Source organism: Erythrolamprus reginae, chromosome 2, assembly GCF_031021105.1.
Source record: "Erythrolamprus reginae isolate rEryReg1 chromosome 2, rEryReg1.hap1, whole genome shotgun sequence".
Lineage (NCBI taxonomy): Eukaryota > Metazoa > Chordata > Lepidosauria > Squamata > Dipsadidae > Erythrolamprus > Erythrolamprus reginae.
The window spans coordinates 104,296,342-104,440,520 of NC_091951.1; the positions used below are offsets into that span (position 1 = coordinate 104,296,342).

The window sequence follows — 144,179 nt, forward strand, 5'->3', positions numbered from 1 at the left end:
AGGGACTGTCTCATCTTCATAGGATTGGCCCACTCCACTGTGCCTGAAGAGGGGGCATATTGCAGATCCTGTCAGTCAAAGCTGGCAGGTTCTTCTCTGCTCTTTGGAATATCTTACCAGCTCAATTGAAGTTGGCTCCTACCCGTCTGATTTTTCATAAGAACCTAAGTCCTTGTTCTGCCAGATGGCTTGGACCCCAACGGGGAGCTTCAAATTAGAGCTGTCTTATTGAGAGCTAACCCCATCTCCACCCCACACACCCAATGCTTTTGGCTCATCCTTCTCCATCTTGTGTCAATGATTTTATTATATTGTGATATAATTGGGCAGGTTTTGTTCTGTGCACAGCCTCTTGGAACGAAACCACCGACCCAAAATCCACTATTTAATTGTAAAATCACACTCTTTATTGGCAAAAGCAGCACAAAGCAAAAATCAGATTGAATGACAAGAAGAAGGGAGTAATTTTTCTCTCTGAAGTGAAACATACATGAAGTCTGGGGAAAGCGGCCTAATTCAAGAGAATAAAACCACTCACTGGAATCTAAGACAAACATCATGCAGCAAATAATGTTTTTTAGTAGGCAGGAATCATGTTTTGGAAGCCGTTATCAGGCACACACACACCCTCACTCAAACACCTCTTCCATGAACGGTGTTGAAACCCCACACCCAATTACCCCAAATCCTTTGCTTTTATACTGCCTGAAAGTGAGATCACACCCCAAAGAGGTAAAGCTGTAAGCTTATTTCTTTTTACTATGCAAGTCCTCTTGCCTTCTCAGAAATCTCCTATATATCTAGCATCTAACAACGGATTGGCCACTGTAATGTCTTCCTCTGAGACCATTCCCCCATTGTTATATCAGCCCCCTCTGGTGGTTCCTCAGGTTCACTCAAGTCACTTTGCCCCTCACTCTCACTCTCTGCATCAGTTGGCAACCCCACTTGCCTAGTGTATCCATAGGGGCCTGGCTAATAGTCCTCAGAATCTGACATGACCAGAGGTGTACAAGGAGCACTCACAACAGGTTTATATTGGATAATTTTAATCATTTGTACACTGTAAGCCACCCAGAGATTCTTTGAAACAAGATGGATAGAAAATAAATTTAAAACAAAACAAAACAGACTTTATTTTTAAAGAGCAAGAAATTTACAAATTCAAGCTTATAAAATGCCCACAACTTTTATACCTTTCTAACAAACTACATTGTCTTCCTGAAATCAGAATGGGGGGGGGGGGGGACCACATGTGGATGTAGGGGTTTTTTGACGTATAATAAAGTCCCAAAAAATTCCCCTCCTTTAAGCCTTCAGGTCATTGTCAAAACAATTTTCATTTCCCCAAGCAGCAACAGACTTTTCCTGACCCTTTTATAATCTAAACAGATCTCTACATTACCAGTCCTGTGAGAGCTTTTGGATAAAAAGAGCTGTCCCCTAAATCTCCTCAATTTACCAGAGCCTACAAATATGAAAAAATAAATACATGCAGTCTGAAAAGTTGAATTGCAGGAAGGAAAAAATTCTAATAGCTCTTGTAAGCTCTAAGTTCACATTCAGAAATGTAGAAAATTCAATTTAATGGATGTAACAATTCTATAAAGATCGGAAGAATAGTATTGTTAGGCATGAAGTAGATATACTTTTCTGTAATTTTACTTTTAATATGTTTTCAATTATGTTGACTCAGAATGACTAGATGTTTGAAACACAATTACTAAGTAGAATTTTCAATCATTCCAAATTGACAAAATAAAATTTAGGATCAATTAACAAAATCCTTTTATGGATAAATATCATAAATGGGCAAAATATTGCCTAGTTGGCAAACATAGTGAACATATAAATCTCAAATTGAGAGATCAGGCTGGACTGTTAAAAAAAATCAGGCTTATAAAAGCAAAATATTTCACTCAAATTTATTGTGTTAAGATCCATCATTGAAAATTCAATATACAGTAAATCAATGCTTACACAACGGCTAACTAACTTGACTCTGGTCAGAATTGTCAAACATCTGGCAATTCCAAATCTCAACCAATAAATGCTCTGTCCAGCACATTGGCAAAAAGAATCAGAACACCAAATACAAGCTGAATAAACAAGACTCACCCTGTCAAAGATCTTGGAATACTCATATCAAATGACTTCAGTGCCAAAGCCCACTGCAACAACATTGCCAAAAAGGCTTCAAAAGTTCTTAACCTAATCTTACATAGATTCCCCTCCGGTAATATCACACTACTAACCAGAGCATACAAAACATTCGCCAGATCAATACTTGAATACAGTTCATCTGTCTGGAGCCCACACCTCATATTGGACATAAATACATTAGAAAGTATTCAGAGATACTTTACTAGAAGAGTCCTCCACTCCTCTACCCGCAGCAGAATACCTTACGCAACCGGATTTGAAATCCTGAGCTTAGAAAGCTTAGAAATATGTCGTCTTTGGCATGACCTAACCATAGCTCATAAAATTATCTGCAACACCGTCCTACCTGTCAACAACTACTTCAGCTTCAACCACAACAATACACGAGCACACAAACAGATACAAACTTAAAGTGTTTGAGTTAGAAGCATAGAAGTCAAAGAAAGAGAGAGAGAGAGAGAGAGAGAAAGAAAGAAAGAAAGAAAGAAAGAAAGAAAGAAAGAAAGAAAGAAAGAAAGATATCCCAAACTTGACTGTAGAAAATGCAACTTTAGCAACAGGAAGGTTAATACCTGGAACTCACTACTTGACTCTTTGGTTTCGTCACCAAACCCCCAAAACTTTACCCTTTTATACTGCCCGCTGTTGACTTCACCCGATTCCTAAGAGGTCAGTAAGAGGTGTGCATAAGTGCAGCGGCATGCCTACCATCCCTGTCCAATTGTTCCCTCTTATCAGAACCCATCTTATATATATAAACAATGTTATATCTATGTATATTACAAATACGTACTTGACAAAATAAATGAATAAATAACAAATGATCAGAAACGATAAATAGCTTGACTATTTGTAACTACATGGACAAAAGGGTGCACATGTGCATGATAACGCTCATGTGCATGTCCACACCCATAATGCAGTGCTCTCTATCGTGCATGTGAACATAAAATCCCCACACTGCCCCCTATACATATGCACATAGGCCTCATTGAAGCCTACAGACTTCTGGTAAGCCCGTTGGATCATTTTTCGCACTCCCCAGGCTTCAGGAGCCCTGTGGATGGCAAAAAATAGCACAAAAGGCCTACCGAAAGTTCTGTCCAAACTTCTGATAGGCCTGTTTGATCTGTCTTTTCTGAAGCCTGGGGAAAGCAAAAATGGCCTTCCCTGTCCTCCGGAAGGCTGAAAATCAGCTGGCCATTGCGCACCTGTGCACTGGAGCTGACATAGGGCAACACCTTGCGTGCCCTGAGATATGGTTCTGCGCGCCACCTGCGGCACATGTGCCATAGGTTTGCCATCATGGACCTAGCCTCTGCTTGATTGCCCCTCATATCTTATAACAAAAGGACTTACAGCATGTCCTTTTCCATTTCAACACTACTTTCTTTTCTCCTTAGTAAAAAAAGGAAAATAAGTTTAAGCCATACTCTGAAAATTATCTACATATGGGAACTGTCACCTCTTATTACTCTCAGAATAACAAATAAGTTCTGGTCAGCATAATCCTTTTCTTGAGTAACCTTCCCATTGAATAAAGGACAGTTATAGCTTCATAAAACAGAAGTCACCAAGATCAGGCAGCCATGAAACAGCTTGTTACAGATATAGCCATGAAACAATGGATTTATATCACTAGTGATAGTGTGGAGAACGAATCTATACATACTCTCAATAAAACAAATGAGCTTTATTCCCAAGTGAATGTGCATAGCTGCCTGGGATAGCTGTTTGACTCTTGATGGAACAAGAATTATTTAAAAGTAGTTGCTAAGTTTCAAACAATATGATTGTCCATTAAGTAAGTCCTCTAACAAGTTGCCATCAAGGACAGTAGGAGTCATTATCCTGGTCTATTTTAGACTTTTCTTAAATTTCATTTACAATCTCAGAGTATATTAGATGTTAGCTCAAACTATTAGACCTACCTTCACCTATTTAAGAATAACTTCAGAATTACTTCCTAACAGACAGAAAGCAGCAGGTGAAGCTAGGAAAAATCACATCAGATACATACGAAGAGCGGTTGCTGGAACTGGGCATGGATAGTCTAGTAAAAAGAAGGGCCAGGGGGGACATGATAGCTGTATACAGGTACCTAAGGGGTTGCCATGGAGAGGAGGGGGTCACACTATTTTCCAGGGCACCAGAGGGCCGGACGAGGAACAGTGGTTGGAAGCTGATAGATTCAACCTGGAGATAAGGAAGAACTTCCTGACGGTCAGAGAGATCAACCAGTGGAACGGCCTGCCAGAAGAGGTTGTGAATGCCCCAACTCTGGAAGTTTTCAAGAGGAGACTGGACTGCCATCTGGCTGGGGAAGTGTAGGGTTTCCTGCTTGAGCAGGTGGTTGAACTTGATGACCTGTAAGGTCCCCTTCAACTCAAATAAATAAATAAATAAACACTCAAAACTGTAGAAATTGTGGTAGACTTTAGGAGAAACCCTTCCATCCTTCCACCTCTCACAATACTCATAATTGGGAAAGTTGCAGCCCTCAAAAAACATTTTTTGTAATAGATAATCTCTGAACTACAGAATGAAAGGAAATTTCCAAAGACTGTTCCAGAGGCATAGAAAGACCCAAACAGAAGTCCTCTGATCATCCCTCCCTCCCTCCATCCATCCAATATGGAGTTCCTGAGAGATGAAGAGATTAATAAATCAAGCTAACTCTTTGAACTGGGCTTCATGTGGCCTACTGGATGTATTAAAATATACATTTCAAAGTAACTTCTTTAATTAAACCATAGGCTTCACAGGCAGCTTAACACATCATATTTATATTTCATGAAGTAAACTCTCACTCTCTGAGGTCACAATAATTCACAGCCTTAATTACACAGAAATTCTACTAAAACAATATTGACATTGTTTTCATTAACAGAATAAAATATTATGTAAATTTTTCAGCCTAACATAGCATACATATCCTATCACAAATAAACTAAAGTCGCCTAGAATAGCTAAGAGTTGTTAATAATCATTATAGTTTTTGCCACTCTAATAAAGCACAATAAAGTGTGGTCAGACGGTAGGAAAAGCAAGTAGGATGCTTGGCTGTATAGCTAGAGGTATAACAAGCAGGAAGAGGAAGATTGTGATCCCGCTATATAGAGCGCTGGTGAGACCACATTTGGAATATTGTGTTCAGTTCTAGAGACCTCACCTACAAAAAGATATTGACAAAATTGAATGGGTGCAAAGACGGGCTACAAAAATGGTAGAAGGTCTTAAGCATAAAACATATCAGGAAAGACTTAATGAACTCAATCTGTATAGCCTGGAGGACAGAAGGAAAAGGGGGGACATGATCAAAAAATTTAAATATGTTAAAGGGTTAAATAAGGTTCAGGAGGGAAGTGTTTTCAATAGGAAATGAACACAAGAACAAGGGGACACAAGTTAGTTGGGGGAAAGATCAAAAGCAACATGAGAAAATATTATTTTACTGAAAGAGTAGTAGATCCTTGGAACAAACTTTCAGCAGACGTGTTTGGTAAATCCACAGTAACTGAATTTAAACATGCCTGGGATAAACATATATCCATCCTAAGATAAAATACAGGAAATAGTATAAGGGCAGACTAGATGGACCAGGAGGTCTTTTTCTGCAGTCAATATTCTATGTTTCTATGAAAAGAATGAGTATGAGTTCTTCAGATGGAGAAAAACACTAAGCAATAAGTCTGAATTTTATTTATATCCAGCCTTTATTGTTTTTATAAATAACTCAAAGTAGTGAACCTACCAAATACACTTTCTTCCTCTTTCCCCCACAACAACAATCCTGTGAGGTAGCTTGGACTGAGAGAATGTGACTGGCCCAAAGTCATCCAAACACTTTTTATGCCTAAAATAGGATTAGGACTTACAGACTCCTGGTTTGTAGACTGGGGCCTTCACCACTAAACCAAACTTCTAATAAGTTACTGCTTTTGCAGCTAGAGCTCTTTAAAAAAACCATAGTATGAGATATTTCAGTTATTCTACAATATGTAGAAATGTAGTAGATTCAGTTTAACAATCTATTATTTGTTCAGGATAGTTTATTTTAGGTTGAATTAAATGAGGTCACATATAAAATGAGGATCCCTGGTAAGAATCATTATTTAGGGTTTGTTAGATAGGAAGTATATATGTTTTAAAATAAAGAAGTAAGAATGAAGTAAGGATAGACATAATATATCATATAAAATTTCCAGAAGGAAACCATGAGCTCTTTCAATACTAAGAATCTCATTTAGCTTGTCCTACCTAAGGGCCAAATACACACACACACACGAATTTGCCCAAGAGGAATACACTCAGTATTTAACTCTACTGTAATTTTAAGTACTTTTGAATCACATTAAGATTTATTTCTAAGGTTTATCATTTTTCTCATTTTACAAATTCTGCTACTATAAGCACTGAATTGTTAGCATGCAACCAGATGCAATTCAAGCTTTTGATAATTACCTATAAAGTCCCCAGAGCATAAGGCCAGATTATTTGTGGGACCGCTTTTCTCCCATGATTTGCAATATGCCAATAAAATCTGTTTACTTAGATTCAGGAACCATGCTCTCTCTGTTGTGGTGTCTACCTTCTTAAATGAGATCCTCCTAAAATCCATGTGGTTCTCACGCTGTGGACATTCCATATAGCCTTAAATATTTGGTTATTCTCCCAGGCCTTGGATTAAGATGGTTGAAGGCCATTGATGGATGTGCCCTTAACTGGATCCCACGCTGTTCTGTTTTGTACTGGGTTTTTAAGATACATTATATTGTGAGGTGCCAGAGTCAACTGAAGTGGGAGTATAGCTGAAAGGGTATATAGCTGAAAGAATACATCTTGCGAATCATTTTTATTTCAATTCTTGTATTTCTACATTACATATACTCACCTCATTATAGCCTGCCACTAGAAGAGATTTTGTTTTCCACATACACATTCACAATATAACTGCAAAAGTAGACAACTGCAAAAGTAGACAACAAATAGATAGGTGCTGAAAACTGCATAACTGCAAAAGTAGACAACAAATAGATAGGTGCATAACTGTATAACTGTAAAAGTATAACTGCAAAAGTAGACAACAAATAGATAGGTGCTGAAAACGCACTATGTCGAGATAAAGTTGGTGATATATTAATGGCTTGCCACACTATCTATAGAAGGCCTGATGTTTATGGGAACTTGGGAAGGTGATTTTCACAAGGGAACAGATGCAGCCACAAAGCATTCTTTCAAGTGGTTCAAGGTCATCCTATGCCCACCCACCTGGACGGAAGCGGAAGGAGGACTTGCCATGTTGGCACAATTTGAGTGGACAACGTGACAAGTTTGTGGGTATGGGACTAGGGATGTGAACTTTCAACTGGGTGGGAAACTCAGACTCAGATTTCCCAGTGTAGGTGCCAGAATGGCTCTGGCAATCAATTGGAACTTTGAGGAGTACTTTGACTTGGACTCTGATTTAGTTGGGTGCTACATGGAACCCTTAACACACTAACACAGACTACATACACAGAGTTCCCAGCTCCAGTAATAATTTATACAAGACAAATATCCACACTCTGTATCATTTGTTATTACTTATCCCAGTGCAAAGAATAACATTCTCCTACCTAGCCACAAGCAAGGATTTAAATACCTCAGATAATATAATACATTTAAAAGATCAGACTCAAATAGAAAATAAGGAATTCATATATGAAAATATTATAAAATCATTATAAATATTTGTGTGAGACAGAGAAGGGGTACGTATGTGTGTGTGTGTGTGTGAGAGAGAGAGAGAGAGAGAGAGGAAGAGAGGGGGAAAGAGAGAGATCTATACATTCACACTCAAATATCGATATTGCCACAGGCAAAAATATAAAGCAGCCTGATAATATTTTTCCAGTCATTACTTTACATGATATGGTAAGCTGCCCAAAATCCTGTGGTTGCAATACAAAATAAACAAACACTGCAATTGCACAAAGAATCATATGTTTTGATGCTATTTTACTAAATTGAAAGGCATTTCTTAGAGCCCAGAGAAGAAAACATAAGGCACAATAAGTGGAAGGTCAGAAGCATAAGTTTACTAATTCTCTCTTGGTGTTTCTTTTGCAGCATCATGCTCACTATGCAATTGGATATTTCAAAAACTTTTAACATTTGACATTTCAGATGAAATGTCAGCAGCATTAATGTGAATCTCTTGATGTTATATCTTCAGAATTAGCAGTACTAACCCTTCTTCTCATATCCTACAAAAGGATAGGAAAGAAGCCTTATTGGGATTACCACCATACCCTGAGAATGCAGTATTGTTGACTCTGCTCACTGCCAGGAGTTTGATTCTGACCACCACAAGGTTGACTCAGCCTTCCATCTTTCCAAGATGAATAAAATAGGCGTTGATTGCTTACCTGAACGCCTCTTCTCGTACGGTGAGCGGGTACAGCAGTCACGTGGGTTGCTCCTGTCCAATCCGATGGGACTGAGCCTAGTATTAAAAAAGCCTGCTGGATCCGCCCCTTCCCCAGAATTCGCGAATCCGTAGACTTAGGCTCAGATGTGAAGGCTCAAAGATGTTCAACTCTCATGTGTTAGAAGAAAGGTAGGTTATAGAAGTCATAGAAGACCACATAAAAGAGAGGGAAGTGACTGCTGTACCCGCTCACCGTACGAGAAGAGGCGTTCAGGTAAGCAATCAACGCCTATTCTCCATACTGAAGGAGCGGGTCCAGCAGTCACGTGGGACATACCCAATAGATAAGTCCCTAGGGTGGGATTAGTTCGCTATCGTGAGAGATAACGGATTGGAGTACCCTTCTGCCGAAGGCAGCGTCCGCTGAGGCGTAAGAATCGATCTTGTAGTGCCTTATGAAGGAGTTTGGCGAGGCCCAAGTGGCTGCTTTGCAGACTTCTTCCAACGGGGCTTGAGTCGCCCAAGCGGCAGAGGTGGCAGCACTTCTGGTAGAGTGCGCTGTAATATTCTTTGGAATGGAGAGGGAAGCTGACTCATATGCCTTAGAGATGGTCCCTCTGATCCAACGGCCTATTACTGTTGAAGACACTTTGGATCCCATGGATCTGGGATGATAGGCCACGAATAGTGCTTCAGACCTCCGAATGGGTCCTGTGCGTTGAATATAAATTTTCAGCGCTCTAGTAAGGTCCAGAGTGTGCCATCTAATTGCCAGGGGATGATCCCGTTGGAGACAGAAGGAAGGTAAGACAATATCCTGGGATCTGTGGAACATGGAACTGACCTTGGGTAGAAAGGTGGGGTCCAGGCGCAGAACCACCTTGTCCTGATGGAACTGGCAGAGGTCCTGTCTGATTGAGAGAGCTGCCAACTCAGATATGCATCGGGCGGATGTAATCGCCACCAGGAATGCTACCTTAAAGGATAGGTACCTGAGGGACGCTGATTTCAGGGGTTCATAGGGTGCCTGAGTAAGGGAATGGAGAACCCGTGGCAAGTCCCAGGAAGGATATCTGTGGACCTTAGAAGGCCTGAGATTGGCAATACCTCTGAGAAATTATTGGATTTCTGGGAAGGAACGGAGAGGCTGCCTGCGAGGCCCTGCCAAGACAGAAGAAATGGCTGCCAGGTGGCGACGGATGGTGCTGGTTGAAAGGCCTTGATGGAACCCTTTCATGAGGAAGGAGATTATCCTGTGAATGGGAAGACACAGGGGAGATAACCCTTCCTACGAGCACCACTGATGGAATTTGGACCAAGTGTGGTCGTAGATCCGATTGGTAGACCCTCTTCTGGCCTTCAGGATGATTTCCACTGTGTCCGGGTCGTACCCTCGGAGGTCTAGGTCTCTCTGGATAATAGCCAGGCGGTGAGGTGGAACCACTCCAGGTCTGGATGAAAGGAGGCCCCCTGCCGCAACATATCCTCCGAAATGGGGAGTCGCCAGGGGTCCTGGACGGACAGATGTTGGAGGTCCGTGAACCAGGGCCGGCGAGGCCAGTGAGGGGCGATCAGGATTATTTGAGCCCTCTCTAGAATGATCTTGTGGATCACGTCTGGTAGAATTGGAATCGGAGGAAAGGCATACAGTAGACCTGGAGGCCAAGGAATCCTGAGAGCATTGATTGCCTCTGCTCCTGGGGATGGAAACCTGGAGATGAAGCGAGGGAGCTGGGCATTGGCTTCGGTCGCAAACAGGTCTAGAACTGGTTGACCGAACCTGAGGCAGATCTGGTGAAACAATGCCTGATGGAGATTCCACTCTCCTGGATCCAGAGTCGCTCGCGAGAGCCAGTCCGCTTGGACGTTGAGGCTCCCCGAGATGTGGTCGGCTAAAAGCGACTGGAGATGTCTCTCCGCCCAAAGGCCTAATTTTAGGGCCTCCCTCATGAGTGCCTTGGATCTGGTGCCTCCCTGTCTGCAAATGTGGCTTTTTGTGGCTATGTTGTCCGTAAGGATCAGAACATGCTGGTTGATGATGTGAGGCTTGAACTGTTTGAGGGCCAGAGAAACAGCTCTCAATTCTAGCCAATTGATGGGCCTGGAGGCCTCCTCCGGTGACCACGTGCCCTGGGCTATTAGGCCTTGGGCATGGGCTCCCAAGCTCGATAGGCTGGCGTCTGTGGTGACAACAAACTGGTCTGGGCACCTGAAGGGAGATCCCTTGTCCAGGGCTGGAGAAGTCCACCACTTGAGGGATCTGCGAACTGCCGGAGGGATGGCGATGCGCCGAGTCGAGTTGCTGTGCCCCGATCTCTGGAATGGTAACAGAAGCCACTGTAGCTCCCTGGCATGAAGGCGAGCCCAGGGAATGATGCCAATGCACGACACCATCTTTCCCAGTAGGGAGGATAGGGTGACTATGGAAGCTGATTGTTGAGATAGAATACGAGAAATAAGCTCCACTATGCTGTGTTTTCTCTCAGAAGAGAGGAAAACCTGGGAAATCTCTGAATTAATGATGGTTCCCAGATGTAGGATGGAAGTGGATGGCCGAAGGTGGCTCTTACTGAAATTTATGGAAAACCCATGGTCCTGTAGAACCGACATGGTGGAAGAAAGATCTGCAGCCACTCCTTCTTTAGAAGTTCCATGAATTAAAATGTCATCTAAATAACATAAAATATGGATGGGCGTGGCCCGGATATGTGCCGCCAGGGATCCCAAGAGCTTGGTAAAGACTCTGGGGGCCGAGGAAAGCCCAAAAGGCATAGCCCTATACTGAAAGTGTCTGCCCTGGAAGGCAAAACGTAAAAATTTCCTATGGCATTTGGCAATGGGAATATGGAGGTAGGCTTCCGTAAGATCCAATGAGACCATAAAGTCCCCAGGATGTAGGGCGGCTAAGATGGAAGATAAGGAATGCATTTTAAATTTCCTGTATTTAATGAATTGGTTCAAATTTTTTAGGTCTAAGATGGCTCTCCAGCCTCCAGAGGTCTTAGGGACCATGAAGAGGATGGAGTAGAAGCCCAAGCCTCTCTGGAGAGAGGGGACCGGTTGGATAGCTTTAATAGCCAACAAGTGAGAAATAGCTTCCTCCATTCGGATACGAGATGGAGAAGAGCTGGGAGAAGGACAAGAAATAAAACGTTTAGGGGGGGAGAAATAAACTCTAAACGGAGACCCCTTTCCACAGTGTCAATGACCCAGGGGTCCTTACAGGAACGGTGCCAACTCGTGGAAAACCAAGCTAGGCGACCGCCTATGGGAAAGGCAGAAAACTCACCATCTGGGTTTTTTGGAAGCCCTGGTCGAGGAGGATCCTCTCTGGTAGCGGGAACCTCTGCCCCTGGTGTTCCTAGATTGGGATCGAAACCGAGGGGAATACTGACCTGGATTTCTTTGAAAGGCGAACCCCTGATCCTGTTGACGACTTGGGTGCCGAAAGGACTGCGGGTTAGTGACCTTCTTGGTGGTAGGCCCTAAGACCTTTTTCTTGTCCGTGGTCTCTGTGAGGAGAGGGTCCAGAAGATCCCGGAAGAGGAGATTGCGTTTCAGTGGACCCATGGCTAACTGCCACTTTTGTCTTACTCCCGCCTGCCAAGGGCGGAGCCATAATAGTCTTCTGGCCGTTGTGGAGGCCGCTACTGACCTGGCCGCAAACCTGGAAGATTGCAGAGTAGCATCCGCTACATATTGGGCGGCTGCGAAAATTTTGTTGAAGTCTTGTTGGCCTCGTAGGTCATCTGGCGGTAGATGTTGTTGGAGCTGACGAAGCCACAAGAGCATAGCTCTGGAGAAGAAAGAGGCTGCTGCAGCACTTTTAATGGCCCATGAATCTGCGAAGAAGCCTCTCTTGAGCATCTGCTCAAGACGCTTGTCTTCTGGACGGAGGACCTCCTCTGCTTCGCCAGGCATGGCTGCTGCAGAGTGAAGGGTCTTAACTGGTTCATCTGGTTTGGGGCAGGCTAGAAGCTCCTCATAAGAAGGAGAGAGCTTGTACAACTTTTTATCCTTGGAAGTGGGGTTAAAGTCAGAGGCTGGATGGTCCCACTGTTTAAGCAAGGCGTCCTTGAACAATTTTGGCATAGGAATTACCTCATTATCTTCAATGCCACTTGGCGGGGCCCAGGAGAAGAGCCTTCTCTGTGGCGGCCCCGGCCCTCTGGAACCAACTCCCCCCAGAGATTAGAACTGCCCCTACCCTCCTTGCCTTTCGTAAGCTACTCAAAACCCACCTCTGCCGCCAGGCATGGGGGAATTAAGACTTCTTCCCCCCCCCCAGGCTGATACAACTGTATGTATGGTATGTTTGTACGTATGTTGGTTTTATACATTTAGGGGTTTTAAGTTAGTTTTTAGTATTGGATTTTTTACTGTATATTGTTCATGTATATTGTTCATGACTGTTGTTCGCCGCCCCAAGTTTTCGGAGAGGGGCGGCATATAAATCCAGTTAATTGAATTGAATTGAATTGAATTCTTGCTCTTCCATGAAATAAGGTAGATTTTCCTCCGGAGGGTCTGTGGAAGGAGTAGCCTGCTTTTCTTGCCCAGCTAGCCCCGTGGATGCTCTTGCCTTGAGGAGGAGAGATTTGAAGAGTTGAGATGGAAAAATGGCCGCCGGGGCTGGAATCTTAATTTGAGATTCCTCATCTTCCGACAGACGCTGAAAGGGGTCATCATCCTCTTCTGCATCCACATCCTCATTCTCTTCCTGAGAAGAATCTGAGTCCTCAATGACTGGGGCTCTATAGGAAGGAGGAGAGCTCACGGGACGGGAGGAGCGTGGAGGGGGATGAGACAGAGAGCTTAGCATCAATGGCTCTAGTCAATACAGACAATATAGATTGAAACTACGGAGGTAAGGAAGAAATATCAGCTGGAAGGTTAGAAGAATCCCTGAAGGCCTGAGAAGTTTCTGGCTGGGAGGAATCTTCTGTAATATCTGGCTCCTCTGGACCTAAGCTCCATAGGTTAGGTTGGGGTGGGTTTAGGTTTGGCTCATCCAGAGAAAGCACAGTAGCCCCAGAGAGAGGCAGGTTAGGGGCCTCTGGGGGGGCTGGATTTATGTGCACTTGGGCCTGCACCTTTAAACGTTTGGCTGATTTATCATGTATTTTTTGCAGGGCTAGGTCCCTTCTCTTCTCAGCCCTGGTGGACTTGGCCAAAGAATGGGCTCCTGAAGAAGAGGAGGAAGAGGCCTGGGGGATATTAGTGGATTCATCACCAGTAGGCCTAACCTCTCTGGGACCCTTGGTAGTGCCTCTCTTGGGAAAAGAAGCCATAGTCTGACCAAATTACAGAAGACAAGGCTTGAGCCAAAAGAGATATTGGGGGGAGAAGATTTAATAAGCTTTCCCAAGAGGAGAGGTGACCCTGCTCCTAGGCCCAGGAGCGACTGCGTCTTAGGGGCAATCTGGACGGAACCAGAGTTCGTGTCCCTAAATGCAGCGTGGCAGGCCTCGCTAAACTTAACTTAAGTAAACCAAGGCACACTGGTTGGAGGCCACGCCGGTGGAGAATGGACCTGAGGAAACTCACAGCTACTCCAGGGTCAAGCAGTGGACTGGAAGCACTTAACGGGTGACCAAGAAGGGCAAACCGAAAGTGCGCAATTACTGGGCGCGAGGGCCTTCGCGCCAAAAAAAACCGCTCCATTTGCAATCGGAGGGAACTAAGTCCGGGAGACAAGTCCCACACCGCAGGAGGTAAATAGCCCTTTAGTCTTTCAATAATAATAACAATAGCTTGCCCGGCAGGACCTCCAGGCCGAGAGGAATAAGGGAAAATTCCAGTAGCACGGAGGGAAAAAAAGCCGCGAATGGCTGCACTGCCAAACTTCTCCCCCAACTCCAAGCCCGGTACGGCTGAGTTCTTTACAATGCCAGCAAGCTTTAATAGTAAAACAATCTTACTTTTGCTGAAGAGAAATGATCGAAGGGAAGGTGTTTTTGAGAGGAACGAGCCTTCACGAGACCCGCTGGATGCGGGGACTGAGCGAATTCTGGGGAAGGGGCGGATCCAGCAGGCTTTTTTAATACTAGGCTCAGTCCCATCGGATTGGACAGGAGCAACCCACGTGACTGCTGGACCCGCTCCTTCAGTACGGAGAATGAGGAGTCAAACTGGTAGGGGCAATATCTACAGAACAGTTATGTGTTGAGTTAGGCTTCCTTCTGCATAAAGTTGCCAGATTGCAGCGAAACAATCTTGCTTTTTCATTGAAAAATTCCGGAGGAATTAATAAAATTAATAAATATGTTTTCTGATTCAAATAGAGCTGTGTAACAATTTAAAATGGTACTTCACAAAGGCAGAAGTTTGAGGGAAATGCCATATTGATGTTGCTATATGAAGCAACATGGCAACTTTACTGATAAGAGCAACAAAAAAAACCCCGGAGATTTGCTTTGCAACCTCTCATAAGCTTTGGCAAACAGATGTTGTTCAGCTTCCTCCAAACTATATATAACAACCTTTGGTGAGCATAACAGAGGAATTGTCATCGCCTCCAGCATCAGTTGTTGAAGCTTTTTTGGTAAGTCATATTTTGGAACAGTTATCTTCTCCAATTATCTTCTTCAGTAATCTTTTGCCAAAAGCCTTTTGTCAGGAACAGTGCTGGAAATACCATAGCAAAACAGAAATACTTTTTTGAAACACATCATATTGATTCCTTGTGTCAACAAAGAGGATGTCCTCTCCATAGTAGAAATGTTATTCATCAATAAAAATGTAAGTTGCCTTACACAGGCTCATTTCCAAATTGTGTTAGTCATTATGTGCTTTTAGCAAACCCTTTCCTTGGCACTAATGTCATTCTTTAGGTTCTCCTCTGCCAGTTCCCTCCCACCCTGTTTTCACCCACATCTCTGAATTCTACATATGTGCTTAAATAATTGAGAGGGAAAAGAATAACTATAGCTGCATATGTTAAGCTATTCCTGAATGAATGGAAGCTTTCAGGGTTTTTTTTTTTAAAAAAAAACTATTTCTAGCTTAGCGCAGGAAAAAGTTGTAACAGGAAAAAATTGGTACAATAAAGGATTTAATGTCTATCAATCTTCAAGACATGGAAAACTGGAAACAAATAATCACACACAAATACATTTGTAAGCTTCAAGGCAAACATGGGAGAAGTGGGGAAACTAGCATAAGCTTCATGTTTAGTTGAAGGGTTTGCTTTTTCTCTAAGAGCCCAAAAGTCCTTCCTCTTTTCATATCAATATAACCAAGTTTCAGCAATACTAAGAGATTCTTCTCCATTTGGTGAATTTAAAAGAGAATGTTCTTGGTCAGAAAATCCACACCTTAACAGCATATTAGTTGTTTCCTCTTTGCAAAGAACAGAAAGACCATAATTATTTATTCATAGCTTTAAATGCCAGCTTTCTTCCTAAAGTTCAAAGATAGACCTTACATTTAAAGTGCACAGTGCATAGCCACTGGCCACAAGTGCAGCCCCTCCAGAAACTGTCACCACATTGTCGGTGTTTTGTCACAAAAGTAGGAAAAGAGCTACACTGTATTTCACTCATTAATATTAAATTTTATTTTAAAATTCAAACACATTCAGTTATTCTCCAACATGACATTCAAAGGCCAAGTGCTCAAAAACTCTTTGACTTCTGACATACATAATACCCATTTTCTTCAACTATATGTTAACAGCAACAAGTCTGTAAAGAAATAGTGAAGGTTTATATAGCACTGACTCTCTTGAACATTTAAGGTTAGGGTTTTTTCCCCCCTGAGAATGAATGTTGGCTTACCTGAACCTTCAGTCTATGTGCATGGCAGGAGAGTCTAAGCATGGATTACCTTCTCATCTGATAGGCCAGGGACTGAGTTGCAATTTATTTGGCCATGCCTCTTCTTCCGGCCAAGCTCCAGTTTTTTCAACAAAGACCTGGATCTGGAGATGACTGATCTGATTAATCATCTGGAGATGACTCATCTGATACACTGACCACTCCTGGAAACCCAGATCATACCAGAACCAGGATGGGATTGGACTCTTCCGCAGCACATACAGAATGAACATTCAGGTAAGCCAATGTTCATTCTCTGGTGCTCTGCTTGAGAAGTCCAAGCATGGGAAATACCCAAGGTAAATTGATGTTGGGGGGAAACAGATTGATCCAGGGTCCCCTTGGCAGGTAGATTCCATTGCAACACTCATCTCCCAAATGCTGTCTCTGCTAAGACAAACATGTCCTGTTTGTAATTCCTCACAAACCATGATGACCATTTAGCTGCCCTACAAATCTCCATGGCCCATGCTGCCATGGTGGCTGCACTTCTGGTTGACTGCACCATTATGCAGTGAGGAGCAGGTCAGAGCTGATGTTCATAGGCCAATACAATTCAGGCCCTCAGCCAACAAACAATGGTACGGAGAGGGGCGGCATACAAATCTAATAAATAAAAATAAAAATAAAATAAATGGGGACACCTTCTTGTCCATCATCCTAGGTTGAAATGAGTCAAAGAGTGCCTCTGAACCGCTTCCTCCCCCCAACGTCTCTCACTCAGATGTCTGGATACAGACAGAAGTCCAGCAGAATAATTTCCTGAGCCCTGTGGAAAAAAGTATTGACTATCACTACAAACGTTGGGTCTAAATGAAGGACTAACCTGTCAGCATGAAAAATATACAAATATTGATGTACTGACAGGGCAACAAGCTCAGAAATCATACAAGCTGAAGTTATAGTGACCAGAAGGCAACCTTGAAAGTCAACAATTTCATACTAGTGGAATGGAAAGGCTCAAATGAGGAAGTTGTGAGTGCTTACAGTACAACCGACAGATCCCAGGTAGGGTAACTGTGGACAAGTGGAGATCTCAAGTTGGATATCCCTTTCAAAAAAACTCCACACCCTCGAATGATGCAAGAGAGGAGTGATGCACTCTCCCCAAAGGAGAGTGGCTAAGGCAGCCACTTGCCTGCGAAGGGTATTTGTGGCTAGGCTATTGAAAAAGCCCCCTGCAGAAAGTTGCACCATCGCTGTGGCACCATCGCTGTGGTAGGTAACAGGTTTTGAGTGGCACACCAATGACTAAAGGCTGCCCCAGTAGCCTCATATATCCTGGTCATCAATGCCCTTCTGGAGGCCAGATTGAGTGAAGTCATGTCCTTTGAATAGTGTCCTCTCCAGAACATCTCCCGCTCAACTGCCAGAAGGCTACTTTGAGCCACTAGGAATCCGGATGTTGCACTGCTCCTTGGTGAAAGGAGATTTGTGAAGGGGAATCCTCCAAGGGTGGGAGATGAACAGCGTCATGAGGTCTATAAACCATGGCCTCCTCGGCCAATGAGGAGCCACTAGGGTCACCTCTGCTTCTTTCTCCAAGTTGTTCCTGACAACCTGTAGAAGCAGTGGACAAGAGTTCCACCAGCCTAGGAAGTTGTAGGGCAGTGATGGCAAACCTTTTTTTCTTTGGATGCTGAAAGAACATGCACGCATGCCATCACACATAATTCAATGCCTGGGGAGGGCGAAAACATCTTCCCCCACCACATGGAGGCCCTGTGGAGGCCAGAAATGGCCCTGTTTTCCAATGTCTGGTGGGCCCAGTAGGCCCTCCCAGGCTCCAAAGGCTTCCTTGGAGCTGGGAGAGGATAAAAACACCCTCCCCCACCCCCAAGGCTACCTGGGAGCCAAAAATGCCCTCCCAGAACCTCCGAGGAACTGTCTGTGGGCCAGTCTGATGGCTACATGGAGATATGCTTCCTTCAGTTCTATGAAAGTCATAAAGTCCCCTTTCCAGATGCAACCCAAGATCATAAGGAGGGAATGCATTTTGAACCTCCTGTACTTGATGTACAAGTTGAGCTCCTTCACATTCAAAATGGCCCACTGACCACTCAAACTCTTGGGAACTAGGAACAGAACAGAATAAAACCCCTTTCCTTCCTCATCCTTTAGGACTTCTTCTATGGCCCTGATGTCCCTCAGGTGTTGTATCTCGGTCCTCTTTGTGCCCTCTCTGGAAATAGGGCATTGGAGAAATCAATGTGGAGGGCTAGATGTAAATTCCAGAGTGAGCCTGAGCCTCACAGTTTGTAACACCCATGCATCCGTGACTTTCTCTTGCCATTTGTCTGCAAACCTTGTAACTTGACCCCAATGTGTGACCGCAAGTCACTTGTTGTGTCTGTACAGGTGGTTGTTGAGCCGACAGAAGGGTTTGTTTCCTAAATTGAGGGTGACAAGCCCTGTCCCAAAAAGATGATCTGTCCTGAGCCTGTCAGGAAATTGGGAATACTGATGTTGATAGGGTTGAGCAGAAAACCCTGAGTCAGCTCCACGAAAAGATTACCTTCGGTAGAAAGTGGAAGGTCTCCTTTCTGCCTGTCTATATGCATGAGGCAAAACCTTCCTTTCCTCCTTCCCACCAAAATTGGGTCTACCACCTTTAAAAAATGTGTCAATCCTTGAAAAGGGTTGATGCTAGAAGCTATTTGGATTTAATGTCGCTTACCACTGGCAAAGCCACAAAAGGTGTCTGGAAGTGACATTCAAGGCCAGAGCCCTGGAGGTGAATTTTGCTGCATTGATGGTCGTATCCACTGTGTATTCAGCTGCAGTTATCAATCTGTGAATGTCCTGCTGTAACTGGACATCATCAGGCAAGGGCCTATCCTGCATCTGATGAAGCCATAAAAGCGAGGTCGTGGTAAAAAAAGGATGCTGATCTAAAATGCTGATCTTATAGACCAAACAGTTGCCTGATGGGTTTTGCAAGCAGACAGCTCTGCCTTCCTATCTTCAGCCTTAGGTCCCTTTTCTCTGTTAGAAGGAGAAGGAGAAGGCTACAGGAGCATCTATGACTGGGAACTGCAAAAGTTCCTCCAACTGATACTCAGTGAAATACACGGACCTATGTATGTCACTAGGAGTTGGTATAGAACCTGGTTGTTCCCACTGCTGTCTAATTGAATCCACAAAATATTGTGGTGAAGGGACCACCTCTTACGGACATTTAGTCTGAAAACAAGGTTGCAGAAAAGTCTTGAGGGGCCACAGGCTGATCTCCTGTGGGAACCGAGCACATAAATTACCAGCAGTTTTGGCTTTAAACAATAATCTACTAAACTGGGCTGGATTAAACAGACCAGAAGATGCAGGTCTACCTGGAGAGGTTCCCTCATCCCCCCAAAATAAAGATTCTCCAAATTTTCCTCCTCCTCTCTTCAAGAGACTACACACATATAATCTCTGCTCTGAGAGTAACTCTGTTGAGTAACTCTGGACCACTGGCCTAGTAACCCCCAGACTTTAGTAAACCTTCCTCGTTCAGGATTTAATTCTGGAAGAGGGAGCTAATATGACATGCATATCTGAGACCTGGCTGGGCCAAGAGGAGGGTGTTTCCCTCTCAGAGATCTGCCCAGACGGGTTTCAGGTTTTACATCAGCCACAATTGCAGCTCAGGAGTTCATGGCTTCCATGACAACCATGGACCTGACCCAAGTAGTTCAGAATCCGACTCATGGGGAAGGGGGGCACTCTTGACCTGTTGTTCCTCTCGGGACAGTGGAGATGCTCTGGAATTAAGGGGTATAGATCCTTTTCCCTTGTCATGGTCAGATCATTTCCTACTGAGGTTAGACTTTTGGGACGCTACACCCCCCCCCCAGGGATGCGGAGCCAATTAAGTGACACCTAATGGACCCTGGAGGGTTTCAGAAGGAGCTTGGGGTGATGCCTCCCTATTGGTCTCCAGGCTCAATTCAAGGTGTTGGTTATTACCTACCTACATGGCTCAGGCCCAGATTATCTCTGAGACCGCCTTCTACCTCAAAATTCCCAGTGACTGGTAAAATCCCACAGAGCTGGTCTCCTCCATACCATCAGCTAAACAGTGTCGGTTAGCGGGCCTGCAGGGAAGGGCCTTCTCTGTGGCTGTCCCGTCTCTCTGGAACCAACTAGCCCCTGTGATCCAGACTGCCCCTACTCTATTGACCTTCTGGAAAGCATTGAAGATCTGGCTTTTCCGGCAGACTTGGGGTGGTTGATCTTGCAATTTTACAAAGTCCGGCCTTGAATTATATGTATGTATGGATGTGGTTTTTTAACTTTTTTTTTCTTAATCTTTTATGATGTTTTATATGTATTTTTATATCGTGTTGTAAGCTGCCCAGAGACCTTCGGGAGTTGGGTGGCATGGAAATATACTGCACAAAAAAAATAAAGGGAACACTCAAATAACACATCCTCGATCTGAATGAATGAAATATTCTCATTGAATACTTTGTTCTATACAAAGTTGAATGTGCACAACAGCATGTGAAAATGATTATCAATCCGTGTTGCTTCCTAAGTGGACAGTTTGGTTTCACAGAATAGGCGTTGATTGCTTACCTGAACGCCTCTTCTCGTACGGTGAGTGGGTACAGCAGTCACATGGGTTGCTCCTGTCCAATCCGTTGGAACTGAGCCTAGTATTAAAAAAGACTGCTGGATCCGCCCCTTCCCCAGAATTCGCGAATCCGTAGACTAGGCTCAGTAGTGAAGCTCTTTAATGTTCAACTCTCATGTGTTATAAGAAATTAGAATAGAAGGTAAAGAAGACCACACAAGGGAGGGAAGTGACTGCTGTACCCACTCACCGTACGAGAAGAGGCGTTCAGGTAAGCAATCAACGCCTATTCTCCGTACTGAAGGAGTGGGTCCAGCAGTCACATGGGACATACCCAAGAGATAGGTCCCTAGGGTGGGAGTACATTGCTATCGTGAGAGATAACGGATTGGAGTACTCTTCTTCCGAAGGCAGCGTCTGCTGATGCGTACAAATCAATCTTGTAGTGTTTTATAAAGGAATTTGGCGAGGCCCAAGTGGCTGCTTTGCAGACTTCTTCCAACGGAGCCTGAGTCGCCCAAGCGGCAGATGTGGCAGCACTTCTGGTGGAATGCGCTGTAATATTCCTTGGAATGGAGAGGGAAGCTGTCTCGTAGGCCTTTGAGATGGCCCCTCTGATCCAACGACCTATTACTGTGGAAGACACTCTGGATCCCAAGGATCTGGGATGGTAGGCTATGAAGAGTGCTTCAGATCTCCGGATGGATCTTGTGCGTTGGATATAAATCTTTAGCGCTCTAGTGAGATCTAGAGTGTGCCATCTAATCGCCAGGGGATGCTCTCGTTGGAGACAGAAAGAAGGTAAAACGATATCCTGAGATCTGTGGAACATGGAACTGACCTTGGGTAGAAAGGTGGGGTCCAGCCGCAGAACCACCTTATCCTGATGAAACTGACAGAGGTCCTGTCTGATAGAAAGGGCTGCCAACTCAGATATGCGTCGGGCGGAAGTAATCGCCACCAGGAATGCTACCTTGAAGGATAGGTACCTGAGGGACGCAGAGTTCAGGGGTTCGTAAGGTGCTTGAGTAAGAGAGTGGAGAACCCGTGGCAAGTCCCAGGTTGGATATCTGTGGATTTTAGAAGGCCTGAGATTGGCCACTCCTCTTAGAAATTCTTGGATTTCTGGAAGGGAGCGTAGGGGCTGCCTGCGAGGCCCCGCCAAGACGGAAGAGATAGCGGCCAGATGGCGGCGGATGGTGCTGGTAGAGAGACCTTGGTGAAAACCTTTCATAAGGAAGGCGATTATCCTGTGTATGGGAAGACACAGGGGGGATAAGCCCTCCTGCGAGCACCACTGATGAAATTTGGACCAAGTATGGTCGTAGATCCGATTGGTAGACCCCCTTCTAGATTTCAGAATGATTTCCACTGTGTCTGGGTCATACCCTCGCAGGTCTAAGTCCCTCCGGATAACAGCCAGGCGGTGAGGAGGAACCACTCTGGATCCGGATGGAAGGAGGCCCCCTGCCGCAACATATCCTCCGAAGCGGGGAGTCGCCAGGGGTCCTGGACGGACAGTTGTTGAAGGTCCGCGAACCAGGGCCTGCGAGGCCAGTGAGGGGCAATCAGGATTACACGTGCTTTCTCCAGGAGGATTTTGTTGATCACGTCTGGCAGAATTGGAATTGGAGGGAAGGCATACAGTAGGCCTGGAGGCCAAGGACTCCTGAGGGCATTGACTGCCTCCGCTCCCGGAGACGGGAACCTGGAGATGAAGCGGGGAAGCTGGGTATTGTCTCTGGTCGCGAATAGATCCAACACTGGACGGCCGAACCTGAGGCAGATTTGGTGGAACAGTGACTGATGGAGATTCCACTCGCCTGGATCTATGGTGGCTCGTGAGAGCCAGTCCGCTTGGACGTTGAGGCTCCCCGAGATGTGATCGGCTAGAAGCGATTGGAGATTTTTCTCTGCCCAAAGACCCAACTTCAGGGCCTCCCTCATGAGGGCCTTGGATCTTGTGCCTCCCTGTCTGCAAATATGGCTTTTGGTGGCTATATTGTCGGTGAGAATCAGCACATGTTGGTTGGATATGTGAGGTTGGAATTGCTTTAGAGCTAGAGACACGGCTCTTAATTCTAGCCAATTGATGGGCTTGGAAGCCTCCTCCGGTGACCATGTGCCCTGAGCTAAAAGACCTTGGGCGTGGGCTCCCCAGCCCGAGAGGCTGGCATCTGTGGTGACTACAAACTGGTCGGGACACCGGAAGGGGGATCCCTTGTCTAGGGCTGGAGAAGTCCACCACTTGAGGGATCTGCGAACCGTCGGTGGGATGGTGATGCGTCGGTTCGAGTTGCTGTGGCCTGATCTCTGAAATGGTAATAGTAGCCATTGAAGTTCCCTGGCGTGAAGGCGGGCCCAGGGAACAATACCAATACATGACACCATCTTACCCAAAAGGGAGGATAGGGTGACAATGGAGGCCGATTGCTGGGGCAGGATGCGAGCAATGAGATCCAAAATGCTGCGTTTTCTCTCATTGGAGAGAAAAACCTGGGATATTTCGGAATTAATGATAGTCCCCAGATGCAGGATGGAAGTGGATGGATCAAGATGACTCTTGTTAAGGTTTATGGAAAAACCATGGTTCTGTAGAACCGACATGGTAGAGGAGAGGTCTGCAGCTACACCAGCTCTGGAATTACCATGAATTAAAATGTCATCTAAATAACATAAAATATGAATGGGAGAGGCCCGGATATGAGCCGCCAAGGATCCCAAGAGTTTAGTGAAAACCCTGGGAGCTGAGGAGAGCCCAAAAGGCATAGCTCTATACTGAAAATGCCTGCCTTGAAAGGCAAAGCGCAGAAATCTCCTATGGACCTTGGCAATGGGGATATGGAGGTAGGCCTCAGTGAGATCTAGAGACACCATAAAGTCTCCTCGATGAAGAGCTGATAAAATGGAAGATAGGGAGTGCATTTTGAATTTTCTATATTTAATGAAGCGGTTTAATTTCTTTAGGTCCAAGATGGCTCTCCAGCCTCCAGAAGTCTTAGGGACCATGAAGAGGATGGAATAGAAGCCTAAACCTCTCTGGAGAGAGGGGACCGGTTGAATAGCTCTAATAGTCAACAAATGAGAAATAGCCTCCTCCATTCGAATACGAGATGGAGAGGAACTGGGAGAGGGACAAGAAATAAAACGGTTAGGGGGAGAAGAAATAAACTCTAACCTTAGGCCCCTTTCCACTGTGTCAATGACCCAGGGGTCCTTACAAGAGCGGTGCCAGGCGGAAGAGAACCAGGCTAGGCGACCGCCTATAGGCAGGTGAGAAAACTTACCATCTGGTTCTTTTGGAAGTTCTGGTAGTAGAGGATCCTCTCTGATAGCGGGACCCTCTGCCCCTGGTGGTTCTAGCTTGGGATCGAAAGCGAGGGGAATACTGACCTGGGCTCTTGTGAAATGCGAAGCTTTGATCCTGCTGACGCCCGGTGCGCCGAAAGGACTGCGGTTTCGGGGCCTTCTTGGTGGTAGGTCCCAAGACCTTTTTCTTGTCTGCGTTTTCCGTAAGGAGAGGGTCCAGAAGATCTCCGAAGAGGAGGTTACGTTTCAGTGTGGACCCATAGCTAACTGCCATTTCTGTCTTACCCCCGCCTGCCAAGGGCGGAGCCATAGAAGCCTTCTGGCCGTTGTGGAGGCTGCTACTGATCTGGCTGCAAATCTGGAAGATTGGAGAGTAGCATCTGCTATATATTGGGCAGCTGCGAAAATTTTGTTGAAATCCTGTTGGCCTCGTAAGTCATCTGGAGGCAGGTGTAGTTGGAGCTGACGAAGCCATAAGAGCATAGCTCTGGAAAAGAGGATGCCGCTGCAGCACTCTTAATGGCCCATGAGTCTGCAAGGAGACTTCTTTTGAGCATTTGTTCAAGTCGTTTGTCCTCTGGCCGGAGGACCTCCTCTGCCTCGCCAGGCATGGCAGCCGTTGAGTGGAGCGTCTTCACTGGTTCATCTGGCCTGGGACATGTTAGGAGTTCCTCATAGGAGGGGGAGAGCTTGTAGAGCTTCTTGTCCTTGGGAGTGGGAGTGAAGCCTATGGTTGGGTGGTCCCACTGTTTAAGCAAGGCATCCTTAAACAACTTGGGCATAGGAATTACCTCATTGTCTTCCTGTTCCTCCATGAAGTAAGGAAGATTTTCCTCTGGGGGGTCTGTGGAAGGAGTAGCTTGCTTCTCTTGCCCGGCTAGCCCCGTGGATACTCTAGCTTTTAGCAGGAGAGATTTGAAAAGCTGCGAAGGGAAAATAGCAGCTGGGGCTGGAATCTTAATCTGAGATTCCTCATCCTCCGACAGACGCTGAAAGGGGTCATCATCCTCTTCTGCATCCACGTCCTCATCCTCTTCCTGAGAGGAGTCAGAGACCTCCATGACTGGGGCTCTGTAGGAAGGAGAAGAACTCACGGGACGGGAGGAGCGAGGGGGGAGGATGAGACAGAGGAGGTACATTTAAAGATGAGAGTCTAGCATCAATAGTGTTAGTCAGAATAGTCAAGATAGACTGAAACTCCGGTGGCAAGGAAGAAATATCAGCCGGAAAAGCCTGAGGATCCCTGAGGCCCTGAACAGGTTCTGGCTGGGGGAAATCCTCGGTAATATCTGGCTCCTCTGGACCTAAACCCCCATAGGTTAGGTTGGGGTGGATTTAGGTTTGGCTCATCCAGGGATAGCACAGGTACCCCAGAGGGAGGCAGGTTAGAGGCCTCCGGGGGGGGTAGGGTTGATATGCACTTGGGCCTGCACCTTAAAACGTTTGGCTGATTTATCATGTATTTTTTGTAGGGCTAGGTCCCTTCTCTTCTCAGCCCTAGTGGGCTTGGCTAAAGACTGAGAGCCTGAGGAAGAGGAGGAAGAGGCCTGGGGAAGCTCAGAAGGATTACCAGTAGGCCTAACCTCTTTGGAACCTTTGGTAGTGCCTCTCTTGGGAAAGGAAGCCATAGTCTGAGCAATTACAGAAGACAAGGCTTGAGCCAAAAAATAGGGGAGAGAAGAATTATTTTGTGGAATTCCCAAGAGGATAGGTGACCCTGCTCCTAGGCTCAGGAGCTGCTGCGCCTTAAGAGGCAATCCTGGGCGATACCAAGAGTTCTTGTCCTTAAGTGCAGCGTGGCAGGCCTCACTAACTTAACTTTAAGAAAAACCAAGGCACACTGGTTGGAGGCCACTTCCGTGGAGAATAGGCCCGAGGGAACTCAAAGCGACGACTCCAGGGTCAGGCGGCGGGCTGTAGGCACTAATGGCCGACCCCTTAGGGCAGAACCGAAAGTGCAACTTACTGGGCGTCAGAGCCTTGGCGCCAAAATAACTGCTCCGTTATTTGCAATAGGAGCGACTAAGCCCGGGAGACAAAACAAGTCCCACACCGCGGGAGGTAAATAGCCCTTAATTAGTTGAAAAAAATAAAGCTTGCTCACGGCAGGACCTCCAAGGCCGGAATTAACAAACCGGCCGCGGCTGCAGCACGAAGGGAAAAACCGCAAATGGCTGAGCCGCTAACTTCTCCCCCAACTCAAAGCCCTGTAGGGCTGAGAAAAAAACTGCCGGCAAGCTGAGTAATGGAAAAATCTTACTTGCTATTGAAGAGAGATCGAAGGGAAGGTGTTTTATCGAGAGGAACGAGCATTCACACACATCCGAGGATGCGAACTGAGCGAATTCTGGGGAAGGGGCGGATCCAGCAGTCTTTTTTAATACTAGGCTCAGTTCCAACGGATTGGACAGGAGCAACCCATGTGACTGCTGGACCCACTCCTTCAGTACGGAGAAGTTTGATTTATTTGGAGTTATATTGTGTTGTTTAAGTGTTCCCTTTAATTTTTTTGAGCAGTGTACAATCAATCAAACAATCAATCAATCAATTCATGTTCAGCATTCCAACAACCTTTTACCACAGAACATTGAAATTTGAAGCAACAATTATCTTCAAAGCAATGAATCTGATCAAGACAGTGGACTATTTTATAGCTTTTCGAAATACTTTTCAAATTTGATGTTTTATTCTCATTTCTGTAATATATCCTATACATGTAGTCCTCAATTTAAATCATAACTATATTTCATCTTATGATTCTTTCACAGTAATTGGTAAGCAAACCCAGCAGTTATAAAGCAAACACAGGAGTCATTACATAAATGCTTGCTGGGGTCATTCAGTAAATCTACTGTTTGCTATCGGGCAATTTTTGCCAGAAACCAGAAATAAATACCTGTTTCTGGCAAAAATATCATAAGTTGTGGTCACGTGACCATGGGATATTACAAACAGCAGTAAATACAGGCCAGTTACCAAATGCCCAGAATGCAGACATGTGATTGTGTAGGGGGGAGATCAGAACTTTGGACAGCAGAACCATGCTGTTAGTCTCATTTTTGGATCCATCATAATTTCAAAAGGTTGCTAAGTGACCACCTCAGTATTAGTTGAGGTGATAATATTTTATAGACTAATTGCATATATGGAGAACTCATACCAAATACCACCTCTCAAAATTTCAAGTGTATTTAGCAGTAACACCCCATGGTTACTGCTGAATATCCCGGGAATGTATGCCTCATCTGGCAGATTTCCCCAATCTTAAACTCAACGTCTGGGTTTAAATAATAAATTCCCAGTAATAGCCTCATCTGGAGGAAAGAGCTAACATAAAATAAATCTAGATAAACACCGAGAATGGTTTTATACTTTTTTAGTTATTTGCACATTCTCCTTACTAGCATACAGTATATAGATTAAACATATAGATTAAGCATATCAGGAGATAATGTACTGAAAGAATACATTAGAGAGAAAAGAAAATTCTATTGAAGGTTGCTAGAAAAGTATTCTATGACTTGCTTCTAAGTGAATATTTACTCGATATAGGCCATTTTCCAAGAACTAATTCTAAACCTCCCCTATATGTCAAGCTGGACTTTAGGGATCCGTTAGAAGAATTATTATTATTATTATTATTATTATTATTATTATTATTATTATTATTATTATTATTTATTGGATTTGTATGCTGCCCCTCTCCGCAGACTCGGGGCGGCTAACAACAGTGGTAAAACAACATGAACAATCCAATTAATAAAAACAACTAAAAAACCCTTATTATAAAAAACAAAACATACACACAAACATACCATGCATAACTTGTAATAGCCTAAGGGGAAAGGATAGCTTAACTCCCCCATGAATTGCTGGTATTGTACCATCTTCCCTACCATATAGCAACATACATGTCTGAGCAACATGACTATATTTTTGGTTTGATAGTGGGGTACCCACTAGGGATTCTAGGTGCCCTCAATCTGCCTTTGCTAGAAATGAGGCCTAAGGCAACTCTGGAGTCTTCTTCCGTGTCCAGATCAAACTTTAGACTGCCAAAGTGAAGCCAACTTCGTGGCTTTGTTGTTAGCCAAAACTAAGTCATTGTTGGTAGATGCTTCGGGTAGTAGCCAACACACCAGCAGATGGGCCAGCAGATGGGCCGACTCTGCATGTCTCCACATTCACACATGTTGTTATTTGCTAAAAGCTCCCACAGATGGATGGACAGACAGAGACAGACAGACAGACAGATCCTGTCTGCATAGCATTAATTTTTTCCATACCAACTAGAGCTACTAGCTGAACTAATGGAGAGAAGTATGGAAAAATAAAATGTGTATACATATATAGCATTCCTCTGCTCTCTTTTTACACAGTTCCTCTTGCTGACCATATTCCAAGTTCCTACTTTAAGAACACAGACACACTGCTTTGAGTAAAGGGAGGGTCTAGGTTAGCCTGAAATTTTAAATGTTTGCCTTTATTCTTGTTAAATATGAAATCAATTATCTATATTATAGTATTATAGTTGGCCACTATTGGGGTTTTAAAATAAACATAATCTTGAAAAAAATATAAAATTCATGCACTGCCATTTCAAAAAGCCAAATCTCTACTTAAGAAGAAGCTTGTTAACCTTTTTCTGATAATTTTCTCATGGCTCCCCACTCCATGAAACTCCAGACAGCTTTTAGAAAATAGGCGTTGATTGCTTACCTGAACGCCTCTTCTCGTACGGTGAGCGGGTACAGCAGTCACATGGGTTGCTCATGTCCAATCCGGTGGAACTGAGCCTAGTATTAAAAAAGCTTGCCGGATCCGCCCCTTCCCCAGAATTCGCGAATCCATAGACTAGGCTCAGTTGTGAAGCTCTGTAGTGTTCAACTCTCATTGTTAGAGGAAGAAAGAGATAGAAAGGTAAAGAAGACACATACAAGGGCGGGAAGTGACTGCTGTACCCGCTCACCGTACGAGAAGAGGCGTTCAGGTAAGCAATCAACGCCTATTCTCCGTACTGAAGGAGCGGGTCCAGCAGTCACATGGGACATACCCAATAGATGGTCCCTAGGGTGGGATTAGCTTGCTATCGTGTGAGATAACGGATTGGAGTACCCTTCTGCCGAAGGCAGCGTCCGCTGAAGCGTAAGAATCAATTTTGTAGTGCCTGATGAAGGAATTTGGCGAGGCCCAAGTGGCTGCTTTGCAGACCTCCTCCAACGGGGCTTGAGTCGCCCAAGCGGCCGAGGTGGCTGCGCTCCTGGTGGAATGCGCAGTGATGTTCCTTGGAACTGAGAGGGAGGCCGACTCATAGGCCTTAGATATAGTCCCTCTGATCCAACGGCCTATTACTGTTGAAGACACTTTGGCCCCCATGACTCTGGGATGATAGGCTACAAAAAGTGCTTCTGACCTCCGAAAGGGTCCTGTGCGTTGGATATATATTCTCAGCGCTCTGGTGAGATCCAGGGTGTGCCATCTAATTGCCAAGGGATGGTCTCGTTGGAGGCAGAAGGAAGGTAGGACAATATCCTGAGATCTGTGGAACATGGAACTGACCTTGGGTAAGAAGGTGGGGTCCAGTCGCAAGACTACCTTGTCCTGATGGAATTGACAAAGGTCCTGCCTGATTGAGAGGGCAGCCAGCTCCGAAATGCGTCGGGCAGAGGTAATGGCCACCAGGAAGGCTACCTTAAAGGATAGGTACCTGAGGGACGCCGATTTTAGGGGTTCGTATGGTGCCTGCGTGAGGGAGTGGAGAACCCGTGGCAAGTCCCAGGATGGATACCTGTGGACCTTGGAAGGTCTGAGGTTGGCTATGCCCTTGAGGAATTCCTGAACTTCAGGGAAGGATCGGAGAGGCTGTCTGCGGGGGCCCCCTAGGACAGATGAAATGGCTGCCAGATGACGCCGGAGGGTGCTGGTGGAGAGTCCTTTATGGAAACCTTGCATAAGGAAGGAAATAATTCTGTGTATGGGGATGCACAGAGGGGAGAGACCTTCCTGAAGACACCACTGGTGAAACTTGGACCACGTGTGGTCGTAGATTCGATTGGTCGAGCCCCTTCTGGCCTTTAGAATGACCTCCACTGAATCGGGGTCATGCCCACGCAGTTCTAAATCTCTCCTGATAACAGCCAGGCGGTGAGGTGGAACCACTCCGGGTCTGGATGGAAAGAGGCCCCCTGCCGCAGCATATCCCCCGAAACGGGGAGTCGCCAAGGGTCCTGGACGGACAGCTGTTGGAGATCTGCGAACCAGGGCCGGCGGGGCCAATGAGGGGCGATTAAGATTACTCGGGCCCTCTCGGTGAGGACCTTGTGAATCACGTCCGGGAGGATTGGAATTGGAGGAAATGCATAGAGTAGGCCTGGAGGCCATGGACTCCGGAGGGCATTGATCGCTTCCGCTCCCGGGGATGGAAATCTGGAATAGAAGCGAGGGAGTTGGGCGTTCGCATTGGTCGCGAAGAGATCCAGGACTGGTAGGCCGAATCTGAGGGTGATTTGATGGAACAGGTCTTGATGGAGGTTCCACTCTCCTGGGTCTATCGTTGCTCGGGATAGCCAATCCGCCTGGATGTTGAGACTCCCCGAGATGTGATCGGCTAGGAGCGACTGGAGATGTTTTTCCGCCCAAAGGCCCAGCTTGAGGGCCTCCCTCATGAGAGCCTTGGATCTCGTGCCCCCTTGCCTGCAGATATGGCTTTTTGTGGCAATGTTGTCGGTGAGAATGAGAACGTGCCGGTTGGGGATGCGAGGAGAGAAATGCTTCAGAGCCAGGGAGACGGCTCTTAACTCTAGCCAATTTATTGGCCTGGAAGCTTCCTCCGGGGACCACGTGCCCTGGGCTATCATCCCCTGGGCGTGGGCGCCCCATCCCGATAGACTGGCATCTGTGGTGATGACAAATTGATCCGGGCACCTGAACGGGGATCCTCTGTCCATGGCCGGAGACTTCCACCACTTGAAGGATCTGCGAACACTCAGTGGAATGACGATGCGTCGATTTGAGTTGCTGTGCCCCGATCTCTGAAAAGGCAACAGAAGCCACTGGAGTTCCCTAGCATGAAGGCGAGCCCAGGGAATGATGCCTATGCATGACACCATCTTCCCCAAAAGGGAAGATAGAGTAACTATGGATACTGAAGGATTAGATAAAATGTTAGAAATTAACTCCACAATACTGAGTTTTCTCTCGGGAGAGAGAAAAACCTGGGAAGATTTTGAATCAATAATGGCTCCCAGGTGAGGAATGGAAGTGGAAGGTTGGAGGTGACTTTTTTCAAAGTTAATGGAAAACCCATGGTCCTGAAGGACTGACATGGTGACAGAAAGGTCTGATTTCACTCTCTCTAGGGAGTTCCCATGAATTAAAATATCATCAAGATAACATAAAATGTGGATGGGAGACGCCCGGATATAGGCCGCCAGGGACCCCAAGAGCTTTGTGAAGACCCGAGGGGCCGAGGAAAGGCCAAATGGCATCGCCCTATACTGGAAATGCCTGCCTTGAAAGGAAAAACGTAAAAATTTTCTGTGGCATTTGGCTATAGGAATGTGAAGGTAGGCCTCAGTGAGGTCTAAGGAGACCATGAAATCTCCCGAGTGAATGGCGGCCAAAATAGAAGACAAGGAGTGCATTTTAAACTTCCTATATTTGATGAATAGGTTTAGTTTCTTTAAATCCAAAATGGCTCTCCAACCTCCGGAGGACTTTGGAACCATAAATAGGATGGAGTAAAAACCTAGGCCCTTCTGACCGGAAGGGACCGGCTGAATGGCTCTAATGGACAATAGATGAGAAATGGCCTCCTCCATACGGTTACAATCTGAGGATGACCTGGGCGAAGGGCAGGAAATAAAACGTTTAGGGGGAGGAGAAATAAATTCTAAAAGAAGGCCTGTTTGAACAGTGTCAATGACCCAAGGGTCCTTGGAGGTGAGACGCCAATTTGCAGCGAAATGAGCTAGGCGACCCCCTATGGGAATGGAGGAAAGGTTACCATCTAGGTTTTTTTGAAGCCCTGTTAGAGGCAGCTCCCCTTTGGAAACGAAAACCCCTACCCCTGGAGTTCCTACCTTGGGAACGAAAGCGGGGGGAATACTGACCTGGAGATCTCTGATAGGAAGCCGCTTGATCTTGCTGGCGCCCTGGGCGACGAAAGGACTGCGTTTTAGTAACCTTTTTTGTGGTTGGACCCAAAACCTTCTTCTTGTCTGTGGTCTCCGTGAGGAGAGGGTCCAGAAGATCACCGAAGAGAAGGTCGCGCTTTAAGGGGCCCTGGGATAACTGCCACTTTTGGCGAACTCCCGCTTGCCAAGGGCGAATCCATAGGAGTCTTCTTGCCGTTGTAGAGGCTGCAATAGACTTAGCAGAAAATCTAGTAGATTGTAAGGTGGCATCAGCCACGTACTGGGCAGCTGCAAAGACCTTGTTGAAGTCTTGTTGACCTCTCAAGTCATCTGGAGGAATGTGCTGTTGAAGTTGGCGAAGCCACAGCAGCATGGCTCTGGAGAAGAAGGAGGCTGCTGCAGAACTTTTAATGGCCCAGGAATCAGCGGAGAATCCTCTTTTGAGCATTTGCTCGATGCGCTTGTCCTCTGGACGGAGGACTTCCTCCGCCTCGCCTGGCACAGCCGCTGCCGAGTGAAGAATTTTGACAGGTTCATCTGGTTTGGGAAAAGATAGAAGCTCTTCATAGGAAGAGGAGAGTTTATACAACTTTCTGTCCTTGGTAGAGGGATTAAGGCCAGAGGCTGGAAAATCCCACTGTTTAAGTAAGGCATCTTTAAATAATTTAGGCATAGGGATTACCTCGTTATCCTCCTGTTCCTCTGTGAAGTAAGGTAAATTCTCCTCCGGGGGATCAGTGGAAGTGGAGGCTTGTTTCTCCTGGGCCGCTAATCCCGTAGAAATTCTAGCTTTGAGGAGGAGAGATTTGAATAGTTGAGAAGGGAAAATAGTAATAGGAGGAGGGACCTTTATTTGGGATTCCTCATCCTCTGATAAGCCCTGGAAAGGGTCTTCATCCTCCTCTACATCCTCATATTCATCTTGGGAGGACTCTGAGTCATCCTGAATAGGAGCTCTGACCGCTGGGGAAGAACCCAAGGGACGGGAGGAACGAGAAGGAGGAAGAGGTAAAGGAAGCTCATTGATGGAGGAGAGTTTGGCATCAATGGCTTTGGACAACACAGCAAAAATAGATTGGAACTCAGGAGGTAAACTGGAAATATCAGCAGAAATGGCAGAAGAATTCCTAAAGGCCTGGGAGGATCCTGGCTGGGGGGAATCTTCCATAATATCTGGTTCCTCTGGACCTATGCCCCATAGGTTAGGTTGGGGTCTGTCTAGGTTTGGCTCATCCAGAGCTAACACAGGGACCCCAGAAGGAGGCAGACTAGAGGCCTCTGGTGGGTCTTGACTACTGATTACTTGGGCCTGCACTTTCAAACGTTTTGCTGATTTATCATGAATCTTTTGTAGGGCTAGGTCCCTTCTCTTCTCGGCCCTGGTGACCTTGGTCGAGGGGCGGGCCCCTGGAGAAGAGGAGGAAGAGGCCTGGGGGATACTAGTAATCTCATCGCCTGTAGGCCTGGCCTCTCTGGGACCTTTAGTTGTGCCTCTCTTGGGAAAAGTAGCCATAGTCTGACAATTAACAGAAGACAAGGCTGAGCCAATAACTAAATTATAAGGAGAAGATTTCAAGGACTTCCCAAGAGGAATGGATCCTGCTTCGAGGCCTCGAAGCTGCTGAAACGTGAGGACAATCTGGGCAAACCCAGAGTTCGTGCCCCCAAATCCAGCGGGGCCAGCCTCCCTAAACTTTGCAATTAAGTAAAACCAAGGCACTCTGGTTGGAGGCTAGGCCGGTGGAGAATTTAGCCTGGGACCCCCAAGGCCCGCTCCCGGATCCACGCGGTGGACTGAGGCCTACGCGGCTGGCAGAAGGCCAACACGAGAGGCCTAGATATTTTAAGAAAGGGCGCGAAGGCCTTCGCGCCAAAAAATCGCTTCGTAGAATTTGTTAAGGGAAAAGCGATCGACTAAGTCCAGGAGACTAGAGGCGTCCCACTCCGCAGGAGGTATTTTATAAGCCCTTAAATATATTTTTATACAATAAATAGCAATAATCCAATGATAAATACTTGCACCAGGACCTCCAGGCCAAGGGATTAGAAGAATCCACAAGCGGCCGCAGGAATCGTAACCGGCAAAACCGCCGGGGGAAAACGAAACCGCAACTTCTCCCAAGTAAAAAAGCCTAGCCGCCTTTTACTTTTTTTCCTTTTTAAAACGGCTGGCGCAAATAGTGCAAGTAATAAAATAAAGACAATAAATCTTACTACTTTTTTGAAGGAAAGATCGAAGGGAAGGTGTTAGAATGTTGAACGAGCTATCACATACAACCGCAGGATATGCGAACTGAGCGAATTCTGGGGAAGGGGCGGATCCGGCAAGCTTTTTTAATACTAGGCTCAGTTCCACCGGATTGGACATGAGCAACCCATGTGACTGCTGGACCCGCTCCTTCAGTACGGAGAATTTGCAAAAGGACAAGCAGAACTGTAGAGTCAGAACTGTGTCACAAGTTCAGAAAGAAAGACACTGGCTATGCAAGAAAGGGAATTGTTATAGTGATGTTTTAATTCAAAATGAAACTTCACTAACACCTGTAAATATTTATTACCTATATAGAAAAAAGGACTGCAGTTAGCTACACGATAAGCTATTGAATTCCTACGGTGCAATTTAAAGTATAAAATGATGGTCAACTAGTCCTAAACACCCAAAAGGTGCAAAAAAGGGCAATAAGTATGATCAAAGTAATGGAGCACCTCTCTTATGACACCAGGTTGCAACGCCTTGGTCTCTTCAGCCTTGAAAGACGGTGTTTAAGGGGTGACTTGATCAAAGTGTATAAAATCATGTATGTGATATAAAAGGTGGATAGAGAAAAAATATTTTCTCTATCACACAATACTAGGACAAGGGGGCATTCCCTAAAGCTCGTAGGTAAGAAAGTGAGAACAAATCAAGGGAAATATTTCTTCACCCAGAGGGTCGTTGGTTTATGGAATTCACTTCCAGAAGAGGTTGTGACAGCTGTCAGTCTTGATAGCTTCAAGGCAGGATTAGACAGATTCATAGATGCCAGGTGTATCGGTGGTTATTGAAACAGATGTCCATGTGCCGCCTCTATGTTGGTTGAGGCAGGCAGGATTCCCTTGAGTACCATTTGTTGGGGGTCAGGAGAAAGGGAGGGTCTTGCCTTCTCTTTCTGCTCAAGATCCCCATGGACAATTGGTGGGACACTGTGTGACACAGAATGCTGGACTCGATGGTCTTTGGCCTGATTCAGCATTGCTCTTCTTATGTTCTTATGTTCTTATGATCAGTTGATTTTTGTAGCAGGTGCCATCTCCATATGTAACCCTAAATATTTTTATACAGAAGAACTGTTTATCGGAAGAGCCACAACCATGCCTCTCAGAGAGAGGCTGTTGTATAAATCATCTGAAATTTATGCATTTGATGTGTGATATAGGATCATCAGAAATGAGGAAGTAATTATTTTACACGATCATAAAAAAATCAACTGTTTACCAGTGTTTGAAGATCATCCATTAACTTCTGAACTATAATTTTTAAATCTTAAGTCATAATAATTCAAGGTCTCAATATAAACATTAGGTAGATCTAATGAAATCAAGGTACAAATTAATGACAAATATCTTAGTTTTTTTCATCCATTGTTAATTAATAGCTTCAAACTTATATCTTTTTCTTTTCAGATCTAGCACAGATTTAATCAACAACTAAATCATATGTTATATGATACAATTAAATCAACATATAGTGTTTGGCATTTATTTAAGACAAGATTCTATTCCAACATCTTTCAAGTTGTACATTTTGATGATTGTTTGCAATTAGAAAATAAATATCAAATTGTATGTACTGTATCCAGACTAATAACATAGGTGCCCAATAATTTGAATAAATAATATAGTAATGGTACGAATGCGAAACTTTAAATATACATTATTTAAATTGTCAGGAGTGCGTGTGTAAATTTTGTGTTTTTTCAAACAGATAGTGTAGCGGCAGCAGTGTTTCGAAATGGTGTCTCTAAGTGATGTACATTACAAGCAGCGTTTTGTCATTGAATTTCTCACTGCAGAGAAAGAAACTGTTGGGAACATTCACAAATGTTTGTTTACAGTTTATAGAGAATCTGCAGTCGACAGAAGTACGGTTAATCTGCAGAGAGGAGCGGCATACAAATCTAATAAATAATAAAATAAAATAAAATAAAATAGATAGATAGATAGATAGATAGATAGATAGATAGATAGATAGATAGATAGATAGATAGAAAGTCGCTGGGCACAGAACGTGAGGTCATTAGAGGGGATTCGCACAGTGCAGAAATGGCTTTGTGACCAGAAAAAGGAATGGTACCAACAGGGTATACACGCCCTTGTGTCTCGCTGGAGAAAGACCATAGAATGGGATGAAGATTACATGGAAAAATAGGGAGTGTAGAAGAAACACCATTCTTTCTTGTGTGTAAGTTTCATTGTGTTCAATAAATAATTGTTGAAGAACAAAATGTGGTGCATTACTTTCTGGGCGACCCTTATATTTAGGTATAAAACAGCCACAACTATTTTTTTGTGTGTGAAGTACTGACTTGCTGTGATCACCATATAACCAAACCATCAGCAATCTGCTGCAAAACATATTGAACCAAGAAAAGAACTTCTAGCACCGATCATGGAGTCCCAGCAAGGCTTCTTCCTTTTAATCATGTAACAAAAAGAATGCAAAGTTCCTACAGTGTTCATTCATTCTTTTACAGACCTTTTTTTCAGTTAGCAAGAAATCACAGCTGTGCTTGTGAGAAGTAATATAAAGGCAATTCAGAATAGGAAATAAAGCTGAGCACACCTGGGATTGATCGGACACAAACACCATTTAGAGAACAGATGTGAAGGGGAGGGGCAACTTACCTACTCTTTTAAACAAGAATGGATGTATTCATGAGTGAAATAGCCTTACATTCTTGTTTGAAATGTTTACTGGATTAAAACTTGTGCTAACCATTATGTGGATTGTTCAATGCTGACTTAGTTTTTTGGGGGGGTTACAGCACTTGAGCCACTACTTAAGCCACTATTAAGTAGAAATTTATAGAACAGAAAGGGTTAAGTTTACAGTGAAAAAATACATTTCATAATTTTATTTTATGGACATGCTTTCCTGGGACCTGGATATTTTAAAGAAATCTCTATCATAAGTGCTTAAGAAGGTAATTTTTAAAACAGATTTGTTTTAAAGAACTGAACATTCTTGAAAACTTCTTTCACACTATGTTTCATATACGGTAATCAGTAATCAACAATAGAACAGTAGTATTTAATCCAAGATCATAGTATAAAATGCTATAATTTGTGCCTTACATGAATAGTACAGTTGTAAAATTCTAGGCATTCACCAGATAGTGAATAAAACATTTTCTGTATTTGTTAACTGTACAGTATTTTAAAAAAAGAAATGTGGAGAAAATATATAAAATAATTACGAAGTTGTTGTACCAAAAGAAATAAAAATGAAATATAATAGACTAACAAATTGACAGAAAAACAGATAAATAAATGGATTATTTTTAAAACAAATCTTAGCACTTTTCCATCTCTACTTTCAAAGAATACACATGTACAACATGAAATTATGGAGACAATTATTATTTCCTGCCTTCCATACCAGGAATGGATTGTTCTCAGCTTGGATCGGTTCTTTAGAAATTTCCCCATGCCCACCAAACCGGGAGTAATTGCCAGTTGGCCACACCCCAGAACCAGTTATTTCAGTTCCATAGGTACCGCCTTTTTGGTTTGGGCTTCTGCAGGTGCACAGAATCTGTTTTTGCATATGTGCATGCACAGAAGCTTGGTTTTCAGCATTGTGCATGTGTGCACGCTTGTGCGGCATGGCTGCGCAGTGCGCAATGCACATGCGCTCACACAGCGTAGGAGGAAGTGAACCAGCAGCAAGATACGTTAGAACCCATCCCTTTTCCATATATTACTACATATTTTATTCCAGAAAATACAAGTAATATGATTCTGTGAAGTTTTAGCATGTAAATACGATTAAGCGTTTTATTTCCACAGGCACAAAGCTATTTAGCCTACAATTTTTGTAAGGAAAAAAAATTGAACAATGCAAACTACAATGTAATTTGAACATAAAAATTCATCAGTGTTACATTTTTTTACAGCTTTATTAGTACAAAAGGAACAGAGGGAAGAGTATGTAACTCAACACAGACAAAATTAGACATAAACTAAACAAGTTACCATTTATAGCCTACAAAGAATTATTCTCCTTTATTATTTTTGCAAACATAAAAATAAATTACATCCTCCAGTACCACTGATATGATCTTCATTGATTAACATATGTTTTGTTTCTGCAATCATTCACACTTCTATGTTCAAAGAAAATTTTTCCATGCCACATCACAGAGTACAGTATGCTTTTTTGGTGGCATTTCTGCCAAGTTTAACTGTTATAAAGCCTTATGCTGCGTTAGCACTTGCCAAGGACAGCTTCTGTAGCTTCCGATAGCTAGGGCCTCACAATGTTTAAAGTTTACAATCCAGATTATTCTTGCCTATTAAATATTAATTACAGTGGTACCTCGGTACTCGAACGCTTCCTTTCTCGTACATTTCGGATAACGAACAAAATTTTCGGCAAAAATTTGCTTCGGTATCTGAACAAAAATTCAGATACCGAACAGCCAGAGAAAATTTTGTTCATTATCCAAAATGTAATCCCGGCAGCTTCAGGGGGCTGAGGAGCTCTCTAAGAGCTCCAAGCTGCAGGAAAGGTGGGGGCTGCTGCAATCTTGGCAGCTTCTGGGGGCTCCTTTCCTCATTGCTTCCTTTTATTACCTGTAAGCAGCTTCAAAAACGTTCTCCTTCCCTGTGGCTGCAACAGCGGCGATTTCCCTTCCAGTAGCAAGAGCGCCGGGAACGTCACGTGATGAAGGGAAGCTGCTGGAGCCAAAGCAGCTTCCCTTCATTACGTGACGTTCCCGGCGCTCTTGCTACTGGAAGGGAAATCACCGCTGTTGCAGCCACAGGGAAGGAGAAAGTTTTTGAAGCTGCTTACAGGTAATAAAAGGAAGCAATGAGGAAAAGAGCCCCCCAAAGCTGCCGGGATTGCAGCAGCCCCCACCTTTCCTGCAGCTTGGAGTAGCGAATTTATTTATCCCATTGGAAATAAAGAAAATAGATTTAATTGGTTCCCAGCAAGTTAACAGGGGCTGGGAACCAATTAAATCCATTTCCATTATTTCCTATGGGATAAATAAATTCGGTACTCGACCAAATCGGTTCTCGACCACACTTCTGGAACGAATTGTGGTCGAGTACCGAGGTACCACTGTACTTGCAATTCAGATTATCTTCATCTATTAAATAGTAAATAATTACTTTTGTTATTATATAACTACTGATGTTGATGTTGTTGTTGTTTTGTTGTTGTTATTATTGTTGTTGTTGTTGTTGTTGTTATTATTATTTGGATGCTATTTTGGGGCTACTATGAAGCCACCGTTCTTTAAGGATATAGCAATCTAAGAAAGCTTAACTATGAGATAACACAGTAAAATTCAAACCATATTAACCAAATTAGAGGAAACATTAAATTAATTGAGTCCTTAAGTCACTTAATATATAATATGTCCTCTTCATTCATGGATCAATTTGCCAATTTGTAATTGCTTACAGGTTTACAATCCTAATGGTAAATTGAGCTAGTCATTTAGTATCTCCCACATAAGAAAGCAGTAAGTACAAAGTACAACCTTAGCCATAAGTCAGATCTACCACTATATTATGTCACTTCTATATGTGGGTATCTTTAGATGTAACTCAGTAAGTAGTAAACAGAATAACAGAGTTTGAGGGAACTTGGAGATCTCCTAGTTCAGGGGTAGGCAAAGCTGGCTCTTCTATGACATGTGGACTTCAACTCCCAGAATTCCTGAGCTAGCATGATTGGATCAGGAATTAAAGGAGTTGAAGTCCACAAGTCATGGAAGAGCCAACATTCCCTACCCCTGTCCTAGTCCAACGCCTTCTCGGGCAGAAAACCCTATACCAGGGATGGCAAACCTTTTTTGGTTTGCATGTCAAAAGGGTGTGTGGGAGTCGGCTAGCATGTATGCTCGGGCCCACACCTCTTCCCTCCCCCACACATGCACACACACCCCACATTGCCCACCTGTGCATGCGCACAGGCCTTACTGGGGTGTGGTACGTGAAAAAAATGCCCAAATGGGCAAACATAATCTCTCAGCTAAGGAGACCTTTGCACAGGTCCGCCTGGTGCACCAGTTGCAGCCCTATTTGGATAGAGTCTCTTCTCACAGTCACTCATGCCCTTGCCACCTCACCGCTGCAATGTGCTAGCCTTAAAGAATATTTGGAGACTTCAATTAGTCCAGAACGCAACCACATGAGCTGTTGTGTGTATGCCCAGGTACACCCACATAACTCCAACATTCTGCAAGCTGCACTGGCTACCAATTGGTCTCTGGATGCAATTTAAGGTGTTGGTTATCACCTATAAAGTCCTACATGGCATGGGACCAGATTATTTATGGGACAGTCTTCTGCCTCATACTTCCCAGAGGCCGATTAGAGCCACAGGGTTGGCCTTCCCAGAGTCCCATTGGCCAAACAGTGCTGACTGGTGGGGCTGTGGGGGTGGGCCTTCTTTAGGAAGCCCCAGCTCTCTGGAACCAGCTATCCCAGGAGATCTGCACTGCCCCCACCCTCCTGGCCTTCCAGAAAGCCTTAAAAACATGGCTTTGCCAGAAGGCCTAGGGCTGTTGAGTTACAGTAGTCTGTTCTGGCCCAGAACGTGATGACTGTTTTTGTATTTATTTTAATTGTTATATATTCTTGTTATTATTGTACATAGCCCAGAGTCCATCAGGAGTTGGACGGCTTATAAATCCAATAAAACCTAAACACAAAGCCTAAACCAGAGGGTTGGGAAAATGCAGTTCCTGTTTGTTATTGTGTTGGGGTTTTTTTCACTCCGGGGGATTCGGGAAGCTTCCTAAATCTCCAGAATGCAAAAAACAACAGGCAAACTGGAAGTTCAGAAAATGCACTTCTGGTTTGCCCATTGTGCTGGTTTTTGCACTCCGGGGCTTCAGAAAGCTTCCCTGAAATCTCAGGAGTGCAAAAACCAGCACAACAGCAAACTGGAAGTCTGTTTTTTCCAAATTCCCAGTTTGTCTGTTGGGTGATTTTTTTTTTTGCCTCCGGGCTTCAGAGAAGCTTCCCTGAAGCATCCCAAGGGCAAAATGTCCTTTCTAAGGCCAAAAATCAGCTGCCCAGTGCACACATGTGCTGTAGCTGACACAGGGCACATCTGCCATAGGTTCAACATCATGGTTCTATACCATGTCAGACAAATTGATGTCCAATCTCAAAAACGTGCAGTGTTAGAGCATCCACAACTTCTTGAGGCAAGTCATTTACACTGATTAATTATTCTGTCAGGAAATGTTCTCATAGCTCTAGATTGCTTCTCTCCCTGATTATTTTGTAAATTGGCAACTCCTTGATAAGTTGTATGTTGTCAATAAAAAGAGCATCTACAAAATTTCAAAGAAATAGATCAAATAATATTAATCCCAAACTATGATGTCTTTGTGTACAATGTAATTATGGCTGCACATGGACTACATTTTAAACCTTTCAATGGACTGATTCCCTGCATCAAATGTTCCTTTGTATGTTTAAGAACAGCTATGGCTGTAAAGATGAGTAAGGGATCATAACACAAAACAGTTATACAACTGGAGCTGACCAAGTGATTGGTCTGATGTTATTGTTGCAATAGATTAGGTTAATGTTGTCTTTTTATATATTGTGGATTTTTAATGTTGTAAGTCTATGAGAGTCATCTTTCTCTGCGAAGTGAGGGTGGGTAGAAGCTATGAGAATTGTTGCTAATTTTCTACTTCATATGTAGGCTGGCCCCTTAGCAGGCTTCCAAAGAAAAAGGTTTTCACACTTAGCAATAGTTGATACAGTATTGTTAACAATATGGACAATTTTTGAAGGAGTGAAATAGCAACGAGGAAAGGTAGGAAATGTTATTTTTTAAAGCAAAACCAATCCTAAGCAAAATATGTAAAACATTAAAACTATTTTCTGCTTGTTGAGTTTTATTAGGAAAATTATTACTTTAAAGCAGAAACTCACTGTGAAAATTGCCAAGATATTCCTAACATCATAAGTTTACTAACTATATTACATTTTAACTTTTAACAAAGCACTTTTTAATCTGCATATTGACAGCTGAACACCACTTATTTCTTAAATAAAACTTTCTATCCTTCTGTAATACTAGCACTTATAAGTTGGCACCAGAAAATTGTCGTGCTACAATTGACCAAATGAGATTTATATTAAAAGGCTCTTCACAATTAATATTGTATCTTTAAAGCATCTATAAATTCTCAAAGAGGTGAAGGGAATTTGCTTAAGTGGTCATTCAGGCCAGATGTACTTTTTCCAATGAAGAAATAGGAAATGCTAAAGCTTGACAGATAATTATTTTTAAATGTATTCATATTTAAACCATATGCCTGCCTAACTTGTAATTGTAACTCTGGCAAGGTGGCATAGGGTTAATAAGCACAATTTATTTAAAAGACTATATATTCTATATATAACTTCCTGCCACACTGCTAACAATATGTTCTTAATGTGAATTCATTGGACATAGTCATTTAAAGTGCAAAGGTCCATGAGGTCAAGTCCAAAACCTATGGAGATTGCACCCAATAAAATAACATCTATTTAAAGGTAAAAGTAACAGTTTCCTACCCAGTTATTTCCAGTTCTAGGGGATGGTGTTCATCTCAATTTCTTAGCCAAGGGAGCAAGCATTGTCCGAAGATATTTCCACATGACTACAGTATATGGCAAGGCCTTTCCACCGAAATATCTTTTATCTAATCGCATTTGCATGCTTTCAAATCGCTAGGTGGGCAAGGAGCTGGAACAAGTATGGGAGCTCACTCTGTCATGTAACACTTGGATGTTGAACCTTGTCAGCTTTCTGTCTGACATGCTCAGCATCTTTTAACCGCTGAGCCACTGTGCCCCCATAATATGTTTGTTGGTGGTGGTGGTGGTTTCAAAATCATGTCCGACCCATCGCGACTCTATGGTCAACATTCCTCCTGGCCTTCCTATCCTCTACCATCGTCTGGAGTCCATTCAAGCTCACACCAACTTCTTTGGTGACTCCATCCAACCACCTCATTCTCTGCTGTCCCCTTCTTCTTTTGCCTTCAATCTTTCCCAGCCTTGGGCTATTCTCCAGTGAGTGTAAAGAGATCCAGTATCTGTTTACATATGGCCAAAGAGTAACAAATAGAATGAAATGCTTATCCTTGGCTTCTTGTAACGATTATTGTATATGTCTGCACTATGAGTATATTTTATTTATGCATTTATTTATTTATAAATAAATATTAGATTTATTAATTTTATTATTAGATTATTAGATTTCTGGATTTGTGTTCTTTCTCCAATGAGATCAGGCTTATTTTCAAGGTGTGTCTTTGGTGGGCTTTCTTCCATTTGCCTGAAGTGTTCCGTTTTCAAAGAGGTATTCTGATGGACAGAAGCCCTTATCCCTTTTACATAATTTTCCTTCTGATCATTTGTTGGGTTGGGAAGACTAAAGAAAGTAATACATCTTTATCAAATGGCACTTGTTGCCCTCTGGAGCGCAGTTTCCCCTGAAATCCAGACGGTCCCCACTTTGCTGTTATTGAAAGAGGTGAGGATCTAGCTTCCTAACCTTTGATGGGGAAAAGTAAGACCATTGCTTCATTCCATCTGCACTTGGTATTTTTGAAGTTATAGTAATATTTTTATTGTTGTGAGCCATCTATTGTAAGCCGCCTACCGTCATTGGAGTCAAATGGCATATAACTTTTATTATCACTATAATCATTATATATGTGCAATAATTATGCTTATGTTTTAAATTTTCTACAGCTCCTGGTGATTGTTAATAGAAGGACAAAATTACCCCAATGGAATAAGTTTTTTTCTAGACTCCCTAGCTTTTTAAAATCAATTGCAATAGCAGATTGAGGCTGGTATTCCTAAATACAGTACATAGTCTTTGAAGGAACAGGGGTCCTTTCAATTCTGAATATCTCTTATCAAGTTCTGATTTCCATCTGCAAAATCCTAAATCAGAGATGAGCAGCTTGAAGTTCTACAGCATACTATATGTCTCCACCGAAACCTTGGATTTAATCTATAAATACTCTCTAAGCTGTAAAGTGGGAAGAATAAATTATTAAATACATGGGAAGTAATTGTGTTAATTATGCTAAATTAAATTACATTTAGCTTAAATGAACTGAAATTGTACTACTCAACTTTTTGGAATGTAGGCTATGATTTGACATCAGAACAACAGAGTTGGGAGAGACCTTGGAGGTCTTCTAGCCCAACCCCCTGCATAGGTAGGAAACCCAACACCATTTCAGACAGATGTTTATCCAACATCTTTTAAAACACTTAACATCTACCACTCATAGTATTAGAGCGGACCTATAGCTATAGCTTTTTTCCATCTAAAAATATAACAGGTTAAATTGAATCAACGCTATCATCACAGTACAAATCTTGTGAGTCATTTGTAAGAGATGGGTAGCTATATCAATTTTATGTATGTACGTACATATGTATTTATATATGAATTAATCAATTAATGTTACTGATGTTATCACAATAATGAAAGATGGGGATTTTCTTCAAGTTAAAACCAAAGGTGATTACATGCTATTAGGTCTTCCAAAGGTACATCCTTCATTGCCACTGTCCATCCACCTTGCTTCCAGTTCTTCAGCTATCTTCCTACCTTTCCAGTTGATTGCAGTCGGTGTTAGTGGGGGGTCAGAGGTCAGCTCCTACACCCCTCCTCTGTGGAGTGCCTCAGGGGTCTGTCCTCTCCCCCCTACTGTTTAATGTCTACATGAAACCGCTAGGTGAGATCATCTGTCAACACAGGGTGAATTACCATTATTGTCACCTATAAAGTCCTACATGGCTTAGGACCGAGTTACTTACAGGACCATCTCATGTCTCATGTATTCCAGCAACTGGTCAGGGACCACAGAGTTGGCTTCTCCACAATCCACTCTGCCAAGCAATGCTGTCTGACGGGCCCTAGGGGAAGGGCCTTCCCTGTGGCAGCTCCAACCATTTGGAACCAACTCCTCCTGGAGATTCATACTACCCCCTCTCTCCTGACCTTCCGGAAGGCTTTAAAAAATCACCTTTGCCAGCAGGCCTGGAGCTGTTGAGCATGAACAATCTGCTCTGGCCGATACCATAATTAAGATTGGATGAATGTGGTTGTATGGTTTTTTTAATACTGGGGTTTTTAGATTAATTTGATAATTGATGAAGTAGAAGACTTCCAGCACAATTTCAAACAGATGTCTATCCAAAGGAGATTTCAGCAGATAATTCTGGAAAAAAATTAATTATTCTGGAAGGATTTATTTCCAACTGGGAATAATTAGCTAGGATGAATTTAAGGAACTGTATCAGGAACAACATCTTAATTAACTAATTAATGGAATTATTGCAACAGATTTTAATAGGGTTTATATTATTGTTATTATTGTGATTTAATCGTACTGTTTTTGTTATTTTATTGTTGTAAGCCGCCCTGAGTGGGCAGCATATAAATTAAATTAAATTAAATTAAATTAAATTAATTTAATTAATTAATTAATTTCTAAAAAATGGGTTACTATAAAAGCTTTCCGCATATTATTATGTCTGAAAGGATAGATAGTCATATTTGAGGAGTTTCTTTAATTTAAAATACTGCATTAAATAAATTAGTGGATTCTCTCACTAATTTCTTTCTCCCAATCAACTCAACTCTGACTTCTGGAGATTACAGCATCAAGTCCCTGCAGTTTTCTTAATAATACTTGCAGAAGTGGCTTTGCCATCATCTTATTCCTAAATCTGAGAAAATGATTGGCTCAAAATCATCAGGTGGTTTCAATGTGTAAAAGCAGGACCAAAACCCATAGCCTTCCAGCTTCTATTTCAATTTTAAACTCTCAACCATAGAAACATAGAAGACTGATGGCAGAAAAAGACCTCATGGTCCATCTAGTCTGCCCTTATACTATTTCCTGTGTTTTATCTTAGGATGGATATATGTTTATCCCAGGCATGTTTAAATTCAGTTACTGTGGATTTACCAACCACGTCTGCTGGAAGTTTGTTCCAAGGATCTACTACTCTTTCAGTGAAATAATATTTCCTCACGTTGCTTTTGATCTTTCCCCCAACTAACTTCAGATTGTGTCCCCTTGTTCTTGTGTTCACTTTCCTATTAAAAACACTTCCCTCCTGAACCTTATTTAACCCTTTAACATATTTAAATGTCCCCCCTTTTCCTTCTGTCCTCCAGACTATACAGATTGAGTTCATTAAGTCTTTCCTGATACGTTTTATGCTTAAGACCTTCCACCATTCTTGTAGCCAGTCTTTGGACCCGTTCAATTCTGTCAATATCTTTTTGTAGGTGAGGTCTCCAGAACTGAACACAGTATTCCAAATGTGGTCTCACCAGCGCTTTATATAAGGGGATCACAATCTCCATCTTCCTGCTTGTTATACCTCTAGCTATGCAGCCAACCATCCTACTTGCTTTTACTACTGCCCGACCACACTGCTCACCCATTTTGAGACTGTCAGAAATCACTATCCCTAAATCCTTCTCTTCTGAAGTTTTTGCTAACACAGAACTGCCAATGCAATACTCAGATTGAGGATTCCTTTTCCCCAAGTGCATTATTTTACATTTGGAAACATTAAATAGGCGTTGATTGCTTACCTGAACGCCTCTTCTCGTACGGTGAGCGGGTACAGCAGTCACATGGGTTGCTCATGTCCAATCCGGTGGAACTGAGCCTAGTGTTAAAAAAGCTTGCCGGATCCGCCCCTTCCCCAGAATTCGCGAATCCATAGACTAGGCTCAGCTGTGAAGCTCTGTAGTGTTCAACTCTTATTGTTAGAGGAAAAAAGGGATTATAGGAAGGTAAGGAAGACACATACAAGGGCGGGAAGTGACTGCTGTACCCGCTCACCGTACGAGAAGAGGCGTTCAGGTAAGCAATCAACGCCTATTCTCCGTACTGAAGGAGCGGGTCCAGCAGTCACATGGGACATACCCAATAGATGGTCCCTAGGGTGGGATTAGATTGCTATCGTGTGAGATAACGGATTGGAGTACCCTTCTGCCGAAGGCAGCGTCCGCTGAAGCGTAAGCATCAATCTTGTAGTGCCTGATGAAGGAATTTGGCGAGGCCCAAGTGGCTGCTTTGCAGACCTCCTCCAACGGGGCTTGAGTCGCCCAAGCGGCCGAGGTGGCTGCGCTTCTGGTGGAATGCGCTGTGATGTTCCTTGGAACTGAGAGGGAGGCCGATTCATAGGCCTTAGATATAGTCCCTCTGATCCAACGGCCTATTACTGTTGAAGACACTTTGGTCCCCATGACTCTGGGGTGATAGGCTATAAACAGTGCTTCTGACCTCCGAAAGGGTCCTGTGCGTTGGATATAGATTCTCAGCGCTCTAATAAGATCCAGAGTGTGCCATCTAATTGCCAAGGGATGGTCTCGTTGGAGGCAGAAGGAAGGTAGGACAATATCCTGAGTTCTGTGGAACATGGAACTGACCTTGGGTAAGAAGGTAGGGTCCAGTCGCAAGACTACCTTGTCCTGATGGAACTGACAAAGGTCCTGCCTGATTGAGAGGGCAGCCAGCTCCGAAATGCGTCGAGCAGAGGTAATAGCCACCAGGAATGCTACCTTAAAGGATAAGTACCTTAGGGACGCTGATTTTAGGGGTTCGTATGGTGCCTGCGTGAGGGAATGGAGAACCCGAGGCAAATCCCAAGATGGATACCTGTGGACCTTGGAAGGTCTGAGGTTGGCTATGCCCTTGAGAAATTCCTGAACCTCTGGAAAGGATCGGAGAGGCTGTCTGCGGGGGCCCCCTAGGACAGATGAAATGGCTGCCAGATGACGCCGGAGGGTGCTGGTAGAAAGTCCTTTATGGAAGCCTTGCATAAGGAAGGAGATGATTCTGTGTATGGGAATGCACAGAGGGGAGAGGCCTTCCTGTAGGCACCACTGGTGAAACTTGGACCACGTGTGGTCGTAGATTCGATTGGTCGAACTCCTTCTGGCCCTTAAAATGACCTCCGCTGTATCGGGGTCATGACCAAGCAGTTCTAAGTCTCTCCTGATAACAGCCAGGCGGTGAGGTGGAACCACTCCGGGTCTGGATGGAATGAGGCCCCCTGCCGCAGCATATCCCCCGAAACGGGGAGTCGCCAGGGGTCCTGAACGGACAGCTGTTGGAGATCCGCGAACCAGGGTCGACGGGGCCAATGAGGGGCGATTAAGATCAATCGGGCCCTCTCGGTGAGGACCTTGTGAATCACGTCCGGGAGAATTGGAATTGGAGGAAAGGCGTAAAGTAGGCCTGGCGGCCATGGGCTCCGGAGGGCATTGATTGCTTCCGCTCCCGGGGATGGAAATCTGGAAAAGAAGCGAGGGAGTTGGGCGTTCGCATTGGTCGCGAAGAGATCCAGAATAGGTAGGCCGAATCTGAGGCAGATCTGATGGAACAGGTCCTGATGGAGGTTCCACTCTCCTGGGTCTATGCTCGAGATAGCCAATCCGCCTGGACGTTGAGGCTCCCCGAGATGTGGTCGGCTAGGAGCGACCGAAGATGTTTTTCCGCCCAAAGGCCTAACTTGAGGGCCTCCCTCATGAGAGCCTTGGATCTCGTGCCCCCCTGTCTGCAGATATGGCTTTTTGTGGCAATGTTGTCGGTGAGAATGAGAACGTGCCGGTTGGGAATGCGAGGAGAGAAATGTTTCAGAGCCAGAGAAACGGCTCTTAATTCTAGCCAATTGATTGGCCTGGAAGCTTCCTCCGGGGACCACGTGCCCTGGGCTATCATCCCCTGGGCGTGGGCGCCCCATCCCGATAGACTGGCATCTGTGGTGATGACAAATTGATCCGGGCACCTGAACGGGGATCCTTTGTCCATGGCCGGAGACTTCCACCACTTGAAGGATCTGCGAACACTTGGTGGAATGACAATGCGACGATTTGAGTTGCTGTGCCCCGATCTCTGAAAGGGTAATAGGAGCCACTGAAGTTCCCTAGCATGAAGGCGAGCCCAGGGAATGATGCCTATGCATGACACCATCTTCCCCAAAAGGGAAGACAGAGTTACTATGGATACTGAAGGTTTGGATAAAATGTTGGAAATTAACTCCCCTATACTGAATTTTCTCTCGGGAGAGAGAAAAACCTGGGAGGATTCTGAATTAATAATGGAACCCAGGTGTAAAATGGATGTGGAAGGTTGGAGATGACTTTTATCAAAGTTGATGGAAAATCCATGGTCCTGAAGGACTGACATGGTGACAGACAGGTCTGAAATCACTTTCTCTAGGGAGTTCCCATGAATCAAAATATCATCAAGATAACATAAAATGTGGATGGGAGACGCCCGGATATAGGCCGCCAGGGACCCCAAGAGCTTTGTAAAGACCCGAGGGGCCGAGGAAAGGCCAAATGGCATTGCCCTATACTGGAAATGCCTACCTTGAAAGGAAAAACGTAAAAACTTTCTGTGGCACTTGGCTATAGGAATGTGAAGGTAGGCCTCAGTGAGGTCTAAAGAGACCATGAAATCTCCCGTGTGGATGGCGGCCAAAATAGAAGATAAGGAGTGCATCTTAAACTTCCTATATTTGATGAATAGGTTCAGCTTCTTTAAATCCAAAATAGCTCTCCAACCTCCGGAGGACTTTGGCACCATAAATAGGATGGAGTAAAATCCTAGGCCCTTCTGACCGGAAGGGACCGGTTGAATGGCTCTGATTGACAATAAATGAGAAATGGCCTCCTCCATACGGTTACAATCTGAGGATGACCTGGGAGAAGGGCAGGAAATAAAACGTTTCGGGGGAGGAGAAACAAATTCTAATAGAAGGCCTGTTTGAACGGTGTCAATGACCCAGGGGTCCTTGGAGGTGAGACGCCAATTAGAGGCGAAATGGGCTAGGCGACCCCCTATGGGAATTGAGGAAAAATTACCATCTAGGTTTTTTTGAAGCCCTGTTAGAGGACGCTCCCCTTTGGAAGCGAAAACCTCTGCCCCTGGAGTTCCTACCTTGGGAACGAAAGCGGGGGGAATACTGACCTGGAGATCTCTGATAGGAAGCCGCTTGATCTGGCTGGCGCCCTGGGCGACGAAAGGACTGCATTTTGGTAGCCTTTTTGGTGGTTGGGCCCAAGACTTTCTTCTTGTCCGTGGTTTCCGTGAGGAGTGGATCCAGAAGATCACCGAAAAGAAGATCGCGCTTTAAGGGACCCTGGGATAACTGCCACTTCTGGCGTACTCCCGCTTGCCAAGGGCGAATCCATAGGAGTCTTCTTGCCGTTGTAGAAGCTGCAATAGACTTAGCAGAAAATCTAGTAGATTGCAAGGTGGCATCAGCCACGTACTGGGCAGCTGCAAAGACCTTGTTGAAGTCTTGTTGACCTCTCAAGTCATCGGGAGGAATATGCTGTTGTAGTTGGCGAAGCCACAGAAGCATGGCTCTGGAGAAAAAGGAAGCTGCTGCAGAACTTTTAATGGCCCAGGAATCTGCGGTGAATCCTCTTTTGAGCATTTGTTCAATCCGCTTGTCCTCTGGGCGGAGGACTTCCTCTGCTTCGCCTGGCACAGCCGCTGCCGAGTGAAGGATCTTGACAGGTTCATCCGGTTTAGGAAAGGAGAGGAGCTCTTCATAGGAAGAGGAAAGTTTGTACAATTTTCTGTCCTTGGTGGAGGGATTAAGGCCAGAGGCTGGGAAATCCCACTGTTTAAGTAAGGCATCTTTAAACAATTTAGGCATAGGAATTACCTCGTTATCCTCCTGTTCCTCTGTGAAGTAAGGTAAGTTCTCCTCCGGGGGATCAGTGGAAGTAGAGGCTTGTTTCTCCTGGGCCGCTAATCCCGTAGAAATTCTAGCTTTGAGGAGGAGAGATTTGAACAATTGAGAAGGAAAAATAGTAATTGGAGAAGGAACCTTTATTTGGGATTCCTCATCATCTGAGAGACCTTGAAAGGGATCCTCATCATCCTCCAAATCCTCATATTCGTCCTGAGAGGAATCTGAATCCTCCTGAATAGGAGCTCTAACCGCTGGGGAGGAACCCAAGGGGCGGGAGGGACGAGGAGGAGGAGGAAGTACGGAAAGCTCATTGATGGAGGAGAGTTTGGCATCAATGGCCTTGGACAACACAGAAAAAATAGATTGGAACTCAGGAGGTAAACTAGAAATATCAGCAGGAATGGCAGAAGAATCCCTAAAGGCCTGGGAGGATCCTGGCTGGGGGGAATCTTCAATAATATCTGGTTCCTCTGGACCTATGCCCCATAGATTAGGTTGGGGTCTGTCTAGGTTAGGCTCATCCAGAGATAACACAGGGACCCCAGAAGGAGGTAGACTAGAAGCCTCTGGGGGGTCTTGACTACTGAGTACTTGGGCCTGTACTTTCAAACGTTTTGCTGATTTATCATGGATTCTTTGTAGGGCTAGGTCCCTTCTCTTCTCGGCCCTGGTGACCTTGGTCGAGGGGCGGGCCCCTGGAGAAGAGGAGGAAGAGGCCTGGGGGATACTAGTAATTTCATCGCCTGTAGGCCTGGCCTCTCTGGGACCTTTAGTTGTGCCTCTCTTGGGAAAAGTAGCCATAGTCTGACAATTAACAGAAGACAAGGCTGAGCCAATAACTGAATAATTAAGGAGAAGAATTTCAAGTACTTCCCAAGAGGAAAGGATCCTGCTTCGAGGCCTCGAAGCTGCTGAGACTTGAGGGCAATCTGGGCAAACCCAGAGTTCGTGTCCCCAGATCCAGCGGGGCCCAGCCTCCCTAAACTTTTTAATTAAGTAAACCAAGGCACTCTGGTTGGAGGCTTAGCCGGTGGAGAATTAAGCCTGGGCGTCCCAAGGCCCGCTCCGGGATCCACGCGGTGGACTGAGGCCTACGCGGCTGGCAGAAGGCCAACACGAGAGGCCTAAATTTAAAAATGGGCGCGAAGGCCTTCGCGCCGAAAAATCGCTCCGAGATAGGATTTTTAAAGGGGAAGCGATCGACTAAGTCCAGGAGACTAGAAAGGCGTCTCACTCCGCAGGAGGTATATTAAAGCCCTTTAATCATATTACAATAATGAATAAATAAATCAATACTTGCACCGAGACCTCCAGGCCAAAGGATTAAAGGAATCCACAAGCGGCCGCGGGAATCGTACACGGCAAAACCGCCGGGGGAAAACGAAACCGCAACTTCTCCAAGGGAAAAAAGCCGAGCCTCAAACGGCTGGCGCTATCCGTGCAAGTAAATAATAATGGTAAAACAATTCTTACTACTTTTGAAGGAAAAGATCGAAGGGAAGGTGTTAGAAAGTTGAACGAGCTATCACAATACAACCGCAGGATATGCGAACTGAGCGAATTCTGGGGAAGGGGCGGATCCGGCAAGCTTTTTTAACACTAGGCTCAGTTCCACCGGATTGGACATGAGCAACCCATGTGACTGCTGGACCCGCTCCTTCAGTACGGAGAACTGCAGTTTCCATTGCTTTGACCCTTTATCTAGTAAAGCTAAATCATTTACCATATTACAGACCCCTCCAGGAATATCAACCCTATTGCACACTTTAGAGTCATCGGCAAATAGGCAAACCTTCCCTACCAAACCTTCCCCTATGTCACTCACAAACATATTAAAAAGAATAGGACCCAGAACAGACCCTTGTGGCACACCGCTTGTAACCTGTCTCTGCTCAGAATACTCGCCATTAACAATAACTCTCTGATGTCTATGCTTCAGCCAGCTTGAAATCCACTGAACTATCCAGGGATTAAGTCCAATCTTCACTAATTTATCTATCAGCTCTTTATGTGGAACCGTATCAAAGGCTTTGCTGAAGTCCAGATAGGCAATATCCACGGCACCACCTTGATCCAACACCTTTGTGACATAGTCAAAGAAATCAATGAGATTAGTCTGACATGATTTGCCTTCAGTAAAGCCATGCTGATTTGGGTCCAACCAAATTGGTTCTCCTCAATTAAATGGTTTCTTCCAAATCTGAGATTTTAAATACAGTGGTACCTCGAGATACGAGTTTAATTCGTTCCGGACCTGGGCTCTTAAGTCGAGCAGCTCTTATCTCGAACGACTTTTCCCCATAGGAATTAATGTAAATAATTTTAATTGGTTCCAGCCCTCAAAAAACTCACAAAGTTAGTCTAAATTATGCAGAAAGACATGTTTTTAATGAAGAAATGTACATGTACATATAAATGAATAATGAAGTTTCTTTCACTTAACTTGTAAACTTTCTTAAACTTTTAAATTTACATATGTTCAACTTCTCTGCCACCCAATCCTGTAGGACAGAGGTCCCCAACCCTTTTTGCACCAGGGACCGGCTTTAAGCGATCAAGAGAGGAATGGGTGAATGAATGGACGGAGGGTGGGAAGGAAGGAAGGAAAGAGGGAAGGGACAGGAACAGAGGAAGGAAGCAAGGAAACTTATGAAAGGGGAGAGTAAGAGAGGAATGAGTGAAGGGAGGGAGGGAGGGAAGAAGGTGGGAAGGAGAAAGAAAAGAAGAAATAGAGGAAGGGAAGGTAAAAGAGAGAAAGAAAAAGAGCAAGAAAGAAAAAAAGAAAGAAAAAAAGAAAGAAAGGGGGAAGGGACAGGAACAGAGGAAGGAAGCAAGGAAACTTATGAAAGGGGAGAGTAAGAGAGGAATGAGTGAAGGGAGGGAGGGAGGGAAGAAGGTGGGAAGGAGAAAGAAAAGAAGAAATAGAGGAAGGGAAGGTAAAAGAGAGAAAGAAAAAGAGCAAGAAAGAAAGCTGCAAGCACCCCCCCGAGCCCCCCAGGCCGGCTGCAACCTTTTAAAACACGCGCGCCGCTTCGCAGCTGTCTCCTGAAGCCGAACGCGGAAGTTAGCGTTTGGCTTCAGGAGACAGCTCCTTGGCGCTTGTATCTCGAATTTGGGCTTGTAAGTAGAACAAAAATATCTCTCCCCTCCCAGCTCTTATCTCGAGTTGCTCTTAAGTAGAGCAGCTCTTATGTCGGGGTTCCACTGTACACTTAATCCTGGATAAGTAAGTACCTGCCTTTAATTAATTTCACCCTAAAATGTGAACTAATGCATTTTCAATATAAATATTACTATAAATATCAGGATTTTGATTATTTGTATGAGTTTGCTTTAACTGGTGATGCCACAAACCAAGTGCAATCAATGTTTGAAAAGGGGAGTAACATGAGTTTTGCCACAATATTGTATATATTTTATTGATATTTTGTATTCATATTTAATTTATTATATGTGCAAAATAAATTTATTTTATAATTCTGGTACTTCCCAGAATTTTGAAATGTTTCTTATGCACTGGCATGGTCTTTTATTTTATTTTAATGTAACTGTTCATCTTTAGAGAAACAATAATAAAACTGTTATTAATAGCAATAAGACTTAGACTTATATACCACTTATATACCAGTGCATTACAGCATTCTCTAAGGTGTTTACAGAGCAAACATATTGCCCCCAACAATCTGGGCTTTCATTTTATCAACCCTGGAAGAATAGAAGGCTGAGTCAATCTTGAGCCTGATGAGATTTGAACTGCCAAATTGCAGGCAGACGTTAGGCAGCAGAAGTAGCCTGCAATAGTACATTCTAACCACTGTAGCACCGTGGCTCACCCAGCTGCGCAATAGGCAATGAATTTCAAAAACGCAAGGCCATGCCCACTTATAATATATAGTCAGGTTAAAAATCTCATTTATGTGTAGATGGTATATCACTGTTGCTAATTTTGTAGGTTTTATAGGGAAAAAAACAGAATATTGTTTTATTGGCAACTACAGAACAATAATTGGGCAGTCAACATGCAGAAAATGCTGAAGTTCAAGTGGATTGAGAATAAATTAGAAGCAAGAAAAATAATATAGAATCTCTACATGTTTCCAACTTAGTCATCTTATCTAATTAAGTTAACAGTTCACAATATTTTTTCCAGCAGCCAGAACCTTATCGTAATAACTTTAGAATGTTAATTACTCACCTAATATGTCTTGAACAAATTATAACTATGTTGTTTCTACTCCCAATTATAATCATGAGTGTTAAAGCCAGAAGTCGGCTAGCTCAAAGGAAAAAAGGCAGGAGGCAGCGTTGCATTAAAATAGCTGTTTATTCAAAGACTCAACTCAGTTAACAACAAACTGGGACTAACTGTAGGGGAGGACCAATCAAAACTATCCAAGTCTCCCACGCACTGGCTGTTTAAGTTCAACCAATCAGGTAACAGCTGGGGTGGTTAAGCCAGGATCTAACCATAAGCACTTGACCTGTTTGTTTGTTTGTTTGTTTATTTATTTATTCATTTATTCAATTTTTTTAATGCCACCCTTCTCCTTAGACACGGTGTGGCTTACAACATGTTAGCAATAGCACTTTTTAACAGAGTCAGGATATTGCCCCTACAATCCGGATCCTCATTTAACCCACACTGAAGGATAGAAGGCTGAGTCAACCTTGAGCTGGTGATGAGACTTGAACTGCTGACCTGCAGATCTACAGTCAGCTCTAGTGGCCTGCAGTATGCACTCTACCTACTGTGCCCCCTTGATGGCATGAAAAATATACTCCGAACATCATGGATGTAACTGAGTCCTGAATAAATGTGGTATCATCACTGAACAACTCCAAATGTCACTTGAAGCTTGTCTAGAATTTATACAAAATATATTAGAATTGTCCAGCCTTCAAGAATTATTCAGAAGATATGGCTGCTTCATTTCGAATGCTAGGAATTCTAACATAAATAGATCCGACACAAGGAAAAGAAGCAGTCTTACTTTTTCTCACTTCTTCTCAGCTGGGATAGTCCAGAGACATTTTGATTATGAAGGTGGCTGGTGTTGTTGATTCATTATATTTTTCTTTACAATAATGTGTTAAAAGAGTTCCAAGTCACTCACTTCAACACATTTCTACATAATCTAAATTGCATCTGCCTCCTGTGTGTCTGCTGCCTCGTGATAAAATTATGGCATGTTTAACAAAGTGATGTGTGAGACATTGGGAACTTAATATAGACAAAATTACAAATATGAAAAATGTCATTCATTTATATAAATAAGGGTTCCATTTTACGTTATCTTTACAACATTGGAAATGGTTATTTATCAAGAGTATTCATTAACCACAAATCTAAGCTTTGAAAATTACCTGATCCAGAACTAAGAATTTTCAGTTCAAACACCTATTAGTGTCTCATTTTGGTCTAGCATAAAAGAAGCCCATGTGACTGTAACTTTTTTATATGGGAGAGCAAATAAGATTACATTTTTCAGAATATAATACTGTAGATATTTAGGGTAGGGTCAAAGTCTGCCAATTATCTCTGAATCTTATGCAAGGCTTTCTGAGTTAAGTTCCTGGAACATAGTGTTTAAATGTTCTTGTAGCTCCTTTCTGAATAGCACATAAAATATCTGTTGAAATTACATCAACCATTAATTTGTACCAAATTTCAAACAGGTAGGCTGAGAGATATGTGACAGCTTGTAGTAACCCAGTGTTCCCTGCTGTCTTAGGAAGTATATTACCAGCCTGGCATATTTCTTCCTAGCTCTGAATACAGAAGAAATTGCTTATTTCATCATTGGGAGGGGGGGGCAATACGATATAGAGCAGGTAAAGAAAAATGAAAATGAAAAAGGAAGATGGAGGAGTAGGTAGCAAATCAAAATGGATTCTAGACATTACTGACTGTTAAAGATTTGTTGAAGGCTCTTGAAATGGAGATGTATGAATGTTTGGGGGGAGGGGAACCAATGAAAGAACGGGCACAATTGAAATTGGATATGATAATAGAATCTGGCAAGTCCAATTATGTTGTGCCTTCTCCCCTTTCTTATAATCCAGTGAATCTGGGCATCCTCTGTCCGGGAAGTTTGCAAATATTATCTCATTTTGTACTTTAAAAATTATTCATCTCCTTTTGCCTAGGCAACAGACTCTGCATATTTCCATGAGGATCCTCTTCTTTACTCTTAATCCTGACTCTCCTTCCTTTCCTAGAGATGCTTAAAAACAGCCCGGATGGCTGTTTCTTCAGGACGCTGCAGCAATGGATTCCTGCTGTGGGATGGACGATTTACAAACTCCCATGCACTCCTTACATATTATTATTTGTAGGACCAAAAACAGACCTAGAACCACACAGTGGCAGAAGAAAAAATGCACACCAAAGGCAATGACAAACATGCATAGAATGGAGAACAGACAAACAGACTTACGAAGAGAGACTGAGGGAACTGGGAATGGATAGCCTAGAGAAAAGGAGGATCAGAGCGGACATGATAGCAGTCTATAAGTATACGACGGGATGTCACAGAGAGGAGGGGATCACTTTATTCTTCAGGGCACCAGAGGGCCGGACGAGGAACAACGGCTGGAAGCTGACCAAGGAGAGATTCAACATGGAGATAAGGAGGAACTTCCTGACGGTCAGAGCGATCAACCAATGGAACAACCTACCAGCGGACGTTGTGAACTCCAACACTCTGGACATTTTTAAGAGAAGACTGAACTGCCACTTGACTGGTGTACTATAGGGTTCCTGCTTGGGCAGGGGGTTGAACTCGATGGCCTTCATGGTCCCTTTCAACTCTAACAATGAATGAATGAACGAACGAACGAACGAACGAACGAACGAACGAACTAACTAACTAACTAACTAACTAACTAAACTAACTAACTAACTAAACAAACAAACAAACAAACAAACAAACAAAGGGACCAGTTTCTAGAGAGAAAGAGAAAGATGATGGTAGGAGATGGGAAATGGAGCAAAACTTCCACATGACCACTGCATTCAATTCTCAAAGTTTTGGAAGCAATATAAATGCTTTCCATCTAACTTATATTAAAATGCTGTGGGGAGAAAAGTACAAACTGTGGGATCCTTGGTGCTTTCTAAGCTTGGTGGTTTTCTATAGATATATCGTTATTCAATTAAACAACATAATCAGTGCAAAGTACCAACCCTTTTCAGAAGGCCTTGAAGGTTCTGCAGTAAACAGAAACAAAAGCCATTGCCCCATTGCATAAAAGGCGACAGAAAAGCAGATACGCAGGTGTTTATGTGTGTGTCTCTCTCTCTGTGTATGCAGAGTAGTCTAGTACTTTGCATGAAAGCTTCTCCATCATGTGAAGGGGGAAATGGACTAAACTCTTGTCAATTTCCCCCTATTGATTTTGTTTGTATTACCAAGGGAGGATTACCAAATTCTCAAGCTATAATTTTCCTTATGGAATATGAGAGTAAAGAATGAGGCTGGAATTAACTCAAATAGAGAACTGGACCCACAGTGCTGAAAGGGAGGGAGGGAGGGAGGAACCTAACTTTGCTTCTCTCTGTTACTGAGCCAGAAATAAATTATCTCAGCTTTCTAACACTGCTGACATACAGTAATCCAGAGCTGCTTTCAAACTGGCAGGGAATCCTTGTGGAGAAATGCTTAGAGGAGGGGTTTTTTGGGTTTTTTTACTCCTGCTTAAGTGAATGGAGAAAATACCTAAATTGCCTTGAATCAGGAAATAAATCCTAACTCAGGATTTTTCTTTCAAAATTGCAAACATTCCAAGATACATGAAGCAATTTATTTTATAGCTGGCCTGGCACAGAAAAAACCAAACTTTCCAAAATTGAAGGGATCTCTAAGAAAATATGGCATTTTATTTCTGTTTTTTCTTTTACTACTTCCTAATATACTATGCAAAAATTCTACATTGCATACAATGTAGAAAATCCATAAACATGCACTATGAAACAAAATGCCAAATTAAGGTTATTGGGACTAAACATGCCTAAGATATATTGAAAAAGTAGGCTGTAGTTTATTAAAAGTTACTGGATGATTAAGTATGACTATAATTTTGTATTATAATTTATTACCTTAGGGCTGTCTGTTTATGTTGTGATTCTTGCAGACTCACTGGCATTACTTTTGCTAAAAGTTTCAATGACACAAGGAGCACAAAAATGTGCTCCCTTTGATGTCTTTTGTTTGAATAGCAGAAATGAAACAACATAGACAAGAAGCTGTGTTAGAATGTCACTCTGAAAGCTTCTTCCATCATTATTAGTTGTATGTCTACTGAAGAAAGACATACTGAATCAGCTGCAGGAAAGGAAAAGAGTTGAGCTTCTTTCTCAACTGAGCAGTTAATAAAATCACATTTTCAACACTAGCTTAAGGAATTTTCATTTAAAATAGTCTTGGATTGCTACACAGGCCATTACATTCGATACTGCCATGCAGCAAAATGTGAAATCAATAGTCATGGAAAGCCTGCTGCTGAAGTGTTAACTTTATATAAAAGAGCAGGCGAATAATCTCCAAACTGTCCTTGTCTGCATGCAAATATTCAGGTGACAAAGAAAGCTGGAGGGACTGTCTTCTATTTCACACTGCTGCTGCTGTTCCCAGGTTATGCAGCCGCCATCCAAAGGTCTGCCTATTATAACAAACACCATTCCAAGGACATGCAACATTGTGATACCTATGATATAGGATGCCCATATAGGATCAGCCACAATACAGAAAAGAGGTAACATTAAAAGAGAGGGTACTTTTTCTTTCTCTGATCATTATGTTAGCACTGCTAGGTCTGGAAAGCCAGTTTGCCGGCTTTCAGGCTAGAAACTAAAACACCATGGGGTCTAGTCCAGTGATTTTCAACCTTTTTTGAGCCGCGGCACATTTTTTACATTTACAAAATCCTGGGGCACACCACCAACCAAAATGACACAAATTAAATAAATAAATAAATACATACATACATACATACATACATACATACATACATACATACATACATAACCCCCTCGTATATACAATCCCATGTAACATCCCCTTATAAATACAGTCAATCATCAATCATCCCTACTCAAATTTATATCTCATTTCTGGGTACTTCTCCTGTCTTTCCCCCTTTTCTCTCTCATGTTTGTCATTTCTCAATCTTCCTCCCTTTTTCCCTCATTCCTTTTCCCTCTCACTTCTCCTCTTTTTCCATCCCTCTCTCCCCCCCTTATGTGTGTGTGTGTATACACACTGGAACCATTTCCAAAACCAGTTGAGGGCTGGGGTTTTTTCTTTTTTATTCTTTTCAAAAAGAGGTGTGGGCTGGGGGGCATTTCTTATTATTTGGGTGCTTTTTACCATATGCTTCAAGAATCACCTCTCTCTCTCTCTCTTTTGTTTCTCTCTCCTCTCATTCTCTGCCTCAATCATTTCTCCTTTTTTCTCCCCTTTTTGTTCTCATTTCTCTCTCTCCTTTCCTCTCCCTATCTGTCTCTCTTGCTTTCTCTCTCTCTTGCTATCTCTTTTTCTCTTATTTTTTTTCTCTCTCTCTCTTGTTCTCTCTTATTTTCTTTCTCTCTCTCTTGTTCTTTCTCTCTCTCTCTTTCTCTCTCCCTCCCTCTTTCTCTCTTTTTCTCACTTTCTCTCTTGTTTTCTCTCTCTCTCTTGTTTTCTTTCTCACACTCTTTCTCTCTCTTGTTCTCTCTCTTGCTATTTCTTTCTCTCCCCCCTTTCTCTCTCTCTCTTTCTCACTTTCTCTCTATCTTGCTGTCTGTTGCTGTCACTCACTCTCGTTCTCTCTCCGTTCTTCTCAGCGGAGGCCAGCGAAGGTGATATTCAATGTCGGGAGTGCGCGGGCGGTTGCGCGTGCTCCCTACCCCCCTGCTAGCCGCTCGGAATATTCAAAATAAGAAAAGCCTTCACCGGCGAAGGTTTTTCTTATTTTGAATATTCCGAGCGGCTAGCAGGGGGCTAGGGAGCGCGCGCAACCGCCCGCGCGCTCCTGACATTGAATATTACCTTCGCTGGCCTCCGCTGAGAACGGAGAGAGAACGAGAGTTGGGCCATTTTTTGTCTCCTGCGTTCCGGGTGCGGGAGGAGCCACGCCGAAAGGCAGGAGACAGCGGAGGAGGAGAGGGGGCGGGCGGGGGGCAGCACCGAAAGGCCGAGGGGGCCGGAGGCACCGTGGGGAGGCAGGGGCGGCCGCGGGTCCCTTCCCTTCTGCTGCCGGCGCCTCCCCGCCCCCCGCCCCCCGCGGGCTGGCAGGGAGATGAGGAGTGCGCTTTTGGGGAAGCGACGGTGCTTTGGGGAAGCGACGAGAAGCCATGGGCGCGAGGGGGCCGACTTTCAAAGTAACCTTTGCCAGCCTCCCGTGGGAGGGTGCCAATAGCGGCGGCGGCGGCGGGGGGGCAATAGCGGGGGGACGAACCGCCTCGCGGCACACCTGATCATGTCTCGCGGCACACCGGTTGAAAAACACTGGTCTAGTCCCATCCCATATGTGTTGTGGTTGGCTCTGGCCAAGCTCCTGCCCCAGGGAATGGGGAGGTGGATGCAGGGGAAAATTCAACATGTCACAGGCCTGTGTTATTGCCAACAGAATCAGTTCAGAGTTTAGTTTCCTCGGACGAAGAAAAGGTGGGAGTGACTCGGCAGAGGAGGGCTTGGCACACAGCCCAGGCAGTCAATCTCCCTTATCTTCCGTTGATTCAGATGACGTTTTGGACCCACGCAAGCGCAGAATTATGCATAGAAGAGACCAAATAAGAACATATTACAGGAAATAAGGGAGGCCACCTGTGTTTGGGTGGGGCTCCAGTAATTAGGGCTGCTGCTATAAAAAGCAGCATGTGGGTTTGGCCGTTGTGGAAGAATATCTGATCGGAGTTTGTCAGGAATCTTGTGTTGCTGGACTTTGTTGCCTTTTCACGCCTTTGAAACTAAAGCAGAGCAATATGTGTGTGTGTCTCACTTCGTTGGAAGAAGAAGAGGTGTGAAGTTTCTTCACAGCTACTAGCTAAGTACTTAATGACTGCTTAAGGGAAACTGTACAGACTACCCGGTTGTTTTGGGAAGAGTGCTCTTTGCAATACAAAAAGAGTGCTTTGTTTATTTTGAATTTTGTGATAAAGAACATTGTTTTGAATTTTCAAACGTGTGTGTCTGAAATTTGTATCCTTGAATTTTCGGGAGGCTCCTATCAGAGAGCCCAGCAGAACAATATGTAGGAAATGTCTGTGGGAGATTTTGGGTCCAAAAAGGCCATGAGAAGGGTCTGTAAAGGAGCCAGCATAGGCTCTTCTGCTTCAACCAGAACAGCTGAGCCAAAAAAAAAAAAGCAAAAGAGGAACTACGAAGGAAGGCAGCTGGGCAAGGCACATCATTCTGGGGCTGCTTGCTGTTATGCAAGGCAATGTTTAGGGTGGCAAAAAGTATAATAAATGGGAAGTAGGTGGATAAGTGAGAGAGGGTAGTCGAAGCAGTTACAAGTGTGGATAAACACCTGAATAACAGAGTTGGAAGGACCTTGGGGGTCCAACCTTCTGCTCAGGCAGGAAACACTATATTTATTTTATTTATTTATTAATCTGATTTATATGTTGCCCCTCTACGAAGACTCGGGACAGCTTACAACATATAAAAAAGACAATGTACATCGAAATCCAATTAACTAAAGTTAAAAGTTAAATCTAAAAACCAAAAAAAAACCCCAATTAAAATGCACACATATCCATTCAATCAACAAACCCACCATACATTCATCAGCCAGGGGTCAGAGTCTAATGACCCCAAGCGTGGCGGCATAGATGAGTCTTTAGACTTACAAAAGGCGAGGAGGGTGGGTGCAGTATGAATCACCAGGGGGAGCTGATTCCAGAGGGCTGCCACCCCCACAGGGAAGGCTCTTCCCCTAGGTTCCGCCGAGTGACATTGTCTAGTTGATGGGACCTATAGAACGCCAACTCTGTGGAACCTAACCGGTTGCTGGGATTCATGCGGCAGAAGGCAATCCCGTAAGTAATCATTTCACATAAATGGTTATCCAATATTTTCTTTAAAACTGCCAGTGTTGAACCATCCATAACGTTTAAAGGCAAGTCATTCCACCAATTAATTGTTAAGTCAGGAAATTTTTCCTTAATTTTCGGTTGCTTCTCTCCTTGATTAGTTTCTATTATTACTTCTTGTCCTGCCTTCAGGGCCATGGAGAATAGGTTGATCCCTTCTTATTTGGGGCACCCCCTTAAATATTGAAACACTGCTATTATGTCACTCCAGTCCATCTTTTCATATGTTTTTGTCCTAATTAACATTTGTATTGTAACCTGAATTTGGATCACTTGACCCCAGAGGCACTGCAACAGATGTAACTTCAGGCAGGGGATGTACTGTAAGTCTATTTTTTAAACAAACATCAAACAGTCACTGAACAAATGGTCATAAGTTAAGAACTATCTATGTACATAGAATTCCTTCAGTTTCCTTAGTAGGTTAAAAAAAATGGGCCTTAATAATTCTGTTCAATGAAGTTTGAAACAATATTACACTACTGCATAGATCAAGTAATATAGAAACATTCTAATTCATGTACAGTTATACCTTGTCTTACAAACTTAATTGGTTCCGGGACGAGGTTCTTAAGGTGAAAAGTTTGTAAGACGAAACAATGTTTCCCATAGGAATCAATGGAAAAGCGATTAATGTGTGCAAGCCCAAAATTCACCCCTTTTGCCAGCTGAAGCATTGGTTTTTGCACTGCTGTGATTCCCCTGAGTCTCCCCTCCATGGGAAACCCCACCTCCGGACTTCCATTGCCAGCGAAGCGCCCATTTTTGCGCTGCTAGATTCCCCTGCTGGGATTCCCCTGTAGCATTACAAAAACACGGAAGTCCGGAGGTGGGGTTTCCCATGGAGGGGAGCCTCAAGGGAATCCCAGCAGTGCAAAAAAGGGCACTTCGACTGGCAAAGAAAGTCCAGAGGCGGGACATCCCGCCGGCGGCGGCATGTTTGTAAGGTGAAAATAGTTTGTAAGAAGAGGCAAAAAAATCTTAAACCCCGGGTTTGTATCTCGAAAAGTTTGTATGACGAGGCGTTTGTAAGATGAGGTATCACTGTATTTGGAAGCAAATAATTTACAATGAACTAGCTGAAGACTAATATCAAAAACATGACTAAAATCATGGGAGTAATATACAACTGTGCCATAAATAAACTCAATCTCAAGTTAATTTCTCTGAAGAAATAAGTAATTAGCCTTATTGTTTCATGAAAACCGGTAACAAAGGTGACATATGTGAACAAATTTATTTCTTGACTTTATAAAACTTATAGGGTGTATATTTTTAATTATAGAACATGTAGACATTATTCACTTTAATAGCAAAAACATTTTCTAAACTAACCCAATATGTTATCATTACAGCATTTAATAACTAATGATTGATTTTTTAAAATAGGCATTGATTGCTTACCTGAACGCCTCTTCTCGTACGGTGAGCGGGTACAGCAGTCACGTGGGTTGCTCCTGTCCAATCCGATGGGATTGAGCCTAGTATTTAAAAAGCCTGCTGGATCCGCCCCTTCCCCAGAATTCGCGAATCCGTAGACTTAGGCTCAGATGTGAAGGCTCCAGAATGTTCAACTCTCATGTGTTAGAAGAAAGGTAGGTTATAGAAGTCATAGAAGACCACATAAAAGGGAGGGAAGTGACTGCTGTACCCGCTCACCGTACGAGAAGAGGCGTTCAGGTAAGCAATCAACGCCTATTCTCCATACTGAAGGAGTGGGTCCAGCAGTCACGTGGGACATACCCAATAGATAAGTCCCTAGGGTGGGATTAGTTCGCTATCGTGAGAGATAACGGATTGGAGTACCCTTCTGCCGAAGGCAGCATCCGCTGAGGCGTAAGAATCGATCTTGTAGTGCCTTATGAAGGAGTTTGGCGAGGCCCAAGTGGCTGCTTTGCAGACCTCTTCCAACGGAGCTTGAGTCGCCCAAGCGGCAGATGTGGCAGCACTTCTGGTGGAGTGCGCTGTAATATTCTTTGGAATGGAGAGGGAAGCTGACTCATAGGCCTTAGAGATGGTCCCTCTGATCCAACGGCCTATTACTGTTGAAGACATTTTGGATCCCATGGATCTGGGATGATAGGCCACAAAGAGTGCTTCAGACCGCCGAATGGGTCCTGTGCGGTGAATATAAATTTTCAGCGCTCTAGTAAGGTCCAGAGTGTGCCATCTAATTGCCAGGGGATGATCTCGTTGGAGACAGAAGGAAGGTAAGACAATATCCTGGGATCTGTGGAACATGGAACTGACCTTGGGTAGAAAGGTGGGGTCCAGGCGCAGAACCACCTTGTCCTGATGGAAATGGCAGAGGTCCTGTCTGATTGAGAGAGCTGCCAACTCAGATATGCGTTGGGTGGATGTAATCGCCACCAGGAATGCTACCTTAAAAGAAAGGTACCTGAGGGACGCTGATTTCAGGGGTTCATAGGGTGCCTGAGTAAGGGAATGGAGAACCCGTGGCAAGTCCCAGGAAGGATATCTGTGGACCTTAGACGGCCTGAGGTTGGCAATACCTCTGAGAAATTCTTGGATTTCTGGGAAGGAACGGAGAGACTGCCTGCGAGGCCCTGCCAAGACAGAAGAAATGGCTGCTAGGTGGCGACGGATGGTGCTGGTTGAAAGGCCTTGATGGAAACCTTTCATGAGGAAGGAGATTATCCTGTGAATGGGAAGACACAGGGATGGAATTTGGACCAAGTATGGTCGTAGATCCAATTGGTAAACCCTCTTCTGGCCTTCAGGATGATTTCCACTGTGTCCGGGTCGTACCCTCGCAGGTCTAGATCTCTCCGGATAATAGCCAGGCGGTGAGGTGGAACCACTCCGGGTCTGGATGGAATGAGGCCCCCTGCCGCAACATATCCTCCGAAACGGGGAGTCGCCAGGGGTCCTGGACGGACAGATGTTGGAGGTCCGCGAACCAGGGCCGGCGAGGCCAGTGAGGGGGCGATCAGAATTACTCGAGCCCTCTCTAGGATGATCTTGTGGATCACGTCTGGGAGAATTGGAATTGGAGGGAAGGCATACAGTAGACCTGGAGGCCAAGGAATCCTGAGAGCATTGATTGCCTCTGCTACTGGGGATGGAAACCTGGAGATGAAGCGAGGGAGCTGGGCATTGGCTTCGGTCACAAACAGGTCTAGAACTGGTTGACCGAACCTGAGGCAGATCTGGTGGAACAATGCCTGATGGAGATTCCACTCTCCTGGATCTAGAGTCGCTCGCGAGAGCCAGTCCGCTTGGACATTGAGGCTCCCCGAGATGTGATCGGCTAGTAGCGACTGGAGATGTCTCTCCGCCCAAAGGCCTAATTTTAGGGCCTCCCTCATGAGGGCCTTGGATCTGGTGCCTCCCTGTCTGCAAATGTGGCTTTTTGTGGCTATGTTGTCCGTAAGGATCAGAACATGCTGATTGATGATGTGAGGCTTGAACTGTTTGAGGGCCAGAGAAACAGCTCTCAATTCTAGCCAATTGATGGGCCTGGAGGCTTCCTCCGGTGACCACGTGCCCTGGGCTATTAGGTCCTGGGCATGGGCTCCCCAGCCCGATAGGCTGGCATCTGTGGTGACAACAAACTGGTCCGGGCACCTGAAGGGAGATCCCTTGTCCAGGGCTGGAGAAGTCCACCACTTGAGGGATCTGCGAACTGCCTGTGGAATGGCGATGCGACGAGTCGAATTGCTGTGCCCTGATCTCTGGAATGGTAACAGAAGCCACTGTAGTTCCCTGGCATGAAGGCGAGCCCAGGGGATAATGCCAATGGACGACACCATCTTTCCCAGTAGGGAGGATAGGGTGACTATGGAAGCTGATTGTTGAGATAGAATACGTGAAGTAAGCTCCACTATGCTGTGTTTTCTCTCAGAAGAGAGGAAAACCTGGGAAATCTCTGAATTAATGATGGTTCCCAGATGTAGAATGGAGGTAGATGGCCGAAGATGGCTCTTACTGAAATTTATGGAAAACCCATGGTTCTGTAGAACCGACATGGTGGAAGAAAGATCTGCAGCCACTCCTTCTTTAGAATTTCCATGAATTAAAATGTCATCTAAATAACATAAAATATGGATGGGCGTGGCCCGGATATGTGCCGCCAGGGATCCCAAAAGCTTGGTAAAGACTCTAGGGGCCGAGGAAAGCCCAAATGGCATAGCCCTATACTGAAAGTGTCTGCCCTGGAAGACAAAACGTAAAAATTTCCTATGGCATTTGGCAATGGGAATATGGAGGTAGGCTTCCGTAAGATCCAATGAGACCATAAAGTCCCCAGGATGCAGGGCGGCTAAGATGGATGATAAGGAGTGCATTTTAAATTTCCTGTATTTAATAAATTGGTTCAAATTCTTTAGGTCTCCAGAGGTCTTAGGGACCATGAAGAGGATGGAGTAGAAGTCCAAGCCTCTCTGGAGAGAGGGGACCGGTTGGATAGCTTTAATAGCCAACAAGTGGGAAATAGCTTCCTCCATTCGGATACGAGATGGAGAAGAGCTGGGAGAAGGACAAGAAATAAAACGTTTAGGGGGGGAGAAATAAACTCTAAACGGAGACCCCTTTCCACAGTGTCAATGACCCAGGGGTCCTTACAGGAACAGTGCCAACTGGTGGAGAACCAAGCCAGGCGACCGCCTATGGGAAAGGCAGAAAACTCACCATCTGGGTTTTTTGGAAGCCCTGGTCGAGGAGGATCCTCTCTGGTAGCGGGAACCTCTGCCCCTGGTGTTCCTAGATTGGGATCGAAACCGAGGGGAATACTGACCTGGATTTCTTTGAAAGGCGAACCCCTGATCCTGTTGACGACTTGGGCGCCGAAAGGACTGCGGCTTAGTGACCTTCTTGGTGGTAGGCCCTAAGACCTTTTTCTTGTCCGTGATCTCTCTGAGCAGAGGGTCCAGAAGGTCCCCGAAGAGGAGATTGCGTTTCAGTGGACCCATGGCTAACTGCCACTTTTGTCTTACTCCCGCCTGTCAAGGGCGGAGCCATAATAGTCTTCTGGCCGTTGTGGAGGCCGCTACTGACCTGGCTGCAAACCTGGAAGATTGTAGAGTAGCATCCGCTACATATTGGGCGGCTGCGAAGATTTTGTTGAAGTCTTGTTGGCCTCGTAGGTCATCTGGAGGTAAATGTTGTTGAAGCTGACAAAGCCACAAGAGCATAGCTCTGGAGAAGAAAGAAGCTGCTGCAGCACTTTTAATGGCCCATGAATCTGCGAAGAAGCCTCTCTTGAGCATTTGCTCAAGACGCTTGTCTTCTGGACGGAGGACCTCCTCTGCTTCGCCAGGCATGGCTGCTGCAGAGTGGAGGGTCTTAACTGGTTCATCTGGTTTGGGGCAGGCTAGGAGCTCCTCATAAGAAGGAGAGAGCTTGTACAACTTTTTATCCTTGGAAGTGGGGTTAAAGCCAGAGGCTGGATGGTCCCACTGTTTAAGCAAGGCGTCCTTGAACAATTTTGGCATAGGAATTACCTCATTATCTTCCTGTTCTTCCACGAAATAAGGTAGATTTTCCTCCAGAGGGTCTGTGGAAGGAGTAGCCTGCTTTTCTTGCCCGGCTAGCCCCGTGAACGCTCTTGCCTTGAGGAGGAGAGATTTGAAGAGTTGAGATGGAAAAATGGCCGCCGGGGCTGGAATCTTAATTTGAGATTCCTCATCTTCCGACAGACGCTGAAAGGGGTCATCATCCTCTTCTACATCCATGTCCTCATTCTCTTCCTGAGAAGAATCTGAGTCCTCAATGACTGGGGCTCTATAGGAAGGAGGAGAGCTCACGGGACGGGAGGAGCGTGGAGGGGGATGAGACAGAGAAGGCACATTGATAGCTGAGAGTTTAGCATCAATGGCTTTAGACAATACAGACAATATAGATTGAAACTCCGGAGGTAAGGAAGAAATATCAGCTGGAAGGTTAGAAGAATCCCTGAAGGCCTGAGAAGTTTCTGGCTGGGAGGAATCTTCTGTAATATCTGGCTCCTCTGGACCTAAGCCCCATAGGTTAGGTTGGGGTGGATTTAGGTTTGGCTCATCCAGAAAAAGCACTGTAGCCCCAGAGAGAGGCAGATTAGAGGCCTCTGGGGGGGCTGGATTCATGTGCACTTGGGCCTGCACCTTTAAACGTTTGGCTGATTTATCATGAATTTTTTGCAGGGCTAGGTCCCTTCTCTTCTCAGCCCTGGTGGACTTGGCCAAAGAATGGGCTCCTGAAGAAGAGGAGGAAGAGGCATGGGGGATATTAGTAGATTCATCGCCAGTAGGCCTAACCTCTCTGGGACCTTTGGTAGTGCCTCTCTTGGGAAAAGAAGCCATAGTCTGAACAAATTACAGAAGACAAGGCTTGAGCCAAAGGTAGATATTGGTGGGAGAAGGTTTAATGAGCTTTCCCAAGAGGAGAGGTGACCCTGCTCCTAGGCCCAGGAGCGACTGCGACTTAGGGGCAATCTGGACGGAACCAGAGTTCGTGTCCCTAAATGCAGCGTGGCAGGCCTCACTAAACTTAACTTAAGCAAACCAAGGCACACTGGTTGGAGGCCACGCCGGTGGAGAATGGACCTGAGGAAACTCACAGCTACTCCAGGGTCAAGCGGTGGACTGGAAGCACTGAACGGATGACCAAGAAAGGCAAACCGAAAGTGCGTAATTACTGGGCGTGAGGGCCTTCGCGCCAAAACAACAGCTCCGTTTGAAATTGGAGGGAACTAAGTCCGGGAGACAAAACAAGTCCCACACCGCAGGAGGTGAATAGCCCTTTAGTCCTTCAATAATAATGACAAAAGCTTGCCCGGCAGGACCTCCAGGCCGAGAGGAATAAGGGAAAATTCCAATCCGGCAGCAGCCGCAGCAAACGGAGGGAAAAAAAGCCGCGAATGGCTGCGCTGCCAACTTCTCCCCCAACTCCAAGCCCGGTACGGCTGAGTTCTTCACAATGCCAGAAAGCTTTAACAATATAATAATCTTACTTTTATTGAAGAGAAATGATCGAAGGGAAGGTGTTTTGAGAGGAACGAGCCTTCACGAGACCCGCTGGATGCGGGACTGAGCGAATTCTGGGGAAGGGGCGGATCCAGCAGGCTTTTTTAATACTAGGCTCAGTCCCATCGGATTGGACAGGAGCAACCCACGTGACTGCTGGACCCGCTCCTTCAGTACGGAGAAATGGATTTTAATGGAAATGTTTAAATAACAAAATAACAAAACATTTCTACAAAACATTTATAAAAATAAATGAAGAAACAGCTATTTGTTTATCAAGGAATGTATGCTACTTTAGTATTTTCAGATAAATAAGGGAAAATTATTCATGATACTGAATTATTCTTAAGACTGATCCTCATTCCTGAACAAGATGGATATAATATAATCTTGGGTTATTTTCTTTTTGCTTTTACTTTTGCTAATTTTAGTTGCTGTTCTCTAATATTTTATAAATTCCTTTTCTTCATGTTCACTGTATGTCCTGACTTTTCAGATTCAAAATATTTTGAAGTCAGTTTTATTTTAGTATCTTTCTCTTCTTGTCTGAGATATAGAAAAAAATAATTGTTTGATTTGGGAGTGTTACATTCACACAGAGGAATTTTAATTGCTCTATGGGACTAGGCGGTATAGAAGTCAAATTAAATAAATAAATACTTTATGGAGCTGAGGTAGTACTAACCAGTCCTGATGACTGAATTACAATTTATGGATAAATAATTGGAAGCACGTAGGAAATTTTGGGGCTTTAATCTTCTTTTTTTCAAGGGGTTTATTTTTTTTGGCAAACATATCGATGCATGAACAAGTGCGGCACCTGGAGTATCTTACATTTCAGTACAAATAAAATACAGTGGAACCCCGACATACGAGCAGCTCTACTTACGAGCTACTCGAGATACGAGCTGCGAGATTAGAGAAATTTTTGCTCGACTCACGAGCTCACATTCGAGATACGAGCCGAGAAGACCCGGGCTGGCTTGCTTTGCTTCCGAGCGGAAAAAGCCGTGCGTGTGTTTTAAAACATCGGAGCCGGCATGGGGAGGCTTTTAATCAGCCCCCGAGCCCCCAACCCGGACTCGGGGGTTGATTGAGAGCCTCCCCATGCCGGCTCCGATGTTTTAAAACACACGCGCGGCTTTTCTGCTGCCTCCTGGCGAACTTCCCCGCTTTAGGAGGCAGCGGAAAAGCCGCGCGTGTGTTTTAAAACATCTGAGCCGGCATGGGGAGGCTCTCAATCAACCCCCGAGTCCGGGTTGGGGGCTCGGGGGCTGATTAAAAGCCTCCCCATGCCGGCTCCGATGTTTTAAAACACACGCGCGGCTTCTTTGCTGACTCCTGGCGAACTTCCCCGCTTCAGCCGACGTCTTTTCCCCTCAGCCCTCGGGCTTGCACGCATTAATCGCTTTTACATTGTTTCCTATGGGAAACAATGTTTCGACATACGAGCTGTTCGACGTGCGAGCCTCCTTCCGGAACCAATTAAACTCGTAAGTCGGGGTTCCACTGTAATATTCACCACATTTGCTACATTTGACAAGTTTATATAGTTCTGGTGATAATACACATGGTGAGTTATAATCTTTCATTATTTAGTTATTTCAACATGTTACTTTGACCAAATTTGGGCTTTAATATTAAACATGTTTACTAGTAAGTCCTATTCTAAATATTGTAAAGTTCTATTTTAAAATTAAAGAAAAAAAATCACATGACAGTGCGTAACAATGTCAACCTGAGGTTCAAAAGGTATGTGTGGCTTAGAGCCAGATATGACTGTGAAACTAGTCTTGCTTACCTGCTGTGGAGACATACAACTTTCCCAAACAAAATTCACTTTTGTTTATTTTAAAGACAGAGTAAATGAGAGATTGTGTGTGAAAGCTTGAGGGGGGGATAGTTCTTGACTTATAACCACAATAGAATCCAATTTTTTGTTGCTAAGTGAGACATTTGTTAAATGGATTTTTTCATTTTATGATTTTTCTTGCCACACCTGTTAAGTGAATCTGGTTTCCCCATTCATTCTGCTTATCAGAAAGTCACAAAAGCTGGTCACATGATCCTGGGATGCTGCAATTGTCATAAATATGAGTCAGTTTCCAAGCATCTGAATTTTGATCACAGGATCATGGGGATGCTGCAAAGATTGTAAGTGTGAAAAATGATCATGTCACTTATTTCAATGATTGTCAGTTGTAACTTTGAACAGTCACTAAATTAATTGTTATAAGTCAAATACTACCTCTATCAGAATTCAAGCAACTTGAAATATTTATTTTATCTACAGCCAAATATACAGTAGTTAGGAGGGCTTTTTAATTTTGTTCTTTATTGTTTTTCTGTAAACTGGTAATCTGATGGGTCTTTTCACTGATAAAAGAACTTGCAGACAACTGTTTATCAGTGTCCTGAATCTTAATTTGCCTGGCATTTTATTATTTTAGTCTTCTTTTGGACTTCTGAGTGGCACATTCGGGTTGTTTTTGTAAAGTTACATTGGTTTTAACTCTTACTTTTCCATACTTGTATACACCTAAAATTGGGACAAGCTATAAATATCTTAAAACAACAAAACATGCTCGTTTAGAAATATTAAAGATTTAAAAAATACTGGGTAAGACTACATTTAGAATACTGTGTCCAGTTTCAGTCATCACAAAATTTAAAAATGTTGAGACTCTTGAAAGAGTGCAGAGAAGAGCAATAAAGTCACAAAGAAAAAGGGGATAATCTATTATCCAAAATACCTGAGGATAAGACAAGAAATAACAGATGGAAACTTTCCAAGATATATCTGACTTAGCACTAAGGATAAATTTTCTGATAGTGAGAACAACTGATCACTGGAACAGCTTGCATTCAGAAGTTATGGGTACTCCATCAGTAGAAGTTTTTAAGAAGAGATTGCACAGCCATTTATCTAGATGGCAGGGTGTGCTGTTTGGGCAGGGAGTTGGAATAAAAGATTTCCAAGGTCCCTTCCAGCTATGCTATTCTGTATACTGACATCATTATTTGGTTCATTAATACATTCATCTTGTGATATTGTGAACAATGTTCTTAGGAATGAGAAATGGTACATATCTGAATATATTTTGAAGCCGATGGAGGACTTCAACATAGATAAAGCCACTCTTTTTTGGTGAGCAGTTTATTGTGACTATTTTAGTCTACAATATAGCTCTCATTTTGTTGGAATACACAAAGGCTATCAAGACTAGCTCTTCCAGTAACCTTTTGAGTGGCTTCCCCCAATAATAGTGACTATATTAGAAGCATATTTTCCCACTGCAATAAGATTTCTAATTGTTATTACATATGGTATTAAGCTTTAACCCTAGTTACAGAGATGGATGCTATGGACGTATGAAGAATATACACACAGCAAAGTTACCCAAGGTGTTCTATCTGGAAGCTCCAATAATGAAAATAAAGAATGGGGAAAAATTAATGGACTATGATAAAACAGAAAGAGGAATGAACTAACTAATCCAGCCTTAGAATTAACAATGAAGATACTGAAGTAGTTGATAGCTTCTAACTTTTAGAATCAGCTATCAACAACAAATAGTTTTCTCTGTGTCAGTTGGTAAAAATAAAATTTAGACTTTGAAGAAATAGGATTGACATATTTATATGTTGTTGTTATTCTGTTAGGGAAGAGTCATCTAAGAACAGGAATCATAACATAAATCAACCCAGATGACCAGACTAAAATTATCATATGTTGGACACATTATGCAAACATCTGCTGTTTGACTTTAAGGGTTTAGTTGTTGTATTATCTAAACAGCACATGGGCTTGGTGCACAAACCATAAAAGAAGTGTCGAAGGCTGAGGCTGCTGAAATTTGGTCCTTAACAAATAGATAATGCTACACTATGTCTTAAAACATCCATTGGTCTCAAAACAATCAGGATAGTCTTTGAAAAGCTAGCCTATAAATTCACTGCCAGGTTTATAGTTAAAACAATTAATTTTTATAACTGGTTATACTAAAATTAAAGCTACCTTGTTTGCCAAAAGCAATAGCGTGGAATAAAAGGGCATTCATAGTACAATTCCTTTAGCAAAATATATAGAATCTATATATATACTATATATTATAGATAGTTAATTTATATGAAACTTTGCCTTGGTCTTATCTTTTGCAGAGTGTGTTGTCAGAAAGCAGAAAACAGTTTGTCTTGCATTATCTGTAATAAGATAGACAGTCCTTCATTTTAACTAGGTGCCACCGCCAATATCAGTCCTGCTGAATGAAAAGCCAATGCAGTGCTTTTTCCCCCCTACAAGTAGAATGAAACCTAGGGAGACCTGAGGCAATTAATTATACTTTCCACCAGCTGGCAGATATTTTGTATTCAGCCTGTACCTTGGTAAAAATTATGGCAGCAGATTAGACTCCTAGCACAATACATCAAGGCATCAAATGACCTACTTCTACCAAGCTGCCAACAATTAGTTACTAGCACCATGCTGCAAACTACAACAGTAATATTACAATTCATTTGAACCTTTTTCTAAGGAGTATGGAATTTGGCAAACTACCTCTGAAAAATCTTGCCAAAAAAACTGCAGGGTCCTCTACAGACAATTTCCAAGAGCTAGACAGAACTGAATGGGATAAAACATTTTTTAAATATTAATTTCCAAGAAAGTGAATTTTCCCTTTCTCAATGTATGGAAACAACAAAATTGTATTTTATCACTTAAGATTTTTTAAAATTATAATACTGATTTTAATTTACTTCTAAGAATCTGATGAAGTGGACAAGGCCATTGGAGCTGTGAGTTCCGCCACCTGTCTAGTGGATCCGTGTCCCTCCTGGTTGGTTTCGGCCAGCAGGGAGGTGACACGGAGCTGGGCCCAGGAGATTACCAACGCTTCCTTGGGGAGGGGAGTTTTTCCATCACTCTATAAAGAAGCGCTCGTGCGCCCCCTCCTCAAGAAGCCCTCCCTGGACCCAGCTGTCCTTAACAACTATCGTCCAGTCTCCAACCTTCCCTTTATGGGGAAGGTTGTCGAGAAGGTGGTGGCACTCCAGCGGTCCTTGGAAGAAGCCGATTATCTAGGTCCCCAGCAGTCGGGTTTCATGCCCGGTTACAGCACGGAAACCGCTTTGGTCGCGTTGATGGATGATCTCTGGCGGGCCCGGGACAGGAGTTTATCCTCTGTCCTGGTGCTCCTTGACCTCTCAGCGGCTTTCGATACCATCGACCATGGTATCCTTCTGCACCGGCTGGAGGGGTTGGGGGTGGGAGGCACTGTTCTTCAGTGGTTCTCCTCCTACCTCTCTGGCCGGTCGCAGTCGGTGTTAGTGGGGGGTCAGAGGTCGACTCCTAGGTTTCTCCCTTGTGGGGTGCCTCAGGGGTCGGTCCTCTCCCCCCTGCTATTCAACATCTACATGAAACCACTGGGCGAGATCATCCAAGGACATGGGGTGAAGTATCATCAATATGCAGATGATACCCAGCTTTACATCTCCACCCCATGCCCAGTCAACGAAGTGGTGGAAGTGATGTGTCGGTGCCTGGAGGCTGTTGGGGCCTGGATGGGTGTCAACAGACTCAAGCTCAACCCGGATAAGACGGAGTGGCTGTGGGTTTTGCCTCCCAAGGACAATCCCATCTGTCCGTCCATTACCCTGGGGGGGGAATTATTGACCCCCTCAGAGAGGGTCCGCAACTTGGGCGTCCTCCTCGATCCACAGCTCACATTAGAAAAACATCTCTCAGCTGTGGCGAGGGGGGCGTTTGCCCAGGTTCGCCTGGTGCACCAGTTGCAGCCCTATCTGGACCGGGACTCATTGCTCACAGTCACTCATGCCCTCATCACCTCGAGGTTCGACTACTGTAATGCTCTCTACATGGGGCTACCTTTGAAAAGTGTTCGGAAACTTCAGATCGTGCAGAATGCAGCTGCGAGAGCAGTCATGGGCTTACCTAGGTATGCCCATGTTTCACCATCACTCCGCAGTCTGCATTGGCTGCCGATCAGTTTCCGGTCACAATTCAAAGTGTTGGTTATGACCTTTAAAGCCCTTCATGGCATTGGACCAGAATATCTCCGAGACCGCCTCCTGCCGCACGAATCCCAGCGACCGATTAGGTCCCACAGAGTGGGCCTTCTCCGGGTCCCGTCAACTAAACAATGTCGGTTGGTGGGCCCCAAGGGAAGAGCCTTCTCTGTGGCGGCACCAGCCCTCTGGAACCAACTCCCCCCGGAGATTAGAACTGCCCCTACTCTTCCTGCCTTCCGTAAACTCCTCAAAAACCACCTTTGCCGTCAGGCATGGGGGAACTGAAACATCTTCCCCTGGGCATGTTTAATTTATATATGGTATGCTTGTGTCTATGTCTGTTAGTATATGGGGTCTTTTTAAATCTTTAAAATTTAAAATTTAGATTATTTATGATTTGTTTCCACGTGTTGTGAGCCGCCCCGAGTCTTCGGAGAGGGGCGGCATACAAATCTAAGTAATAAATAAAATAAATAAATAAATAAATCTCAATCTTTAGTTGATTCAAATATTGCCATTTGATTTGATTTCTTTTCAATTCTTCTTTATCCCATCTCACAAACGTTTTCAGGATCTTTACAAACATCATTAGAAGATTCAATAAGAACAATTTCCAAGTCATTTTCTTGATCTGTCATTTATATTTCTCCTTTAATTTTTTTAAAACTTCAGCCAGGTTTGCTTATTTGTTTTGTACTGTATATCCAAAAATGCCTTTTTCCAAATGAGTCTCTTGGCCTTGTCAGTTGAAGTTCCATATATTCTGTACTTTATGTCTTTGTCAGACAAAATTTGTTCCATATCTGTCATTATCTTCTATTGGACCTACTTTTTACATTTTGTGTAAACTAAAATTACCTAAAATAGGCGTTGATTGCTTACCTGAACGCCTCTTCTCGTACGGTGAGCGGGTACAGCAGTCACATGGGTTGCTCATGTCCAATCCGGTGGAACTGAGCCTAGTATTAAAAAAGCTTGCCGGATCCGCCCCTTCCCCAGAATTCGCGAATCCATAGACTAGGCTCAGTTGTGAAGCTCTGTAGTGTTCAACTCTCATTGTTAGAGGAAGAAAGATATAGAAAGGTAAAGAAGACACATACAAGGGCGGGAAGTGACTGCTGTACCCGCTCACCGTACGAGAAGAGGCGTTCAGGTAAGCAATCAACGCCTATTCTCCGTACTGAAGGAGCGGGTCCAGCAGTCACATGGGACATACCCAATAGATGGTCCCTAGGGTGGGATTAGCTTGCTATCGTGTGAGATAACGGATTGGAGTACCCTTCTGCCGAAGGCAGCGTCCGCTGAAGCGTAAGAATCAATTTTGTAGTGCCTGATGAAGGAATTTGGCGAGGCCCAAGTGGCTGCTTTGCAGACCTCCTCCAACGGGGCTTGAGTCGCCCAAGCGGCCGAGGTGGCTGCGCTCCTGGTGGAATGCGCAGTGATGTTCCTTGGAACTGAGAGGGAGGCCGACTCATAGGCCTTAGATATAGTCCCTCTGATCCAACGGCCTATTACTGTTGAAGACACTTTGGCCCCCATGACTCTGGGATGATAGGCTACAAAAAGTGCTTCTGACCTCCGAAAGGGTCCTGTGCGTTGGATATATATTCTCAGCGCTCTGGTGAGATCCAGGGTGTGCCATCTAATTGCCAAGGGATGGTCTCGTTGGAGGCAGAAGGAAGGTAGGATAATATCCTGAGATCTGTGGAACATGGAACTGACCTTGGGTAAGAAGGTAGGGTCCAGTCGCAAGACTACCTTGTCCTGATGGAATTGACAAAGGTCCTGCCTGATTGAGAGGGCAGCCAGCTCCGAAATGCGCCGGGCAGAGGTAATAGCCACCAGGAAGGCTACCTTAAAGGATAGGTACCTGAGGGATGCCGATTTTAGGGGTTCGTATGGTGCCTGCGTGAGGGAATGGAGAACCCGTGGCAAATCCCAGGATGGATACCTGTGGACCTTGGAAGGTCTGAGGTTGGCTATGCCCTTGAGGAATTCCTGAACTTCAGGGAAGGATCGGAGAGGCTGTCTGCGGGGACCCCCTAGGACAGATGAAATGGCTGCCAGATGACGCCGGAGGGTGCTGGTGGAAAGTCCTTTATGGAAGCCTTGCATAAGGAAGGAAATAATTCTGTGTATGGGGATGCACAGAGGGGAGAGACCTTCCTGTAGACACCACTGGTGAAACTTGGACCACGTGTGGTCGTAGATTCGATTGGTCGAGCCCCTCCTGGCCTTTAGGATGACCTCCACTGAATCGGGGTCATGACCACGCAGCTCTAAATCTCTCCTGATAACAGCCAGGCGGTGAGGTGGAACCACTCCGGGTCTGGATGGAAAGAGGCCCCCTGCCGCAGCATATCCCCCGAAACGGGGAGTCGCCAAGGGTCCTGGACGGACAGCTGTTGGAGATCCGCGAACCAGGGCCGGCGGGGCCAATGAGGGGCGATTAAGATTACTCGGGCCCTCTCGGTGAGGACCTTGTGAATCACGTCCGGGAGGATTGGAATTGGAGGAAATGCGTAGAGTAGGCCTGGAGGCCATGGACTCCGGAGGGCATTGATTGCTTCCGCTCCCGGGGATGGAAATCTGGAATAGAAGCGAGGGAGTTGGGCGTTCGCATTGGTCGCGAAGAGATCCAGGACTGGTAGGCCGAATCTGAGGGTGATTTGATGGAACAGGTCTTGATGGAGGTTCCACTCTCCTGGGTCTATCGTTGCTCGGGATAGCCAATCCGCCTGGACGTTGAGGCTCCCCGAGATGTGATCGGCTAGGAGCGACTGGAGATGTTTTTCCGCCCAAAGGCCCAACTTGAGGGCCTCCCTCATGAGAGCCTTGGATCTCGTGCCCCCCTGTCTGCAGATATGGCTTTTTGTGGCAATGTTGTCGGTGAGAATGAGAACGTGCCGGTTGGGAATGCGAGGAGAGAAATGCTTCAGAGCCAGGGAAACGGCTCTTAATTCTAGCCAATTGATTGGCCTGGAAGCTTCCTCCGGGGACCACGTGCCCTGGGCTATCATCCCCTGGGCGTGGGCGCCCCATCCCGATAGACTGGCATCTGTGGTGATGACAAATTGATCCGGGCACCTGAACGGGGATCCTCTGTCCATGGCCGGAGACTTCCACCACTTGAAGGATCTGCGAACACTCAGTGGGATGACAATGCGTCGATTTGAGTTGCTGTGCCCCGATCTCTGAAAAGGCAACAGTAGCCACTGGAGTTCCCTAGCATGAAGGCGAGCCCAGGGAATGATGCCTATGCATGACACCATCTTCCCCAAAAGGGAAGATAGAGTAACTATGGATACTGAAGGATTAGATAAAATGTTAGAAATTAACTCCACTATACTGAGTTTTCTCTCGGGAGAGAGAAAAACCTGGGAGGATTTTGAATCAATAATGGATCCCAGGTGAGAAATGGAAGTGGATGGTTGGAGGTGACTTTTATCAAAGTTGATGGAAAATCCATGGTCCTGAAGGACTGACATGGTGACAGAAAGGTCTGTTTTCACTCTCTCTAGGGAGTTCCCATGAATTAAAATATCATCAAGATAACATAAAATGTGGATGGGAGACGCCCGGATATAGGCCGCCAGGGACCCCAAGAGCTTTGTAAAGACCCGAGGGGCCGAGGAAAAGCCAAATGGCATCGCCCTATACTGGAAATGCCTGCCTTGAAAGGAAAAACGTAAATATTTTCTGTGGCATTTGGCTATAGGAATGTGAAGGTAAGCTTCAGTGAGGTCTAGGGAGACCATGAAATCTCCCGAGTGAATGGCGGCCAAAATAGAAGACAAGGAGTGCATCTTAAACTTCCTATATTTGATGAATAGGTTTAGTTTCTTTAAATCCAAAATGGCTCTCCAACCTCCGGAGGACTTTGGAACCATAAATAGGATGGAGTAAAAACCTAGGCCCTTCTGACTAGAAGGGACCGGCTGAATGGCTCTGATGGACAAAAGATGAGAAATGGCCTCCTCCATACGGTTACAATCTGAGGATGACCTGGGAGAAGGGCAGGAAATAAAACGTTTTGGGGGAGGAGAAATAAATTCTAAAAGAAGGCCTGTTTGAACAGTGTCAATGACCCAAGGGTCCTTGGAGGTGAGACGCCAATTTGAGGCGAAATGAGCTAGGCGACCCCCTATGGGAATGGAGGTAAGATTACCATCTAGGTTTTTTTGAAGCCCTGTTAGAGGAAGCTCCCCTTTGGAAACGAAACCCTCTACCCCTGGAGTTCCTACCTTGGGAACGAAAGCGGGGGGAATACTGACCTGGAGATCTCTGATAGGAAGCCGCTTGATCTTGCTGGCGCCCTGGGCGACGAAAGGACTGCGTTTTGGTAACCTTTTTGGTGGTTGGACCCAAAACCTTTTTCTTGTCCGTGGTCTCCGTGAGGAGTGGATCGAGAAGATCACCGAAGAGAAGGTCGCGCTTTAAGGGGCCCTGGGATAACTGCCACTTTTGGCGAACTCCCGCTTGCCAAGGGCGAATCCATAGGAGTCTTCTTGCCGTTGTAGAGGCTGCAATTGACTTAGCAGAAAATCTAGTAGATTGCAAGGTGGCATCAGCCACGTACTGGGCAGCTGCAAAGACCTTGTTGAAGTCTTGTTGACCTCTCAAGTCATCGGGAGGAATGTGCTGTTGAAGTTGGCGAAGCCACAGCAGCATGGCTCTGGAGAAGAAGGAGGCTGCTGCAGAACTTTTAATGGCCCAGGAATCAGCGGAGAATCCTCTTTTGAGCATTTGCTCGATGCGCTTGTCCTCTGGACGGAGGACTTCCTCCGCCTCGCCTGGCACAGCCGCTGCCGAGTGAAGAATTTTGACAGGTTCATCTGGTTTGGGAAAAGATAGAAGCTCTTCATAGGAAGAGGAGAGTTTATACAACTTTCTGTCCTTGGTAGAGGGATTAAGGCCAGAGGCTGGAAAATCCCACTGTTTGAGTAAGGCATCTTTAAACAATTTAGGCATAGGAATTACCTCATTATCCTCCTGTTCCTCTGTGAAGTAAGGTAAATTCTCCTCCGGGGGATCAGTGGAAGTGGAGGCTTGTTTCTCCTGGGCTGCTAATCCCGTAGAAATTCTAGCTTTGAGGAGGAGAGATTTGAATAGTTGAGAAGGGAAAATAGTAATTGGAGGAGGGACCTTTATTTGGGATTCCTCATCCTCTGATAAGCCCTGGAAAGGGTCTTCATCCTCCTCTACATCCTCATATTCATCCTGGGAGGATTCTGAATCATCCTGAATAGGAGCTCTGACCGCTGGGGAAGAACCCAAGGGGCGGGAGGAACGAGAAGGAGGAAGAGGTAAAGGAAGCTCATTGATGGAGGAGAGTTTGGCATCAATGGCTTTGGACAACACAGCAAAAATAGATTGGAACTCAGGAGGTAAAGTGGAAATATCAGCAGAAATGGCAGAAGAATTCCTAAAGGCCTGGGAGGATCCTGGCTGTGGGGAATCTTCAATAATATCTGGTTCCTCTGGACCTATGCCCCATAGGTTAGGTTGGGGTCTGTCTAGGTTTGGCTCATCCAGAGATAACACAGGGACCCCAGAAGGAGGCAGACTAGAGGCCTCTGGTGGGTCTTGACTACTGATTACTTGGGCCTGCACTTTCAAACGTTTTGCTGATTTGTCATGAATTTTTTGTAGGGCTAGGTCCCTTCTCTTCTCAGCCCTGGTGACCTTGGTCGAGGGACGGGCCCCTGGAGAAGAGGAGGAAGAGGCCTGGGGGATACTAGTAATCTCATCGCCTGTAGGCCTGGCCTCTCTGGGACCTTTAGTTGTGCCTCTCTTGGGAAAAGTAGCCATAGTCTGACAATTAACAGAAGACAAGGCTGAGCCAATAACTAAATTATAAGGAGAAGATTTCAAGGACTTCCCAAGAGGAATGGATCCTGCTTCGAGGCCTCGAAGCTGCTGAGACGTGAGGACAATCTGGGCAAACCCAGAGTTCGTGCCCCCAAATCCAGCGGGGCCAGCCTCCCTAAACTTTGCAATTAAGTAAAACCAAGGCACTCTGGTTGGAGGCTTAGCCGGTGGAGAATTTAGCCTGGGACCCCCAAGGCCCGCTCCCGGATCCACGCGGTGGACTGAGGCCTACGCGGCTGGCAGAAGGCCAACACGAGAGGCCTAGATATTTTAAAAAAGGGCGCGAAGGCCTTCGCGCCGAAAAAAATCGCTCCGTAGAATTTCTTAAGGGAAAAGCGATCGACTAAGTCCAGGAGACTAGAAGGCGTCTCACTCCGCAGGAGGTATTTTATAAGCCCTTAAATATTTGTATACAATAATAAAACAATAATTCAATGATAAATACTTGCACCAGAACCTCCAGGCCAAGGGATTGGAAGAATCCACAAGCGGCCGCAGGAATCGTAACCGGCAAAACCGCCGGGGGAAAACGAAACCGCAACTTCTCCCAAGGAAAAAAGCCGAGCCGCTTTATTTCTTTTTTTCTTTAAAGCGGCTGGCGCAATTAGTGCAAGTAATTGAATAAAGACAATAAATCTTACTACTTTTTTGAAGGAAAGGTCGAAGGGAAGGTGTTAGAATGTTGAACGAGCATTCACAATACAACCGCAGGATATGCGAACTGAGCGAATTCTGGGGAAGGGGCGGATCCGGCAAGCTTTTTTAATACTAGGCTCAGTTCCACCGGATTGGACATGAGCAACCCATGTGACTGCTGGACCCGCTCCTTCAGTACGGAGAAGTTAATTTTGCTGCAATAAGATACCAAGATACCTGGAGCTGGGCTATGAAAGTCATAATAGTTTGTCTTTAGCTGCTACTCAGCAAAATGGGCAGCAATAAGTATCAGAGTGAGTATGAAACAGGAAATAAAGAGAACACCATCATCAAGGTTAGTTGTCTTCTGCCTTTATTATTACACTTAAATAAGAAAAAAAAAAAAAACTGATGCTGTAAAGTTTTAACCCTGCTGTTCTGGTCGAAAAAAGTTAAAAATCTTCTGTTCGGGTCACATACGACCCGGACGGAAAACTCTTCATTTGAAGTGCTTATGTTTGGTCAATTTGAAAACTTTTTTCACTTAGAAAGTAGTCTGAACATTTCTGCACACAATGATATGAAAATTGAAATGAAAAAAGTAAATCTTATTGGTTTATTTTGCGGATATAATGCACGCCGCCCCCCCCCCCCCGTTTTTGTGAATTTTTTTCAATTTATGGATAGTTTTGCTTGCAAAATGCATTCTATTTTACTAAAGTTGGTGTGTGATTGGTAGCTTGAACATTTCTGAACATAATGATATGAAAATTGAACTGGAAAAATTGATGCATATTGGTTTATTTTGTTGATGAAATGCATGCCCCCCCCCGTTTTTTTGAAATAGTCTTCACTTTATGGATAGTTTTGCTAGCAAAATACATTCTATTTTACTAAAGTTGGTGTGTGATTGGTAGCTTGAACATTTCTGATCATAATGATATGAAAATTGAACTGGAATAATTGATGCATATTGGTTTATTTTGCACATAAATGTATGCCTCCCCCCGTGTTCAATTATTTCAATTTATATAAAAATTATGCTGTTAATTTCAAACTTACATACTTTTTTTTAGTAAAATGGATTTGTTTCATAAAATTAGTTCTCTGGCTACAATGTGGTTGATTTTCAAAAGGATATTCCAAATATTTCTAGCCAAATATGTATAAAAAGTGACAATAATGGCACACAGCAAGGCCGAGGGGGGGTGGCCCTTTTGTGGCAAAAATAAACCAATAAGAACCATTTTTTCCAGTTCATTTATATTTTTCTTATATTCAGAAATGTTCAATTTAGTATATCAAACCTTTTGGGGGAAAATTCCTTAGGGATTTGTAGCCTTAAAAAATAGAAATTGACACGAAATTCAGAAAGGATGGGGGGAGGGGCTTTTTGATCAAAATAAAAATATAAGTCTCAATTTTTCCAGTTCAATTTTCATATCATTATGTTCATAAATGTTCAAACTAGTTTTCCAGTTGAAAAAGTTTTCAAAAAGACCAAATTCAAGTACCTAAAAAAAATCATTTTGGTCCGGGTCTATATGACCCGAACAGACTAAACGTGACTTTTTTTTGCCCAGAAAAAAAAATTTTCCCCCACCCCCACAAATATTTTTTTGATGATCAGCATTGTTAAATTGAGTAAATGAATGCCTAAGATTTTAAAGAATATTTCGGATTTGGAGCATAAAAAAATAAAAAGTGAAAATGGTTGCAAGCAGCCGAGGGGGGGGGGGAGGCCTTATTTCTGATTTTAAAAAACCAATAAGAATCATTTTTTTCAGTTCCTTTATATTTTTCTTATATTCAGAAATGTTCAAGCTACCAATCCCGCACCAACTTCAGTAAAATAGAATGCATTTTGCAAGCAAAACTATCCATAACTTGAAAAACATTTCACAAAAACGGGGGGGAGGCACAATTATGTGCAAAATAAACCAATAAGGATTAATTTTTTCAGTTCAATTTTCATTCCATTGTGTGCAGAAATGTTCAGACTACTTTCCAAGTGAAAAAAGCTTTCAAAAAGACCAAACATAAGCACTGCAAATGAAGAGTTTTCGGTCCGGGTCATGGTGACCCGGGAACAGAAGATTTGTAACTTTTTTTGCCCAGCAAAAACTAAGCCCCCCACCCCCCAAAAAAAAATTCTCATAGAGAGAACCCCTGAAATGATGAACAGTCATGAAATTTCAAGTTTCAGATATGCAGGGAAATTTTTTTACAGGGACTCAAACTTGGCTTCCGGTGACATACATAGAAACATAGAAACATAGAAGTCTGACGGCAGAAAAAGACCTCATGGTCCATCTAGTCTGCCCTTATACTATTTTCTGTATTTTATCTTAGGATGGATATATGTTTATCCCAGGCATGTTTAAATTCAGTTACTGTGGATTTATCTACCACATCTGCTGGAAGTTTGTTCCAAGGATCTACTACTCTTTCAGTAAAATAATATTTTCTCATGTTGCTTTTGATCTTTCCCCCAACTAACTTCAGATTGTGTCCCCTTGTTCTTGTGTTCACTTTCCTATTAAAAACACTTCCCTCCTGGACCTTATTTAACCCTTTAATATATTTAAATGTTTCGATCATGTCCCCCCTTTTCCTTCTGTCCTCCAGACTATACAGATTGAGTTCATTAAGTCTTTCCTGATACGTTTTATGCTTAAGACCTTCCACCATTCTTGTAGCCCGTCTTTGGACCCGTTCAATTTTGTCAATATCTTTTTGTAGGTGAGGTCTCCAGAACTGAACACAGTATTCCAAATGTGGTCTCACCAGCATTCTATATAGTGGGATCATAATCTCCCTCTTCCTGCTTGTTATACCTCTAGCTATGCAGCCAAGCATCCACATACGACCCGAACAGAACAGCAATAACAGAAATAAGCCAATCATAATTCAGCAGCATCATAAGAACATATTTCAATATAAAGTGATTACAACCATCTTCATAAATTACAAACGGCTCCATTTAATTCACTTTGAAACAAATCAGTGGCTTTTTATCATTTATCTCAGAAAATCCTTGAATGTGACTTCAGATCAATAATTGATCATTGTGGATTGACTCTTGCCATTAGTAAGAAATTTTATCTTATTTTGTCAACTAAGGACATTAGCCAGAAAGTAATTAGTTTAGGTTTGACAACTCAATTTGCCTGGAAAATAAGGTCATGAAGAGTTTATAAAAATAGGAAACCTGTATATTACTGTCAGGTGCAGGAAAGTAGAACCAGGATAGAGTTCAAAACTACTGTGAGTTTATTTCTTGCTACTTACCGTATTTTGGGTGTATTACTAGACGCACCTAGATTTTTGAGGAGGAAAACAAGGAAAAAAGTATTCTGAACCAAATGGTGCAGTATTCTATTGTTTAATAAAATACCAGTATAGCAGAATACTTTTTACAACCATGTATACTTTTTAAAACCATGTACACTTTTTAAAACCATGTACACAAATGGCTAGTGATAGAATCATTTACAATTACAGTTCCCTGCTGAGGTTGCCTTAATATTACTACTATACCATGAGGTTTACAAAGACCCCTCTCTTGACTACTCCAATTTTCACAATTGAAGTGCATGGAAATATATGGTGATGATGATAAACCTAAAATATTCCTTAAAAGGAGTGTTTCTAGAGCAGGGATCTCCAACCTTGGCCACTTTTAAGACTTGTGGACTACAATTCCCAGAGTTCCTCAGCCACCTTTGCTGGCTGAGGAACTCTGAGAGTTGAAGTCCACAAGTCATAAAGTAGCCAAAGCTGGAGACCCCTGGACCAGATGACCTACAGTACAGAGTTCCTTCCAACTCTTTCTCCCTGTGTGTGTGTGTGTGTGTGTGTTTGTTTGTTTGTTTGTTTGTTTGTTTATCCCTGCGCAAGAAGGGCGGGCTCGAAGTGTAAAAACAAAACTTCATTTTCAGGACTTTTTTTATTTCGTTTTGCCCCTCTTCCTTTGTTTCTCTCTCCGCCTTTGCAAAAACCCTTCCTGGCTCCTTTCGGGAGATCGGCCTTTCCGCTTCGCCCACAGGACTGCCCACCACCAGACGATCTGGGCTTAGTAACCATGCCCATCCAAAAAGGAGGCAAGGAAATGAGCCCCACTCGGCTGAGGACATTGGCAACATTCAGCCCAGCTGGCAAACAGGGGTCCTCGTTTCTTCATTAGGTGGTCCTGCCAAAAGGCCCTGCACCCCCAAAGCCTGGCAGTCTCCCTTTGATTTCTTCTCCTGGAATCGGAACCTGAACACTTTCCCATGGTTCCTAGTGGCCCCTGCTCTAGCTCCTCACTCGTCCAGAGTTTCAGAAGCAGCTTATACCACCGTGTGGCTGCCAGCAGGCGGGAGGGGTCTGGTTCAGAGAGGTCACGGCAAAGCCCTGAATTTTTTCTTTGACCAGGGGCAGACGTCTTTTGTTGCTGCAGCAAAGGCGGCGGCAGAACAGCCCAGGAGGCTCTTCTCCTCTGCTACAGTGGGCCCACCAAGACCCTCCCCACAGCACTTGGGCCGTTCAGATAAGAAAGGGAATGCTCGCCTGGCTCAGCTGAACGAGGGGTGGGCAGGTCCAAGGGAGCTCTGAGCAAAGCTGCCTTAGCAGAGTCGGGCAAAAGGGCTGTAGCAGGGACGATCAGGCCGGCTGAGACAGCTTCTCTGAAAGAGGCGGCACCAGACTGGCCCAAGCCACAGCCACTCGCATAAGTCAAGCCCGGCACCCGATAACATGGTGCCAGTGCAGATGACAGCTCTACCCCTTCAGGGCCTCTGATTCGGTGGCAGCGGCAGCCTGGGGTATGGAGGTAATATTCCTGGTGCTGCTGCTCCTTGAAGGGAAGCCGCCGACACCTCCTGCCCCACCTTAGCAGCATTCAATGTATAAGATGCACCCAATTTTCAAAGCACTTTTTAAAGGTAGACAATGGAATTCACAGGGGACTTAGATGGTCTCTTGTAGGAGAGTAGTGATTCCAAATTTTTGATTCATTTGACCCACTCTCGGGCTCAGTCTGGCAGTTCAGCTACATAATAAACTATGCAGATTTCAAAAATAATGCAAAAGAAATAATTTGAACTTCACCTATTCATTAAAGCAGCCTGGGTTTTAATTTATTGTTGTATTTATATAAATGTCTATTTCAATATATATAATTTTGGCATATGGACAGAGAATTGCTAAAGTTATACAATTAATGTTCAATGTAACATTAATAAAAGCCGATTGAGTTGTTTTTATGATATAAAAAGCAGCCAAACAACAAAATCTTTACTTTTATTTGTAAATATTTTAAAAAGGGAAGGAAAATAAAATTAAAATAATGCTAAAATTAATGTAAGTAAATATTTAATGTCTGCTTTCCCTTTCTTTGTAGCTTTGCAGTAGCTATAATTTGCAAGCTATAAACATAAACTTCAGAAAGCATACTCTTAAGCATTTGTATTTTCCTTTTAATGCAATATATAAAACTCTCTCTCTCTCTCTCTCTCTCTCTCTGTGTGTGTGTGTGTGTATGCCACTCCTGCTTAAATTTAAACTTGTTTATGTTTATATACTGTTACGTTTTATTTAAACTTATTTATGTTTATATACTGTTACGTTTTATCATGTTGCATGTTCTCCAAATTTAAGATCTCAATCACATATAATGGTTGTGCAATGTTTTTTCTCACAGCTGAATATAACTTAATATGATATCATATTTTAATTGATGTGTTTTGGAATTATACCTAATTAAAATGTGGTTTGATTCCAAATTTGATTTCTTTCTGAATGATGTTGTGTAAATCATTTCAATAGTCAGGACTGTTTGCATGCCCAACTCAAATAGAGCATTCCTTCTGTGCCATGGAATTTACAGCATTTATTAATATAGGATTTGTCTATTTTGGCAATTGTTGAGATTGTATATCATCTGAAAAACTCTTGTCTCTCAAACCTCAGCTTGGGGTAAATTTTATAGCTATACACCTTTTAACAGTGTTTAACTGCTTTTTTTAAATGTTCTGCACCCAGTATAAAAATCATGTTTTTTTTTCCTATCTCCATTTCATATCTAAACAGCTTCTTGCCTTGAAACTTTGCATGAGTGGGGGATGGGGGGAAAGATGCTGCTGCTTTAAGGAGTTAATGAAGCAACTCTTAAAATAATCTTTTTTTTTTCAAACTCACAGGGATCCCTGAAAACAGATGGTGGTATTTAATGAAGAGTACAGTGCTGCTGTGTTACATGAGGTCCAAATCATTTGTGAACCATACTTACTCCAAAAACAAAATGCCAAGCTTTGGTCTTTTATATGTATTACTCCAACAAGGCAGAATATAGAAGACTAAAACTCTGCAGACCTTTAAGAGGATGTTTCACTTCAATGAGAACTTGAACAAGCACTTTCTTCTGTCAAAATTGCTTCACAAAAGAATGTGGTCATGCTACACTGATTTGCAATTTTATGAATCCTCATCCTGCACTTACAATCACTGTCTTTTCTAAAAATTCTGACCACTTAAAATAATAGTAGGCTGTAGATAACACAAAGTGCCTCATGAAGGTGTATCACCTTGTTTCTTCACACCATCATGTGATGCATTATTTTGTCTTTCATCAAGGAAAATTATTTCCACAAAATTATAGGTTTTTACATGCATCCACATCTTCACACATTGAAAACAGATACACTTTAATATTGCACAATCTAATTATAATTAGAAAAGCAGAAGTTGCTTACCAGAAATTATTTAGATGTTGCTTACCACTTGCATCCAAATCCATCCTTTTTAAACTTTTATTTCTAATTGTGAATCTACTTTGAAGTTCATTTAAGATGTGTTGTTCGAAACTGCATTAAAATTCTTGGACAGATATTGTAGGATCTTTTAAGAAGGAATTTAAAAAATTAATGCACAGAAAATAGGAAGAAATAAGCACTTAAAGAGCTACTCTTGTTCTCCTAACCATAATCTGGTAAAACAGACTTATCTACATCATTTCTTTCTTCCCTTTTAATACTTTGAAATTAAAATCATGCACATTCCTCATCTTCTTTAACTATAATTATTAGGTATTCATTAAAGCTCTATTTTTTTTTGTTCAAACCAATACTACTGAAGAAATCAGAAAATCATCTACACCCCATATTTAAATGTTCTGTCGGGCTCTCTGGTAGAAGCCTCCCAAAAATTCACGGGTCCAAATTTCAGACACACACACGTTTGAAAATTCAAAACAATGTCCTTTATCACAAAATTCAAAAGAAACAAAGCACCCTTTTTGTATTGCAAAGAGCCCTCTTCCCCAAAACAACCTTGTAGGCTGTACAAGTCCCTTAATCAGTCCTTAAGTACTTAGCTAGTAGCTGTGAAGAAACATCACAGCCCTCCTTCTTCCCACGAAGTGAAACACACACACACACTTTACTCTGCTTTGGTGTCAAATGCATGAAAAATCCACAAACAAAGTTCAGAAACAGTGAGGCACGATCCTGAAGAACTATGATCAGATAATCTTTATAGCAGCAGCTCTAATTACTGGAGCCCCACCCAAACACAGGTGGCCTCTCTTATCTCCTGTAATATTTCCTCAATTGGTCTCTTCGATGCATAAGTCTGCGCCTGCGTGGGTCTAACACTTTGTCATCCAAATCGACCGAAGATAATGGTGATTGGCTTCCTGGGCTGTGTGCCAAGCCCCCTCTTCCAAGTCACCCCCACCTTCTTCTTCGTCTGAGGAAACTGCACTCCCTGACTCTGCCGGCAACAAAACAGGCCTAGGACATGTTGACGTTTTTCCTGCCTCCACCTCCACATTCCCTTGGGCAGGAGCTGGGCCAGAGCCAACCACAATACTAACTAAGTAAAATGTGTTGATGATGGAACAATCTCGATATGTGTCTTTCATATTAATTCTATTATATTATTCCCACAAATGAAAATAATGATTAGAATGAGAATTTTGTCCTCTTTGAAAATACAAACCTCTTCCAGACATTTTTGTCCGTGGTATTACAAAAACAGGAGATCAATAGTAAATCAATTACATTATAATGTATATAAATAGTTCATGATTCAATTTTTGGAATCTTTAAGTAGTATTGCAGAAAATCCCTGCCTATGAATCTAAAAAATTGCTATCAATCAGTAAAGCATAAAAGAGATCAGAATCTATTTATATATTGTTGATGGCTTGAAGAGGGGAAACAGGATTTTGAAAGATACATTGAGGGTAAGAACTTGTATCACAACAACTCCACAAAAGATTTTCTATCAGCATAAAAGAAATCTATTAACATTTATTTCTTTTATTTTTACATTTATAAATAATGTAGGGCAGTGCTGGCGAACCTATATCTGCTGGCAGGTGAGCTGTTGCCCTAGCTCAGCTGCAACAAGCAAGTGTGTGCCGGCCAGCTCATTTTTGGCTGGCAGGGAGGTTCTGGGAGGGCGTTTTTGGCTTCCAAAGAGCCTATGGAGGGGATGAGGGAAGACGTTTTACCCTCCCCCAGCTCCAGGGATGCATTTGGAGCCTGGGGAGGGCAAAACATGAGCCTATTGTGCCCACCAGAAGTTGAGAAACAGGTCGTTTTCAGCCTCCAGAGGGCCTCCAGGGGGCAAGAGAAGCTGTTTTCACCCTCCCCAGACATTGAATAATCGGTGTGGGCACTCACTCATGCGCAATAGCACACACCCACATTCTTTTGGCACTCGAGGGAAAAAAGGTTCGCCATCACTGACTTAGAGTCTTTTAGTAAAATTCAATAAAAAATAATAACAAGAATGATTTAACCCTTAAGAAATATGTCTAAATGGATAAAAACAATAAATGATTATCAGCCATATTAGTAAAGTTTTGTAGGCCTAAATGCATATTTTAATATATCCACCTATCTTTTATCCCTCTTGGCTTCCAACAGCAGCTCAAGTGGTGAGATGAAATTGGGACTATGTGATAGTGTTGGCTTTTTTTGTGTGAAAGAGAGTGGTTCCACCAGCCCTCAAGGGGGTGATAGTATTCCCTTTCCTCAACAAGCTATCACTGGACCCTTCCTCATGCAGATGGGTACCATATACAAACAAAAAAACCAAACCCACTGCGCTTATATACAACATGTTTTATACCATTCCAGCTATAAGTATTGAACACCATTTTGTTATTGAGGTAAAGATGAAAAATCTAATAAATGTCTTATCTTCAAGCAAGTAGTACATTTTTTAAACTAATCATTACTATTTTTCTTTCTCTTAAAACAACTTATTTATGGGTTTAACCATATATTTATGCTGGAATGTTTGAGCATATTCATAGAAAATTAGTATGATTGCTCCCACTCAAAATGGTAACTAGCACGTCAGCATATAGAAAGATAATACATCTTTCAATGGTGCAATTATTAAACTTTTTATATGCTACAAAATAATTTACAAAACATTTTGAAGAAATGCATTCTAATTAAAATGAATTTTTTCTTTCTTTTTAAGTTTTTTAGTTTTAAAAAGAGAATTAGAAGAGGCAAGTAAAGGGCTTGTTATTTTGAACACAAAATGAAGTACAAGTATGCTCTGGTTTAGATTATGCATAAAACTAATTCCTGTGACAGCATGTGGAGTGTCATACAACATAATTGAGCAAGTTACTTGGAAGATTTCTATTATTTTTAATATCTAACAAAATGAAATGTATGAAAAATCTTACTGGGAACAAGAAATGATGTAACATACACAGCTGGTGGTACCAAGACTTGCATTTACACTGACCATAATGTTGTAATGATTAATTGTTCTATTTCCTTGCCTTTGCCACTGAATTTGAATGCCAAGATCCTTAAACAACCAAGTTGAAGCAGCCAAATGTTCTCCAACCCTTTGAAAAGTCAATTTGTGGTAAACATCTGGGTCTTGCAACTTATATAGAAACTAGTTCTGTTATAAACATTATGTCCCTATTAATTATGTCCCTTTAATTAACAATTATCTGATGTGACAAATCCACTAAATATTTTTAAGAAATGCATTGATCTTTCAATACATTTGAATACTGCATATCTGGCAGTATCAAAAACAAAAAAGTATCCAACATTCCATCAAATCATATTTTGAGATTTGTTGATTTTGGCTGAGCAAATGGACAAACTACAGGTAGCCCTTGACCTACAACAGTTCATTTAGTGTCAAGGCCACAGGGCCATTTGTTCACTCTCTTGTCTATATGCAAATTCATCACTATCTTGAAAGAGATCAATGACCATTGTATCATCTTCTAAACTTTAACGTAGGGTTCCCTCAAGGTGCGCTCACCCATGACCACTTCACCTAGTGACAGCAATCTCAACAGTCAAGTAGATGTTGTGATACGGTGTAAGGACTGTTGGGATGGTGTTGGTGAAGGAGATTGTCTACAGGATTACTGCAGCCTGAGTGTAGCTGAACTGGGGGTGGCTGCTGTCAGGTGAAAGAGAACATGCACACAGCCACTATGGTACAAGGAGGGAAGGAAGGGTGTGAGCCTATGACGCGGGCAATGGGCAAATTGAGCAGCATTATATAAGATCAATTATGCCTTCAATGTGGAGTTTAATACTTTGACAAAGTTAGTAGAGGACTAATAAAAACTAAGTAATTTCAGTAGTTTTAAATAAATTTTAAACAAGAGAGTGGGGAATGAATTATGGCTAAAGGGCAAGCAGAAATACTGTAATCAATGCTATTTACAATTGATTGTTAATTAAAAGGCATAATAAAATAAAGGCAAAATGTTTTGAAACAGAAATAAACAAACTGAGACTTTCTTGTCCAAAATTCAGTATCTTTGGTATCAAATAATGAGTTAACTGTATGGCAACTATGTTTTTATCTTCAGAAAAGAGGTTAGTGTACACTCAAAGTGTTCTCATTGAATTGAAAAATATTGTACAGAACTAACACCAGTCAATGCTGCAGGCAGTTGAAACTTTAAAATAGTCTTAATATAATTTGTACAGATAGTGCAGTAATTCCATTCAGTGGTCAATTTGCATAATAAGAATTTCACAGTCCTACTCAATCTTCTTTTACACTTTCAAAATTGCTCAAGAGGGTTTCCCAAACATGGAAGACGCAAGGATCATATAGGAGAAGATAAAGTCATTATATAATTGGAAGACGTACATGTTGGTCAAATAAAATTAGGTACAATCAATTATTTATGTTCATAGAAAAAGATCGCTGTACATACAGATCTTTATAAAATCCTGGAAATAAAAAGCAACATGTATTGGGCAAGGAAGGAACAGCCCATTACCAAAGACAGATGCAAGAAATGATGCATCAAAAAGGCTAAATTTACATCCCCCAATAACTTTGGAAATATTTGAGCTCTGAATTCATTCCCAGTTTGATAACTAAAATCTTACTGAAAATAAGATTAAAGCATTATTTCTGAAAAATATAATCTTTATATAAACACAGCTAATAGAAAAATCTGTAAAGAAAGGTATAAAAAGCTTGGTGGATCCTAGACATCAAAGTACAAGGAGCTTTTTAAAGACTTTGTGATACTTAAAGAGAATATATATTTAGTTTAGTATAGTGTATGACATGTTGCTTAAATCTTGTTTTCTCATTCAACTGATGTTTCAGCACAGGTCTCTTAGACTGAATTAAAACCTTCTTTCTTATTAGCATTTCCAGGACTTGAGCAGAGTTTGCTCCAAGGGTTGTTTAGAATAATGTGCCTTGACTGTGTGAAGAGCCCCATTTCTTGATTGTGTTATAATCTATGGCTCATAATATTTCTCAGCTGCTGTAGGTGTTTACTTTTTGTATTTTGTTTTAATTGATTTAAAATGAGTTTATGAATGTTTATCATCCAGTATTGTTTGACCCTAGCAGCCAGACTGTGCTACCCTGCCCTTCCACACACACACACACCACAAAAAGTTCTTTATTCAAGGCACACCTCACCAAAAAGGTTCTCAGGTGGCACAGACATTGAACCAAACAGGTCTTTGGGTGGCATGCACATTAAACAGTTCTTGTCACACTACATCCTCAAAACCTGGTATGACAAGAGGAACTAGGCAAGTCCAGTCCAAAAGGCACAAAGTCCAAGGCAGTAATCCAAAAGTCAGAGCACAAAGTCACGGGATACATGAAAACATACAGCAGGAAAGCAGACATGTTGTTCCAGTGATGTTCAATTCCTCAGGGTGGGATTAATCTTGCTGTTCTGCTCGGGTCAATATGACCCAAAATGAAATTTGAGACCTGTAGATTATTTGTCATGCGGATCTGAAACTTGTGATTAATTGACTTTTCCTCCTTTGGGGGGTTCTTGCTATAAGTATTTGGTTTTTTCCCTTTTGTTTCCTTTTTGCTACACACTGATTGTTGCATTTCACCTGAAACAGTACAAATGTATGGTAAATGCGAACACAACAGCAAGGTTAAACAGGTGATGCTAGTAGATCCTTGGAACAAACTTCCAGCAGACGTGGTAGATAAGTCCACAGTAACTGAATTTAAACATGCCTGGGATAAACATATATCCATCCTAAGATAAAATACAGAAAATAGTATAAGGGCAGACTAGATGGATCATGAGGTCTTTTTCTGTCGTCAGTCTTCTATGTTTCTATGCCATGTGGTGTTTCACAGGAAGCAAGATTGTCTCCTCACAAATAATAGAGCCAACTGGCTTTGTGTCTCTCCCTTATCCACCCTGTGCATCCTCGGATTGGGAGGAGGTATGGATTCCACCTTCTTCTCATCACTAACTGCTGGCAGCCAGCTGCTCTTTGTCCCTTTACCTGGAGCCTCCTGATGAACTTGCTGCAACTGCAGCGCTCTTGGCTCAGGCTTAGCCTGTTACTCATCCGAACCACCTGGCTGTTGATCAGATGTTCCACCAGGCTCAAACTCACCAATCCCTGTTCTTTTTTTTCTTTTTTTTTTTTTTATTAAAATATTTTATTATTAAAATGTAAACATATACATCATATATACAGCATATGGTACAATGAAAGAAGACAAAAAACAAAAAACAAAACATACAAACAAAAACAAAACTGGTAACAATATCGGCGAATAAGCAGGGGGGTTGAGTTGAAAACGAAAATTAGGTCAAGATATTATTGCTCAGTAACATATTTCGGCTAGATTATCAAAAATGATAAATACCAGTGTTGCGTTTACAAATCTTGTTAAGAAGTTATCAGTAATAGTTGTAAGTTTACATAATTAAATACATATACAGTCTCGTGTAATAATATTAGATAATAAAGTCCTTTATACCGGAATTGTGTCAGTTCATTTTTTTTTTCCCCTTAAAGCCTATTGGTCTCTCTGTTGCTACCTATCCATTTATAGAGAGGGTCCCAACAGTTGTTAAACGTATCTAACGGTTCGTTCCTGACTAATAGGGTCAGTTTTGACATTTCTGCGCAGTACATTATTTTCCTTAATATTGCTTCATTTGGGGGAAGGTCTTCATTTTTCCACCACTGCGCGTAAGTTAGTCTTGCTGCGGTAGTTAAGTGGATGATTAGATGAGCTTGGGGTTTCGACAATTTTTGCCTAACTATACCTAGTAGAAAACATTCAGGGGTCTTATCAAGCGTCAAGTTTAATATTTCTTCAATCCAATTTCCAATCATTTCCCAATAGGTTTTGGCTTTATTGCATTCCCACCATAGATGAAAGTAGGTACCCAATTCTTGTTGACATTTCCAACAGATTGGTGAAAGTTTGTTGTTCACTTTGGTTAATTTAACTGGGGTAATATGCCAACGGTAAAACATTTTGACCAGGTTTTCTTTATAAGAGGTGGCAATAGTCAGTTTATAGTTCTTTGTCCAAATTATTTGCCATTCCTCCTCTGTTATCTCTTTTTTAAGGTCGCGGTTCCATTTCTTAACATTGGGTTTTTGGTTAAAGGTGTCCAAGTCGTTGTAGTTTAAATAGCCATAAAAATTTTTGATTATCTTATCTTGGGGGCCTATACATAGCTTATCTAACAAAGCATTGTCCCTGTTCTGAGACCCCACTTGGCTCCATGTTTCCTTCTCTCTCCTCCTCTGAACTTATTTCCCAGGAGGGATCCAGGGGAAGATCCATGATACAAATTAGTTTGAGATCCAATATCCCCAAAAGAAAAAATAGGAGTTTTCCACAACATATAGTGCAAGGACTATACATAGGGCAAACAAGCAGAAGACTAGCAGACTGCCTCCATGAAAACCAGCTAGCAGTAAGTAGACATGATGAAAACTCCTAAAGCCCTGGCAGTCAGACAAATTGGCCATCAAAGGCATATAGAAATAAACAACATCCACATAGCATTCAAAAGAGTCAATCAAAAATCCCCAAAGGAAACAAAAAGACCAAGACATATTTTCACCAGCAATCAACCCATATGAGCAGAGATTACCACCAAAATTAATACTAGTCCTGCAGTCAAGTGAACAATACCGAGTGAGCAATAATGAACAATAAGTGCACAATAATGAGCCAATGGTATGCAGTGGTAAACAAATAAGCTAATACAATATTTGATTCTATAAACAGAAACACAGAATCAAAATCACAAGAAGTATTAGTACCGCTTTATAAAACCTTAGTAAGACCATACCTGAAATGCAACATCCAGTCTTGGTCACCACATTACAAAAAAAAGATGTTGAGACTTTGGGAAAAGTGCAGAGAAGAGCAACTAGGATGATTAAAGACCTTGAATCTAAAACATATGAAGAACGGTTGCAGAAATTGGATATGGCTAGTCTAGAGAAAAGAAGGGCTATGAATGACATGATAGTATCCAATATTTGAGGGGCTGCCACAAAGAAAAGAGAATCAATTTATTTCCCTAAGCACCAGAAGGCAAGTCAAGAAACAATGGATGGAAACTAATCAAGGAGAGAAGCAACTTGGAATTAAGGAGAAACTTCCTAAAGTGAGGACAATTAACCAGTGGAACAGTTTGCCACCAGAATTTATGGGTGATTTTTAAGAACAGATTGGACAGCCACATATTTGAAATGGTATAGGGTCTCCTGCTTAAGCAGGGGATTGTACTAGAAGGTCTCCAAAGTCCCTTCCAGCTCTATTCTGATTGAAAAACTCCAATCAAGGAACTACCAGCACAGATAAACAAGATAACAGTAAACAACAACCTAATCAAAGAAACACCAAGCCATTAATATATAAAAATAAAAGCCCCATTCCTTTCTGCCACTGCTGATGTTACTTTCTTTGCTAATGAAAAATCTAAACAAATCTACCAAGCTAGAGAGCACCAAGAACCTCCCTATTTATCCCTGAAGTCCAAATATTCTCTTCTGTTAGTATCACTTGTTTGCAATAGGCAGCCATATACTGTATATTGAATAAATAAATAAAAGTAAACTCGAAAAGCAAACATGACTAAATACAAACTATGACTCTAATTACCTGTATTAAATCTACCAGAATTCAATATCGCATTTCAAAAAAGTTAGATATAAAATTACATCTTGAATGTCATAGGATTTATTCTTACTTGAAAGAAATTCGGTGATAGGATTCTGTTGGTGGGAAATGTAAAAAAACCACCTCTCATGCTATTAACACTATGAATTGGATCTTAATTGTGTGATTGTTGCTACACACTGCTCATTAAATTATTTGCATACAGTAATTTATTTGAAATACAACATTTATATCTGACTCAAAAGGATTAGTCTTCCTTGGTACAGAAGAATTTACAATGACTAAGCATCTCTAAATCACATTCAATATCATTAAGGACAATTATCTAATTTCTAAAATATGTTTCTATTTAACAAATGGAGAAACATTTTTAATACATCTTCAGTTTTATTCACTGTAAAAAGAGAGACAAACCTATTGAATCCATTTAAGATTTGTTTTTGAGTAGATTTTTATATGATTTAACTGTAAATAAATACTTTCTGCAGAATTATATCTGAAAGCAATATATCACGTTCCAGACTGGTATTGGATAACTTGTTCAATATTGGTACACACCAGTCCTAGTTATTCAAATTACTGTTTTGCAAATGTCTATATTCCAGTAACATAACACTGTTTGTGACTAAATTGAGAAGAAAATGTCAGTGATCCAGAGATAAAGGAACAGCAACGAAGTATCAAACAACACAAAGTTTTCAAAGAATCACAAAAAATCTCTGAAATGAAAGTGACCCTAACCAAATTAAAAAGGCATACAGAAAGAATTATTTTTAAGAATAGAGGAAAATTTATTAAAATATTTGACATCATAAAGTTTTGAAAAAATATGAATTAAACTAATCTTTAATATATGTCACCAAGTTTTTCAAGGAAATAATAGTTCTATACATTTGACATTTAAACATTTTAGTGGAACTTTTGCTTTTTCCTGTGTTTATATGTTTTGCCGTTTTTGTTACTTTTGGACTTCTGACAATTGCTTGGATTAGTCCCTGAAATTGTTTTGGCAATATTTACAGAAAAGGTTTGCTCTTGTCTTGTATTTAGGGCCTGTAACTGAATTTAGGGCCTGCAAATACTTTGACCACCTAGTGAGAAGATAGGACTCAATGGAAAAAACTCTAAGGTTGGGAAAGATTGAAGGCAAAAGGAGAAGGAAAAATGAGATGGTTAGATAGTGTGATTGATGCAATGAAAATATATTTGGGCAAATTCCAGGAGATGGGGAGGACACAGGAACATGGCCTGCTATGGTCCATGGGGGTCACAAAGAGTCAGGCATAACTTAGTGACTGAACAATAACAACAACCTCCTTACACTAGGAGAGAATAATTAGCTCAAAATAATCTAAATTTGTACCAAGACTTTGTAACAAGACTAGAACTCATGGTTTCCCATTTTTTAGCTTGATGCCTTAAGCAGTTCACTAACAGGGTTGCTTCATTTGTTTTGCTTCATTTAGTCATCTTCCAATATGTAACATTCCTTTTCTACAAAATTAATATTTTTTCAGTTTTTTTCTTTCTTAAATGCTTTAATACCCTGTGGGAAAAGACAATGGGAAAAACTCCTCTATTTGACCAAGAAAACCACATGGGTATACAAGAAAAAGTGTGATGGTGGTGGGTGGTCCTTTCAGTTCAAATAATATTCAACATGCTACTGAGGAGTAGGTGAAGATCTTTCAGAGTACTAATGGTATTTATGATGAGCTAAATAAAACATTTGGGATGTCTGATGCTGTCATATAGAAAAAGAAAATCTGAAGTTATGAAGAACAAATTACAGTGGAACACAATGTAATAAACATGAACACGGGAATGCTCAACACAGTGAAAGATGACTATAGATTGACATCAGGCATTAATCAATTAAACTGGAATTGGATATTTCAGTGAGAAGTTAACATAATTTGCTACTCAGGATACACACATGGAAACAAAAAAACAATGAACTCATTGATTTCAAGGTCAGGAAGAATAAAGCAGCAAAGACAGCACTTAGATATAATACTATGATGCAACATTGGCTGAAGCAGAAAAAAGGAGCAGTTTAGTGTTCAGTTCAATTTAATATTCACAACCAAGCAGCTGGGGTTGGAGACTGGAATAACAAAGCTGGGAATTTTAAGGATGAAAACATTGAACAGTGATGGTTAACTTTTTCAGCACTGAGTGTCAAAACTGAAGTATGCTGGAGTGCCAGAAGAGGGCAGTTGGCCAGTGTGCATGCATGCAGAATCCAGATGCACTTCCATGTTTTGTTGCACACATGTGTGCATGTGCATGCCAGAACCCAGAAGAGAGCAGCGGGTCGGTGCGCATGAGCGCTGGATCAGCATGTGACAGAACCCAGAAGAGCAGCCAGCGATGACATGTGTGCCATAGGTTCATCACCCCAGACCTAGGAAATCAAAATGAAGCAGGGGAACAACTTATACTTTTTTGCCAATACAATGTTCTTTTTTTGTTGTCAATGCAGTCTTCAAACAACCAAAATGATGCCTGAATCACCTGGACATCAGCACTTTCTAGAGCTGAGACAGAATTATTGGCTAAAGTCACTCGGTTTCATGCATCAAAGCAGGAGTAGAACTTGAGTTCTTTAGAACTTGAATTCCTTTAACCACGGCTTAAAACCAAACCAGCTATCATATACATTTGAATATATGACTCATATCAGGTATTTTAAACAAAATATATTTTCCCAACTTTCACCATCCTCCTTCGTTCGCAGCTATCCAGATAGTCCAAAGATTGTTTGCAATATTCCCTTATTTTGTTTCTACTCAGCCATTCATATCACTTAACAGAATATAATAGTATATATTTCTGCTAACAACAAGAATAATATTGCCCAGTTTTGGGACATTTTATGTAGCATGCCACTATTAAGTTTTATTTATATATGTATTAGACATTTCTTCAAGACCCTGGTTAGCAATAAGTTTCTTCTTGAACTGCAGACTTTTATAAAAGAAGCACATTCATTCCCTCTTTTGAAACTTAAAGAATAATTAGATCAAAAATGGTTTTAAATATATCTACCATGAACGATTCCAGTTCTTACTCAATTAGAAAAGTCTTTCTCATTCAGTGCATCTTGAAAAATGGATAGCATATACGTAAGTATGAATGAAAGCTAGCAGCTTCAATAAAATAGGCGTTGATTGCTTACCTGAACGCCTCTTCTCGTACGGTGAGCGGGTACAGCAGTCACATGGGTTGCTCATGTCCAATCCGGTGGAACTGAGCCTAGTATTAAAAAAGCTTGCCGGATCCGCCCCTTCCCCAGAATTCGCGAATCCATAGACTAGGCTCAGTTGTGAAGCTCTGTAGTGTTCAACTCTCATTGTTAGAGGAAGAAAGAGATAGAAAGGTAAAGAAGACACATACAAGGGCGGGAAGTGACTGCTGTACCCGCTCACCGTACGAGAAGAGGCGTTCAGGTAAGCAATCAACGCCTATTCTCCGTACTGAAGGAGCGGGTCCAGCAGTCACATGGGACATACCCAATAGATGGTCCCTAGGGTGGGATTAGCTTGCTATCGTGTGAGATAACGGATTGGAGTACCCTTCTGCCGAAGGCAGCGTCCGCTGAAGCGTAAGAATCAATTTTGTAGTGCCTGATGAAGGAATTTGGCGAGGCCCAAGTGGCTGCTTTGCAGACCTCCTCCAACGGGGCTTGAGTCGCCCAAGCGGCCGAGGTGGCTGCGCTCCTGGTGGAATGCGCAGTGATGTTCCTTGGAACTGAGAGGGAGGCCGACTCATAGGCCTTAGATATAGTCCCTCTGATCCAACGGCCTATTACTGTTGAAGACACTTTGGCCCCCATGACTCTGGGATGATAGGCTACAAAAAGTGCTTCTGACCTCCGAAAGGGTCCTGTGCGTTGGATATATATTCTCAGCGCTCTGGTGAGATCCAGGGTGTGCCATCTAATTGCCAAGGGATGGTCTCGTTGGAGGCAGAAGGAAGGTAGGACAATATCCTGAGATCTGTGGAACATGGAACTGACCTTGGGTAAGAAGGTGGGGTCCAGTCGCAAGACTACCTTGTCCTGATGGAATTGACAAAGGTCCTGCCTGATTGAGAGGGCAGCCAGCTCCGAAATGCGTCGGGCAGAGGTAATGGCCACCAGGAAGGCTACCTTAAAGGATAGGTACCTGAGGGACGCCGATTTTAGGGGTTCGTATGGTGCCTGCGTGAGGGAGTGGAGAACCCGTGGCAAGTCCCAGGATGGATACCTGTGGACCTTGGAAGGTCTGAGGTTGGCTATGCCCTTGAGGAATTCCTGAACTTCAGGGAAGGATCGGAGAGGCTGTCTGCGGGGGCCCCCTAGGACAGATGAAATGGCTGCCAGATGACGCCGGAGGGTGCTGGTGGAGAGTCCTTTATGGAAACCTTGCATAAGGAAGGAAATAATTCTGTGTATGGGGATGCACAGAGGGGAGAGACCTTCCTGAAGACACCACTGGTGAAACTTGGACCACGTGTGGTCGTAGATTCGATTGGTCGAGCCCCTTCTGGCCTTTAGAATGACCTCCACTAAATCGGGGTCATGCCCACGCAGTTCTAAATCTCTCCTGATAACAGCCAGGCGGTGAGGTGGAACCACTCCGGGTCTGGATGGAAAGAGGCCCCCTGCCGCAGCATATCCCCCGAAACGGGGAGTCGCCAAGGGTCCTGGACGGACAGCTGTTGGAGATCTGCGAACCAGGGCCGGCGGGGCCAATGAGGGGCGATTAAGATTACTCGGGCCCTCTCGGTGAGGACCTTGTGAATCACGTCCGGGAGGATTGGAATTGGAGGAAATGCATAGAGTAGGCCTGGAGGCCATGGACTCCGGAGGGCATTGATCGCTTCCGCTCCCGGGGATGGAAATCTGGAATAGAAGCGAGGGAGTTGGGCGTTCGCATTGGTCGCGAAGAGATCCAGGACTGGTAGGCCGAATCTGAGGGTGATTTGATGGAACAGGTCTTGATGGAGGTTCCACTCTCCTGGGTCTATCGTTGCTCGGGATAGCCAATCCGCCTGGATGTTGAGACTCCCCGAGATGTGATCGGCTAGGAGCGACTGGAGATGTTTTTCCGCCCAAAGGCCCAGCTTGAGGGACTCCCTCATGAGAGCCTTGGATCTCGTGCCCCCTTGCCTGCAGATATGGCTTTTTGTGGCAATGTTGTCGGTGAGAATGAGAACGTGCCGGTTGGGGATGCGAGGAGAGAAATGCTTCAGAGCCAGGGAGACGGCTCTTAACTCTAGCCAATTTATTGGCCTGGAAGCTTCCTCCGGGGACCACGTGCCCTGGGCTATCATCCCCTGGGCGTGGGCGCCCCATCCCGATAGACTGGCATCTGTGGTGATGACAAATTGATCCGGGCACCTGAACGGGGATCCTCTGTCCATGGCCGGAGACTTCCACCACTTGAAGGATCTGCGAACACTCAGTGGAATGACGATGCGTCGATTTGAGTTGCTGTGCCCCGATCTCTGAAAAGGCAACAGAAGCCACTGGAGTTCCCTAGCATGAAGGCGAGCCCAGGGAATGATGCCTATGCATGACACCATCTTCCCCAAAAGGGAAGATAGAGTAACTATGGATACTGAAGGATTAGATAAAATGTTAGAAATTAACTCCACAATACTGAGTTTTCTCTCGGGAGAGAGAAAAACCTGGGAAGATTTTGAATCAATAATGGCTCCCAGGTGAGGAATGGAAGTGGAAGGTTGGAGGTGACTTTTTTCAAAGTTAATGGAAAACCCATGGTCCTGAAGGACTGACATGGTGACAGAAAGGTCTGATTTCACTCTCTCTAGGGAGTTCCCATGAATTAAAATATCATCAAGATAACATAAAATGTGGATGGGAGACGCCCGGATATAGGTCGCCAGGGACCCCAAGAGCTTTGTGAAGACCCGAGGGGCCGAGGAAAGGCCAAATGGCATCGCCCTATACTGGAAATGCCTGCCTTGAAAGGAAAAACGTAAAAATTTTCTGTGGCATTTGGCTATAGGAATGTGAAGGTAGGCCTCAGTGAGGTCTAAGGAGACCATGAAATCTCCCGAGTGAATGGCGGCCAAAATAGAAGACAAGGAGTGCATTTTAAACTTCCTATATTTGATGAATAGGTTTAGTTTCTTTAAATCCAAAATGGCTCTCCAACCTCCGGAGGACTTTGGAACCATAAATAGGATGGAGTAAAAACCTAGGCCCTTCTGACCGGAAGGGACCGGCTGAATGGCTCTAATGGACAATAGATGAGAAATGGCCTCCTCCATACGGTTACAATCTGAGGATGACCTGGGCGAAGGGCAGGAAATAAAACGTTTAGGGGGAGGAGAAATAAATTCTAAAAGAAGGCCTGTTTGAACAGTGTCAATGACCCAAGGGTCCTTGGAGGTGAGACGCCAATTTGCAGCGAAATGAGCTAGGCGACCCCCTATGGGAATGGAGGAAAGGTTACCATCTAGGTTTTTTTGAAGCCCTGTTAGAGGCAGCTCCCCTTTGGAAACGAAAACCCCTACCCCTGGAGTTCCTACCTTGGGAACGAAAGCGGGGGGAATACTGACCTGGAGATCTCTGATAGGAAGCCGCTTGATCTTGCTGGCGCCCTGGGCGACGAAAGGACTGCGTTTTAGTAACCTTTTTTGTGGTTGGACCCAAAACCTTCTTCTTGTCTGTGGTCTCCGTGAGGAGAGGGTCCAGAAGATCACCGAAGAGAAGGTCGCGCTTTAAGGGGCCCTGGGATAACTGCCACTTTTGGCGAACTCCCGCTTGCCAAGGGCGAATCCATAGGAGTCTTCTTGCCGTTGTAGAGGCTGCAATAGACTTAGCAGAAAATCTAGTAGATTGTAAGGTGGCATCAGCCACGTACTGGGCAGCTGCAAAGACCTTGTTGAAGTCTTGTTGACCTCTCAAGTCATCTGGAGGAATGTGCTGTTGAAGTTGGCGAAGCCACAGCAGCATGGCTCTGGAGAAGAAGGAGGCTGCTGCAGAACTTTTAATGGCCCAGGAATCAGCGGAGAATCCTCTTTTGAGCATTTGCTCGATGCGCTTGTCCTCTGGACGGAGGACTTCCTCCGCCTCGCCTGGCACAGCCGCTGCCGAGTGAAGAATTTTGACAGGTTCATCTGGTTTGGGAAAAGATAGAAGCTCTTCATAGGAAGAGGAGAGTTTATACAACTTTCTGTCCTTGGTAGAGGGATTAAGGCCAGAGGCTGGAAAATCCCACTGTTTAAGTAAGGCATCTTTAAATAATTTAGGCATAGGGATTACCTCGTTATCCTCCTGTTCCTCTGTGAAGTAAGGTAAATTCTCCTCCGGGGGATCAGTGGAAGTGGAGGCTTGTTTCTCCTGGGCCGCTAATCCCGTAGAAATTCTAGCTTTGAGGAGGAGAGATTTGAATAGTTGAGAAGGGAAAATAGTAATAGGAGGAGGGACCTTTATTTGGGATTCCTCATCCTCTGATAAGCCCTGGAAAGGGTCTTCATCCTCCTCTACATCCTCATATTCATCTTGGGAGGACTCTGAGTCATCCTGAATAGGAGCTCTGACCGCTGGGGAAGAACCCAAGGGACGGGAGGAACGAGAAGGAGGAAGAGGTAAAGGAAGCTCATTGATGGAGGAGAGTTTGGCATCAATGGCTTTGGACAACACAGCAAAAATAGATTGGAACTCAGGAGGTAAACTGGAAATATCAGCAGAAATGGCAGAAGAATTCCTAAAGGCCTGGGAGGATCCTGGCTGGGGGGAATCTTCCATAATATCTGGTTCCTCTGGACCTATGCCCCATAGGTTAGGTTGGGGTCTGTCTAGGTTTGGCTCATCCAGAGATAACACAGGGACCCCAGAAGGAGGCAGACTAGAGGCCTCTGGTGGGTCTTGACTACTGATTACTTGGGCCTGCACTTTCAAACGTTTTGCTGATTTATCATGAATCTTTTGTAGGGCTAGGTCCCTTCTCTTCTCGGCCCTGGTGACCTTGGTCGAGGGGCGGGCCCCTGGAGAAGAGGAGGAAGAGGCCTGGGGGATACTAGTAATCTCATCGCCTGTAGGCCTGGCCTCTCTGGGACCTTTAGTTGTGCCTCTCTTGGGAAAAGTAGCCATAGTCTGACAATTAACAGAAGACAAGGCTGAGCCAATAACTAAATTATAAGGAGAAGATTTCAAGGACTTCCCAAGAGGAATGGATCCTGCTTCGAGGCCTCGAAGCTGCTGAAACGTGAGGACAATCTGGGCAAACCCAGAGTTCGTGCCCCCAAATCCAGCGGGGCCAGCCTCCCTAAACTTTGCAATTAAGTAAAACCAAGGCACTCTGGTTGGAGGCTAGGCCGGTGGAGAATTTAGCCTGGGACCCCCAAGGCCCGCTCCCGGATCCACGCGGTGGACTGAGGCCTACGCGGCTGGCAGAAGGCCAACACGAGAGGCCTAGATATTTTAAGAAAGGGCGCGAAGGCCTTCGCGCCAAAAAATCGCTTCGTAGAATTTGTTAAGGGAAAAGCGATCGACTAAGTCCAGGAGACTAGAGGCGTCCCACTCCGCAGGAGGTATTTTATAAGCCCTTAAATATATTTTTATACAATAAATAAGCAATAATCCAATGATAAATACTTGCACCAGGACCTCCAGGCCAAGGGATTAGAAGAATCCACAAGCGGCCGCAGGAATCGTAACCGGCAAAACCGCCGGGGGAAAACGAAACCGCAACTTCTCCCAAGTAAAAAAGCCTAGCCGCCTTTTACTTTTTTTCCTTTTTAAAACGGCTGGCGCAAATAGTGCAAGTAATAAAATAAAGACAATAAATCTTACTACTTTTTTGAAGGAAAGATCGAAGGGAAGGTGTTAGAATGTTGAACGAGCTATCACATACAACCGCAGGATATGCGAACTGAGCGAATTCTGGGGAAGGGGCGGATCCGGCAAGCTTTTTTAATACTAGGCTCAGTTCCACCGGATTGGACATGAGCAACCCATGTGACTGCTGGACCCGCTCCTTCAGTACGGAGAACAGCATTTACTCAAACCAAAAGAGAATTTAGTTCAAATAATTCAGGCCATAATGTTATAATTAGATGTTCTGGATCAGCAAGTTTTAATGAGGTTAAAATTATGCACATCAACACTTTTTAATACTAAAAGGATTTACATTCTGCAAGATATTCTGGCATGATATTTCCAAATCAAATAACAAATAAAGATGTATTATTGCCGTATCATTTGGGACTTCTAAGGTTCTGATTTACTGATTCTATGAGTCTAAAATATATAAACATAAATTAAAATTGTCTAAAGCAACATGTTGTCATAGTTTTCTGGGGAAAGAAAATAGCTTGTCAGTTATTTTGAAGAGTGCCCCATTAAATGATTTTCATTTTAAAACTAGGCCCTGATGAGTTTTGTTCATTTTACAGCTTTTTATTATCAGCTGCCCAAACATACAAGAGCTAAGTAGCAGGTTTATTTCACATGGCAGTCTCAAAATATGACAATGTGGCAGGAAAAAGGTAGAAGCTGGCTAATGCATCTAAAAGGTAGTCATTTATCATGCAATCTTACTTATCACGTGATGATGACTACTGCAAAGAATAGGTTGCAGGCATTCAAGGGGAGAGAGGAGTACAGCCAACGGAAATAAGTATTTCTAATTTTAAAAAGTATTTTATTCTATGAGCTAAACCCTACTCTGTTACCTTGGCTACATGGCCTGAAAAAGAGTATATGGAATGAGGGGGTGGGTGGATTATAACTGCTTCATACAGCAACCCTTTGCAGTTATGACAGGGATGAAAACTGTGATCAGTTATCGTATTTTCAAATGTTGCAGGTCTGTAATAGAAAAGTTGAAGACCATACGCAGTTATGGTTTCACTTAGCACCCATTTTGCTGATCAAGCAAGTTGCCGGCCCCAATAATGGTTGCTAAATGAGGATTACTTGTTCAACATTCAGATGGATGATGTATCCAAGAAATTTGTTTTTCATACTCGACTTTTATTATTACATGATGCTTTCTAATGGACAACATAAACAACTGTACTAAACATTGACATTTTCATTATTAATTACATTTATGAAGTTTACATTGATATTGAAAAGCATATACTGATTACCTTTATATCATTATTTTCTCTTTTTAAGACCCTCTTATCCCTTTTATGAGCAATAGCATTGCTGCTATTCCTGATGACTACAGAGTTTACAGCAGATATTTCCGTCTCTCTGCACCCTGGCAGAGAAACATCTGTTGCGGCCTAGGATTGAACTCTCAACCTTCCAAGTGGAAGGTAAGTGTCTTCACCTCTAGGCCACAGCACTGCTCTTGATTATCTTTATATATCTTATAATCCCAATATAATTCAGATAGACGCAGCCAAATGCTACCACCCCTGCTGTCCAGATGAATGGGACAAAGAGGAAGCAAAGAAATGAACTCACAGCCAGTTAAGACTCCAAATATTAGAGCTGTTTGGGTTGTACAGATGTAATTCTCAGCTTCATCATCAATTTTTGCTGTTGTAAGAAACTTCAATATTTTCTTTAAATAGCCCAAATCCTCAGAAACACATGAAGATTTAGAAAGAGTTACCCAAAACACTCCAAATTTTTTATCTTTTACCAAATTGCGTTTTTACTGCACCAGAGGAGAAATTGTTAACTATATAAAGCAATGTTTAATATTAATTTTAAAATTAATGAAATAAAATTATGTTTAATTTTAGTACTGCCCCTACTTACGAGTTCTAAAAGTGAGGCTTTTAGCCCATGACACTGAGAGTCAGTCCACTATGGCTCTTCACTCAGAAGCTTCCAAATCTTTGTAATATCTCATTGTATTTTAAGCTAGTTCTCTTGTTTTTATCTAAATTTGCAGCACCATTTGTTTTAGACTGGCTGTTCTAAATCTTAGCTCACGCTCACAGTCTACCTGGTCTATAAGTTAAGTCCTTAGTTCAAGTGGCACTTTAGCGTCCATATTATAAATGGGCTTGATATCATCTTCTTTCCAGATCTTCCAGCTTGCAGTAAATCATTAAAATTGAAAAGTGAACATGCATAGAAACCAAATATGTATGTTCAAAAATCTTAATTTACCTCCGGTGTGGGGAGGTATTTGTTAACCTTTCAATTATAACTGAATTTGATACCTATAAAGCAAATTTAGTTCAAGATCTTATATCCTTAATATAGTACATAGGTGTTTCTCCCCCAAAGAAAAAAAATCTTTAAAATATTAAACAATTAAATCATTCTCAAATTACAGAATTCCTAAAACTTATTTTGAGCTTTATAATGTGTTGTTGTTTTTCTGTTATATCAACAGCATTAGGCAATAAAACTATGAATGCTCCATTGCTGTTTTGACCTTTGCAGTACCCTTAATACTCTGTGTCTTTGGAATAAAGATCATGGAATATTGGGAAAAGAAACTATAGATGCATTTCAGAGCAAAAGATCATTGTGCTCAATAAGAAAATTATTAAATATCATATTCTCATTGAAACTGAAATCTTGTACAAAAATCAATAGATATGAAGCACACACAAAGCTCCCAAATGCATTCCTTTGGAAACTATGAAGCAAAAATAAATTACTGTATCTCTGAAGCAATCTAAATTTATAATGTCTAAGAGGGAATTTCTAATGTTATTTATGTAGTTTTAACCTGCACAATAGTGTAAGTTATTTCATCTTGCAGACTTCCTCCTTCAAATCTGCCCCTTGGGATTCACAATCCTCCAGAGTTAAATTAATGAGGCAGGAAACTACAAGCGGGAAAGGCTATATGATCCAGCAGTAGTTTCCATCCCATTGGTGGAAGGAATTTTTAAATGCTATCCTAAAACTGTAATTCTTTGCGTGCTCAAGAGTAAGATCCATGTAATCCACTGGGTCATATCAGAAGTGATAGATTGACTGCAATACTTGTTTAAAATTTTACCAAAGTTTGTAATATTTTTCAGTTAATACTTCTGCTCCTTCCAATAGTAAGCTGCTTTCAAAGAACTGAACCTGTGGGATGTAATTTATAGTGACTTAAGTTATGCTAATACTGCATAAAAGTGAATGAGATCATTCAGTTACTGCTTGAGGTCACAGCCAAAAAGGCACTTCTGTTGTCACCAGTATGCATTTATTTGCATCAAAATTCTATCAAAATGAAAAGATGTGAAATATAGCAAAGAACTTTTGTTCATAGATAGTAGTCCAAGTCCTAGAACTTAATATTTATCAGTAGGAATTGAAAAACATAATATTTAAATTCATCTTATTGCTAGGACTGTTTGGTAACAGAATGTATGCCACAAGATTTTTACACCTGATGATTTTATAGAGTAGGGAAATTCATGGGAATATTTTAGTACAATCCAGTAGACATTTTCAAGTTTCTTGTCAAACTTAAAACTTATTCCTTCTAAGCCATTGGCAGATTTCTAAATGCTAGAACACCTTCAAAATATCAACAAAATTCAAAAATAGCAGCACAAACTGAACCCATTAACTTTAAGTAAGTTTCTATCTGCACTCTTAGCTTGTAAGATGCTTTTGCCAATATATTATTATAACATTATCATGTTATTCTGACAGATTTCCCTGATGTTAAAAACTTCACATTGGATCTGTTAAAATCAAATAGTCTCAGAAAGACATCAGAAAATTATTAAGTGAGTTATTGAAAAAACTACCCAGCAATCCAGAGTTGTATAATTCATGGCTGAAAGATTTTGTGACTGAAAGGCTATTATTTTCCCAGAGGGATTGCTGCATAACATTTTGCTGAAAGCAAGAGAAATGCTCACAGAGAGGTCTATACTTATCAACCCACCCATCCTATTTAAATTTTCAATCCATTCAATCAAAATGGCATGTCAGCCCCTTCCCCCCCCCCAAAAAAAAATCCATGCCACTCTTTCGGGACATTTAAGAGTGATACAGCTGGGAATTTATTATTGCACAGCACCACCCTACAAAGAAAGTGACATCTCTGACCAGAGGTTAAAAAGAAATGCAGGTTATGCTATTCTTTTTACCCCTTTTAAATGCTATTTGAAACTAGGACAAGCTTCAAAAAAATAGAAGTCCAGCCTTTTTGCTCATACATTAAATCCCCCACCTGTAGAACAATATGGATCTATCCATCCAGGTTTATCTGAGGAAAAAGACACAAGTAGGAGAATCTTATTCACTGTGATTTTTCACGGGGCACTTGGATTTGTCCCAAGGCAACCTTGATTTACTTGCAGTGACCTCCTTTTCTTACTAGGCTTCTACCAGGCACTCCCCATCCAGTTTAACCGAGACTGAAAACCCACAGAAGACCACTTAAAGCGGGCGAACAAGAAAAAAAAGTCGGTTTATTCGCAAATGTCAATAGCTCCTTCCCCCCAAAAAAATACAACATTCCGTCGATGCATTTATAAGATTCGATTTTCCACTTTGCAATGCAAATCAGGAAGCTGCACTCCCGCGCGTAAAAACGCGCGCCTTACGCCCGTCAGCACGCGCACATACACACATACACACACACAATACTGTACACTAGGAACAGCAGAGAGAGGTGAAAGGGGGGGGGGTGTGAATATCTGTTATCTTCTAGACACGGTACCCAAAACAGAAGATGCAAAAGCTGGAAACGTTCCACAAACTCCGGGCAATATCAAATCCCCGGAGAAGCAACGAGACGGATTTTTTTTACAAGTAACTGTCACAAAACACCCCCGTTCCTTGCAAAGCCAATCCAAAAAAACTTGGTCGATCCTCCGCTTTCTTTCTTCACTTGATCCCAGCCGCCCCAACTTTATTTCCAGATCAGTCCCCCAACGAGTCCGGCTACTCACCCCACCTCGGTTGCTAGAAGGGGGTCGTCTGTGGTTTTTAGTTCTCCCCCCACAGCTTGAGCGCCTCTTCTCCAAACTGCGTCCAGGATGGAACACAAACGTGCTTTTCGGGGAAGCGGAGTGGGGGGTGGGCTCGCCTGTCCCGAGCAACGCGAGTTCGTTCTTCAGCAGCGCCCCTTCCAGCAGGGTAATTCCATGGAGAGGGGGGGAGGGGAGACCGCGTTAAGCGCGAAGCAAAGCGCGACTCGAGCGAGCCCCTTAGGAAATCATGGTGCCTCCTGCTGCGGGGCCAGCGGCACGGGCAGCTTCGGCTGGAGGAAGCCCAAAAGCTCGACCGCCTTTTGGGGGGGAGGGATGAGGGGGTAGTTCCCGGGGAGAAAGCCCTCCTCACGCCCGGGCAGTGCGGGGCATCCTCGAAGAAGCGGGAATTCAGGGGGGGGGGCTGCTGCCTGTCACAAGTCCACCCCGCTTTCGGCGCTCAGCGCGTGCTGGACTCACCCGGATGCTGGCGCTGCCGCCTTGCCCGGGGAAACATCGCTGTGGAGGACGCACCTGGACCTGCTGCTGCAGCCGCTCAGGCTGGCCGGCAGTCTCGGAGAAAGAAGGAAATTCCCGCTTTCGCTGTCCTGGCTCGGCTTGCCCCGTTTGCCGGGGTTTCCCCTGGCGCTCGGCGCTTCCCTCCCCGCGCCTCAGCGGCACTCTCCTCGCTTCCTGCCTGCGGGATTCCTGGCGAAAGAGACGGCGCTGGCTGAGGCAACACAAGCCGAGTTGCGCACCAAGCTCGCCTCAGCGGCGGCGGCGGCAGCAGCGGCTACAAAGAAAACAACCGCCGGCAGCTCCAACCAGCCAGTAGAAAAGACCCCCACCCCTGCGCGCGCCCCACCAGAGCCTTTGGCTTTCCCACGTGCTGCGTCTTTCCCCGGTTTGTGTTGGCGGGAGGGGGGAGAAGCCAAAGGGGAACGGCGTCCGAGTTGTTCCCTCGCTCCTGCCCCAGCTCCCCTCCGCGCGTCGCGCTACTGGGACTTTCCCGCGTCGCCCGTGCCAGGAATCCTGCTTTGCCAAGGTCGCAATCCTCGGAGGAAATGGAGGAGGGAAAAAGGCTGCTTCGCCTTCCAGACCCTGCAAGATCGGGCGCCGGAGCAAGCAAGCAAGCCACGTTGCTTTACAAGCCCAGGAACCCAGTTTCGAAGCTTTCTCTCACCTGACGCTACTCGCGGTCCGTCACCCAGCACTTAAAGTGTGCGGGCGGAATTTCAACTTGTTTGCTCCTGTTTGGATAAGGTCACCTAAGCTAGGCACGGTAACCAGAGCAGAGTAGTCTTTTTGCCCTCCGCCCCATTATATCCCACCCCTTGACATCCTCAGGAATGGTGGCGTGTGTAAATGTGTTTGTGTGTGCAAGTGGTACCTCTTGCAATGAGATGCTGAAGTCAGGCAATCGTTGCCTCTGAAGTATTTGAATGCAAGGATAAGATCACATTAGTCCCTTAGGTGGGTATCCTTGTGGTTTCTTTCTCACATGTCATGTCATGTCTGTCGTCATGACATTACCATTGCTAGCCCAGGAATGATTTCTAGCCCATGAATGAATAGTTTTTACAAGATGGCTACAAGATCAATTTTTAAGGAATGATTTCCCCCCTCAGCTGGCAAGTAATCTCTGTTAGTTTCAAGGTGAGTGTATTTTGACACGCTTCACTGTATTCTGTTTATACTACAGTTTGAGGGCCTGGGGTGAGGGGAGGGGAATGGGTGGGAATACCCAGCACCTATTGGCCACTTCAGGCAGCAACACCAGATGCAATCACACTTCCCTTCCCTTGGAATCCTGCCTCTATTCCTTCCCTTTTCCCTCCAGTAAGAAAGATCAAAACAAAGTGGCAACTGCACTTTCAATGTAGTGAATAAGAAAGATGACCTTGACAGAGATCATTTATTTGTTTGTTTGTTTAATTTTTATTCTCATCAAAAGCCATTATGCCTAAGGCAAAAGGGACTGAAGAATGGCCAGATAATACACAGTATTACAGTATTCATTCAGCTATAGGGAGGAGGAGTAGATGCAACGCAGACTTGTAAGATTTTGTTATTGTAATAAATCTCAATAAAATTACTTTTGGCTTCCTCCTGGAATTGACTTCCTAATCAAGTCTACCTTGTGGGGCTGACCTATAAGTAGTTCTCTACAATCTGCCAAACATCTTGGGAGAAAGGGGAATTGCTGCAATCAGGGCAATAGTTGAATAAGGGGCAGTTTATCCCTCCCTTGGAATCATCCCAGAAGGGACCCTCCCTAAGTTTCTTGGGCTATAAAGGCTCAGGGGAGGAATACACAGTACTTCCAGTCTTGCAAGAGTCTGTTAATGCAATGCCTTACAATAAAATAGAGCTAGTTTTTTGTGTTGTACTTGCCTGGGTTGCCTTGCAAGGCTGACATCAATAAAATGAGAATTGGCGCTCTCATACTTCCCATTTTACGTGATGTTCTCCCAGTTACTAATCAGCTGTCAATCTTGTTTTGACAGTGGGTTTAGCATGCTTTCAAAATTCAACAGTTGCACTCCACAACCTCACTGCCAAAACAACTTCTATGACCAGCTGATTGGCAACTGGGGAGAGAGGGAGATGCTTACTGAAGCAAGAAGCCCACCAGTTGATTGTTAGAAATATCCAATCAAGTGGACAGAAAGTAACTGTTATGTTACTGCACATTCAGAAAAACTGTAGCTGCTTGTAAATGCAAACCATTGTTTTTGTCCTCATTTCAGGAACAACTCTGAGCAACTATTCTGCCCTGTCTTTTATATATAAGTTCACAGAAGAGAACTATCCTCACACCTTCTGGGAGCTATCTAGTTCCTCCAACCATTTCTCATTGGGTTTTGTTTTCTGTTCCCACCCATCTTGTCATCATTCTTTTCTTTCCTGCATTGGAAAAAACCTGCAGTTTTTCAATGTCCCATCCAGAGTGCCTTAGTGGTTCATAACAAGCAAGAGAGCAGCTGTTGCATCATGACTGAAGCTTTTGTACATGCATGAGACTTGACACAACTAGAAAATGGGTAGAGCTTTAATTAATAACAGAATAATAACAGTTGGAAGGGACCTTGGAGTCCCATCCCATGCTCAAGCAGGAGACCCTGTATCATTTCAGACAAATGGCTGTCCAATCTCTTCTTAAAAACCTCTTGTGATGTTCTCTCGGTGTACATAAAATACAAGATTGTTCTTGCTGTTAGGAAATTTCTCTTAGTTCTAGGTTGCATCTCTCCTTGATAAGTTTCAAATCTGTTACTTCAAATCTGATAAATTTCAAATCTGTTACTATCACTGTTCTGCCTGGCCTCAAGCCACCTGAGAAACAAAGAAATGAATCAAACACATAAGCTTGTAAAAATAAAGCAGACTGTACACCTCCGTGAATGCAAAAGCAATGCTGAGTTATTAGTCCACAAGGTCAGAGTTACTCACTCAAGTCAGCCAGTTAGTTATTCACTGCTTGAGTGTCAAAATGTTCACAGAAATCCAAAAGCCAAAACGAAACCATGATGCATCAATGTGTCTCCACAAAGCTAAACGATAATCCCCACACAGCTCACTCCAACCCTCCCTTTTTTTTCAAGGTTTTAGCAGCATCATTAAGTCTTATCATCTGTGCCCTATAATTTGTTTCTGCCCTTGCACAGCTGCTCTTGCATTCCCAGCATTCTCCGGATCCGAGCATTCAGAATAGGGTTACTCATTAACTCTTCCCTTTCTGATTCAGAGGAACTGAATCCATTCCCCTCTCTATCTCTCCAATCCCTTCCTGCTCCCTGTCTCTGCTTCTGGTTCACTGTCTGATTCATCCTGCAGCCAGATTGGTCTTCTGCAAATAGACAACCTCCACTCCTCTGCGTCAAAATCAGCAGCCACAGGAACTGGCCTGAAGCCCACCACAACAATCACCATCTTCTTTGTTTTGAGCTCATTTACAGATGTTAGTTGTACTTTCTAAAATGCCAGAACTGGATGCAATAATCTAGATATTGACTGACCCACAAAGAGGAACAATGTTTTCTCTTGGTCCTGACAGTATACTTCATAGAATATATATTTTTTCCATAGATGCATCAACGCTATGGGATGACGTTCAGCGTGTGATCTATCACAACATCCTTCTTGCATATTCAACTGTCCAGTATCATCCCTCTCCCATACATATGCCTTTGATTTTTCTAATCCAAATCTAGAACTTTGCATTTGTCCCCATTGAAGTACATCTGGCTAGTTGGACCCATTTGTTAAGCTTGTCAACTTCCCACTGAATTTTAATACTGTGTCTAAGGAGTTTCCTGCTCTTCCCATCTATATGTCATCTGTAGGTGCACGAGTCAGCATGACTAAAGTTTTGTAATCATTGTAATCATCCAAATTATCAATTTGTTAAGCAGCACAGAGTCTAGAATGCAGTTCAAGACTTCCTTTCGGCTTGAAACAGAGCTAACAAGTACACTATTTAGAAGGATTGTTCAACTAGCTTTGATTATTTTCTAATAGAAATTGAAGACATTTCCAACCCACTTGAATAAAGTAAAAAATAAAGATGGGGAGAGGGCTGGGAAAGGAGAGGTTTTGACTGCAAATTAAGAAATAATTCAGACAAAAATATAATTTAATACAGCAGGTGGCAGCATATAGCTGACCTTGGCTGGTCTAAAAATTTAGGAAAGACTTGGATGGGAGACCATGGAGAAATTCAGAAATGAAAGATTAGACTGGGAAGCAAAAACACATGAAAAGCACACACAGACAAACGCACAGTAATTCCAGACAGAGGCCATGCCAGATTTCCATGATTCTTGGATGTATCCTTCTACAAAGATAAACGTCTGTTTTCTTCTCAAGATTAAACAGATCAAAAGTTATCCAACCCACAAATCATTCCTATAGCTGAAACTATTAATGTGGTTACTAAGATTAAAAATTCAAATACTTTTCTAGATTCAGTAATTCCAGTTATATTCTTTTAATGTGTGCACACTCTAAATAGGATTTTTTTCTATTGTGTTTCTTCCAATGTTATTGTTTTTAATATCAACATTACAAAAGAGTACAAAAAATAAACAGTGGTGAAAGCAACAAAATACTAAAGTCAATAACAAAAAATAAAAATGCAATCCTGAAACAGAAAAAAAAGAAATAATATTAGATAGTTTAATGTTTTACCGTGTTTCCCCGATAGTAAGGCAGTGTCTTACTTTTTTTTAACCCCCAAAAGCCCCCCTATGTCTTACTATGGGGGTATGTCTTACATTGGAAAAAAAATTGAAAGGGTCCTTTTAGCGGCGCAGCAGCAAGGAGGCGAAGATTGGGGTTTCCCCTTTGCGTGGGCGGCGGGGAAGACCCAGGGAAGGGATAGCGGCGGTGGTTTGGATTAAGCGATCGTAATCCCCCAAAAGGATGAACTCCAGCATCGGAAGGCCGATGAACCGATGGCTACGAAATTAAGGCTTTTCTTTGAGAGAGAGAGAGAGAGTGGGGGATAGTCGTCGTCGGAGCGCTAAAGACCAGGGCAGAGAAAGCGCGAGCTGCATGTGGGAGAAGCGGAGGAGGAATCAGGCAAGCCGAATGGGAATCCCTCCCCTGCCCTCCCTCGCTCCATTCCCCGCCAGCAATTCCTCCGCAAACCCACCTCTACATCCTCGCTCTGCAAGTGCAGAGACAGGCGGACCACATTGCAAAGGGCTGCCTCTCCTGCCGCCGCTGCTATTGCTAATGCCCGGGGCTGTAAGCAAAACCCGGAACGGACTCACACAGAACAGGCTCCCATTCGGCTTGCCTGATTCCTCCTCCGCTTCTCCCGCATGCAGCTCGCGCTTTCTCTGCCCTGGTCTTTAGCGCTCCGACGACGACTATCCCCCACTCTCTCTCTCTCTCTCAAAGAAAAGCCTTAATTTCATAGCCATCGGTTCATTGGCCTTCCGAGGCTGGAGTTCGTCCTTTTGGGGGATTACGATCGCTTAATCCAAACCACCGCCGCTATCCCCCCCTCGCGCAATTCCTTGCACCTTCTTCCCAATGTTATATCTGCGGTTCAGCCTCCTTCCCCGTCGAGAAAGCGTGTGCAGCGGGGAAGACCCAGGGCTCCCCCCCCCGCAATACCCCCGTGTTTCCCCGAAAGTAAGACATATGTCTTACTTTCGGGGTATGGCTTATATTAGCCAACCCCCCTGAAACCCCCCATATGTCTTACAATCGGGGGGGTCTTACTATCGGGGAAACACGGTAGGAAAACATTAAATTTCCATAATGAAAGAATAATTTGTTGATATATCCCATGTGAATATGAATTAGAAGGGGGTTTTCAAATTGACTGTAATTCCATTCCACAGTTTCAGGCAGTCTAAATCAAACATGACAATTACTCATTAGTTAAAATTTTTCAAAACAGAAAAACGTAACTTTTCGTTTTCAAACTGAGATTATCCCAAGGGGAATAAAAACCTAAAAAAACTAATACTTATAACATATTCCCCAAGTAGTACACTGATGCCTTTCATAATGGAAATGGAAATAACAACAACAATAATAAAGATATGACAAGAGAAGATAAAGGACTAAAAACCAAATAGATGTAATTAGGGGTAATCCTCAAATTGCATCTACAGTTTGAATCAGAATTTCCATTGCTAACCAAGGGGTTTAACACAGCTGCCTTATATTAATACTGAACAGGATGCTGTTAATTTCAGATTATACTTTTACAGATATTTATTTATTTATTTATTTATTTATTTATTTTTTATGCCACCCTTCTCCTTAGACTCAAAAGAGCTTACAACATGTTAGCAATAGCACTATTTTTAACAGAGCCAGCATATTGCCCCCACAATCCGGGTCCTCATTTTACCCACCTTGAAAGGATAGAAGGCTGAGTCAACCTTGAGCCGGTGATGAGATTTGATGTGGCTTTCTGGAAGTATAGTTATTCTCCACTTTTTAAAAGAAGATACAATAGCACTGCGCCTCTTCAGAACAAGCATTTATTTTAAAAAGCTTCTTCATTTTTTTAAGTTGTCTAGAACAATAATAAATCAGTCTTTAAAAAATAAATCTAATAATTTGAACATTCTATAGACATTTATAGCTGTATTGCAGTTTCAGCAGTCCAACATCGCCAACAGTCCACCTCCCAGTAATTTGCCTTCTTGCAGCTAATTTCACTTTCAGTTCTAGAATGTGACCTGCCTGTGCTGAATTATTTGTGGGTCAGGAGGCTGATAATAAATTATAATCAATCAATTATCAGGCTCTGCGCTGTTTGCTGCAAGGAGGTAAATTACTGGGAGGCGGAGACCAAAGGGTGGGTGAGACTAGGTGGGTGGGACTACATTTAGTATACAAGACGCACCCAGGTTTTCACCCTCTTTTGAGGGGTAAAAAGATGTGTCTTATGCTCCCAAAATACGGTATGTATTAATATGTATCAAAGTACTAGATTCATAATTGTTAACATTTCAAATTCAATTTTTTTTGCAAGTCAGCAAGCCAGACTGAATAAAATTTATCAAATACAAAGCAGAGCCTACAATAGCTCTTGAACTATTTTGCAATCAGCAATAAATGGGTTTTGCCAGCTGCAAAAACAAATTTTGCAGCAGGAAGAGTTACCTTGGGGTTCTTATCTGCTAGAAACAATTGCATATAGAACTCTTCAGTCCATCTGAGAGATGGAATTAGAAGAGGTGTTAAGAGGTCTTAATGTATGTCTCAATAGAAATTACAACATAACTGAATATGAGTTTGTGTTTCAATAATCTCACCATTACAAAGACAAAGCCTTTCCGCTTATTAAATTATATGAAGTTTTTCTTCCAGCTCTGCTGATGGCATCTTACTGAATTGCAGTAGTTTAAATGTTCATTTCAAGTTTATTGCTTGTCAATTGATCTAGGTAGAATGCCGCTTCGAAATGTTCATTCTTATTATGTCCCAGTTGTGCCCTTGACAAGAGGTTACTATAATCTGACTATAATTTTGTCTCTAATTCAAGAAACGTTTGTTTAAACATCACCATTGCCTGATATTGTCCCACGGGCAGGAATCTCTTGAAAAATGTAATTTGCATTTTTTTTCTCAATTCGGAATTTCCAGGGTGTGTGATATTTATCAATTAATGCAGGGGTGAAATTCAAAATGTTCTCCTACCAGTTCTTTAGACATGGCTTGGTATGATACTGCGAAATCTCCATTCCCACCCCACTCTGGATCCAGCCAGCGGTGGTATTTGCTAGTTCTCTGAACTATTCAAAATTACCACTACCAGTTCTCTAGAACCTGCTGAATTTTATCCCTGAATTAATATTAGTTCAGTCAAACCTTGGGGTTAAAAGTGAACCAATATTTAATTGCGCAAACCATGCCCTTGTTTTGACTTTGATAAGTCCAGCTCCAGCCCCAAGGTAGGCATTTTGCCACCTGGAATAGCTTTTGTAAGAATTTCTGCTGTAGCCTTTCCAAGTTCTGGTAATTGATTCCTAGGTTTAACTGGGCTCTGTATAATGGCTGGGATAATGTCTTAGCTTCAGAAAGCTGCAGGGCAGATGGTATATATTGGGCACTTCTGGAGAACAAGAAAGAAAGAATTGCTGTTTAACTCCTCTGGGCATGTGTTTCGCGGAGTGGTGAAGCACAAATCCCAAGAATTGAAGCTGGGAATCTGCTCTATTTTCTGCCTTCAAGAGTCCAATGCAGTTTTTTAAAAATGGCAAGACTTAGAAAACTACCTATCCGAATTGCTGATAACTTACCTAGAAGCAAAGATTATTATAGGATATTTTAATGCAAGACGTGGCCCAAGTAACTTGGCCCATATTCAAAGTGCTATAAACATTCTACATAAATGTATTTGTCACAGGGGTGAAATGCTACCAGTTTGGAATTGTTTGAGCATACTGGTAATGGCAGCCACTTGTGGTTCGCTGAACTGGTAGCAACGGCTGGCTGGCCATGTCCCGGAACCAGACCCCTGGTCACTGCTCGCTTGCCTTGCAAGTGGATGTCTCAGCTTCCTACTCTCACTCCAGTTCCTGGGTTTCACCTGCCACTAGTTCACTTCCCTCCCCAGAATTAGCACAAAGAAAACATTTATATAATTCCTGGGTAGATCAATTTATAAGTTACAACATGGAAAAATATATTTTCTTTGGTTATATTTTTAATTTTTCTCTTTCTGTGCTACTACTACTACTGCATATACATGTCAGAAGCACCTACCAAGGTGCTTCCGGGTTAAAAGGATTATCCACTGACACCACCATTGCCCAGAAGACACCCAAAGAGGTTCCTTTCCTATCCTTAATATTTTTCCACCAGAGTTGTACCTACAGACCCTCAGATCCTGGACATAAACTGTTTCAACTTCCCTCTTCTTTGTGGCAACCCATGAGATATTGGAACACTGCTATCATCTCTTCTTTACATTCTTTTCATTAAACTAGACATACCCAATTCCTGCAACTGTTCTTCATATGTTTTATCCTCCAATGTCCTAATCATCTTTGTTGCTCTTCTCTGCACTTGATTTCTAGAGTCTCAACATCCTTTTTACATCGTGGCGACCAGAACTGAATGCAATATTCCAAGTGTGGCTTTACCACACTTGGAATACTTGGAATTATATAGTGCTGTTAACATTTCATGTGACCTTGATTCTGTCCCTCTGTTAATGCAGCCTAGAACTATGCTGGGGGGTTTTGGCAGCTACTGCACACTGCAAGTTCATATTTAAATGGTTGTCCACTAGGATTCCAAGATCCCTCTCACAGGTACTACTGTTGAGCAATATACCACATATACTGTATCTGTGCATTTTGTTTTCCTTGCCTAAATGCAGAACTTTACTTTTCTCACCATTTAATTTCATTTTGTTAGATAGTGCCCAATCTGTGCCCAATTCAAGTCTGTCAAGATCCTTCTGTATCTTGAGCATTCAATTCAATTCAATTCAATTTATTGGATTTATATGCCGCCCCTCTCCGAAAACTCGGGGCGGCATATAAATCCAATAAATTGAGCATGTTATGTTGAGCATGTTTTTTCTAATCTAACAAAAGATCAGTTATCCTTATTCATTTAATTTGGTAAATTAAATAGTAAAGAAAATAGTAAAGCATTTTATTATCATAGTAATTAATGAAATATTAAAACATTAAATCATCAGATTAAAAAGGCTTCTGAAGCATTTATTTTTTAATGTTACTAGACTCCTAGGAAATGATGAATTCCCATTAATGTATGTTTGATTACTCTACCTTATAAATGTAAAATAATGTTTCTTCTTAATTTTCTAATTACAATTTTTTACAATTTTTAAGTTGCCCAACTTAGTATTTGTTACCTCTTTGAAGAATATGCTGAAACCTTTATATTCCCTGAAGTACTATAATTGTACTTGTAAGCAGTGTTCCCTCTAAGCTGAGCAGTGAGCAATCGCTCACTTAAAAATCATCATCAACTCAGAGTTTTCCAAACCTGCCTAGAAGCCGAGAGGGAAAGAGTGAGAGGGAAGGAGAGAGAGAGGAAGAGAGAGAAACAGATAGAAAAAAGAGAGGAAGGAAAAGAAAAAGAATGGGAGTAAGGAAGAGAGAAAGAAAATCAAAATCTAGTTTGAAACTAGCTCAACTATTTAAGTGGCATTTTGATATTGATAGAGTTGCCCTATTATGAGCTCACTGTTATAGACACACAGTACAGTAGTATTTTATTTTGAAATTCTCTGAGGCAAAACAGGGTGGGTTTTTTATTTATTTGTTTGTTTGTTTATTTATTTATTTATTTATTATTTCTGTGCCGCCCAGTCCCAAAGGGACTGCCGCTCAGACACTATACTTTTCCGCCCCCCCCAAAAAAAATTAGAGGGAACACTGCTTGTAAGTAAAAGAATTTCAAATTAACAAAACCATATTTCCCTGAGTTAAAAACAATAGAAACAATCAGTTTAAAAATGAAATAAATGAAGGTGAAAGATTACAAATAAAAAAATTAAGAATAGGAAAAGATTTAAAAAGAGATTATAAAGCTAAACTGAAAATAATAGATCTACAATTCCTGCAAATACACTAAAAATTCAGTTCAATTGTGTGCCCTAAACCAAGTTTGTTAATCTGTTAACTAAGTAAAGAATATTAAATGTTCAATAAGACTCCTAACTTTTTGTTTCAGATAGTCCAAAACATCACACTTTTTCCTTTGCGCTTTCTCAGACAGAATTCATAGAATTACTGTGGAAAAAGAAAAAGTAAACATCCTATTCCATGCAGCTGGTAGCTAAATTTTACGAAATGGTTTGAAGAGGTAGATCGAAAAAAATGAGTTCTTTTCTTTGCATTAAATTTCAAAAATCTTATTTGTTGTGATATATAGTATGAAGAATATGGTGCCATTCTATTTATTTATTTTGTCCAATACACAATACCTGTACATATTGAAGAGAATAGACATGAAGCATTATATATAAAGAAAAGATATAAAAATAGAGGAGAAGATATATGAAAGGAAGAAAAGATATATGATATATGAGATAAGGAGAGACAATTGGACAGGGGATGAAAGGCAGGCTAGTGCACTTATGTATGCTCCTTACTGACCTCTTAGGAACCTGGAGAGGTCAATCGTGGATAGTCTAAGGGAGAAATGTTGGAGGTTAGGGGTTGACACTAATGAGTCCGGTAATGAGTTCCACGCTTCGACAACTCGATTGCTAAAGTCATATTTTTTACAGTCAAGCTTGGAGCGATTAATATTAAGTTTGAATTTGTTGCGTGCTCTTGTGTTGTTGTGGTTGAAGCTGAAGTAGTCATTGACAGGCAGGACGTCTCTGGCTCTCAAAAATATCATAAGAAAATAGTACTAGGTTTTGTTCATAATAGAAATGAAAATTGAAACTATACTTTAAGTAGCTTTGATTTCAAGTTAATACTTTGACAATAAGAAATCACAGTACTGTATAATTTCCCCCCCAGAGTTTATCTTACTCATGATGGGTTCTAAAATCCTAAATGATCCTCTGTACTTTGCAATTAGATTACTTTATTCTGTATATTTTTATTTCAAAACCATTTCCACATCCATGGCACTTTTTTAGCATTTTGAAACCAAATGATTGTAATTTCACATGGCTGAATCAACCAAGATTGTTGTCCATTGTTTTCTGCTCTAAAACATCAAATCTGAAGTTCACCTCCAGAAATTGTACATCTGCCTAAATGCAGAGATTAAAGGTCTATAATCCTGTGAAATTACTGTTAAAAAAGAAGACAACTTCATATAGTGAAGTTGGTGTCTAAGAGGGTGAGGAATTCCCTCCAAAATTTTCAAGTGAATAGGATTCCCAATTGGAAATGATCCTTTGGCGAGTTCCATGAAGGTGATAAATGTGAATTAGAACATTTATGCCAGTGCCTTAACAGTTGGGATTTTTGGACAGGGGATAAAATGGACCTGTTTGGAAAATACCACCCAAAGAGTGGTATTTTTTGTACTTTCAGGCAATCTACAATGAAATCCATAGAGATCTGTTGCCAAGATGCTGAAGGCTCGGCTATGATACATAAAGGTCCAGGGGATTTTTCTTGTCCTTTTCCTGCATCACAGACAGGGCAGCTAGCCACATAGCTTTCAATGAATGGTCTTTTGATGAGGTGTAGGGTTTTGACAAATCTGAAGTGTCCTACTAGTCTGGAGTAGTGGCAGCGTTTCATCAGCTCTAATCTTCGGCTTGCAGGCACATATTGTTCTGACCTAGGCTTCCTGATACATAATACAGCATGAACAATATCCCCAAAAACAGTGTCTTTTATTTCTATGGCTGGGAATTACGTTCATTCCCAGCCATAATAAGTCCCAAACAATATTAATGGACAAAAGTCTTTTGAAAGAAGGCAGATAAGCACACAGACTTTTATCTTTCTTGACACGCTGCCAAAGACCATTAAGCAAGGAGCTTTGCAAGGCCAAGCAGAAACATGGACACAGGAATGAAATGACATGAGTTGAACAAACTGGCTTCCTGCAATGAGTGCCTCCATTTGCTACACTTTTATAGCCTATAGGAGGGGCCAATTATCTCCAAGCCTTACTCCTGAGTAGTCTTTCTCCTCTGTAACTGTTCTTGCCTTCTGGCAGCTCTGCACATGCACACATTGCCTTGCTCATGTCAGCCTCTGGAGGTTCTGTAATGAACACAGACCTTCCAGATAGACCTGGCTAGATCGCTGCCTCTGGCACCGAGCCTTCTCCAGACTCCAGGCCTGGTCCATGTTCCTCCCAGTCTCCTCGCTGTCCGACTCTGCTGCTACCTCTGCAGGCCACTGGCAGACAGGCGATATGGCTTTCTGGCAGGAGTTTTTGAATAGCAATCTGCTGTGCAATGCCCCTCCTTTTCTCACTTAAAGCAACCCAATGGTCTTGGAGCCAGGGCAATTTGCAGCTTGAACCGTTCTTTTTTCCCCTGGGAATCTCATCTAGGCTCTGCCCGCTGAGTACTTGCTTCAGGTCATGCCAATTTAAGCTTCAGCTGCCATTCATTCAGGTAGTTAGGATTCCACGGGGTTAGGCGCACAATATATAAATCATCATTTAGGTTGTCTTTGAACCAGCTCACCAAAATGTCCTCTGGCCAGTCTACTTGGCAGGTAAAGTCACGCAATTCCTTGGTGTAATCCGTTACCAGTCATCCTCCTTGCTTCATGACTCCAATGCGATTTCAGGCTTTACGCTCAGCCAAGGGTCTTCAAAATGGCATCTTAGGACCATCATTAAATGGTCAACATTTTGCAGGTCCACAGCATTGTGCAGAGTCACCTTCCACTGGCAGCTGCTCCCTTAAAGTCAGACTAACAACTCAAATTCACGCTCCCTGGATTGGGAAGCTCCAGCTATATTCCAGATATAAATTAAGACTTGAGCTATGAAAACTCTCAGCTTCTGGGGGATCTCCATCAAATTTTATGTCCAAGGGTAGAGTATTCCTTTCCAGGAATGGTATCCTAGGTTCACCAGGGATGTTCACTTGGACCAGAGCAATAGCAGGTGAGCTCCCCTGGGTGGCCATCATCCCAGCAGCACCAGTCACTTGGTCAACTGTGGGACAAGGGTGACAGGTTTGGCTCTGTCAACAGCTGGAGTTTCTTCTTTCCCCCCTATGTTGACAGCCTGTCTCCTCCCAGATGTTAAGGTTCTCCAGGGATTCTATCATGAGCCAGGTGATGTGCTGCTTCAATCGATTGCCTTCCAGCAGTTCCTTGATTAGCTCCTCCTGGTCAGAGAGGATCTCCAACTCCATTGTTCACCCCAATTTTCAGCTACCAGGAAGGGTGACCTTCCTGGATCTTTCATCCCATTTCTCTTTCTTCCCTACCCTGATTGATTATCGGGGTCTTGTTGAACTTTCCAGGATGGCCTCAATATCCTCAATGGGGCAGATGGAACAGGTGTCTGTTTGGGTGGTCATTGATGTTTCTCCTCAGCATTCAGCTTCCCCTTGCTCTCTACTCTGTTTAGACATGGTCTGTAGGATCCCCTTGGTAGAGTGAAAATAATTATTTTATTTCTAGGTTGACCATATTTGCAGAGGCTGCTTTATGTAAGGCTCCCTTATTCGAGAAAGAAAAGTAAAGACTCTTGAAATTTGGCATTTAAAAGGAACCTTTTATTGAAAAGGGTGATAGCAGGACAGAATCAAAGCAGGCTCTGTGGACCCTCAAGCAATACATAAAACAAATTAGAAACCCCTCAGAAATCCCAACAGTCCAATATGCTTTCAGCCAATCTGCGGGTGTGAAGATGTTATTGTACCAGCATATAGCCCACCCTCCCCATACATTCCACAAAAGGTGAGAAATTTTCAGTTTCCCACCAGAGTAACAGCTGTAAATCAAGTTAAAAATTATCAAGGAATGCAAGGCAAGAAAGTGGATATGCATATAGGAAGCAATAAGTAAAAAGAACAATTCCAATATCCCCCTCCCCTTCCCTTGACGAATGTCAAATACAAGGATCTGACACAGATTTCTTTATTATTTTTTATTTGGTTTTATAGCATTTTCAACCTGCTTGAAAAGCTGTTCTCTCTCTCTCTGAAGAAAGAGGAGAAAAGGTTGGTTTTTTTCTCCTTTTCCTAACTCAAGTGAAAGCAAGGTAGTGATTTAAAAGAAAAAATAATGACTTTTCTGCTTATAAGTAGAGCAATAAAGCAGTCAGAAGATCAGCTGCTAATCCTTAACACAGAAATGAAAGTTTGTAAATCATTCTTTGTCATACCAATGGAAGTCTTAATTAGTATCTACCTCCATCATGTTCTAATTTGCCCTAAAGATGCACACATATTTTTCTGCTGTAATAAACATTATTGAAAGTAATTGGGCCAATAGCAACAGCTGGTGCTACCTCCTTCAAGTGAATTGCTGTTTTGGTTAAAACAAATTATTTTTCATGATTTTCTGGTGAGGTTTCTTTTTTCTTTCTTTTTTTAAATGGCTTTAAGGTAGAAAAAATATATGATGTCTGTTTTATCACAAAAGATTCTTTGGAGATAATTATTCAAGTCTCATTAGGTTAGGTGTATGCTGCTAGGTTGGCTTTTATGTTGGTAAAGGAAAGCTGAGCTCAAATTGAGTTCAATGTATGTGTTGTCTGGTTTTAATATGATAGGGTTTTAGTTATTTCTTTTAATATTAGATTTGTTGTGAGCCGCCCCGAGTCTTCGAAGAGGGGCGACATACAAATCTAATAAATTATTATTATTAATTATTATTAATTCATGGGCAAATCCTGATGGGTTTTTTTCTCTCTCTCTCCTGGAAACAGAATGGAATAGCTTGTCATTGCTTTTTCCTTTTTTAAAAAATTTCCAGTTCTGGAATTTCCTCATGATTTCCTGACCAGGCTAAGCCAAACAATAGCAAGTTACGGCTGGGATTAGTTTAGTTAGGTGCCAGATATAAAGCTGTTTTTTGCCTAGATCAGTGATGGCAAACCTATGGCACAGGTGGCACATGGAACCATATCTGCTGGCACATTAGCTGTTGACCTAGCTCAGCTCCAATGTGCATATATGTGCAAGCGATCTGCTTTATGGCTGGCATAGAGGCTCTGGGAGGGCATTTTTTTTACTTCCAGAGAGCCTTCGGGAGGATGGGGGAGGACGTTTTTACCCTCCCCTGGCTCCAGGGAAGCCTTTGGAGTTTGGGGAGGGTGAAACACAAGCCTACTGGGGTCACCAGAAGTTGGAAGCAGGCCATTTCTGGCCTCCAGAGGGTCTCCAGGGGGTGGGGGATGCTGTTTTTGCTCTTCCTAGGCATTGAATTATGGGTGTGGGCACTCGGGCACACTATTTCAGCACCCAAGGAAAAAAAGGTTCGCCATCACAGGTCTAGATATTTTTAACACTGTGATCCATTTTATTTTGAAGGGACTCGTTTATTGTAATTCTGACCTTATTACTGTTGTGGTTGGCTCTGGCCCAGCTCCTGCCCCAGGGAATGGAGAGGTGGATGCAGGGGAAACTTCAACATGTCACAGGCCTGTGTTATTGCTGACAAAATCAGTTCAGAGTTTAGTTTCCTCGGACGAAGAAGAAGGTGGGAGTGACTCAGCAGAGGAGGGCTTGGCACACAGCCCAGGCAGTCAATCTCTCTTATTTTCCATTGATTCAGATGATGATGTTTTGGACCTACGCAAGCGCAGAATTATGCGTAGAAGATATTACAGGAAATAAGTGAGGCCACCTTGTTTGGGTGGGGCTCCAGTAATTAGGGCTGCTGCTATAAATAGCAGCATGTAGGTTTGGCCTTTGTGGAAGAACATCTGATCGCAGTTCGTCAGGAATCTTGTGTTGCTGGACTTTGTTGCTTTTTCACGCCTTTGAAATCAAAGTAGAGCAATTTGCTCACTTTGTTGGAAGAAGAAGGGGTGTGAAGTTTCTTCACAGCTGCTAGCTAAGTACTTAATGACTGCTTAAGGGAAATTGTACAGACTACCCGGTTGTTTTGGGATGAGTGCTCTTTGCAATACAAAAAGAATGCTTAGTTTATTTTGAATTTTGTGATAAAGAACATTGTTTTGAATTTTCAAACGTGCGTGTGTCTGAAATTTGTATCCTTGAATTTTCGGGAGGCTCCTACCAGAGAGAACAATTACATTCTCTAGAGTTCTGCTGTTTTATATTTTTTAATGTAGATGGTTGTTTTTTAATTGTTAGACATTCTTGTGACAGCCTGGAACTGAATCACATGATAAAAATAGATTGAATGAGTAAATAAAGAAGCAGTATACAGATAAAAGAGACCTGGAAAGTGCTCTGATGACTGTCTGATTAAAGCAATAAAATTATTTCTGTGCCTTTTTTTGCAGATATACTTTCATCATCATGAGCAAACCAAATAAACTTGATAGCATATCCTAATTTCTGAACTTGTTTTCCATTTCAATAATGAAACCAGTGCATTAGTTTGGTATTTGTGTAATAGTATAATATTATCGATTATATCTAGCTAGTGTCTCTGACTATCCGAATGGCATTCATCAACAGTATAATTCATCTCCAAGTTCCTTGTCCTCTGTATGTTGTTTGGTATATCTCTAGAACAGATGTGGGAGTGAAGATAAGAAAGGAACATTCCTTTTTTGAAGAAGAATCTATATGATCATGGAGTTAACCCTTTGTGTATGTAGCACCAAGTCAGATACCAAAAACTCCATACTGACCTTAGAGTAACTCTGAAATTGAATTTTAGTCTGGCCAAAATTGGAGTCTGTCTGTAAATCTGTGATCATGAATAGAATTACAGTATACTGTTTAATAACAACTCAAATTAGACTAAAGGTAAACATAAACTCTTTTAGAAAAATAGATTGCAGTGTAAATTAGATTTAACAATTTGGTTTGCAAGAAGGACTAAAAGAAGTCATACAAGCAAAGCACAATAACCAAATCCTCAGTGTCTACATATGTTGCAGTTACAACGCTTGACAAAGATAATTGGCAAAGAACACAAAATCATTAAATCAGTTTCACATCCATTCCTTTTACTGCTTGTAAAGATAAAAAGAAAATTGAAAAACCTATTAAAACTAGAGATGTCAATCAAAAAATTGAATTTCTTTTTAAACATTGTCTTTTTTTACCTACCTGGAATGATATTATATCACAATTGAGTAAAATTTCTATTGCTAAATGAAACAGTTGTTAAATGACTTTTTCTCCCTTTAAAAACCTTTGTTGCCAGAGTTGTTAAATAAATCACTGTAGTTGTTAAGACGGTAGCGTGGTTGTTAAGTGAATCTGATTTCTTCATTGACTTTGTCAAAAGGGATTAGATGACCATGGGACACTGCAACCATAAATATGAGTCAATTGCTGAGTATCTGAATTTTGTTCAGTGACTGTGGATATGAGAATTCGTTGTAAGTGTGAAAAATGGTTGAAGTCTTTTTATAGTGCTATTACAACTTTGAGTGGTCACTAAATGAACTGGTGCAAATCAAGGAGTAGCTGTAATAATTCAAATGTATTTATTATTTATTTATTTATTGTTTGTTTGTTTGTTTGTGTTGGAAGGGATACTGTGTAGTCCAACCTCCCTGTATTATCCCATACATATGGCAGTCCAGTCTACTCTTCAAGGTCTCCAATATTGGGGTATTCATAACTTCCGCAAATCGGTTGATTGCTCTCACTGTCAGAAAATTCTTCCTTATTTCTAGATTGAATCTCTCTTTGGTTAGCTTCCATCTATTGCTCCTTGTCTGGCTCTCTGGTGCTTTAGAAAAATAGTGTGACCCCCTCCTCACTGTGGCAGCCCCTCAAGTATTTGAAGACTGCTATCATGTCCCCCTTGGACCTCCTTTTCACTAGACTATCCATGCCCAGTTCCTGCAACTTTTCCTTGTATGTTTTGGTTTCTAGTCCATTTACCATTCTGGTTGCCCTCTTCTGTACTTTTTCCAGATTTTCAATGTCTTTGTTGTAGTGTGGAGCCCAAAAATGAATGCAGTACTCTAGGTGAGGTCTGACAAGGGCATTATAAAGTGGTATTAGTACATCTTTAGTCTTAGATTATATCCCTCTGTTGATCCAGCTCAAAATTGTGTTGGCTTTTTTAGCCACCGCTGCACATTGCAGGCTCATATTTAGTTGGCAGTCCACCAAGACTCCCAGATCTTTCTCACAGTCACTTGTGGTGAATGTGGTTTCACACAGTTTGTATGTATGTTTTGAGTCTTTTTTACCTAGGTGCAGGATTTTACTTTTCTCTACATTGAACTTCATTTTCTTTGTTTGAGTCCACTGTACAAGTCTGTCAAGATCTTTCTTTTATTCTGAGTCATCCTCTGGAGTATTGGCCACTCCCGCCAGCTTGGTGTCATCTGCGAATTTCATTAATTCCCCCTCTATTCCCTCATCTAGGTCATTGATAAATATGTTAAAGAGTACTGGGCCTAGGACTGATCCCTGTGGTACCCCGCTGCCTACCTCTCTCCATGTGGACATAAACCCATTGAGGACTATTTGTTGGATGTGGCTGGTCATCCAGTTTTCAATCCATCCCATTTTTTTTTACTTTGCAGAGTAGTAGATTGTGATAATTGCATATTGTGTTTGGCAAGAGAAAAGAGGGGTTACCAACTTTTAGATGGTATGTTTAGATGGTCTTATGTTAGAAGAACACGTAGCTGAATAAATGAACATAACGTAAATTCTGTAGTGAGAAGATAATATTCATGATTCATGGGCTTTTGATGACCCACTATTGTGCACTCCAGGCTCACACACATATATCCATATCTTTTCCTTCCTTACTCATCCTAATTTTAAAATTTTGACTTAAGATGGAGGAAGTAGTGCAGGATAAGGATAGAACAAAGCTTCGACAGATCTATATCTCCTCAGTATAGTTGCTGGCAGGTTTATGAATTTAGTTTTCTAGATACAAAACTGTGTAGACAGCTAGTTACAGAGGTTGGGGCAGCTTCATTAGCTGTTTGAACCAAGTAAGAATGATCTCATAATTCTCAGAAACAATGAACAAAGGTGGAAATAAAACATTTTGCTTTTAGCAAAGCATTGCTAAGCATTTGATCATCCTCACTAGCATTTGAAAATAGTGCCCAGTCATTTTAGGATGTTATCCCAAACTTTGCAGAATATTAGATGACCCTGGACCTCAAAATGTTGTATACCCATGGCTTATCTAGCTTTCTTATTATTTTAAATCAGGCCATGTTAACCAGTGGTGGGGTCCTGCCAGTACAGCAAATTGCGTGCAGCTCTGGTGCACGAGCACGCGTTTGAGTGAAATTTTGCTTCCTGCACCTAAGCAGGTAGAAAAATCTCGCTTGAGGATACATGGCCATGCGTATTTCGGTGAGGGTTTTTGTGCAAAAGCATGTGGAAGCAAAAAACCTCACTGAAACATGTGTGCAGAATGCAAAATTTTTCTTAAATGCGTGCACATGCACCAGAGGTGCAGAGCTGCATGCAATTAGCTGTACTGGCAGGAGCCTCCCATTGATGTAAACCCTACTCTACATTCATATAACAGGAAAGGAAGGTATTCCAGAATCATCAAAGTATCAACACAGGTGATCTTGATTTATAACCACAGTTGAGCCTAACAGTCCAGTTGCTAAGTGAGATAGTTATTAAGTGAATTCTGCTCAATTTTATAACTTTTCTTGCCACAATTGTGAATCACTGAATCACTTCAGTTGTTAAGTTAGTAACATGGTTAAATTTGTCAGAAGTTTGCAAAAAGTCGTCACACGGCCCTGGGACACTGCAATTGTCATAAATATTAGTATTAGTATTTTACTTTATTATTTGTATTTATATGCCTCTCACTCCATAAAGGACTCAGAGCAGCTAAATATGGGTCAATTTTGAGCACCTGACATGGAGATACTGCAGTCGTAGTAAGTGGTAGTAAATGTGAAAAACAGTCATAAGTCACTTTTTTTCAGTTCTGTTTGAATGCTCACTAAATGAACTGTTGTAAGTCAAGGATCATCTGTACTTAACATTCTGAATGTACTTCAGATAGAAACCACATTTTGGATCACAAAGTATGACAAGTAAAATTTTATTCCAAAATTTTAGATTTTGGAATAATAAATTGAGCATGATGCAGCATGACTGAAATCCAAAAATCCTTTGAAGAAGGCATCTTCGTAATTGTAGGGAAGCCTCTTAAATGAGATACTGGAGAAATAATGCCCAGGAGACTCCCACTCCATGGAAGCCTTGCCAAAGGCATCCAAAAATTACTTCAATTTCATAGTCAAACCTCCTGAGGCTCATCGTTTATCACATAACTCCTCAGAACACTTGCAGCTAAGAGTCCGATATTTCAGAGCTCACAGGAATATCTAATTGGCCACTAGAGATCCCACTTAGAAGAACTGTCTGTCTGGGAAGAGTTCTTTTCAAGAGGAATGAAAGGTCATAGCTGTAAACAAAGAATCAACAGAAGGCGAAGAAGAACAGACATGGTTGCAGCGGTTTAAATAAACTTTAATCTGAAACTATATCTGGTTCAAGGCCTTCAAATATACATTTATACACTTAGGAACTATAGTTAGCTTATATGTCACATTGGAGACTTTGGACTTGAAGAGAACCAATTTTGAACTTGCACACAGTAGGTTTAACAATTCAATAATCCTATCCAATTATTTATTGCTAGTAGAAAGTAATAGTGAGCAACAGTGTATAAATAGAATAGTAAAAGTCTAAATAGCAACAGTGACAGGACAATGATACTAGAGCAACAACTGTAATAGTAGGCATGATTGACATTTTAGAGAAGTAGAATTTTGAGATACGATTGTGGCATAATTAGTTATCAGGGAGGAATGTTTGGAATGCAGTGTGATGCAGTGACAGAAGCCACATTTATATGGTAGTTTTGCACCTATTATGCACATTAGTAACAGGAGAACTTGCTCAAAGCCATCACACTAAACTAACAATTGTTATTAAGGCAATGACAGGATTAGCCATTCGCAGGAAAAGGCAGTCTTGGAGGGCCAATTACATTTAAATTTGTATTTGGATCTCACAAATCTTAAAGGACAGATTGCTTCTTTCTGTGAAGTTTTCCCTTTAAGTACATGCATGAATCTTTAAAACAAGCAACCTTTTATACAATCCTTTATGTCAACACTGGCAAGGAGAACCATTTTCTGTTATTTTAATCCCTCCTATGAATATGCCTTTTGCAGTCAATATTTTTCGGGAGAAGCTTCTTCCTTGCACTTAATAAAAAATAAATTATTCACTATGGAAGTGCTGTCTCATTGCTGGTCCTTGCTTCAATATTTAGCTTACAGTATTGCAGGTAAAATCTATCCATAGCCTGATGGGATTCAAGGTTGACTCAGACTTCCATCCTTCCAAGGTCACTAAATGAGGACCCAGATTGTTGAGGGCAATATGCAAACAATATGCAAATAAAGCATTGACATTGTAAACCACCTACTAATTGTAAAGCATTATGGGCCTAGGTTATATTGCTGAATGCTATTCCCAAACTGAAATATGAAATTTGTTGCAGTGAAATAAGTATAGCTTTAAAGAAATGTCCTGAATTAGATTCCCCCCCAAAAAAAGGCAAAGGGAGAATTTTGCATCCAAATTTATTGACTGTTCAGCTTTGCCTAATTTGTGAAATAATGGCAATTATTTATGACTTCTAACCAACAAATCTTTCTTTGATTTTGAAGATATATCTTAGCATTCACTTTTATAGATACATTGTCAATTTGAGTAGTAACAAACATTTTAAAACAACAAACTCTACAAGTGCATTGAAGGTCTTTTGATTTTTTTGAAACGGAAGAGGTCTTTTTCTGTGAAACTGACCAAAGATGACAAAGCTCTTTTTCTTCATTTCAGTTTCAGTAACTATCATGTTTTCTTTTTCCACACTAATGATGAATAAATTCTGATGAATGAATTCAATTCTAGGAGAAATGGTTACAGAGCAGAGACTTCCATATTTTCTATATAAGCAATAAGATAGAACAAGAATACAATATATTTTATTTGATAAGAGGCATTCACCTGAAGGCACCCTTAAAGAAGATGTATTACCTGGACTACTGTAGATCATCATGTTATATGCTGTCCTAATATGTAATTTTGTGCAAAATGAACATAGCCAAGACAAAATGTAATATTTTTCTTAATTAGAAGGGACCTTACAGTAATTGTGGAGTCCTTGTTGCTCTCTAAACTTGGTTGTTTTCTATAGATATTTCATTACCCAACTGCAAGAAAACACAACATCTGCAAGAAAACAACCAAGCTCAGAGACCATCACAGTTCAATCCTGAGTTACATATATTCTCTTCTATTTACAGTAAGAACATAGGAACATGCTTTTGATCTATTATACATCAGGTCAAAAGATAGACATTCAGAGATAGAAAGTATCAAGAACAGGTTTAGGTTTTTTACTTCCTGTGACACTAGGATTGACTGTTAGTATGCATTGGGTTTTTTATGATATAGTAGTCTTTATGGTTTTGTAGATTTTATCGATGTTTTTTATTGCTCTTTTTACTAATATTGTATTTATAATTGTTGTTATCCACTCAGAGTCAGTTTCAGAGTGAGCTGCATATAAATACAATAAATAATAATAAATAATAAAACACTTAAACCGTAGAAAAACAACTACCAATGAATCAAGTTTAGATGATCAGTTGCAGGAATGGCCATTAAAAATGGGTGGTTATTTTCTGTTGGGCTTTTAGACCAGTATAAACAGAGTAAATTTTAGAATTTACCTTTCAATATAATTCTTCATACATTGTCACTGATAATATACAGCTCAAAAAAATAAAGGGAGCACTCAAATAACACATCCTAGATTTGACTGGATGAAATATTTATTTATTTATTTATTATTTAGATTTGTATGCCGCCCCTCTCCGCAGGGCGGAGTATCCTCATTGAATACTTCGTTCTGCAACACATTGAATGTGCACAACTGCATGTGAAATTGATTGTCAATCATTGTTGCTTCCCAAGTGGACAGTTTGATTCCACGAAAGTTTGATTTACTTGGAGTTATATTGTGGTGTTTAAGTGTTGTGTTCCCTTTATTTTTTTTGAGCAGTGCATATTAGATGTTTCAACTGAAATGGGAAAATAGATTAAACTGCCCCAACCCTATTATACATAGTAAACTATTGATTTTCAAACACAAAGTATGTGTTAGATCAGTGGTTCTCAACCTTGGAGTCAGGACCCCTTTGGGGGTCGAACGACCATTTCACAAGGGTCGCCTAAGACCATGGGAAAAGACAAATTTCCAATAATATTAGCAACTAAAGCTTCTATTCTGGCATCTTGGAACATATTTTTACAATCCAACCAATCAGGCATTTACAGGGGGGGTGTCCCTCTGATCTCTTGCCAATCAGCTTAAAAATCTGTTGGAAGAATTGGCGCTAAACTTATAGTTGGGGGGTCACCACAAGATGAGGAACTGTATTAGAAAGGTTGAGAACCACTGTGTTAGATGGAAGATAATTTGCATCTATGCACATTTTAACTACAAATCTGAAATATCACAGCATTTTCATTCAAGAATTCCTTGTTCCTTCTCTGCAACAGAATAAATATATCCCCATTTCTGCAGCATCCATATAATGAACGTTTCCATTATCTGATCAGGAGTTCTAGTAGACAAAATATTTTAAAAAATTAACATTCTGAACTTTGTATTATTTTGCCACTTAATGTTTTCCATCAACTATTAAATTAATCTCCATACTAAATAGAATGGAATGGAATGGAATGGAATGGAACAGAACAGAATAGAACAGAATGTGCCAATGGTAATGAAGCACACAAGGAACTTGTTGGTGCATATGCTCTCAGTGTACATAAAAGAAAAGATAAGTTCATCAAGAATCATAAGATACAACACTTAATGTTAATCCAGGTACAAATAAGCAATCAAATCATATTATATTATTAAAAATAATATAAAGGTCACCTACATAATTTCTTTTTCTACTTTTTCTTTTTACTACGGGCCATCAGTATTGTTCTATGCCTTGAAGCTGCTCAAGTCCCTTTCAGAGTATGGGGAATTTTTTGGGGGAAATACAACTATTTAGATATTGGACATTTCTTGATATAACCACATTTTGTGACCATATGTTGTTCTTGCCATGAATCTGACAATATTGTGAGATTTTAAACATTAAACAAGATTTTTTTTTTAAGCAATTCAATTTAATTTTGAGTTTTGGGTGAGAGAGTACTGTGTTCGTAATTGTAGGAGCATGTGAAAGGCTGTAAAGCTTGATGTACGTATGTACGTACATACTTATGTATGTATGTATGTATGCATGTATGTATGTATGTATGTATGTATGTATGTGAATCCCATTATTAATACCTCTAGATGAGTCAGGCTTATGTTCGGAAGCCATGGGAAGATTTAAAAAAAACCCAGTAAAGCTCTAAACGGATTTCACTCTTATTGGCTATTCATGAATGATCATGGTACTTGTTTCTGATGCTTAGGTCCACTGGGTAAGAAAATGAGAAGCCAATGACAGAAACCAGCTTCTTAATTGAGCAGTGTCTCATCTTTCTTTCTTGAGTGAATGCATGACTCAGTAAGAAGACATCTGCTGCTCAATCTGCTACAGAGGCTGATGGTTGACAATCCCAAAAACAAACTTTTTCAAGTCAACCAATCTGTAACCGGAAGAAAACACTGATAGATTTTGCAATCTGTTTTACAAATGAACTACAACAGAACAACAAAAGAGAGGAAATTATTTAAGATAAAAGAAACTAGATAATTTTAATTTTAAATTTTGTTTAGACTTTAACATTCTGAAAATTAAAGCTCATTTCATTTTTCTGAAGTCAAAGTTCTGCAAGCTAATAAAATTGTATAGTCTATAAATTTCAGAATCTTCAGGAGGAGGGCCATGTTAATCTCTGGGGAGATGCTCTTCCAAAGAACAGGCATTATTATAGAAGAGGCCTCTATAGATTAGTGGGACCTCAAAGATTACATTGTTCTGTCAAATAAAATAATCTTAGTATGCCCAATTGTATATAATGGAAAGAAATCATCAGAGATAAGAGTCACTTAAGTAACCAGATCTTATGCCATTAATGGCTTTCAAGGTAGTCCTTATCTAGAAGCCAAATGGCAAGTGCAAACCAGAACCATCAATCCAATATCCCAAGAATTCTACTTCTAGGACTCCTATCTGGCACTTGCTTGCCTTAGCTCACAGTCCTGCAGCTCAGAAACGTGTGAGCACTTCTCACAGCCTTTCCCTTATTTGGTTAATGTCTTTGGTGGTTATGATACATCATCAAAATAGGGCACCAAGCCAGGTACTTTGTTTCAAACTAGCTCCATTATTTCCTTAAAAAATTCCTGTGAATTGGAGACTGTTACATTTAAATGCCCTGCAGTGGGTAACTATCATTTGGGCATCCGCAGTCTTGCGATCAACATGAAGTTACTGATACGCCTGTGCGAGGTCAGTTTTGCAAAGATTGCACATGGGCCTAATGTGTGTAATAAGTGTTGGACTACAGGTACCAGGTATGAACTTTGCTCCTAAGTATATGTACTATGGGGGTTTCCCATTTTGTGTGATTGACTGGTTCTATGACTCCTTGCCCTATTACCCTATCTAACTCCTTGTTGATCAAAGACTTTATTGCAAAGAGAACCCTGCAGTAGCTTAACAATATTGGTCGAACCTGGAGGTCTAAGCTAAAAGAAATAGGGGTGCCCACATACTTGCCCAGTGTTGGGTCAAATGCATCCTGGAAATCCCACAGCACTTCCTCGCAGCCATCCACAATCATCACATTTATTGTCTTATTGTCTTTAGTCACTTTCATGTGTAAAGTCCTGCACCAGTCTCGACCCAACAGACTAGGAATGTGGTCACAGGCTATGGTCAGTGGCAAGTTAGCTTCTTGGTCATTGTATTACAGGAGAAGCCTTTTGGTCCCCAGAACTGCAATTCTCACCAGCTGTATCCTTAGTTAACTTGGAGTGAGATTAGGCATGGTTCTCTTGGCAGTTTCCCAGGATATGATCGTGACTGATGACCTGATGTCTATTTGCATCTCACAGGGAGAACCATCCACAGCTACATAATGCAGATTGGAGGACTGTTCTCATTTCTCACCTGGTTTACTCTGGCATAGTTCATCCAAGTTGTGGGGCATACTCACTTGCCTGCCAGTTTTGGCCTCTGTCATCCACACCATGGCTCCCAGGGGTAGTCACCTTGCTGTGGTTCCTAGGACTAGTAATTTCGGCTGGTGCCTCTTTGGGGAAATCGGGGGGGCCTTGCAGACTCAAGCCAGATGACTGGGTTTTCCACACCTTCGACAAACTGCGTCACGGAACTGGCATGTTGCTCAGGGATGCTCCCCCCAACAGCTGTAACATCCTGCGCCATCGGGCCTTCTTAATTCACCTCTATGCTCTGGTTTTAAAACTTCTTCTCCTAGTTCTACATGTTATGGTGGCTCAGCACTTGCTTCATTTGTAATTTTGTGCACTTCAGCATTCATCTTGCTAGAGGCCGGAATGATTTTCTGACAAAGGGATTTGGCAGCCTGGTTTGAACTTTTTGCTGCCCTGGCTTCTTCTAATGTGGTTTTCAGAGTCAAGTCAGCCCTGGATAGCAACTTCTTTTGTAAACTTATGTCCCAAATGCCTCGAACAAATTGATCCAGTGAAACATCTTCTGGGAAAGCATTAAATTGGCAGTGGGTCGCTGCTTCTGTTGCAGTCTTTCTCTTCACTCTATGCTCTGCTTTTGAATCTGGTGCCTTGTGCTCCCTACTTCCTTCTGGCTTGGCTGGATTCCTTTGCCTTGGTTTTACACTCAAAGTCATCGAAACCCCACCTCCAGACTTCCTTGTTTTTATGATGCTGCGATTTCACTGAGGCTCCCCTTGCTGGGAAACCCCACCTCCGGACTTCCATTGCCAGCGAAGCGCCCGTTTTTGCACTGCTGGGATTCCCCTGCAACATTGCAAAAACATGGAAGTCCGGAGGAAGGGTTTCCCATGGAGGGGAGACTCAGGGGAATCCCAGTAGCGCAAAAACGGGCGCGTCGCTGGCAACAGAAGTCCAGATTTGTATCTTGAAAAGTTTATATGACGAGGGGTTTGTAAGATAAGGTATCACTGTACAAGCCAGACAAAAAAGCAGAGAGTGATAGTAACATCAGATTATGTCGCTATTGCCCCAAGGCAAAAATCATATATAGTCTGCAACCAGTGAAGGGCTACCAAATTTTTTACTATCACATTGTGGGCGTGGTTTAGCAGGACGCCCTGCATTTTCTTTCAACATCTTTCAGTGCAAATTGGATGCTCTGGGGTGGAGCTCCATTTTCACTACCCCACTGTGTTCCCCCCTGTCCGGGCAGTAGCCCACCCCTGATGGGCTATTGATGTGTATACATCAAACCTGCAATTACTCAGGATGACTCCATGATTGTGATAAACTCTGAATCTGCCCCAATGTCGCAATGTCATTATTGAGAGATCAAATACAAAGGAGATATGTCTTCTTTACATTCTACTCATGTTTGGCCTTGCCTTGGTCTTAGTGTTCCTATAAATGCAGGGAATTCTCACATTTGTATTTTTCATTTTCTCTATTGTTTCTCTATTATATTTACGGAATTGCTGTTTAGCTATGTGCATTTAATTTCCTTGCGATGTGCGCTCTGAATTGCACTGAAGTTGTTAGCACTCAGAGAAAAAGCCTGTCATGTCTTATTGTCTGTAGCAGTGTCTGTTTGCAAACAGAACAACAAAAATAATGAGAAAAGTCCTTCTTAGTGGAAGGCCCAGTAAATTAAGCTGTCCTTTTCAACATCCTTAAGAAACTGCCAAATTAACTTAAACTGAATTCAATTAATATGTCAAAGGGTATCTCTCCCTAACCATTGGTCATTGACAATACTTGAAATTAACTCCAAAATTTGACCATTCAAGATAATTTTAATAAAACATTGTTCTTCTAAATAATTTCAAAGATGTCTGTTTTTGTTTGTTCATAGAGCTAACAAACATGAACCATCAGTGCAATGTAATGATTAAACAAGATGAAGCAATTTGTGAATACATTTATTTTCAAAGACTTCACACAACATTGTTAAGGATTAGAGCAACTATTTAAGAATTCTAGAATAGGTAATCCACACACATCTGCAGGATATGAAATGGTAGAAGGTTGATTTCAACACCAGGGTTTTTTCTTCAATTGTTCTGTGGTCCTTAGTTGCTCTATGGCAGTAAGTGGGTATATGTGCAGATCCCAAGGTCCTAGAGCATCCCAAATCACCTTGCTCAAACCCAATGTTTACCATCAAAATGTTGTGACATTTATTTGGCTTTTGAAAAAAGCAAAAAGGATGTATTAAGCCACAGTGCACCTTTACTGCACATGAAGTTTCCCTCCTATAGCTCTTCCCTTGTTAACATCATTGGATATTCCTTTAATGTGAAGTGACCAGATTTTAACATTGCTAAAGAGGGACACCATTGACAGGGGGATTTCTCTTTTTTTTTCTCTCTCTCTCTCTTCCTCCCTCCCTTTCTCTCTATTTCACTCTCTCCTTTCTTTCTTTCTTTCTTTCTTTCTTTCCTTTCTTCCTTCCACTCTCTTTCCATCCCTCTTTCTTTCTTTCTCTTCCTTCCTCTCTTTTTTTCTCTCTTTCTCCCTCCCTTCCTCTCTCTCTCTTTCTCTCTTCCTCATTCCCTCCCTCTCCCTCTCTTCCTCTCTTTCTTTCTCCCTCCCTTTCTATTTCTCTCTTTTTCTCTCTCTCCCTTTCTTTATCTTTCTTTCTTTCTTTCTTCCACTCTCTTTTCTCTCTATTTCTCTCTCTTCCTCCATCCCTTTCTCTCTATTTCTCTCTCTCCCTGCCTCCCTCTTTCTTTCTTTCTCTCCCTCTCTCTCTTTCTCTCTCCCTCTCTATTTCTTTCTTTCTCTCTCCCTCCCTCATTCCCTCCCTCTTGCTCTTTCTTTCTCTCCCTTCCTTTTTCTCCTTCTCTATCTCTCTCCCTCCCTTTCTGTCTCTTTATTATGATGATTAGATGAATGCAATGAGCGATACAAGAAGAGCCGGGGGGACCATGTAGAAATGGCATCCAGCTAGGATGGCCCATTACTACTCATTGAACCTGCACGTTATGTTGTGATCAGGTGGCGTTTCTGAGCTGCAGGCGCCCCATCTGGAGGACGCCAGGTTGGAAAAATCTGATAGCAGATAAAATCTGCAGGCCCAGTTGCTTCCTCTTCCTCCTTTGAAAAAAAGCCCGGTTTTAGGATTATCCCTCATATTCCTTTCAGTGGCAGGGAGTTCTGCAGGTCTCTTTGGGTACGTATATATACTCCCTCACCTCTTGGCGATGTACAGACTGCTGGTGCCCAGGCTGCATCCTGCGAGTACGGCCTCAGTACTGGGTTGCAGCAGCCGAATCACCTCGCTTGGTTCCAAAGAAGAATTCTTCAAAAAGCTCATCGTGAGTGCAAGACCTACCCTGAGCTAGGAGACACCGGAAGTACAACCCACCCAGGATGACCCCAAGATGCTTTGCCATTTCCTTCCACCATCACCATAGAGGAGAGAGAGAGACAGAGAGAGAGAGACAGAGAATTGGGATATTTTTGAAATGCCACAGGACGCGGGAGAAATTATGAAAAAGCGGACTGTCCCGCAGAAAGCGGGACGTCTGGTCACCTTACTTTAATGACACTAGGAGGCTCAATTCAAAAGATATATAAATGTTCTGGAAAGATGTATAAATGTTCTGGTCGAAGAAGCTTAGGAATGCTTTTCTCAGTCAGATAAAACTCCATGAAAATGGGTAAGTTATACAGATTACATTTATTGTCTGGTATCTCCATATCATAGGTTTACTAAGAGATGAACTTCCTTAGTCTTTGGAGAGGGGCGGCATACAAGTCTAATTATTATTATTATTATTATTATTATTATTATTATTATTATTATTATTATTATCTGCCCCATTACAGGTAGGGGAAAATAGATTCATTTCTCCTATCTGCACGGTGTTGCGTGGTCCTTTGTAAGACTTTAAAATGGTTGTTGGAGATCATGGCACAATTACCCAGTTGTCTAGGTGTAGCTCAATGGCCAATAAGAACACACAGATGAGGTCACATGCATTGGACTACGTTAACCAGAGTGCAATCTGCAGCTACATTCCCTAATACAATCTGTTGAAGAAACAGCTCCTAATCTGAGCTAAATATCTCGTTAGTCTGTCAGCACAAGAAAAATATACCTGCTTAGTGGCTAAACATATTTCAGATGTTATATCACCTTCTAAGTCTCATTTTATTCTGGAATTTTAAAAAATTTGCATCCTTATGGTGGCTAACTGCATAAAAAGGAAGAAAGAATAGCAAAATGATTAAGTATAAACTATAAACGATGGATTGTGGAGCTATCAGAAGCCTCTACCAGTTTTTGAGACTTGCTCTCAAATTCTCTCACCTCTCCCCAGTCACAGGCTCTTTCAGTTATTTAGAAAATTGAATACTTGAAAAGGCCCAAAGAAGATATATGGTAGTAATTTAGGGAATATCAAATATTCCATTTATAAAAGCATTAGGTCCCTTCCCATAATGGAAACCTTTACCATCTTGAAACTGGGATTGATAAGATCCCCTCATTCATGCATTACTTGCAATTGCTCAATAATCTTTGGGTAAGGTGGGGGAACAATGTTGAGGTAGGACGAAAGGGAGGAAAGATATATTTTTCTTCTTTTCTTCACATCCATCCTTCCATTCTTTAGTTGGAAGAGTTTGAATGACGCTGGAGCACCTTAGAAAAATAAAGTC

General features: G+C 42.4%; 1 long non-coding RNA gene across 2 annotated transcripts; it reads right to left on the reverse strand.

The window, feature by feature from the left end:
- Positions 1 to 17,139: 17,139 nt before the first annotated feature.
- LOC139160752 (uncharacterized) lies at positions 17,140 to 112,759 on the reverse strand. Of its 2 annotated transcripts, none has more exons than XR_011558006.1 (3): positions 112,738 to 112,759; positions 112,240 to 112,415; positions 17,140 to 17,161 (listed from the first exon to the last, which is right to left on the reverse strand). It is a non-coding gene; the product is annotated as an uncharacterized lncRNA (long non-coding RNA). The 2 variants fall into 2 exon arrangements; XR_011558005.1 differs by lacking the exon at positions 17,140 to 17,161 and adding an exon at positions 100,769 to 100,807.
- Between the last annotated feature and the right edge of the window lie 31,420 nt (positions 112,760 to 144,179).